This window comes from Phyllobates terribilis, unplaced genomic scaffold (assembly GCF_046119375.1).
Source record: "Phyllobates terribilis strain yellow unplaced genomic scaffold, ASM4611937v1 Scaffold_9__5_contigs__length_417890890, whole genome shotgun sequence".
NCBI classification, from domain to species: domain Eukaryota; kingdom Metazoa; phylum Chordata; class Amphibia; order Anura; family Dendrobatidae; genus Phyllobates; species Phyllobates terribilis.
Genome location: NW_027362769.1, coordinates 204,346,269 through 204,459,795, shown reverse-complemented (window position 1 = coordinate 204,459,795; position 113,527 = coordinate 204,346,269). Strand labels below are relative to the sequence as shown.

The window sequence follows — 113,527 nt, the reverse complement described above, 5'->3', positions numbered from 1 at the left end:
CCAGATGACCTGGCCTCCACAGTCACCAGACCTGAACCCAATCGAGATGGTTTGGGGTGAGCTGGACCGCAGAGTGAAGGCAAAAGGGCCAACAAGTGCTAAGCATCTCTGGGAACTCCTTCAAGATTGTTGGAAGACCATTTCCGGTGACTACCTCTTGAAGCTCATCAAGAGAATGCCAAGAGTGTGCAAAGCAGTCATCAAAGCAAAAGGTGGCTACTTTGAAGAACCTAGAATATAAGACATATTTTCAGTTGTTTCACACTTTTTTGTTAAGTATATAATTCCACATGTGTTAATTCATAGTTTTGATGCCTTCAGTGTGAATGTACAATTTTCAAAGTCATGAAAATACAGAAAAAGCTTTAAATGAGGTGTGTCCAAACTTTTGGTCTGTACTGTACATGTAACGGAATGGGTAAGGTTCAGGGTAAAAATTGACAACCCTCGCTCTGCAGTATGTGTCACTCTTTCTTGTCTTTCATAGTTGGGAGGTACAGATAGGTGCAGAAATATTTGGACTATGACACAAGTTTTGGCATTTTAGCTGTTCACCAAAACATATTTAATATACAATTATATAATCAATATGGGCTTAAAGTGCCGACTGACGACTTTTATTTGAGGGTATTGACAGCTTAATTAGAGTATGGCTCTAGGACTTACAGCTCTTTAATATGTAGCTGCCTCTTTTTAAAGGAACCAAAAGTAATTGGACAATTATCTCAAAAGCGCTGTAATGAGCTGCATAGGCTATTTGGAAGCTGTTGCTGTGAACCCACAACATGCGGTCAAAGGAGATCTCAATGGAAGAGAAACAGACCATCACTGGGCTGAAAAAGAAGAAGAAATCCATCAAAGAAGAGAAGTTAGGAGTGACCAAATCAACAGTTTGGTAAATTCTGCAAGAAAAGAGCGCACTGATGACCTCGGGAACTCAAAATGTCTTGGACGTCCATGGAAGTAAACAGTGGTGGATGATCACAGAATCCTTTCCATGGTGAAGAAAAACCCTTTCACAACATCCACCCAAGTCAGCTGCAGTAAAGGACTGGCAAAGCATCCCAACGTCCATGGCTTTCAGACTTCAGGCAGTCATTGCCTGCAAAGGATTCTCAACAAAGTATTAAAAATGAACGTTTTATTCATAAAAAAGTTAAAGGGAACCTGTCACCAGCAAAAATGCTATTAACCTGCAGATATGAGGTTAATCTGCAGGTTAATAGTGTTATCAACTTGCCCGGCACCTGCACTTAGCTGATCGCTGCAAGGAGAAAATGAACTTTATTCCCCTCGGCAGTGTCCCGGTTTCAGTCACGGGGACGGTGCCAGCACTGGTTCAATCACCGCTCTGAGTATACAGAGCAGCGGCTGTAACTGCGCCCCTGGACCTGACTGACACTGATTCTTCATTTGGGCCGGCTGTCAGTCAGTGCCGGGGGCACAGTTATTGCTGCCTCTCTATATACACAGAACGGTGACTGAAGTGACGCCGCCCAGGACTGAAACCGGAACGCTGCAGGGGAAATAAAGTTAATTTTCTCCCCGCAGTGTTCGACTAAGTGCAGGCGCCGGGCAGGTTAATAACACTATTAACCTGCATATTAAGGCCAACTCTGCAGCTTAATAGTGTTTTTTCTGGTGACAGGTTCCCTTTAAGGTGTCCAATTACTTTTAAGCCCCTGAAATAAGGAGACTTTGTATAAAAATGGTTTCAATTCCTAAAGGCTTCACAGAATATTTTTGTTCAACTCCTTTAACCCCTTCACGACATCCACCGTACATGTATGGTGCAAGTCGAAAGAGGGTGTATTGAGCGGGCTCATGGGGTGAGCCTGCCGCATACCTGGCAGATCATGGCTGTAAGTCACAGCCAGGACCTTCTCTAACAATTACGAGTGAAGCACAACTCTGACAGCGACATTTAACACGCTCCGGCATGGGGGTGCGTCAGTCCGTGTGCCCGTGAAGTGATCGCAGGTCGCCGATGGGTTGTTAAAACATCCGGAGGTCTGCTGAAGACCCCTGTGCTTGTCGTTATGAAGCGTCTTTGAAACCCAGCCAGTGGCCAGGCTTCAAAGTAGACCGTGATTTCTGCCAACAAAAACAGTGGAAAGTAAAAAAAAAAAAATGTTTTAAAAAATCTGAAAAAAAAGAAAAAAACAAAAGTTCAAATCACCAATCTTTTCAAAATAAAGATCTAAAACATTTTTTTAAAAAAAGAATACACATATATGTGGTATCGCCACATTCATAAAAGTCTGATCTATCAAAATTTAAAAATCAACCCGATCGGTAGACACCGTAAATGGAAAAAAAAATCAATAACGCCAAAATTAGGCTGTTTTAGTTGCTGAAATTCCACAAAAATGCTGTAACAAGCGATCAAAAGGTCACATTTATCTCAAAATGGTATCAATAAAAACATTGTCTTGTCCCGCAAAATATAAGCAGTCACACAGCTCCATCGACTGAAAAAATAAAAATGTTACGAGACTCGGAGAAGGGCGACACAACTCCAAAATTTTTTTTTGCAAACTTCTGATTTTTTTTTTAACCACTAAAATAATAAAAACACTGGACATGTTGGGTATTGCCGTAATCGTACTGATGAGCAGAATCACATTGCGAGGTCATTTTTACCATAAAATGTGCAGTGTAAAAACAATTCCCAAAAACTGGGTCAGAATTGCGTTTTTTTTTTCACAATTTCTCCCCCACTTGGAATATTTTTCCCGTTTTCCAGTACACGATATGGTAAAATGAATGGAGTCATTCAAAAGTACAACTAGTCCTGCAAATAAAAAGCCATTATATGGACTGAAAAATGAAAAAGTTATGGCTCTATGAAGAAGAAGGGGGGGGGGGGTGAGGACGCAAAAACGGGAATTGGCCCTGTCGTGAAGGGGTTAATTAAAAGGTGTACAACAGAAGAAATGTCCCCCGAGATCTATACACATCGTGGACCAAAAATATATATGAACATATAAATAATTAATTAAAGTGTTTAATAAATGCGTTATTTCATGCTCAACATAAACCCTATAAAAAAAACTGCAAAAAATTATATATATATATTTTTCCTATATTTTTGCTGCAAAAAATAATAATAATTTGTTGATAATACATATTTATATGTCTAAAGACAATCCAAAAAATCATACAATGTTATACAGTTATGGCTGCTGGGATGCAGGGAGGCAAAAAAGGAAAAATAATTATGTCGGTATTTAAAGGGTTTACACCCAACACCCTGTGGATCATGACATTATACTATTACTTGTGGAGTAGTTGCTGTTGACAACCAAACTGTAGGGCAATTGTTTAAGGCAACCAATTAGGTGCCAGTTCTCACTTTTCAAAGGCTATTTGGAAAATCAGAGCAGCAGCCTGATTGGTTGCTATAGACAGCTCCTCCCCATTCCTTTTGTGTTACTATGTGAGTGATCACACGGCCCAGCAGCCACGTGTACCACGTGATCAGATCGTTGTTGCTAGGGAGAGGTTGTCCTCCGCCAGCTTCCGTAGTAACAAGGGGAGGGCGGAGCGGTCAGTATCGGTGGGCGGAGTAGTGCGCGCTGTTTACTTCCGGGGGTCTCTCAGGAGAAGGGGGGGTTTGAGTTCCGGGGCAGTATCCGGCCCGGTCCCAGCGCTGGGTTGGTGGTTTACACGGAGAGATCGCCCCCCCTCCGTCTGAGAGGGGAGCGGGCACCGGGAGGCCCAGCGGCGGCGGGGGGGAAAGATATGGATAAACTGACCATCATTTCAGGATGTCTGTTTCTGGCTGCGGATATCTTTGCCATCGCCAGCATCGCCAACCCGGACTGGATCAACACCGGGGAGTCCGCGGGTGAGTGCGGGCAGCACGGGGGATGGCAGGGCGAGCACCGGAGAGCACCTAGCGGAGGAGAGCTGCGGACCCTGCGGGGGTACAGGGGCTCTCCAGCTGCAGGAGCTCTGAGCCGGGCGCCTCCACTGCTGTATCCTGGGCAGGGGCGGACACAGACTGTAGTGGGCCCCTGTGCAAGAAATTTTGGGGGGCCCCCCCTGCCCTTCATAAGGCAACAAAGTTATGTAAACATAACCCCCCATGTGCATCTCTCACCCCCCCATGTGCAGCTCACCCCCCGTGCATCTCTCATCCCCCCCATGTGCATCTCTCACCCCCCCATGTGCATCTCTCACCCCCCCATGTGCATCTCTCACCCCCCCATGTGCATCTCTCACCCCCCCCCCATGTGCATCTCTCATCCCCCCCCGTGCATCTCTGATTCCCCCCACTCCTAGTTAATTAATTGTATTTAAAAAAAATAAAACTTGTTATACTTACCCCCATGCAATCCCTGCAGAATCCTGGCGCTCGTCCACGTCGCTGCCACCAGGTTCTCCTGACGTTCGGCCATGTGACGGCGCCACATACATAGCCATCAGCTTTTGTTTTGGCCAAAAGATTTTTAAAGCCGCCACCACGATAAGGTAGACTCTTCTGGGCGGGCCCTACTCTAACCTATTAAAATTTTCTTAAAATATCCAATACTCTTTTTAGATATATTTTTATTTAGTTTTCTTTAAGGGAATGTGTCATATACATTTTTTTTTTAAATGACCAATAATACCACATACAGGGAATACCGCCACACCATGACCAGACCACATATTACCACAACATAGTGACCGAATAATACCACACAGAAGGGAGAAAAACTGCCACACCATGACCAGACCACATATTACCACTACATTACTAATATTACCACCACATTACTAATATTACCATAAGTGTCATTATACACGGGAGCTCTATACATGGTATGTATAACGTAAGTGTCCAGGTAATCTAGTGATCACCAGTGAAATTATACACAGGAGCTCTGTATATAGTGTCAGTGTACAGGTAATACAGTGACATTATACACAGGAGCTCTGTATATAGTGTACAGGTAATACAGTGATCATCAGTGACATTATACACAGGAGCTCTGTATATAGTATCAGTGTACAGGTAATACAGGGATCACCAGTGACATTATACACAGGAGCTCTGTATATAGTGTCAGTGTACAGGTAATACAGTGATCACCAGTGACATTATACACAGGAGCTCTGTATATAGTGTCAGTGTACAGGTAATACAGTGATCACCAGTGAAATTATACACAGGAGCTCTGTATATAGTGTCAGTGTACAGGTAATACAGTGATCACCAGTGACATTATACACAGGAGCTCTGTATATAGTGTCAGTGTACAGGTAATACAGTGATCACCAGTGACATTATACACAGTGTACATGTAATAGACTGACTCACCGGTGACGTCTCTAGGTGAAGTCCTTCATCTTCGCTTTTCTCCTTCATCCAGCACAGACCGCCATCACGTCTTCCAGCCAGGACTCGTCTCTGCATAAAATAACAGTTATCTAGAGCACATTCCCCAACTTCTACATTACGCAGCTGAATACAGACGTGCATCCACCATCAATATATGGTTAGTTATTAGGCAACCTACCATTCCAAATATAAATTGTAATCCACCACTGTGCCCCCATTAACTGTAAATAGGCACTTAATATATAATTTAATTAGAACCTCTACTCTTTCCGCCAATTTGTTACCAGTCACACTCCTGCATCCGCAACGCCCCCTACTCTATACTTCCTGCTTCCCGCATTCAATATTTACATGCACCCCCTGCCCCAATTCATTATATCATGTCCGTGCTCTCCCCACCCCATCATCATTTATCATTTACTCTCCCCCACCCCACATTCGTTATGTGCAGCTCATTATCCCCCTACTCCCAATTCCCCCATGTGCAGCTCTCAAACCCCCCCATGTGCAGCTCTCATCCCCCTCCATGTGCCCCTCTCTCACCCCCTCCCCCCCACATGTGCCCCTCTCTCACCCCCTCCCCCCCACATGTGCCCCTCTCTCACCCCCTCCCCCACATGTGCCCCTCTCTCATCCCCCTCCCCCACATGTGCCCCTCTCTCATCCCCCTCCCCCACATGTGCCCCTCTCTCATCCCCCTCCCCCACATGTGCCCCTCTCTCATCCCCCTCCCCCACATGTGCCCCTCTCTCATCCCCCTCCCCCACATGTGCCCCTCTCTCATCCCCCTCCCCCACATGTGCCCCTCTCTCATCCCCCTCCCCCACATGTGCCCCTCTCTCATCCCCCTCCCCCACATGTGCCCCTCTCTCATCCCCCTCCCCCACATGTGCCCCTCTCTCATCCCCCTCCCCCACATGTGCCCCTCTCTCATCCCCCTCCCCCACATGTGCCCCTCTCTCATCCCCCTCCCCCACATGTGCCCCTCTCTCATCCCCCTCCACCACATGTGCCCCTCTCTCATCCCCCTCCACCACATGTGCCCCTCTCTCATCTCCCCCCCCCACACATGTGCATCTCCCATCTCCCCCCCCCACACATGTGCATCTCCCATCTCCCCCCCCCACACATGTGCATCTCCCATCTCCCCCCCCCACACATGTGCATCTCCCATCTCCCCCACACACATGTGCATCTCCCATCTCCCCCCCACACATGTGCATCTCCCATCTCCCCCCCCCACACATGTGCATCTCCCATCCTCCCCCCCCCACACATGTGCATCTCCCATCCTCCCCCCCCCACACATGTGCATCTCCCATCTTCCCCCCCCCCACATGTGCATCTCCCATCTCCCCCCCCCCACATGTGCATCTCCCATCTCCCCCCCACACATGTGCATCTCCCATCTCCCCCACACACATGTCCATCTCCCATCTCCCATCTCCCCCACACACATGTCCATCTCCCATCTCCCCCACACACATGTCCATCTCCCATCTCCCCCACACACATGTCCATCTCCCATCTCCCCCACACACATGTGCATCTCCCATCTCCCCCCCCACACACACACATGTGCATCTCCCATCTCCCCCACACACATGTGCATCTCCCATCTCCCCCCCCACACACACACATGTGCATCTCCCATCCCCCCCCCCCACACACACACATGTGCATCTCCCATCTCCCCCCCCCCCACACACACATACACACACACATGTGCTTCTCCCATCTCTCCACTCCTAGTTAATTGTATTTTAAAAAAAATAAAACTTGTTATACTTACCCCCATGCGATCCCTGCAGAATCCTGGCGCTCGTCCAAATCGCTGACAGCAGGTTCTCCTGACTTCCGGCCATGTGACGGCACCGTCACATGACCGGAAGTCAGGGGAATCATTAAGGCGCTGCTGCTGCAACAGCGCAGCTCAGCGCTGAAATGTCCCGGACCCGGCGCATAGCATGGGGCCGGGGGCCCCATGAGGAGAGACGCACAAGAGGGGGGCCCCCGAGGGGGCCCCTACCGGCCGGGCCCCATACTGGAGTCAGGGCAGTCATGCCCTGATGGCGGCCCTGCTGGAGGCTGGAGGGGCCCCCTCTCCCTCGGGGCCCCCGTTCAATGAACCGGCTGCACGGGCGGTAGTTCCGCCCCTGATCCTGGGGTCTGCATACGGGGGGGTTCTGCCGGAGCCAGACATGGGGTCTGCACACGGGGGGGGGCTCTGCCGGAGCCAGACATGGGGTCTGCACACGGGGGGGGGCTCTGCCGGAGCCAGACATGGGGTCTGCACACGGGGGGGGCTCTGCCGGAGCCAGACATGGGGTCTGCACACGGGGGGGGCTCTGCCGGAGCCGGACATGGGGTCCGCACACTGGGGGGGGGCTCTGCCGGAGCCCGACATGGGGTCCGCACACTGGGGGGGGGGCTCTGCCGGAGCCCGACATGGGGTCCGCACACTGGGGGGGGGCTCTGCCGGAGCCCGACATGGGGTCCGCACACTGGGGGGGGGCTCTGCCGGAGCCGGACATGGGGTCCGCACACTGGGGGGGGGGCTCTGCCGGAGCCGGTCATGGGGTCCGCACACTGGGGGGGGGGCTCTGCCGGAGCCGGACATGGGGTCCGCACACTGGGGGGGGGGCTCTGCCGGAGCCGGACATGGGGTCCGCACACTGGGGGGGGGCTCTGCCGGAGCCGGACATGGGGTCCGCACACTGGGGGGGGGCTCTGCCGGAGCCGGACATGGGGTCCGCACACTGGGGGGGGGCTCTGCCGGAGCCGGACATGGGGTCCGCACACTGGGGGGGGGCTCTGCCGGAGCCGGACATGGGGTCCGCACACTGGGGGGGGGCTCTGCCGGAGCCGGACATGGTTGACTCACTGAGTTCTGCTGCACAGGAATTCCTGGCGGAGATCTCCCTGTGATTATATCATTAGGGCAAATTAAATTTTTAGTGTCCCAATTCTTAAGTTCAAGAAAAGTCAGAAATCTGAACAGGTCACCCCTCATCCATGGCAGGGGACTACGCAGAAGACTGGGTGAGGACATGGCGGACGTGTAAGGGATTGCTGCAGGTGGCGTCATGGCGGACTTGGATGGGGATGGCTGCAGGTGGCGACATGGCGGACTTGGATGGGGATGGCTGCAGGTGGCGACATGGCGGACTTGGATGGGGATGGCTGCAGGTGGCGACATGGCGGATGTGTAAGGGATGGCTGCAGGTGGCGACATGGCGGACGTGTAAGGGATGGCTGCAGGTGGCGACATGGCGGACTTGGATGGGGATGGCTACAGGTGGCGTCATGGCGGACTTGGATGGGGATGGCTACAGGTGGCGTCATGGCGGACTTGGATGGGGATTGCTGCAGGTGGCGTCATGGCGGACTTGGATGGGGATTGCTGCAGGTGGCGTCATGGCGGACTTGGATGGGGATGGCTGCAGGTGGCGACATGGCGGACTTGGATGGGGATGGCTGCAGGTGGCGACATGGCGGACTTGGATGGGGATGGCTGCAGGTGGCGACATGGCGGACTTGGATGGGGATGGCTGCAGGTGGCGACATGGCGGACTTGGATGGGGATGGCTGCAGGTGGCGACATGGCAGACTTGGATGGGGATGGCTGCAGGTGGCGACATGGCGGACTTGGATGGGGATGGCTGCAGGTGGCGACATGGCGGACTTGGATGGGGATTGCTGCAGGTGGCGACATGGCGGACTTGGATGGGGATGGCTGCAGGTGGCGACATGGCGGACTTGGATGGGGATGGCTTTAGCGAATGTCTGGTTCCACAAGCTCACTACCGATCCATTCACACAGTAGATCTTGGGCTCCCCTATGTCATGATCAGTGGGGGTTCCCACTGTAAGACTTCCTGTGATTATACATCACACATTTATCACTTGATGGATGTGTGTGTGTATGTACCGTATATGCTGACTTGGCATGATGGGAGTTTTAGTTACACAACAACTAGAAGTCTACAGTGTGACGTAGGGGAGCCCGCTGTCATTGATCTATGATGAGGTGTCTACGCTATTTGGATTCTCAAAATGTCCTGAAGGGCAAGTTGTTGAAACATTTTTGGGGGCAGCATATGGTGCTACTTGCTGCCTGCACACAGTGATGACATCTGATGGATGCCTGTATATTACAGCAAGGCTGTCAGGAGTGTGCACTCCACAGTGGTTTTTTTTTTCCTAGCAGCCATAATTAGAAATGAGGTGGTCCACACAGCGCTGGGAGCGGACCACCGCCTGCTCTCACATAATTCATGGCTCCATTCTATGTGCATTGCATTTCCAGAGCAGCTTTTTCTTTCTTGTAACCAAAGAATTAAAATTGATTTTGTATAGGGACTGAGTTATTTTGTTTGCTTCTTGGGCCTTGTATCGACCGTCTGGCTGCACCATTAGTGGATTATTTAGACATTGCCTTTGTAAATGGAGATGGGAATTGTACCTGACTCTAGAATATGGTTGACTTCCAAGTGAATGTCCTTACTAGATTTTTCCACATGTTCCTGTGTAACCTGCTGGTGATATTGTGTGTGGCCTTAGCAGAAGGGGTCAGAGCCACTAGGAGTCCAGCAATTCAATAACTCTGCTGTCATAGGTTTGATATTCTGGTGGAATGTGTGTCTTAATTACGAAGAATTTTTAACTGTTTTTACTTTTTGTGTCAGAATCTATTCTGCTCATGGTATGTAGCTCATTATCATTACAATATTAGTTCAGTTTTGTGTTTTGAATTATTTTTAGGAGAGTCAGGGATAGACCCTTTCTCACTTGATCTCTGATTACAACTTTTTACAAATCCCTATGAACTACAAGTGCTTCTCACAAAATTAGAATATCATCAAAAGTTAATTTATTTCAGTTCTTCAATACAAAAAGTGAAACTCATATTATATAGTCATTACAAACAGAGTGATCTATTTCAAGTGATTATTTCTGTTAATGTTGGTGATTATGGCTTACAGCCAATGAAAACACGAAAGTCATTTTCTCAGTAAATTAGAATACTTTATAACTACAGCTTGAAAAATTATTTTAAAATCTGAAATGTTGGCCTACTGAAATGTATGTTCAGTAAATGCACTCAATACTAGGTCGGGGCTCCTTTTCCATCAATGCGGCGTGGCATGGAGGCGATCAGCCTGTGGCACTGCTGAGGGGTTATGGAAGCCCAGGTTGCTTTGATAGAAGCCTTCAGCTCGTCTGCATTGTTGGGTCTGGTGTCTCATCTTCCTCTTGACAATACTCCATAGATTCTCTATAATAGATTCTCTATGGGGTTAAGGTCAGACGAGTTTGCTGGCCAATCAAGCACAGTGATACTGTTGTGTGTAAACCAGGTACTGGTACTTTCGGCAGTGTGGACAGGTGCCAAGTCCTGCTGGAGAATGAAATTTCCATCTCCAAAAAGCTTGTCGGCAGAGGGAAGCATGAAGTGCTCTAAAATTTCGTGGTAGACGGCTGCACTGACTTTGGTCTTGATAAAACACAGTGGACCTACACCAGCAGATGACATGGCTCCCCAAACCATCACTGATTGTGGAAGCTTCACACTAGACCTCAAGCAGCTTGGATTGTGGCCTCTGCACTCTTCCTCCAGACTCTGGGACCTTGATTTCCAAATGAAATGCAAAATTTACTTTCATCTGAAAACAACACCTTGGACCACTGAGCAACAGTCCAGGTCTTTTTTTCTCCTTGGTTCAGGTAAGAAGCTTCTGGCATTGTCTTTTGGTCATGAGTGGTTGACACAAGGAATGCGACACTTGTAGCTCATGTCCTGGATACGTCTGTGTTTGGTGGCTCTTGAAGCAATGACTCCAGCAGCAGTCCACTCCTTGTGAATCTCCCCCAAATTTTTGAATGGTCTTTTCTTAACAATCCTTTCCAGGCTGCAGTTATCCCGGTTGCTTTTGCACCTTTTTCTACCACACTTTTTCCTTCCACTCAACTTTCTATTAATCTGCTTGGATACAGCACTCTGTGAACAGCCAGCTTCTTTAGCAATGACCTTTTTGTGGCTTACCCTCCTTGTCTGTCAGTGACTGCCTTCTGGACATCTGTCAAGTCAGCAGTCTTCCCCATGATTGTGGAGCCTACTGAAACAGACTGAGATCTTTTTAAACGCTTCGGAAGCCTTTGCAGGTGTTTTTTTTGTTAATTATTTGTGATATACTGCGATAATGACTTGTGTTTTCTTTGGCTGTAAGCCATAATCATCAACATTAACAGAAATAAACACTTGAAAAAGATCCCTCTGTTTGTAATGACTCTATATAATACGAGCTTCACTTTTTGTATTCCACACCCACACAACTGATTGGCAGCTTTCTGTGTACACTGTTCATAGGCAGAAAGCTGCCAAGCAGTGGTGGGGGTGGGGTTACACAGCAGTTGACTAGGAGGCAGAGACACCTAGCCCTGTAGTGATAATCTCCTGCTCTGATTTTATTGAAACAGCAGCACACAGCCTAGTAAGTGACACATCACTGGAATCGGGGTCTCGGCCTCAACATTATGCTGTTCTCAGAATACATAACAAAAACCTGCTGACAGATTCCCTTTAAGAAGTTTATACACTTAGCTGTCGGCTAAGGATGCATTCGGACTGCTTTTTTTGCCGCGGACACCTTAGAACAGCAACATTTTTGCCACAACTTTGGTAAATTGAGGCAATATGTGTTTTTACAGTGATTGTGGGAAAAACTGCAACACGGCCACACCGTAAGAACGCAGATAGAAATCAATGCTCAGTTTTTCTGTTCTATTAGATGTGTTCAACAGAGAAAGCTTTGAATGGAGAACAAGAGGATTGGGCTATGGAGTTCACTCTGCCCGATCCTTATCTCCCTCCATCATCCGCTGTCGGGGGCTGGTAACATCTTTCTCTTTTCTCCACATTGAAAGAATATATAGGATATATGAACGTACCCGCACAGTGGCATTATATAATGGCACCTGATGGACTTGTACCATCTTACTCTAATTCTGCCTTAGAATCTCATATAAAATAAGAATTTTTTAGGACTTTCCTTTAGATGTATAATTTAATTAGCTAAATCCGTTTCCATTCCTCTGTTAACTGCTCTTGGTGCATTGAAAATAATGTAATAAATCAGAAATATACAGTCCAGTGGTATGAGCCTCTGCAGCATTAATTGGATGAACCAGGTCTGCCTGGCACCTCCTGCCTGACCAGAGTAACTCTGGGCATTGATCAGAAGACTGGAAAACCTCCAGATCTCCGACATTACCAATTGATTGTATTATGTCTGGGCCTTTTAAATTAATAGTCGCTTTGTGGGCGACGTATCTTGTCTTAAGCATTGAAATTATACTTGCTTTTTAGAGGTGCTGGGTGGAAGTCGGTAATGTCAAGCCATCTGGGTCCAAACAGATGAATATTTCCATATCCAAACCTGTTACACCAGACATACACATTTTACAAAGATCAAAACTCCTTGGCAATCTTGACTTGTTTATTATCTCGGCATGTCAGAAGTTAACATGAGTTGGGGTTCTTGAGCGAGGAGGATACCCATTGTTTTGTAGATTAGTGGCCGGCCATCACTTGGTCGAGGAGGATGCCCATTGTTTTGCAGATTAGTGGCCGGCCATCACTTGGTCGAGGAGGATGCCCATTGTTTTGCAGATTAGTAGCCGGCCATCACTTGGTCGAGGAGGATGCCCATTGTTTTGCAGATTAATGGCCGGCCATCACTTGGTCGAGGAGGATGCCCATTGTTTTGCAGATTGATGTAGTGGCAGTCGCCAGTCCTGTTGATCTGCTAAGATGTCATATATACGTGTGAGAGGATCACATTGATGGCCGGCCATCACTAATTTGCAACATGAACTGAATGGCTTCAACTCCTTTAACAATGCTAAGAGATCTGTATAACTAGAGATTAGATACAACATTACATTCTTGGTATTTCAGAATAAGCTGTTGTGTATACATATGGGAAAATAACACTACTGGCCATTATAAGACTTGTATCATTCATTTTTTTTTTTTTTGTGTTTTTCTTACCAGTTATCTAATTGGTAGTTCTCTCTGAGCTGGTGGGTTGAGACTAGCTGCTGAGATATCTCCCATATACAGCACTCACCTGAGGGTTTTCTTCCTTTCCTGGCTTTATGTAGCATGGAGGATATTATACAACAGTACTGAGCAGTGTAGCTGTGAATTTATTGCTGATGTGAGAAAAGACACTTACTAGAAAGCAGCAGCACAATCTGTGTGTCTATAAATCTTTCTCTATGCTCCTTCCAGAACAATGGTAGTATGAGAAGGACACCTGTACAGTCTGAGAATAGAGCAGGCGAGCACAGTTGGTGAAATCGCTTGCCACCTACTTTTTTTCTGGAATTGTGGTGGGCAGTTTGCGTTTGTGACTCTCCCAATTATAACAATGGCCATTTGTACTCTACTCGGCCTTAGAAGAAAGTGTGCAGATTCAGGTCGGACTGGTTGAACATCTGATGTATATGGGGGCTCCCCTACTCTCCTTTGATGGATGGTATGGGGGTGGGGTGGTCAAGCAGTAGAAATGTAACCCTTTTTGAAACCAAGCCAATTTTTTAAATTTGACATGTCACTTTGTGTGATCTAAGGGGTGATTTTTCTCCTTGTGGAGAGTGACAGGCCTGAAGAGGCAGTTTGCATACTTTGTATGATAAATCTCTAGAATTTTTCACGATGTTCCAGTGATTGAGATTTTTTTTTTTTCATGACACGTTGCGCTTTGTTAGCTGTAAATGTAGGTCGCCATGTTTTGCGTTTTATTTATGAAAATCTCCGAAATTTGACTAACATTTTAAATTAACAATTTTCATACTGTGAATGTATGTACTCTTAAACCAGATAGTGATACTACATGGGAAAAAAAAAAAAGTTAATAAATATAATTTCCCGTATTTCATTCTTCAAATGTTCTTTTATTTTGTTAGGATATTAAAAAGTTGGAAAGTTTAGCAGCAACTTGAATAAAACTTTTTTTTTTTTTTTTTTAAAGGACATTTACAAAACTTATATATTTCTTTAGGTCTCTTCAGGTTTGAAATGACTTTCAGGTGCTGTCAGGTCATTCAATCCTTCAGGTGCTTCACTGAAATTAATGCAAAGTGGAATGAATCCAATCAAAAAATGTTCTCTCCATTAAAATGTTGCTAACATCTTAAGGCTATGTGCCCACGATGCAGATTTGAAGCAGAAATTTCCTGAGCATTTCTGCATCTCCTTGGCAGAAAGAAACGCATGCTGATTTTACATGCGTTTTTTTTCAGTGTTTTTACATGCGTTTATGCATGCTTTTTTTTTTCCAAGCATTTTCCCAAGCGATTTTGAGCATCATTGGAAAAGGGCTTGACAAGTTGGTCACACAATATAAATCCATGCAACCGGCATGGATTTATATTGTGTGACCAACTTAGAGGAAATTTCTACTTCAAATGCTGCATCTAAAAAGTAAAAAAAAAAAAAAAAAAAAAATTAAAAAGTAAAAAGAAATAATAAAAAAAAACCTTATATTCACCTCTCCGGCGGCCCCCGGTCTCCTCCCGGCGTCCTCTCTCCTCGGCAGGACCTGCGGTGACGTCATTTAGTCAGCTGATAGTCACGCGACCATCACCTGACCGCTGACGTCAGCGGTCGCGTGACCATCACCTGACTAAATGACGTCACCGCAGGTCCTGCCAGTACACCGCAGGTCCTGCCGAGGAGAGAGGACTCTGCCGCTGAGAGGAGACTGGGGGCTGCCGGAGAAGTGAGTATATGAATAATTTTTCTTTTTATTTTTTACTTTATAATTCTCTTTTTACTTGCAGGTACCATGGTACCCAGGATGGATGAGAGTCTCCTCTTCTCCAGACCTGGGTACCATCTGTGCATTGGACCGAATAACATCCGCATGTATACATGCGGATATTATGCGGTTCAATGCAAGTCAATGGGTGCGATTTCGCCGCAAAATCGCGCTCAAATTGGTTATGCTGCGTTTTTTTCCGCAATGATAATCCGCAGTGGAAATTTCCGCAGCATGTGCACAGCACATGTGGATGATCATTGGGAAACATGGTAGACATCTTAACAAGCGTTTTTAATGTGTTTCCGCGGCGGAAATTCATTAAATCCGCATCGTGGGCACTCAGCCTAAGGGTGCAGTCAAACGGCTGAATAAATCGGAATGCAGTGCACGGACTGTCCGGCAGCTCCCGTCTCGAGCGTGGCAGCTGCATAGAAATACATGAAGCTGTCATGCTTGGGTCGGAATAGCCGCCGGCCAGTCTGTGCACTGCATTCCGATATATACGGCCCTCTGACTGCCCTAACCGGACATCATAGCTGGCAGACCCACGGCAAACATTGGGAACACATAGTCACGATCTGGGGGTACTAATGGGGTTAAAGAGGGAGCTCGGCTGCCCCTCTGTTAAACATCTAGATGCCGATGTTGCTACTAACAGCAGCATCTATGGGTGTAAACAGCCATGAACTGTGCCCACACCGATCGTGGCCACTGCTGCATGGTGTCATTATAGTGTACAGCTGACACCTGCTGCATTTTCATCCATTGGGGGATGATAGTCTTATTTCATTAAAAAAGTGTATTGGCGGTGATTAAGGGGGAGATGAGCTTCTCCTTCCCCTCTGCTTATTGAAAACACATGAACACTCGGCTGAGCTGATCATACATGTGTATGGGGGGTCAGGAGAGCTTGTTGGCTGCCATCAGCTATGTCATGTGTATGGGCAGCTTTTGGGCTCTAAGAGAGGGGGAGCTGAGGCTTTGTGATCAGGCACACGTACTGGCGCCGTTTTGGCTGCCGCTGTTTCTATTGATTGCCTGTTTGTTTTTTGCCGTTTTGTTCGTTTTGCACATTTTCTCAAGGAAGCGACAGATAGCGCGAATCTCATTCGTGATCACAACCGCTTTGGAAGAAGAAAAAACTTTAGAAGTCTTCCCTGGAGTATGGCGCAGGCTGGAGTACCAGCAGTTAGATTTATCATCGGGAAATCAAATTAAGCTTCATAGAGAAGGAGGCCAGAGGTAATATTTAGCCCGGCTTCCTGTAAACAGCCGGAATATGGATTGTGGAGCGAGGTGAAACGCCGGAGAAGAACGTCCCCCCTCATCTGCCGCAGGTTTCCTAATAGACAGGATAATGGGAGTTTTAATGAAAGACTCCACACTTCTCTGTATTCACCGCCCACCCCACTGTTATCTGTAGGAAATGGTGTAAACTGGCGTCTGAATAGAATAGAATTGGCAGGGGCGCAGGTTCCAGTAGCAGGGAAATATTAATGCGGGGAACACATCGATAAAACCTGAATTATTTACATAGAAATTAAGCAGTTATTGCCGTCTGTATTGGCTGCTAATGCTATTTTTGCTTTTTTAAAGAACGGTAAATTGTGCTTCCGAACCTCAATTTATAAGCATTAAAGGGGATATCCCATCTTTAGCATAAGCTGTCACTTACAGGAAGCCAGTCGCCCCAAAAATGCATATTAAACTAGCTGTACAGTGCGTGAGAAAAGTGCTTTTAATCCATATCCATATGCAAATGCAGCGAGCAGCTGCAAAGAAAAGCCAGGGAGACAATGTGCCAACCCACACTGTATGCGGCCGGGCTCAGGTAGTGTGTGTTCAGTCACTCGGGCTGAGTTCAGACAGCGCACGCTCTTGGTAAGCGAGCACTGTCTACATGCAGGTTGAGGGGCGTAATGGTGCACTGATCCCTTGCCTATGCCAAGGGTGCACTCATGCCCCCTCATTCGCGTTTGAATTAAAAGTAAATTTTCTCAGGTACTATACCATTAAAATGTGCAATGATTTTTTATCTGGGCTATATCACTCTATAGCTAGTGTATTATGCATTTTGGGCTGTAACACCCTCCCTTTAATGATTGCCAGTCGTCAAACCTCTGTGGACCCCACTGATTCTGAGAATGAAAGGGCCGACCAGTGCTGTATTTTTTTTAGCACTGCCTCTGCTTCACAGGGGCAATCCAGACCACCCAATGGGGGGATATTGTAAGGTAACCCATATATAACTCTGTGGCATGATCCTGCAGTCGTTCAGCCCTACATCTGTCTCAAGTTTTGCAAATGAGGATAAAGATACCAGGTGAAGAGTGCTCCCACGATCGCAGATGTAATCAAATAACCAAAAAAGTATCAGAAGAATAAAAAATTAATTTATTTAAAAACACAATGCATTTCGGCTGTTTCAGGCCTTCTTCAGGTATGCAGACACCTGAAGAAGGCTGGATGTAGCCGAAACGTGTTTTGATGTAAATTTTTATTTCAGCTGCACCTATTGGATTTATTTAATGCATTTTTATGAGTTGTACAACTCTTATCAGGTGAGCAACTTCCCTGTTTTTTTTATTTTTTTTTATTATTTTTATTTTTTTTTAAACTTACTATGGCCAGAAAGCGCAATTTTTCTCTTTTTTCCCCTTAAGAATTCCACTGTTGGTATAAGTTTTGCTAATACTTTTTGAAAATCTTCAAATGTATAAGGGGAGAGATTGCTACTATAGTCATACATCTTCTCGGTGTTTGTAGTCTGTTACCATGGAGATGCATAGACATTCATTGGAGCTGTAGATTCAAAAAGGGGAAAGTGGCTTCCTTCTAGATGAGTAACAGCAGTGTAAAAAATTATTTACTAAGGTGGGTCCATCGTCTGCAAAATGACAAATGACTCCTCAGGAATTGGCTTGAAATAAGTCCTATGAGAAAACGTTATGTTGTGCGGTGCCAAATACCATAGGCTTACCTTAAGGGAATGCGTCCAATGCATATGTATGAGTCCTATTTCCATACTACTAGCACACAATTAATCTGTGCACGCTCAGCTCTAATAGAAAGGAAATGTCATTTGTATCCCTTCAGGGCCTGAACAAGGAGACTGAGAAAATCGCAAATGCAGTTTTGTGTGTTGCTGATTTGTCTGCAGAGCTAAGCGCAATGACTTCAGGCTATTAATTCTGGAAGCTGTTTTCTGTGCTGCTCTGCTTTAATCCAATATGTGCAGACACCTGAAATATTGGGCGTAGAGGCTGGTCTCAGACGAGAGTATGATGGGCACATTTGTGCAGCCGTAGTCCCAGCCTGATATGAGCTTACTGACCCAAACCTGCTCCTTAGCAGCGGAACCGGTGGGCGTCTCAGCGGCTGGACCACCACCGATCAAGAAGTTATCATCTAACCTGTAGATAGATAACTTTAACCCCTTGAAGGGACTCTGTTAGCACCGAATGGCTGTTCAAACCAAGTGCAGTCGCTCTGTGCATCATGGCGGGGCCAAACATTTAAATCTACCTTCCCTCCTGCTTATTTCCCCTCTAGCGCCACCCTTTTCTGGCTCCATGAAGCCAGACCTGTCAATGAAAAAAGGTGGGGCAGAGATGGTGGGAGGGTGTATGTTAAATATTTGGCCCCTCCGTGACACACAGAGCACTGGCACTTGGTCAGAGCAGTCATTCTGTGCTGATAGTCCTTTTAAGAACCAGGTGATTTTTTTTTTTATTTTAGTTTTGCCCTTTTGATTTTATGGCTTTTTTTTCCCTCCACTTCTTCCAATACCCTTTTTTTTTTTTCTCCAGGTTGAACTTTCCATATGAGGGCTCGCTGCGTGATCCAGTTGTAGTTTTGAATCCTACCATTTTACCATAATATGTACTGAAAAATGGGGAAAAATCCAAGTGGGATGAAATGCTGAGGGGGGAAAAGCCATGTTGCCTTTCTTTTCTGGGTTCTGTTTTTGCAGCTTTCATTGTACGGTAAAAATTTGCACAGTGATCTGATGTTGTGTTTTTTGTTTTTTTTTTCCACTTTTGGGAAACATACAATGTTTTGATTGCTTTTTGTTCTTAGTGTGGTTTTTTTTGTTTTGTTTTCTGGAGCGGTGACAAGAATGAAAAAAAAAAAAAACATTAATTCTGACATCGCGGGCAGGCCAATGGGAGTTTTTGCCAGCGCCCCATTTAAATGCCGTTGTCAGAAGTTGCTTATCTCCGTCTGCTCCTGTTTGAGACAGATGTAGACTATGTAACATGTTTGGAGCCGCTCCCGAGCCCCCTCCATACAAGTGAACGTATACTTACGTACTTCTATGCAAAGGGTTTAAGGGAAGATCTCACAAACTAATACTGACCCTTGAAATTGGCGACCAACACACTGTATTGTGTGTCACTTGAAGTGCATCTCTAGCCCAGGGTCACTCCCACCCCTCTGTAGAGATATGGGGCCTCACTTGCTCTTCCTGATCATGAAGTCATTATCATTTCAATGGTGAAATGCCACCACCTTCCACTTGGACCAGTTTAGATCATTGCCAAGATTATCCCTATCCTATTAGAAGAGAAAGCCGCCAAGTTTCAACCTACCTCATATTTTTGCTTATTTCTGCAGTGACAGGCTCATGGTTTGGGAAAATTTCTGTGCTCCATTTTAAAGTTGTTGTTCCATATGAGACATTTATGGCTCATCCAAATGATATGTGATAGATGGGGGATCACAGCATCACGTGCCGCAGTCAGTGGAGTGGTGGCCACACGTGCATTTCGACACAGTAGCCACTACACAGTGAGAGAGCCATCCTATTCCCTCAGTGTACAGACAGAAGAAGAATCAACACCTTCGAAATTGGTGGTGGAGCAGGATGCTACCAGCACCATGGATGGCCAGAAGAACAACCCATCAATTTTGGAACAAATCAAGCCAGACATGTCACTTGAAGCAAAGATCACCAAGCTACGACTTTCCTACTTTGGACACATCATACAAAGAGAGAAATCACTGGAGAAGGACATCATGGTTGGAAGAATAGAAGGAACAAGGCAAAGAGGAAGACCAGCAACCCGATGGCTTGATACTATCAAGATAACTGCGGAGAAGACCCTGGTGGACCTATCTAGGCTTCCACAAGATCTATCTTCCTACAGAGCGTTCAACCATCAAGACGCCATGGCTCGAGATCGAGCTGAAGGCCATTAAATAATAATGATAAACTTGGCACATCCAGTCGTCCCGAGGGCAATAAAACAAATCTGTGGGGGTGTCAGATTTCTGACCCCCACTTATCTGGTACTGATAACCCATTCTGAGAATGGGTCATAAATAATAAAAACCTTTTAATTGGTCATAAATAACAAAAACCTTTAATTTCTATTGCCCTTCTTTTCTCTTTAGGTGCCCATTCTCATTAAGTTGATGGCTGAAGAACCGTTGAATGAACAATCTCCTATTGTACATTGTGAAATTTCACCCGACGAACATTCGTTATGGTTGAAATTGCCCATTTGAATGTAATTTCTGTCACCTATAGGCATTTAGAGGGTGCAAGTAATTTCCTAAAATGCAACCCAACTCCAATATTGACTAGGCACTTACGGTTGGTAATCCCTCAGATTTTTTTTTCCTTTCTACTTGTAGCGCGGCCATGTCACATTCCAGCGTTGCATCTTTCATTGCGGTTAGAAGTGAAGACATATAATGAATTTCTTTGTGTCTGCGAATTAATAGGAAGCGCTCTATTCTGCCGACGGAGGAAAGATTACTGGCTGCCGGATCCATGCAAAATCCAGATCTCCTAATATTTTATATTCTGCACAGTGTCGTCTTTGTCTCTTTGTTTTCATCTTAATATTGTCTGGGGATTTGGGTGGGGGGGAATAGTATGGCACAATTCATCAAAACGGCAGTGATACTGAACTCCGGCACCGTGGGCTTTACTGAAGGGTAGATGCTGAGGAGAGATGTGCCGCCTGTGACCGGGGCGGCACACGTTGGTTTATAGCTTTGTACGAGCAGAGTGGTAAATTACAGAATATACACAACTGATGCATCAGAGGGTCCATAGGAGTCACTGAATATACGGTGTCTCGGTGACCAAAAAGATGAATCTTTACGCCAGGGCTGCACGGCGACATTGACATCAGTGTCACATCACATCTGATAATTTTCTATGGTGTTGGATATTCTGTCAAAAGTGACTCACTTGCTGTAGACTTTAATACAAGTCGCTATCAACTTAGCTGTTTTTAGTTTACAGCAAAATCGGGGCTCTAAAATAGTCACGCTACAGCAAGTTGCAACTTTTCTGAGAATTGCTGTCGCGCAACAAATGTCGCCATGTAGCCCTAGCCTAAAGATTGGTGGATAATTTGATGGTGAAATTAGAGGCTGTCACCCCATTGATTGAAAACACCAATGAGGTGTGAGTCGGCGATCTTTTATTTAAAGAACTGGACTCTATCAAAGTCTGATCATCACAACATGTTTGTAGAGGTATATCATGGCGGGAACAAAGGAGGAGTGGAGTTGTTGATGCTCGTGAAGCCAGAGAAAGTTACAGCTCAAGAGTTTGAACTCCACCAATCCACAGTCAGGCAGGTTGTGTGCAAATGGGGGAAATTCAAGACCATCATTACCTCCCCAAGTGTGGTCAACCAACAAAGATCACTCCAAGAGCAAGGTGCATAGTGGTCTGCAGTATCACAAAGGAATCCAAGGTAAACGCTAAGCAACTAAAGGCCCTTCAAATTAGTTATAGGGATCCTGTCACATTGTACATGTGGTTTGATCTGTGGACAGCCCAGTACTGAGCAGAATGATATATAGATTTGTTGGAAAAGATTCAGCCTAACTTCTATTTTGTTGAAATCCCTGGTGTTTGATTGCACATGAGTCTAGTAGGTGGTCCTAGTCAGTGATTTGATAGCTATTTCTATGTGCACAGTCTTACAAGGAAGACTGTCAATCACTAAATAGGACCGCTCACTGGACTCCTGCGCATACAAACACCAGGGATTTCTTTGAATAAAATACTAGGTATACTAGGACTTTTAGGACATAAATGTATTTTGATCTGATCAGCTCCTCCTTGCTCTGTAAGATCCTTCCTGCAGATTAGATACCATCTTCAATATGAATTCTTGGTGGAAAATGCACCAAATTTGACAATATAATTTAAATTAGTTTTTTTACTATGATTTTTCAGCTAGATTTTCCATCCGTCTGTCCGTTTTTACCATCAGCGGTTTTCCGGTATGGGTAAAGAAACGATTAAATTACAAAGCTTCTCTTGTATTTTGCAATGTGAAATTCCTACAGTACACGGATGCTATCTGTGCGCTGTACGTGTTTTTCACAGACCGATAGACTATTATTGGCCCTTGCCATCAATGGGAGCAAGAACTGGCAATTTATGGTGACGGGTCATCTTTAATAACAATCCTATAGTGGCTGGAAACTGTGACCATCCGTGTTCTTTTGAGATAAAATCAGGTGAGTGACAAACTATAGAAAGGTGTAATATATGGTTGGATTTGGTTGCTGTCTGTGTGATGTCACTGCTGTGAGTTCTCCAGGTTCTTTGCCACCAAGGTTCTTCAGTCACTTTCTGCACAGCGAGTGATTTGGTTGGTTGGATCTTACAACTGACTGCGTTCATAGAATTACATTTTGGAAAAAAAAATGTTCTGGCTGGAAAGGTATATCCTTAGGTCAGCCACTGACATTTCGTTACAGTATATTTTGATGAAGCTGAAAAGCCTCATTAATAACCAGGAATACATTGACAAAGTAAAGCGGCACCAAGAAGAATGTCAGAAAGAATGAATTCCTGGAAGTCCTCAGTGATGTGGCCTGCATGGACAGCGACATGGAAGCAGCTCTTCATGTGCTATTCTGTCTGCCAAATTACCAATTTCATCACCATCCACCAATGTGAGGAAGACGTCTTCTCCACGTGCCCTAAACAACTGTGAGAAATCCCACCTACCGTTATGACAGGACCTTGTTAGGCAGAATTACCATCATCATCTCCATCAGAGGCCAGCTTAACAAAAACATCTCCATCTATCAGAAAGTACACGGAGTCCCGGCCCCTCTTCATGCCATATATGAGACGAGGCTGAGGTGCCGGCGAGGCCCCGGCTCGCGTGTGGCTGAGGTGCCGGCGAGGCCCCGGCTCGCGTGTGGCTGAGGTGCCGGGTATAGGTTATATTATGCTTTACCTACAATGATAAAATACCAGTTACCAGCTGAAAAGACAACACCTTTCCTGGCCTTGTAATGGTGAAACTTACCGAGTAGACCTTACTATGTGATGGGATATTCACCAGTATACTTATCCCGGGTGTGTGTGTGTGTGTGTGTGTGTGTGTGTGTGTTTTACAGTGATTTAGTTGTTTTTGGGGTAAATAAATTCATGATAAATTCCAGTCTGGCTTACTGCGTCATTTCTACTGTCGTCACATATTATAGGGATGACCTGATGTAAACCGTTTACTTGAACGCTCCTATGGAAATCTCCCTGCAGGAAACACTACCAGCATTGTACATCCGACATACCTTAACCGCATGTCAAAAAATGTTGTTTGTTTTTCGTTTATGATACCTGCAAGGAACACGTTGGTAAAAATATACATACTGGGCTTGGCTGAGCGTGCATATGTTCCCAATATGAAGAGGACAACAGGCCGCTGCCAGACAAAAGGATAAAGCGTGTTAAAGACCAATAGCTGGGACCTTCATTCCTCAGTCTGCTAGAACACTAGACACCCGGGTACAGATTGTATAGTCGTTACATCCTACTGATTTTACTCCATGTATGGCTACTGTCGGATGAAAATGCATTCATCTGATCAGCAGTAGATAAAGGCTAACTTTTGACATCAAATGTGACCATTATACAGGGGATTTAGGAAGCTAAATGCACCAGCATCCAGGCTCCATTTACACCAAAAAACAGGTCTACCTGCCTTGCCCGTAACGTATGTGTTTGACTCTACACCTCACCCAACGGGTTTGAAAAGTTGTCAAAATAGATGACCAATTTTGATCCAAAAATATTGGACTAAAGTCAATCAACACCTCAAAGAAAAGTGCCTAACATGTCTATTATGATGCACCAGATCTACCTCTGGTCCTTTAACGCTTCTTCTATCGGGGCCAGTTTTAAGCTGTCTAAATGCCTGGATGAGAAATGGCAACAGTGCATTTTATTCTCGTATTTTGAAGTGCTGTCGCGTCTTCATCAGGGGATGGCAGGTTACCCGCAAATCGTAAATGCCTGGATTGGGCACACGTAATGTGGTATGAGATTATAACCCTATAATTGAAAACCCCAGGCACCCTGTGATACTCCCATTAATAGGGTTCAGACCAGTTCTCCCAGCGGTGACCCATGCAGAGCTCAGATGCTGCCATTACCTGCAACCTGAGATTCATTACATATTTTTCTTGTATTTCAGCTTGTTATTCAACAGAGGTGTAAGGACTTTGCTGTCGGCTTCAGATTGATCTGTTTCTTGGCTTGTCTGCTTACTTTGCACTTAAGAATCAGAATAAAGTGATTTATGAGGGCTGTGACACCTGAGCGTGCTCTCACACAGCGGGCAGGAGGCCAGTGCTTTTAGAGAATTAAAACCTACCATTGTGTCGGGGCCGATGTCTTGGGGTGGACCATCTTGTGGCTCTCGTGTTTTTAGAGGAATTTATTTTTTTACAATTCCAAATAACCTAAATCTCTAACAGGTAGAAGCTCAAAATTGGGAAATGGTAGAGATTGCCGTTCCTTATACACAAAAGCAGTAGAAAAGCATGTTCTCGCTGCCCTTATCCGCCCCAGCAAATTAAAACTAGTCTCATTTGTCTGGGAACGGTTCCGATTTTCCAGCTCTATAACTTGGCAAATTTCTGTTTAGTAGGAGGATCCGCTTCGTCAGCATTCTTTCAGCACTTTGGGAGCTGGAACATTCTTTTCCTCTTTTTCTAGTATTCATTGTGCCTGCTATTGTCCAATGGTGTGCTGAGCCGAACTGAGAGTTGGCCTCTCTGTTATGACAGTATGTAGTTTGACAGACGAGAGCAGGCGCAGAGAGACAAAGACCCTTCCCCACTGCTTGAAGTCCATTTTAGCATCTCTGATAGTAGAGAAGGATTACACTTGACAACAGGCAGTGGACAGCTAGTTAGAAAGGTTAGACTTAGCAGGCGGCAATTTGGAGTGTTTTTTGGGGGCGGTAAGACAAACTTTAAAAATTATAGTAATTTACAGATTGCGTATCACAATATTTGTCAAATGAGATCTTGATCCAGTTTTGATTTGCAAAATGAGAACACTGTTGTAGATCGGCCTGTAACACGTGATTCCAAAAATACACCGTGTGTCCTTACCCTAATGGACTGAGCTTTTAGTGTCTGATCAGGGGTTAGATGTGTTGCCATAAGTGCTGAGCATCTCCTGCAATTCTTCGCAACACTTGCACCTGTCGGGGCAGGTTGTTGGGGCAGCTGTCGATCACGGCTAGTGACGGGCCCTGACCACCTGCGGTAATTCTTCTCTGCTCCCCCCGCAGTATGCAAACATACTTCAGTCATTCTTCCCGTGTGGTGCACATGCTTTTTATATTCCATTAGTTATTATGAAAATGTCAGGCTCCATAATAAAAGCTATTGAGCAGACTATTATGTAATCGCTGGCGCTCTCGGGTGATTGACACTGCAGTTAAGTGGCGCTCGTGTTTTACTTCTCGCTGCCGTGACGCCTCGTGTATTCTAATTGCCCTGTGACCATTTCTATGCAAATAACTTCCACATGAAAGGGAACCATGTTAGTAAAAATCCCAACAATAGAAAGTACTGAACACCCACCGCCACTTATGCCGCCCTACAGCAGACAGGCTGGAATTTAATGTGGCTTATTGTATGGCTGTAAATTAATGACAGCTGTATATTTTCCCGCATGTGTGCAAATATAGCTTATATAATCTTAATGATTTCTGCTTAGGATGGGTCATCAATATCGCATCAGTCAGGGTCCAATCTCCAGCACCCCCACTGACCTGCAGGTTACAGCTCCCATGGCGGCCGAATGTACAGATCAAAAATAGGACAGCTCCATGCAAGGTGCAGTTGACCTGCAGTACCCAAGAACAGCCACTACGCAGAGCTGTGGTGTCCTTGCGCCAAACACGGTTTACTTCTTTCATGGGTGATCGGTGGGGTTGTCGGACCTCCATCAGTATAATATTGAGGACTTAGTGTCACATGTGAAAGACAGTCCTGGATCCAACTGTAGAAGGTCTTTGCGCTTTGCTCTGCAGGCACCTTCTTGATCTTGTCATCTCTGTAGTGTAGTGATATCCTTCTCCCTCTAGGACCTAGCAGTGACCTCCACCTTCTGCTACTAATTGACACACCCTTGCTGGATGTTTTTAATACCTTCAGTCTCTCCAGAGAGTCGCCGGTGATAGCTCTATTTTCCTCTGTCCAGGCTTGAAATACTAGTAGTCGGCTAGTGTCTTCTTGGATTTCCCTTGGAGGATACTTGACGTGATCTCTCTGGTGTCTTCTCAAGCTAAGTGTATTCCCTTGTCTGTCTACCTGTTTCTTTAGTTGCAGTGGGTGCTCACCCCGTCCCCTCTCTATCTAGGGCCAATCGCTAGGGGCAGTCAGGGATTAGGTTTCCTGCTTGGTGATGGGTGCGGAACCTATTTTAGGGATGTTAGGGGAACCAGGGTGTTGTCAGATCTGCTTAAGGGTCTCCACTCCCCCTTTCCCTAGTGTTTGGGCTTCTTCCCCCTGTTCCCGTTGTTGTGCATTTAGTCTTTCCCTCACCTTGTGTGACACTTAGGTACTTGACAACCCCTTTAACTGTAGTTTTGTTTTTTTCAATTCATTGAAAACGATCTTTAACATTTGTCTAATATATGTGAAATTTTGTAGAAGAGGTTTGCTATTGCTTTTTTTTTTTGATGACCTATTCTTAGGATATGTCATCATTCTCTGATCAGTGGGGGGGCCAACACCTGCCACCTCCGCAGATCAGCTGCTACCGGCACCAGCTGGAAGTTCTTGGATGCTGCTGGAATACAGCAGTGCCCTCAAAACTATAGTGGTCGTAGCCGGCTGGGTACTGTAGAGGGGTGCTCCTCCCACCCCATTAATATCAGTAGAGGGTGGATCTGTAATACCCGGGCACTATACAAGTGACTAAGCTGCTGTATTCCGGTAGTATCTGAGAACTTCCGTATGTAGCACCCCCACCCATCAGATACTGACCACCTATCCTAAGGATAGACAGATCATCAATAAAAAAGTAATGGCCACCTCCTTTAATAAACGTCTCCGTATGCTAAAGTGTAGATTCCTTAACCGTTGGGGGCCCATTACATTATTTGTGCGGGGTGATTACATCCATAGGTGCCTTGTCTGAACCATACATTGTATTCCACCATGCCTAGCCTGCAGGTATACAGCTTCACAGATGGAATACTTGTCTGCAGCAGAAAAAGGGCTGTAATCCTGGTAATGTAACAGGGTGATCTCACCGATTCTATCGCACTCGTAAAACAAAGCTCATGTGATCACCAGCCTTTTACTGACCGGACCACAATTCCATCCATTAAGACGATTGCAGCAAGAGATGGCTGTGAAAGAAATGCTGCTTTGCAAATTGCTTTTAAAATTTATAAACACTTCTGTTTACGTAAATATATGCATTTTTGGCAAAAAAAAAACCCCGTTTATAATAGGGTTTTAATAATGCTTGGAAAGTTTAGCTTTTACAACCTCTGTCTATCATAGTACACAAACTGCGGAGTGAGGTAATGAGCTGTCACATCTTTCTTCAGGAGCACACCGCTTCTCTGCCTCTTGTGTTCCTGCTTGTCGTAGGGCCGGTGTGCTCCTGATTGATTGACACTCTGGACTAGCCGAATGGCTGCGCTGCTGGCCCAAACTGTCCGCACTCCAATGCTGCAAGCAGAGGTAGCTTTGCCACTCAAGCTCTATAGCAAAGAGCTTGTGAATGCTCCAATCGTTGCATAGGAGACGGGCTACTGCTGATGGACTGCAGCGGTGCCTGGTAACATAGCAAACGAGTAGGAAATGATAACATTAGAAATCTCTCTGTTCTTGACAACAGTGAGGATTTTTAATAAGTAAATTGAAGTTTTGCTTTTACAAACACTTTGCAATTTTTCTCAAGTGTTTGTCGTTGTCTAAAACCCTTAACTTTTGTCTCCTGAACTCTTCTATGGTGAGGAAAATTCAAGCTTTATCTGGTCATAAATCAGATCAGGAGGTTGTGAGCAGAAGAGAGAAACACCCTGCTTATATTAAAATTCATCTCCCTGATGGCGTCACTGTTAATGGATGCTGCCCATACACGTTGCTCAGCTGTCAGATGAGCAATCGTCCATTCGACAGCTACCTCTCTCAGGTTCCCCATACACGGGCTCGGTCAGACGAGCACTCCTGTGTTAGCTGAGCTCTCATCTGGCAGCGGCTTATCTACCAGAGAACAAAAGGATCAGCCAACGGAAATGGGACACACCGTATCATTGTCTCCCCTGATACAATCTCTCGTACAAGAGCGAGGAGACCCCTATACACATTAGACTGTCGGCCACTGTTGACAGGTTCGCTGCCCGTAGCCTAAAGTGCAATGTGGCCTTTATGCTGCAGATTGTTGTGTACTGTGGTACATAGAGGCTGTAGAGGAGAACCTTTTGGATAAAAAAAAATACTGCAAAAATGCTTTTTTAGCCAAAAATATCCCCAAAGGTTGTCTATATTTTTTACATTTAAAAAATTCCCTAAAAGTTTAAGGTCACTTTGATATGTACGTGAAACATGGTCAGAGTACAGATTGCAATGTTCCACCCGGCCTCGTATGTCCTGACCTCAACTCAACAGCTTCCCACTATCTGAGCCGGTTTATAACAAGCCAAGAGACCTGCGGCCATTCTGGACATCACGTTTTATGGATGTCTGAAATTGATTGGCCTAAAGAACTGTGCTTTCATGGTTACAAACAAATCTTTTCTTTCCTTCTCCCATCTGGCCCTTTGGATTAGACACTTGTTGCCGTCGAATAATACTCATGCTGCCTACCTAGCAAGCAAAAAATATTTGCTTGCCCTAGTCCTTCTGTATCTTCGGTAACTGCACTGGGCCAAGACTGCAATTCTCCTGCCCTTCTAGGAACTTGTCTGAATCTGTTCCTCGAGTCTGGAGCAATCCAATATTGATGAATGCCTGAATCGGCCTGCGCTGGCTTTTATAGTGTAAGAAAACTTAGTTTATAGTAGATGGATCCAGGTTTACAATAAAGGGAGTTTAAAAAAAAAAAAAAAAATTCCAGTGGGTTCTCTAGCGGCCCACCTCAATCGCAACACTTACCGGAGGCTTGTCCTTGTTCAACAGCAATTTCAAGACCTTCCTGATTTAGGAAATTTTCTTTTCAATTCCCCTTCTTCCAAGAACATAACTTTTTTTTACTTCTCCGTTGATGTAGCCATATGAGGGTGTTCTTGTTTTTTTTGCAGGACACATTATAGTTTGGAATGACTGCAATAATTTAACCATGCAATGAAAAATTCCAAGGGGGGTGAAATTATGAAAATAAACGCAATCTTTACATTGTTTTGGGGTTTTTGTTTTTGTTAAGTGTGGAAAGAATTAAAAAAAAAAAAGTCATTCTTAAATATATGTATTTTATACATTGTTATTTTTTTTTAAGAATGACTTTATTTTATTTTTTTTAATTCTTTCCACACTTAACAAAAAAACAAACACTATAATATATTTTAATATATTTAAAAATAATTTGGTTTGTCATGATCTGCAGATGACGACAACTTTTTTTTTTTTTTCCCCCTTTTTTGATTTACCTGTTTGAGAGTTTGTATCTTGAGGTGTGAAATGACTTTGTTCACTACTTTGATACTGATGACATCCAGTCGATTTTGCCAATAATAGCAAATCGGTGGGGGTCTTACACCCTGCGCCCCTAATGATCAGCTGATTTAAGCTACAGAGCAGAACTGCAAGCTCTGTACGTTGTTTAGTGACCGCTCCAATCTACTGCAGAGCAGATCCTATTCCCTTTAAATCAGCGGAGAGGAATAAAAAATAACCAGTCTGCGACTAACACACAATCCATAGGACTTGATGAAAAATGCAATGTCTTCATCGAATATTTCCATGTCCCTCCACGAATCATTTTATAAACTAATGTCCAGGTGGTGGTACACACCCTACAGACTCCCCAAAATAAACCCAAATAATTCCCCTTTATGCTGGAGGAAGTGTGGTCTTCATGGAAACGTCTTTCATATTTTCTGGAGCTGCCCGAAAATCCAACACCTATGGGCACATACTTTTGACCTTCTAAAAAAAGTTCACCAGCAGTACAATATTGCCCCTCGTACCTCAATACTACGTTCCGATTCTTATTGGATAAATTAATATTTTGCCTTAGCTTACCTTATATTGTATTTTATTATGATGTTGTATACTTTGTGTTATTATATAATGGTTCCTCTATACACATCATCAAGTTCTCCTCCCCCTTCCTCTCCTTCCCTATTCCTCCTATTTAACTCTATTGTCCCCTTCCCCTCTCTAACTTACGTCCCCTCACCCCCCAATTATATAAAAATGTTTTAATAAAAATTGGAAAAGGAAAAATGCAGTGTCTTTAAAGGGAACCTGTCAGGTCTCATAACGTTATTAACCTGAAGAATTGGGGATAATCTGTGGGTTAATAGCGTTATGAAGGTGCCTGACTGCTGTACGGAAAGTACGGCATATGGGAGAAAATGAACTTCCGGTGGCTTTTGTCATGTAGGTGTGCCAGCACGACTTTAGTCACCATGCCCCCGGACTGACTAACAGCCAGCTTTGCACTGATACACTGCAAAGCCAGCTGTCAGTCAATGTGCAGGGGTGTGGTTACAGCTATCGCTGTGAGAGGTGACTGTAGCAGCACCTGCATAACTGAAAGTCGGTGGCTCCCAGGAAAATTAAAATTAAAGGGGTATTCCCATCTCCAAAATCCTGTCCCAATTTGTAGTATGTGTAATAATATTAGCAAATCCCTCCAATTAGAAATTTAGTATAGTTCTTTTGATTCGCTATGTTACTTACCCCATGTGCAGGGCATTGCAGTAGCTTAGGTATCTATGGGTGTGACTACTAACTGTCACTATGAGTGGTCGTAACCAAGAATACCTAAGTTACTGCAATGCCCTGCACATGGGGTAAGCTACATGGCTAATCAGAAGAACTACACTACATTTCTAATTGGAGGTATTTGCTAATATTATTACTATTACACCTACTACATATTGGGATAGGATCTTGGAGACGGGAATACCTCTTTAATTTTATATATAGAATAGCGCAGGTCCGCACAGTTGCTTTTAGTTTGCAGTAAGATCCTTTTTTATACATTTTTCATTTTTGTTTCATATAGTTTTGTCTAAACTTCATCTTTAAGCAATCTCTGCGTCTGTTCCTTGTAAAACAAGCCTTTTCTTTCCTATAAGAAACGTGGAAGGCTAAGAATGGCTGCTATTAATTTAGATGAGCCGTGAGTTCAGCTGAGGACTGTATCTTTTATTAAATATGAATGCTGCTTTAAAAGGAGAAGGTTAATTAGAATAATTGTGACTCCGCTCGTAGCTGCTACGTGACCTTCCTTCCGAGGGTTTTTTAGTGTTTAATTAAAGATTCATTAAGTAGCGTAGTCATCGGCTCGTCTGTAGGTTACAGGGTTCGGACTGCAATGAAGCGTGACACTTAAATCATGTAACTCTGCAAGTATTTCTCTTTTCTTACTTTCTACTTTCTAAGATAGGAGATGCACGTTATACATCAGAAACATTCGCCAGCACATTACCATGGAAGGTGGCAAAGGTTAAAAGAACAAACCAGTATAGCACACAGTATATGAGGCAGCACCCCGATTACACATACCCAGAGGCCAGAAGGGGATCTGTGTTCAGTTTAGGTGCCGGGAGCTTTCCCAATGCATATACCGAACACGTTCACATAGTGAGATGTTATTGGAGTGGATGGGGATTGTGGGATCTCCGCTGGTGGGCATACAGCTAGAGAAAAACTGAGCCAGAACACCAAATTACCATTGAAGGTGTCAAAGCATCAAATGTTCTAGACACTTGCACACTGTTTGGGAAGGAACTTAGCAGGAAGGTTGTTCCAAACATCACGGAGGACTAACCACAGATCTTCTGTTTAGGAGGCTTGTGCAAATCCTTCTGTCTCTTCATGTGATCCCAGACAGACTGACTGATGCTAAGATCAGGGCTCTGTGGAGGCCATTTCATCACTTCCAGGACTCCTTGTTCTTCTTTATGCCGACAAAAGCTCTGAAGGAAAATCTGTCACCAGGTTTTTGCCACCGAATCTGAAAGGAGCCTAATGTAGAGACAGGCCCTGATTCCAACAAATGTCTGGCTTACTGGGTAACTTGCTGTAGCTTTGATAACCTCCTGCTGATAAAATCATGATTTTATTACTAGAGGACTAGTAAACTCCTATTGATGAGCACTACAACGCACCACACCTGTCCATGTTTCTTGTAGCTCAGCGTCACTCTCATGAAGTGAATGGCGATGAGCTGCAATATGCGACACAAACTGTGGACAGGATGATGATGATAATCTTTATATAGCGCCAACATATTCCGCAGCGCTTTACAATTCAGAGGTTCATATACAACAGTCATAGGTAACAGTTAAAGATAATACAATAATTAAAGCAAAAATAATGACGACCCTGCTCGTAAGAGCTTACAATCTACAATGAGGTGGGGGTGACACAAAGTACAGGGGCTTATTTACAAGGATGGTCCAGCCATCTTGAGGGGATGAGGGATAGATACTGGATGGTGATGAGCTCATGCAGCCTTTATCTGTAGTACTTTTGGGTTCGGTGGAGATTTATGTTTGGAGAAGTAAGGGATGGGCTATAAGAATATAAAAGGACTGTGATTAGGGAGCGTGATAGGCCGCCCTAAACAGGTGTGTTTTTAGGGAGCACCTAAAACTGTGTAAGTTGTAGTTCGTCCTAATTTCTTGGGGTAGAGCATTCCAGAGAATTGGTGCAACTCGGGAGAAGTCTTGAAGCCGGGAGTGGGAGGTACGGATTAGTGCGGATGTTAGTCGAAAGTCGCTTGCGGAGTGTAGAGAACGGGTAGGCCGATGAACAGAAATTAGGGATGAGATGTAGGGGGGTGCCGCGCTGTGGAGAGCTTTGTGGGTGAGAACAAGCAATTTAAATTGGATCCTATAATTCATGTGCAGCCAGTGCAATGACTGGCACAGAGCGGAGGAGGATTATCAGTGTTTTTGGACGCGAGACAAACCCTTTAAAAACTACCAATCCGGGGTTACCCTTTTTATTCAATAAGATTTGGCAGCCCCAGATTAGTGACTTTTTTTTTTTTTATAAAAAAAAATCTCCTGTGCTCAGAAGTAACCCTAAAACCGGGATCCCACAACCCCAGAAGTTTGGGCCCAACGTTTGCTAGGAAGTCGGATAATTTCCAAGTGCATTAGGGTTACTTTTGAGCACTTTTGTTAATAGGTGATATTTAGAAGAATCCACAGGATGGGTGATAGCTAGCTGATCCATGGGGTCCTGATCGCTGGGTCCTGCACTGATTGGCACAACATGCAACTTTTAAACCCTTTCGAATGGCGCAGTATTGAGCGTGCTCAACCTCCAATCGTTCCGTATGGGGCTGCTGAGCTCTTTGCTTGGCTTTTCCGTCAGCCCCATAGGAAATGAATGGCGTGGCAGTCAGACCCCCAATGATCAGCAAGTTATCACCTAACCCTAGGATTGGTGATGAAGGGGTTGTTTGGTGAAAACTAGTTAAGTATTTCAGTAAAGTTTAGGAGCTTGTGGAACGTTAGACAATCGCTTCTTTTCTTAGGAGGCTCGTCTGAGCAGCACCCCTAGCGGTGGTCACCATCCATACCTTTTTTGTTTGTTTCTCGCCTGATTCAGGACTCTGTGAGACACAACCAGAAGAGCGAGCTACTTTCTGATTCCACAAAGGGCAGGGCCTCTTTAAATTTCCCTTCAAAGGGCAATTGTCGTAACTTTTTTTTTTTTTTCCTTTTTATTATTCCAAGACAGTGAAATGTTTTATTCATCCGTCTCGCATTCATCTAATCTGGACAAGTCTAGGCTTGCTGCTTCTTCTGTGCACCCGAGCCGTTAACTAGCCCATCATGAGCCGGTTTTTACGGCTTTTGATCACCCACTGTTAATAATCATTCAGCATTGCAAGAAATCATTGTGTCTATAGTCACTTAGTATGAGACATGATATAATGACGACTATTAAATAGGTTGTATGAGATTAGAAAAACATGGATGTTTTCTTCCAAACAGCATCCCATTCTTGTCCGTGGGCATTGTGCTGTTGTATCACAGCTCCATTCTAGTGTATTCAGAGCTGGAGTACCATCCACAGCCCATACATCTATCCTGATCGGATGATGTCTTTTTTACGAGCTTGTGTTTTGGGGAGCACTACTGAGGTTTGATGCAACATATAAGCCCACTTTTATCAAAAACTGATTTGCACCAAATCTTTATTATACTCTGTTCAGCGCCACCACTGGATATTCATCAAATGTTGAAACGTAATGGTAAATATAGTGCAAATTCCGTATTTTTGTTCCTCGCCTTTTTAGACTGCTTTGATCTGTCTAGTATATGCAACTTTTTTGCTGCTTTTATGTATAAATGAAGTGATAAATATTATTATTTACACCAAAATATTAACCACGCATCCTTTTTCTCATTATTTTTTATGTTCTGGGGTATGTATTAAAAATAGTGTATTAAATGCCATAAAATATTTATTAATTTAGCTCCCGCATTTACAAAAAAAATTAAATGTTCCAGATTGCACAAACACAGTAATACATTTTGTTTAGTATATTCTTCTAAATGTTGTCTACCAATTTCTAATCATCTAATATGTAGCAGGTAATACTAAAATCACCAACTGTCTTAACATTGCAGCCATTAATGCAGGGTTAAAAAGCAGGAAGCATCGGTTTTACTCCATTCTTTATTTCACCTGCGGCACACCATTTTTTTGCAGCCTTTTTTTCACCCAGCTGTGAAATATTGTGGACAGCAGGGGGGCTCCAGGCAGCAGGATTGAGGGGGCAGCTCTGGTCTCTGCATGTCAGGTATTCTTACAATGTGTACTGACAGTGCGCTCATGCCGCCTCGTTACTTCTTATCCGAGCCGGCGAGGGAGCGCACTGTCACTGTGCATATTGCGCTGTGACCATTATCTACTGAGCATCCGACGAAATTGACAACCGGCGCATTGTCAGTAGAGCAGGGACTAGCCCAGCTCCTGAATCAGGCGTCCATGATGATGCTTCATTTCAGGGAGGAACAGAGGCAGTGACTGCAGCCTCTGACCACTTGTTTCAGTATCCCAGCATGCACTAAGGATTCTCAAACAATGTATCATTAATAAAAGAAGGTAGTACAAAATAAATAAAGCATTTAGTGTAGTAAGGGAATAGTAGGGAATTTTTAAAGTATATTAGCAGATAGATTAGATTATGGCATTTAACAGGCATTTATGGTGAAAATTAATTTGTATTTCGGACCACCCTTATAAGGGAGAATTGTTCTATACCTTGAAAATGTAGTCTGTTTTGTTCAATGGTAGTTTTTACCTTCCCCGAGAGAAACTAGAAAATGAAGAAAGGGCTTAGACTGCTGCAACACATGCAGGGATTGCCTGTTTGTTAGGCACTTATATATATAATATATAAAATCTGAGACCCTCAATGATCTTGAGACTCAAGGGTCTGCAACATTGATTACATCTTCAAATGATTGAGCCTAGCAAGACTAGGAAGTGTCTGGTGTAGGTCCTCTAGATCGGATCCTTACAAATCCTAACCATATGCCACTACTTTGAAATGGGAATTCCCGTTAAGAGTGCTATCCTTTTAGGACAATCACTTTAGTTGCTCCCCCTCTATTACATTTACAAGTGGGGCTCAGTACAATAAACACATTACAGCCTGCAGTTTCATTTTGCGGAGGGGTTTTTCCAGTTGTTATAGCCCCTTCCATGACCAACAATGGGGAAACAACTGTTTTGTTCTGCCTATCTGTCATCTTGTGTCTATAAGCTATGTAAGGTGTTCATTCGGTTTACTTAAGTTTGTATATTTAAGTTCAGTAGGGAGAAAGGGATAAACTGCTTCAGGACTCTGGCTGCCGCTTAACAAATGGTGGGACATGTTAATGTTCAGCATGTCTGATCCTTCAGCCTCTCCTTTTGAGAACCAGTCAAAATGACTCCATACACATTAGATACCTGGCTTTCTGTGCTGAAAATTGACTTACTGAAGCTAATGGTCACCATACACATTAGATGAGCCGCTGGGAAAGACCCCATTGGCCATTCTCCCAAACATGGAAAATAAGTCTGGCACTGGTGCTTTCAGCATGGACACTTTGTGGTTTCTTTTTTCCTCCCACATTTTAAGAACATCTACATTCAGGGAGATACTACACTAGGGAAATATTGTGTGCTTTGTTTTTTTTTCTTCATGCGTTATATCATTTCCTCATCTTCCGGTTTTCTTCTTATTGTGTTGTCTTGCTGAGTTTCTTATTGGTTTTCTGTACTCTTCAGTGTTAATGCCATCTCTGTTGTCCGCAGGTGCTCTCACAGTCGGCCTTGTCAGGCAATGTCAGACCATCCATGGACGTGACAGGACCTGCATTCCTCCTCGGCTCCCTCCGGAGTGGGTTACTACACTGTTTTTCATCATTATGGGAATTATATCATTGACTGTTACATGCGGTTTGCTAGTGGCTTCCCACTGGAGAAGAGAAGCTACAAAATATGCCCGCTGGATAGCATTTACTGGCAGTAAGTGTTACTGAGGGTTATTTTACTGGATGATGCGGCTTCTCATATCCTTGTCTTAGTGTTCACCACCAGCCATTGTATCTATTAGGGATTAACCATATTACAATAAAAGAATTGGAAGTATAGATCATAGATTCCATATACCCTAGAGATGACCGCTAGCCTGTCATTTAATAACACGGAAGCAAATATATCGAAGTCTAGAATCTAGAGTAGGGTCAAGGATCATAAATATTAGATTGGTGGGTTTTACGGATCTCAGGAATACAGGATTTCAGGTTTATTCTTAGAGTGTATTAATAAATACGTTTTGACTCCAAGCAGGGGTCTTCATCAGGTACTCAATTCAATACTCTTCACAGTGTAACTGGAGAAGCTCTTAGGAGGACACAACTGTAGACAGAGCCGGGATTTATTCCCATTTATTCATTTTAATTATATCTATAATAAAAAGGTAAAAAACATTTATGTGATTGCATGTAATTACAGGCCGAGACTACTGTACGGTGTGATTTTTACTTATGTAAGGCATAGGATTGTTCTGGAGATCATGTTTCTTAGCTTTTAGTAGAGTGTGACATGTCAACGGAATATTTTAGGAGCCCTAGACAAAGCCCATATTGAATACTTCCCAGTTTCTTTTTTTTTTTTTTTTTTTATGTTCACCCTAGAGCATACAGTGAAGGAAAGAAGTATTTGATCCCTTGCTGTTTTTGTAAGTTTTCCCACTGACAAAGACATGAACAGTCTATAATTTTAAGGATAGGTTAATTTTAACATTGAGAGAGAGAATATCCAAAAAAAATCAAGAAAATCACATTGTATAAATTAGATAAATGTATTGGCACTTTGCAGTGAGAAATAAGTATTTGATCCCCTACAAACCATCATTAAATTTAAATATATATATTATATTTATTTACATACAGGTGCATCTCGCATTAGAATATCTTTAAAAAGTTAATTTATTTCAATTCTTAAATACAAAAAGTGAAACTCATATATTATATAAAGTCATTACAGAGTGATCTATTTCAAGTGTTTATTTCTGTTAATGTTGATGATTATGGCTTACAGCAAATGAAAACGCAAAAGTCATTATCTCAGTAAATTAAAATAATTATCAAAAAACACCTGTAAAGGCTTCCAAAGCATTTAAAAGGGTCCCTTAGTCTGTTTCAGTAGGTTCCACAATCTGGGGGAAGACTCTTGACTTGGCAGATGTCCAGAAGGCAGTCATTGGCACACTCCACAAGGTCCCAGAGTTCCCATTTTCATTTGGAAATCAAGGTCCCAGAGTCTGGAGGAAGAGTGGAGGCCACAATCCAAGCTGCTAGAGGTCTAGTGTGAAGTGTCCACAATCAGTGATGGTTTGGGGAGCCATGTCATCTGCTGGTGTAGGTCCACTGTGTTTTATCAAGACCAAAGTCAGTGCAGCCGTCTACCAGGAAATTTTAGAGCACTTCATGCTTCCCTCTGCCGACAAGCTTTTTGGAGATGGAAATTTCATTCTCCAGCAGGACTTGGCCCCTGTCCACACTGACAAAAGTACCAATACCTGGTGTAAAAACAACAGTATCACTGTTCTTGATTGGCAGCAAACTCGCCTGACATTAACCCCATAGAGAATCTATTCTAGAGAATCTATGGAGTATTGTCAAGAGGAAGATGAGAGACACCAGACCCAACAATGCAGACGAGCTGAAGGCTTCTATCAAAGCAACCTGGGCTTCCATAACACCTCAGCAGTGCCACAGGCTGATCGCCTCCATGCCACATTGCCGCATTGATGCAGTAATTGATGGAAAAGGAGCCCCGACCAAGTACTGAGTGCATTTACTGAACATGCATTTCTTATTTTAAAAATATTTTTCAAGCTGTTATAAATTATTCTAATTTACTGAGATAATGGATTTTGTGTGTTCATTGGCTGTAAGCCATAATCACCAACATTAACAGAAAGAAACACTTAAAATCGATCACTCTGTTTGTAATGACTCTATATAATATGAGTTTCACTTTTTATATTGAAGAATTAAAATAAATTAACTTTTTGATGATATTCTAATTTAGTGAGATGCCCCTGTATATCTCTATATCTATCTCATGTAACCATTTTACTATACAGAGTAGTAATTTGTTATTCGATACAGGTGTCCCGATGTAGACCAGGCCAACTAAGGCCGCAGTCCGCTGAATGTGGCCCTGTGGATACATTTTACGTAACCGACGAATTGCTTAGTAAAGTTTCAAATTATAATCTTTTTTTCCTTTCTTGCAGTGATCCTCTTCTGTATGGCAGCATTAATATTCCCCATAGGATTTTACATCAATGAAGTTGGTGGACAACCCTACAAATTACCCAACAATACTGTAGTTGGGTCATCCTATGTACTTTTTGTCTTATCCATTTTCTTTACTATAGTGGGACTATTATTTGCAGGCAAAGTATGTTTACCTGGCTGATATAAAGGTAAACCTTTTATTTTTTTTCTCTCCTTGGAATGGATAATATAAATTCGTTGGGAAGGGTGGTGGGGAAAGGGGGTTCCTTGAACACCTCTGAGGACCTTGCCTTCTCAGGAGAAAACCTGAAAGGGACAAAAGAACTGAGAAGCTAAAAGACATTGACTTGTTCTCACTATGCACTTTGGATCAAATGGAGAGCCTTTCTTTCCACAACCAAATACAAATATCATTGACTGATCTCCTGAGCATATTTATGCCGTCAGGTCTGCACTGTGACGTGGACTCGTGAAGAACGATGCTTTACACTGACAAGCAAAACTGACATTCGTTACTGTACCCAATTCCCATTTCATTGTCTGCTAACATAGGAACTGAAGAGGAAACGAATCTTAAAGAGTATTTATGAATTTTGCATATGACCTAGGATCCTTTCAAGGCCAAGTGAGGCTGGCCTCACTTAGAGGAAAATCTGAGACTAGAGACTCGGTGACCGAAAAGTTCTCCACGCGAAGAGCAAAGAGATCAACCCCCTATGACGTCCTCCAGCTCAAAGCTTGGTTGTGTGTGCTCCTGTGGGTTCATTCATAGTTGGTGCAAAGGGGTGCAGCAAAGGAGGGTCATATTATTTTAAAAAAATTAAAAGGAAAAAACTAATCGGAATGGTGCTTTGCTAATATAAAGGGAATATGTATTCCTTTTGGAAGCACACTGCATACTGGAAACACTACTCCTGTCCCCTCTTTACTGGGCCATTAGAAGAACACATTTTAGGACGGGGTTGTCTTTTTCATTTTATATATATATATATATATATATATAATATATTTTTTGCTGAGGCAGTCCCGGGAAAAGAAGGCTACAAATGCTTTGCTAGCGAAATCACTGTGGCGCGCAAACTGGAACAGGTAGATAACTAAAGCCATTTCCCTGAAGACCGCATAATGAATAGTCTTCAGTTTACCTCATACGTTGTAGCAGCCCTCCGTTTTTTGTGTTTTTGTTTTTAATGGTACAAACATTTCATATAGCTATTTTTTTTATCCTTTTTAAAGCAGCCTAATTCATCTTGATCTGTGATCTTTTGAATTCCATGGAGATTAAGGGCATTTGTTCCTACAATGGACCCCCTTTAAATTATGTCTTCTAGAAGAGTCAATAATAGGGGTTAGATAGATAGTTTCATTTTTTTTTTTTTTTTTATAACCCCTCTCTAATCTGGATATCTATAATGTTTTATAACCCACACCACCCGTCTCTAAATGTGGCCATACACAGTAATTGAAATCCTCTGGTGAATGGCGGCATGCCGATAACACGTTTTAGTCCACGTTGAACTGAAATCTTCCTGGGAACATTTGTTCTTGGAAAGATCTTTCATGGTCTAGCAACCAATGGGCTAAAATTTTAAACCCAACCAACATCGTTCCAGGCAATGACCGTGTCTCATCTGTCAGCTCTGTGGGTGAGAACGATGCCAGTCCTGGAGTCGTTTTCTTATGTTTAGTTGTCTATTCAGATGTTTCTTAGCTAGATCCATTTTTGGAAAAGCAGGATGAAAACCAATATGACCAGTATTACTAGATATAACTGCATTGATATGCAGGACTCTGATTAGTTGCCCATGGCTGCCAGTTCAGAGCATTTTTCTTACTATGTAAATGAGCTGTTAAGATCTATGGGCCGGACATAGATCTCCCTGAGAATCTGCCTCCAGAGATTATTTTACATGAAAGTAGGTGTTACCTATAATGACAGTCTGCTCTCCTGATCTCACTGCAGAGCTATTTGTGATTACAAATAACACAGTACAGCAGAGCTGACATCTGTCTCATTGCAAACACATTTGCAGCTTCCTCTGTCAGCTCCGTTGCCGAGCTGTGCCTGTCTACAACTAACACGTCTTCAGTTTCCAGTGTGGGTAGAGGGCAATATAGAAGAGCTAAAAGCAGTACGAGAGGAGAGCTACAACTGCAGATGTGTTTGTAATGAGGCAAAGATCAGTTCTGCTGAGTGTGATTATAACTGTTAGTCATTACATGTCTCACACTGGTAACTCCCCCTTTCGTTTATAATAACCCCTAGAGGAAGATTCTCAGCGAGATCTATGCCCGGCCCATAGATCTTAACAGCTCATTTGCATATTTATAAAATCGTTGACTTCTCTGGAATAACACATCAGTTTGAAGATCTCAAGGTATCATTTTATGCAACTTTTTATACCTGCATGCCCAGATAAATGGCTCGGGAGGGTAGTTCTTATTGACAGATTCCTTTTAATGTGTATGGCCTCCCGGATAGTTAAATAATGAAGGTGGCGACCTCATACTCTTTCCTACTCCTTAAAATCATTTAAGGGTATGTGCACACGACATCTTAATTCTGAGGTTTTCCTAGGCGAAACTGCTCCATGAAAAAGCCAGCAGTCTTTTCCCTTTTAGTGGCTTTTCTGGCAGCTTTGTCCTTGTTTTCTGTATCTGTCTCACCGCGGTCCTCTTTTCCCGGTAAATGTTGAACTATAATGACCGGACGGCTTCCAAATGAAGCCTCCCGAAGCTTGAGCATCCTACTACTTTTAATCGTTTCACGGTTTCCAAGCCCTTAAATGGTAAAAAAAAAAAAAAAAAAAAGTTACGAAAGATGGAAAATATTGCTGCGGAATCCACCTGAAAAAAATGTTACTTGCACATACGATATGATACTTTATTGATCCCCCCCCCTATAGCCCATACTGTGTAGACTTTGCAAGCTAGAAATTGCTGCCGCAATACGCTTGTGTGAATTATCCCTGAGGCCTATAAACGCACTCTGTCCCTCCTCTATGAGCCAGTATTATAGATCACCTAATTTAAAGGGGAAGTCCATATATAACCCCCATAAATTAAAACCAGCCCCCCCTTTTTTTTTCTTTTTTCTATAGTGTCACCTAATTGTGTTTTTCCGACATTCGATTAGTTTCCCGTTATGTATTACGTTTTTTCTTCATTTGCGTTCTCTGCGCTCATCTGCTACATGTAGCTGCATTTTACCAGCGACTACTCCAAGCACAGCTATAGACTCTAAAACAAAAGTATGCTACAGGAGACGTCACTACTAGGTCAACATGATGTAAATACCTTTGTTCTGTAATGTGTGTTACTTGTTATGACTAATTTATTATCAGTCAGATGGACATTCTTAAATTATTTTGTGTGAAGTTTTTTTTTTTTTTTTTTTTTTTTAACCTTTACTTTACCCTCCACCCCTTGCACCATTTTGTTTTCTCATGACATTTGCATTCTGTAGATAACTATTTCATTGTCACATGATTATATGGAAATATTTGCAGAAAAAATACATATAAACGGGAATACAAAAAACAAACTTGATTCAGGTTTTTTTTTTTTCGTGTGTCCCATCATTTATTATACAGCCAGTCGAGTCCGAAAAGTTCTAAAGCTTCAGTCATCTGTAACATTGTTTGGATATTGATTAAGTTTAAAAATACACCGCTACCTGTTATATATTTTTTTTAACCTAAAACTAGATATGGATCGAACAGGAAGGAGAAGCGCAAACCCTTACACTTGTATTTCCTATCCATTTTTGTAGCTTTGGTTCAATAAGCTGCATCCAGATCTTAAAGCAGTAGTTTTGAAAAATTTTAAAAAAAATAATTATGTATGTATATATATATATATATATATATATATATATATATATATATATATGTATATGTGTGTGTGTATGTATATATATATATATTATTATTATACACGTACACACGTCCAAAAGTAGGTGAACAGAAAATAACATTTATTTTGATTTATATATAAAATTATATTTACTAACACAAGCATAACATTGACAATTACATTTTATTCTGAACAAGAATACAAAAGCCCTTAAATTTTATAATTTTATCAACGCAGGGGCTCAAACTGTTTTCCATTACAATTTGCACAGCTTTGCCTCTTACGCTTCGACAAACTTTTTTGCACAAGTCTCTTTGGGTATTAATTTCTTGAAATGCATCTCTTATGTAATTTTTCAAATCACTGACACTTTTTGGTTGTCGACTATAAACTTTGTCCTTGAGTACTCCCCAAAAGAAAAAATCCATTGGGGTCAAGTCTGGTGAACGTGCCGGCCAATCAAGTGGGCCTCTTCGGCCAATCCATTTATTAGGAAATGTTTCATCAAGATACTCGGGAACTACTCTTGAATAATGTGGAGGGGCCCCATCTTGTTGGAAATAAAGGTCATTTGAATTGGGCTGTTGCTTTAACTGGGGAACAACTTGATTCATTAGAATTTCGAGATACTTCTCTCCTGTGACTGTTCCATAACTATGTATGTATGTATGTATGTTAAATCGGCCATATAGACAAGTTTTCCCCCATGATCTAAAGATCTATTCAATTCCATTACATTGCTAGTGAGTAGTGATGAGTGAGCATGCTCGCTACTGCTCGGTGCTCGCCCGAGCATCTCACTGCTCGAGATGCTCGGCGAGTATTTCTGTGGTTGCTCGGCGGGAACTCGGGTCCCCTCCCTGCATGTTTGGCGCTCTTTAGAGAGCCAATGAACATGCATGGATTGCCTGCCATGCACTGTAATGCCGTAGCCATGTTGGTTGTGGCATTACAGTGATTGGCTGGCCGCACAGCGTCATCAGGTCTATATCAGACCTGGCGCCGCCATGCTCGTCACAGTCACTCCGGATCAGACAGTGTAGGGAGAGCTGCTGCTGCTTCAGGGAGAGATTTGCTTGTGTATTAGCTAGTGTAGGGAGAAAAACCGTACATTACACATATCCATCTTAACAAACAGTCCTTTTGAGGACTAATCCATCTGCAGAGATATCAGGCAGGCAGTGTATATAGGCAGACAGGCAGGGTATATTGCAGACTGCAGTGCATATAGCACAAGAGGCTCCATTCCAATTCTGCCTTCTGCTGCTGTTAGATGTTTCTATACAAAGGCCCAGGTCTCAGGGGCCATGAATACTTTTCTTTGGATCTTAATCCTCATTATTTGCTTAAAAAGCAATCCAGAGAACACCATTTTTTCTGCGCCATTAGCTTGTTGGCACTGCAGAATACAGCCAGGTCCTTTCCATATTACAGCACTAGAAATCCACCTATTTAAAACTGTGTTTTCTCCGTCAAAGGGATCACATATATGTTGTCAGAAAATGCTGCCATTTCTGGCCTCCATTAAAAATTTCCTTTAGTGTGTCATTGAAGCAATTTACCGCAGTTTGCTGTTCAAACTACTTACCTACAGGCCAGGTATTTAAAACTCTGTTTATTCGTACTCCCATGACAGCACCACGAGAGAGGATCCGCCCATCAAGGACAGGAAAGCTACAGGTTAAAAAGGGTGGCACCTCTCTCCCACCTCAGGTCTCCCATCAAGGACAGGAAACCTAAACTATCAGGCTTACATTCAGGATGAAGATTGGTCTCTTGCCCAGATGGATAGACATGGTGCCTGGAGCGGTGAAGTTCCTGCCCTAGTCGGTCCTGATCTTCTGGAGACGCCACAGCAGGGATCATTGGGGCACCTCCGTGTGCGTTGTGGTCAGCGTGACATACCCTCTTGTGGAGCTGGATGGTCCGCTATGTGTGGGACCGCATGCAGGCAACCCCCCCCCCCCCCCCCCCCCGCTACACTATACAAGAGATCTGGGCTGCGCCGGCGGGGAGCGTGTCGGGCGCTGCCCTGTGACGTGTTTCCGGTGCGCCAGAGGCCTCCACAGGAAGTGGGCGTAGTTCACGCGCGGCTAGGAAATACGGGACCGTATGCGAGCGAAGTGGGGACGCCTGTGCGGAAGACTGTTCACCGGACGAGGGGCGTCCCCGCCAGTGCTGCTGAGAGGCAGTGATCAGCCCACCTGGGGGGAGGGGGAGGTTCCTTCAGGGGACCCACCACTCAGGTACCTGGTATGGCCAGTATAAAAAAGACCTGGCTGCATACATAGGTGCTTCCCAGACCCTTGTTTTTCTTTTGGTAACATTGAAGATACGCAGGAGCAGCTATCACCTCAGCAAGAACAATTGCTGCAGGAGCAGCCCTCTGGGGAGCCCTCACAACAGGCGGTGCAACGTCGTTCCCAGTCTGGGTCCAATCGTTCAACTAGTAAGTTCACCGCAAAAAGCAGGAAGGAAGGTCCTGTTGTTCGGCGTGATCCTCCGCCGGTTAAGAAGGATTCCTCTGCTTCTACGGTACCACATATTCCAGGGGGTAAGTGGAATCTTCGTGAAACTACTAATTCTTCTGATACTTCTCTGTCTATTTATATGCCATCAGGGGGCTAGGAAGGGTTGTAAAGATTCAAAATCTACAATTGCGAGGTGGATTAGAGAGGCCATCACCCTCGCCTACTCTTCAGGAGATAAGGAAGTAACGGAGGGGTTGAGGGCGCACTCCACCAGAGCAGTAGCAACTTCCTGGGCCGAGAAGATGGGGGTTTCCATCGAAGACATATGTAAGGCTGCCACCTGGTCTTCTCCCTCCACCTTCTATAGGCATTATAGTCTAGATTTGGGTGATTCCTCTAATCCCACCTTTGGGAGAAGGGTGCTTCAGGCTGTGGTCCGTCCCTAATCTCCTTCGTCTCTGTAATTCTCTCGTGGTGCTGTCATGCAAGAAGGAATAAAGCCTTAGTTACTTACCGGTAACGGGATTTTTCGGAGCCCATGACAGCACCCTTATATTCCCTCCCTACACTGGTGTTTTGCACCCCCATAAGGTTATTTTCCTATTTTGCACCCACGGGTGAAGTTGGTTAAAGTCATTGGCTTAAAATGAATGTTGTGTTTTGTCTTGTTGTAATTAACCTTGGCGGTCCTCTCATGCTCTGTTAACTTAAACTGAGGCGGGAGAGAGGTGCCGCCCTTTTTAACCTGTAGGTTTGTTGTCCTTGATGGGGGATCCTCTCTCGTGGTGCTGTCATGGACTCCGAAAAATCCCGTTACTGGTAAGTAACTAAGGCTTTTCTCTATCACACGGATCACATATAAGTTCGCTCCAAACTCAGTCATTTGTAGTGAGCGTGGAAGATACTGTCCTCCATTTAAAATGGGCAAGGCACTTGGCAAGGGACGGGGAACAGGACGTGATAGTAATGGTGCATGTAGAGGCCGAGGATAAGGCCGTGGGCAAGCCGAAATTGTGCCACAACGAACACCCACATCTTCTCGCCTGACCTTCCTTTTCCCAATTTCTAGGGTACCGCAGCACACCACTATTGAACCCAGATCAGTGTCAAAAGGTTGTTGGCTGGATAGCGGATAATGCTTCCAGTCACTTAGCCACCACCACCACCCTGTCTTCCACACGGTCAAGTCTCAGCAGCCGTGAGTCTGGACCGCATATTCCTCACCCTGATCCTCCTTCTTCCCTCCATGCCGATTACCCAGAAACAACTGATCCCACACTTGGACACTCTGAAGAGCTGTTCACTTTTCCATTTATAGATTCGGGCTTCTTGCCCGGTCCACTTGAAGCTGGGCAAGAGGAGATCGCTTGTAGCGATGCCCAAATATTTGAGCAGCCACGGTCACACAAAGGCGATGGTGGGAAAGTGTCACAAGAGGTGGACGATTGAGACACAATTGCCAGAAAATCAGGAGGAGGACCAGGGTGCGCAAGTGGAAGACTAGGTGGTGGATGATATAGTAACTGACCCAACCTGGCAGGAGGACACGCAGAGCGAGGACAGCAGCACACAGGCGGAGGGCGGTAGAGCACCCCAACAGGCTGGAAGAAGCAGTGTGATGACCGCAGACAGAAGGCAGGCAACCGTTCCCCGTAACACCAACATGAAGGAAGTTGCCAGTACAACTGTTAGGTCTTCCCGAGTCTGGTTGTTTTTTAAAGACTGCCGATAACCTCAAAAAGGCCATTTGCACCACCTGCCAGGCCAGCATCAGCAGGGGGGGGCAAAACAACCAGCCTGACCACCACCAGCATGATCAGGCACATGGCAGCAAAGCACCTGACTTTGTGGGCCGAACCCCGGGGTCCAGGAACAGTGTCTGCAGGTGGCACCATTGCTTCTTCCGCTGTTGTGCATGCAAGCCAATCCCCTGTCCATGGTGCATGCGAAGATGCCTCCAGCCCTGCACCTGTCGTTCCACACTCTCAAATAGCAGCATCAGGAAGCACGTCCATGTCCTTGTCCCAGCGCAGCGTTCAGTTGTTCATACCCCAGTCCTTGGAACGCAAGCGCAAATATGCAGCCAAAGGCCACACTACTAAATCCTCACATTTCATGACTGCTTGCGCTCGAAATGTTGCCTTTTAGGCTCGTGGAGACGGAAGCATTCCGCAACCTGATGGCGGCGGCCGTCCCTCTGTACTCGGTCCCCAGCCGCCACTATTTCTCCTGGTGTGCCGTCCCCGCATTACACAAGCATGTGTCCCAAAACATTAGCCGTGCTCTCAACAACGCAGTTACCGGTAAAGTCCACCTAACCACGGACATGTGAACAAGTGCTTGTGGGCACGGACGGTACATCTCGCTGACAGCACACTGGGTTAACATAGTGAAAGCCGGGACCCAGTCGGACCTTGGGACGGAACACGTCCTCCCGACGCCAAGGATTGCGGGCTCTAGGTCAATCAGGGTTGCCCCCATGGTCTACAGCTCCTGCACCTCAGCCGCCTCCTCTTCAGCCTCCATCTCCGAAATGACCACATCAGTCACAAGCTGGAAGCACTGCCTCGGCCAAGCGGCAACAGGCTGTGCTGAAGCTAATATGCTTAGGTGACAAATCGCACAATGCTGAAGAGTTGTGGACAGCTCTGAAAGAGCAGGCAGATCTGTGGCTCACACCGCTAAACCTACAGCCAGACATGGTCGTGTGTGACAATGGCCGGAACCTGGTGGCGGCTCTGAGGCGAGGTGAGCTCACACACGTACCATGCCTGGCCCATGTGCTTAACCTCGTGGTTCAGCGGTTTCTCAAATCCTACCCGGAGCTGCCGGATCTGCTTGTTAGAGTACGCTGCCTGTGTGTCCATTTTAGAAAGTCAGCTACATCTTCCGCCGCCCTTGCAGTGTTTCAGCAGCGTTTGCAGCTTCCGGCTCACAGACTGGTGTGTGATGTCCCCACGCGTTGGAACGCTACACTGCAGATATTGGGAAGGATTTGTGAGCAGAAGAGGGCAGTTGTTGAATACCAGCATCAACAAGGCCGTCTGTATTCAGTTCAGACTCCACACATAAGACCTCAGGAGTGGACATGGATGTCAGACATATGTACCATCCTCCAAAACTTTGAGAACTCCAACAAGATGGTGAGCGGCGATGACGCCATAATTAGCGTCACCATCCCGCTTCTCTGTCTTCTGAAACACTCTCTGCTCACAATCAAAGAGGATGCATTGCAGGCGGAGCACGATGAGATGGAGCAAGGAACCATACAGGGTGATTACACACAGCCAAGGCTCATCTCATCCCAACGTGGATTGGGTGAAAATGAGGAAGAGGAGGAGGAAGGACAGGAGCTAGTTTCATGCACTATAGACGGTACTACCTGCGGAGCTGTCGTACCGTCTGTTCAACATGAATGGCCAGAGGACAGAGAGGAGGAGGAGGAGAGCATGGTCAGTCATCCTGTTGGTGAGGACACTGAAGTCTTGCCTGTTAGTAGTCTGGCACGCATGGCCGAGTTTATGTAACGCTGCCTTTCCCATGGCCCTCGCGTTCTCAAAATTTTGGGTGACAGCCATTACTGGTTGGTGACACTTCTAGACCCACGCTACAAGGAGAACTTTATATCTCTTATTCCTGAGGCGGACAGGTCTACAAAAATGGGGCAGCACCAGAAGGCCCTTGTTGTGGAACTATTAAAAAAAATCCCATCTGAAAACGCTGGCGGCAGAGGGCACACTTTGTTGGACAACCAAGGAGTACAGGCGAGAGAGACACAACTTCAATCCAGCAGAGGCAGGGGAACACTGCCATAGTTCTGGGAGAGTTTTTTCAGACCCTCCCATCGCACAGGCCCTGAGGCGCGGGGTACTCTCACAAGGAGTGCAAAGTTTGGGAAGATGCTGAGGAAGTACCTTGCCGACCGTACCAACGTCCTCCGTGATTCCTCTGTGCCTTATAATTATTGGGTATCCAAGCTGGATACGTGGAATGAACTGGCTCTCTATGCCTTGGAGGTCCTGGCCTGCCCTGCCGCCAGCATTTTAACAGAGTGGGTTTTTAGTGCCGCTGGTGGAATTATAACTGATAAGCGCATCCGCCTGTCAACTGAAAATGCTGACAGGCTGACTCTTATAAAAATGAACAAGGGCTGGATTGGGCCAGACTTCTCAACACCACCGAATGATAGCAGTTTAACATAAACTCAAATCCAGTGTCTTTTCTTGGGAGGTGTATTCCCATGCACCTTTTCACACCCACACATGGGTATACTCTTCCTGATTTTGTCTATTTGCTCTTGTCCTCCTCCTCATCCTCCACCACCATATCACCAGGGTGACCGTGGTCCGTGATGCAACACCCACATAATTTTTTTAAAGGGTGTTTATGATGCCCGTGAAAATTTTTTTTCATACAGTATGTTCATGTATACCCCCCAGGGGTAAATGTTTGTCAGCCCATACACTTAGTGCATGGGCATTACAAGTATAGGAGGCCCGCTCCTTTCTAATGGGAACATTTTTTTATGAGGCCCTCCTCCACGTCTCTTCCAAGGGGCATTGAAGTGCCTCCAAATTTTTGGCAGCCCTTGCATTCACTGCATAGGCTAACACTATGGGAGACTCTCCTTTCTAATGGGAATTTGTCATTACTGTGGCCCTGCTCTGTGTCTCTTTAAATTCTTGGTGGGTTTTTTCCTATAATTGGTCAGCCATTGGACTGACTGCATACCCTATAACTGTATAGCAGACCCTCTCCTTTCTAATGGGAACATGTCGTACCTTGTTACTGTGGCCCTGCTCCGTGTGTCTTTAAATTCTTAGTGGGATTTTTCCCAAATTTTGGCAGCCCTTGCAGTCATAGCATGGGCATTACCATTATAGGAGACCTGCTCCTTTATAATCGGAACATTTTTTTTTTACTGAGACCCTCCTCTGCCTCTTCAAAGGGGTATTGGGTTGCATCCAAATTTTTGGCGGCCCTTGCAGTCACTGGCTACGCAATAACAGTATAGGAGACCCACTTGTTAATAATGGGAACAGCAAAGCATAGCCGGCTGATGGCTCTCTAACAATAGCTACGGCCGACTGCTGGCCTTTTAAGAATAGTAAGGGCCGTCTGATGTCCCTGTAAAAATAGGCTTTATGACATTGAGTCCCTCCATCATAAATTAAAAAAGGATGTGTCTGAGGATGTCACAAACCACATTGCCAGATAAGGTTGTAAAATGTTAAAATGACGTTTCCCGGTGAATGAATTTGTCTTAAAAAAGAACGTAAAAAAAAAAAAAATAGGATCTTTCTTTAGTATAAAAAACAGTGTCACCAATTTAACTTCAATGTAATCACATTGTTCAGCTCATGCACCTCCTCCTCCATCTCCGAAATGATCACATCAGTCACAAGCTGACAGCACTGCCTTGGCCAAGCGGCAACAGGCTGTGCTGAAGATAACAACATGTTTAATGCTTAATTGACAAACCGCCCAGCGCTGCAGAGTTGTTGAAAGCTGTAACACAGGAGCCTGATCTGTGGCTCTCACCGCTTAACATACAGCCAGGCATGGTCGTGTGTGACAATGGGCGTAACCTGGTGACTGAGAAATGACAGCCGGGGTAGATACTGTTTCCCTCTATGCCAGTCCTTTCACCGAGCTAAAGAATATGGCTGTGGTGAAATACAACTCCCACTGAGAAGCTGTTTCAGATTGAAAAACATTGTGCCCACCAGAGGATTTGATTCTGAGGGCTAACCTTTCTCCCCCGCTCAAGAGCCCCATAGCAGCTGCAAAGTTAGCGCTATCATGAACTCTCCTGAGGTAGAAGCCAAGGCACACCAGAGGATTCTCTGGTGGGACCGTCCAACCCTGCTGAGAAGCAGTCCTGGCTAACAAAAGTGTGTGGGAAGGTTCCCGGACACTCTATGGCTGCTTTTTTACTGAGGAGGAAACACACGCAAACACGGGGAGAACATACAAAGTCCTTGCAGATCTGGTCCTTGCTGGGATTTGAACCCAGGATCCCAGCGCTGCAAGGCTTCAGTGCTAACCACTGATCCAATGTGCTGCCGTTCACCCTCTAATATCTAACATGCCGGAGAAACTTGCACCTACTGTCACTCAATCTTGTGCTTCTCTTTCCAGCTGAGTCCACTTCTGGTTACTACATATACTGGTTGTGATGTTTTTCTAAAAAAATGCTAAGTGTAAGGCTGCATTCACACATCCATGTGAGTATTGCCATCCGAGAGAAACGGGCCTTTTTTTTCTTTTTTCTCTCTGCTTCCTTGGGTGTCATCCTTGTCCTTCCTTGGGTGTCATCCTTGATGGATATTTTTTTTCACTGAAGCAGATAGACTAAACTTTTAGCTATTGATTCTTATCAATGGATCAGCAAAAAAAAGATTGAAACTCTGATGGAATGTGGTGTCATCTGATTCATACGGAGCACCCATAGACCTTAATGGCCAAATCTAATCTGCAACGCGAGTGAGAATAGGACGTGTTCTGAGTGTCACGGACCCGAGACAAGGATCCGTTTTTATAACTAATGTGTCTGTGGATCAATAAAACTCTATGGGTTCGTGTGCTGTCTGAGAAAAAGAAAGAGGGGGAGACACCAAGCACAATAGGGTTGTATCTGGTGGAGAAATTGGTCTTGAGTGAGAGGTAATGGAATTGCTCACCTTTTGGGGTTGTTTAACCCACAACTCTGGAATCAAGGTGACAGCTGCTGCTCTACTGTCGGGAATTCCCGAACAAATAGTGGAGGATAGGAGCAGTAGTCGAATTTCCAGAAATCTGGAGGATGTGATGAGGTGTTAGATCATGCGATTTATTCTTAACGCGCTTCGAAGCTGAACCAACTCCTTCATCAGGAGAACCACAATGTCCTTGTGAAGGTGACTTTTATATGACTTTTAGGGTACATTTGATAAGTTTTTGATGTTGCAGATTTTATGATCCTATTAAGTACAATACGTTGCTTCCATTTTTGATGCTGTGGTTTTTAGTCTCTTGTTGTTATGTCATGTTTAAAACAAAGCTACTTTGTTTTTGATACCTCTTGGTATTTGGCTGTGGCAAAACTTTATTATAGTTACGTGCGGATTACATGTGTTGTTTACCTCTGAATTTTCCATATCGAATTCCAAGTTTCTGGAAAAAATCTACATATAAAATGCTTTTTTCACAGTTTTTTATGTGTTCATTTTCCCCATAGAATTGCATTAGATGCAGAAAATCTGCAGGTAAAAACGTAGGTAATTGTCATGACTATCAATAAAGTTTTGTCAAAGCCAAATATAAGGAAGTATCAAAAACAAAGCAGCTTTATTTAGAACATGACATACAAGAGACACAAAAAAACGCATGTAACAAAACGCTCTCAATGGAAAAAAAAGTACCGTAATTTACTTAATGGGAATGTCTCCTTAGGCTGTGTGCACATGATTAATTTTTGGTGAGTTTTTGACGCTGCATATTTTCCCTGCTTCAAAAACGCGGCGTTTTATAGTTCCAGCAAAATGGATGGGATTTCTAGAAATCTCATGCCCTCTGTGCTTTTTTTGTTCTCTCCAGGTAAACTGACCTGCATTGTGTTTCAGATATGCAACATGTCAATTTCTCTTGTGAGTACGCCAAGTTTTATGTGCGGTTCAGTGCATAATGAGCTGCGGCTGTAACCCCGCCCTAGCACGGACTGACTGACAGCCCCTCTCTACAGTGCAGCAGTGCTGAGCCGGCTGTCAGTCAATGCCGGGGTGTGGTTACAGCCGCCGCTCATTATGTACTGAAGCAGCGCCGGCTGCATCTCTGACTAAAAGCCAAAGGCTGCCTGGAGGAATAAAGTTAATTTTCTGGCTCTCTTAGACTTACACCGAGAGCTTGTGATGTAGCTCCTGACGTCAGGCTTCACTCATGAGATTGTGCCAAAGGACTGGAGCGGCGCCGAAAAATGAAGACGCCGGAGGGTGAGTATATGACCAGGGGCAGGGGACTTGCGTTTAAAGCACAACTCCAGGAGTGAAAAAAAAAATGCTGGAGTGGTGCCCCAAACCAGGGGCGGATATGCCGTTGGCGCAATGTGTGCAGTTGGAGAAGGACTCAAGAAGTGAGAGGGATAATTTCCACCTCCAAAGTCAACGAGCTGCTTCTGTCACAGACTCCTAAATGGGTGCATTATGATAAGCTCTTGGATTGCATAGGGGCCTTTTCTGTCTGTATCAACCGGTGGACAATTGATTACCAATCCATTTGTTCTGGAGTTAGGCTGCTGTCAGAGATGTCTGACCCGGACTCTCTTGGCGCACTCTGCAGATCGAGCCCCTCCGTGTATGGAAAAGATGGCTGTTGAACGATCATTCGTCTGACAGTTATCTGTGTATGGTGTGGTTTAGCTTGAAATGTGTTTTGTTTTTTTTCTTAGAAGCACATACACATTTCTAATAGCCTATACCATAAAAAGAATGTTACCACACACAAAGCATAAAATCTTAGGAAGTTGAGGATTGCATTTTCTTGTCAAGCTTCATTGCTTATGTGTCCTGTAGCTATATCCAGCACATGTAGCTAATGAAAGGAAAGAGCTCCGTATTGCGCTATCTCAGGAGTGCTGAATAATGGGATTACGTTCCTGAGTCCACAATGGTGTGAATGCAATTTAGCTGGAGAAGATAAATTGATGTTATATAGTCGCTCTGTTTTATGAGGGTTTTTTCTTTTTTTTTTTCTCTCTTCCACTTACTTTGAAACCTATCCACAAAGCTGTCATGGGACTATTTCTGCTTATCAGAATTGAAATATGCTTATTCCATTTTACGTTAAATTAGCATCTGCCAAGCATCCAACTTCTTGGGGAGACAAGGTCCGTATTCTCTAATAGCACTTAATGAGATTTGTGTTAGATGGGAGCTAATCTATTTACCCATCTGTAACAGTTTATATATTGATGGAACGTAAAGCGTGTCAATCTGCCACACGCAGGTTTGAATCCACGTTGTGTTCTGAATCTGATTTTGATAATCGTGACCTCCTGGGGAACATACTGACATCGTAACTGCTATTGCCATCAATATAAAGGGTTAGGCTCCATTCACACTTCCTTGTCAACGTTACCATCCGAGAGAAATAGAATATTCATGCCTTCTCAGGTGTCATCCTACTTGCATCTTATTTGACTTGTTTTTTTTTCCACTGAAGCAGGTAGATTTTCTCATGGACCAGAGACACCGATCCCTTTTTAAAACTTATGTGTGTGTGGATCTACTTCTTCCCCTGTATCAGGTTGACCAATCATAAGCAGGCAGCAACATGCCAGCGGAGAACAAGCCTTCACAATAGCTTAGTTAGGTTTATCAGTATGAGACCTGTAATGATAGACAGTCTGCTCTCCTTACTGATCTCCCTGCACATCTGTGTGTAATTACAAACGCCTTTCATCTCACCACAGTCAGTGGGGGTTCAGTACAGCAGAGCTGAGTTTTGTCTCATTACAAACACCACTGCAGCTCTTCTCTCACAGTGCTGTCAGTTCAGCAGTACTCCCCTCTCACTACCTGCTGTGAGATAACAGCTGGAGGTATTGGTACTCTCTGCTCTTCTCCTAGCACTTGTAATCACCCACACCTCTTCAGTGAGATTGGTGTGGCGAGCAGATGGTCAGTCATATCTCACACTGAGAAACCTGCTCTAACCTTCTGTCCGGGCATGTTCTTCCCCAAAATATGTTGCAGCCTGCTTATGGTTGGTCAACTTCATGCAGGTGAAGAAATACACAGTCCCAGTGAAAAATCTTTGGTAACTCCTTCTTGAATTTAAAGGGGTTGTCGTCTTCTTGATCAAAATGCTTGACCCTCATAAAATAATAAAGCTTATACTCCCCTTCCGTATTGGCGCCTTTCCTGCGGTGTCGGCACTCGTGGTCCCGGAGCTGTCGTTCTGTTGTTGTGAGGCTGGCACCCAATCAGCGCTGGCATCACTGTCCCCACCTTCGTACGAACTGAACCTGAAGAGGAAGTCTAGGCTGCAACTGCTCAGACTTTTTCTTCATGCTCCATTCAACAGGAGGCTTGGACAGTGACGCCAGCGCTGTTTGGGCGCCAGCGTCACGTGTCAAAACAGCACAACAGTCCCGGGACCGCGAGTGCCAACATCGTGGGAACAGCGCCAGTATGGGAGGTGAGTATAAACTACTTTATTTTATAGGGGCCAAGCGAGGGGCATGAACAGGGGTTATCCAAGTAGTGGACCACTTTAACATCTATTCTAATCTAAACTTTACAAGCTGACATCTCCACAATAAAAGGGTATAAGGCTATGTTCACATGTCCCGTAATCATCATAGCTATCCGTTATTCTTTCATTTGAAAAGGATCCTTTTTTGCTTGCTGGATCAGTTCCAAATGGAAGATTACAGATGGCTGTTACGGATCCATTGTCCATAGACTTCAATGTTAAAAAACGGATCCAGCTGAAATTAGTTTTTTAAAAACGGAGAAAAAAAAGTTGTGTCTGCACAACTTTTGCCAACTGATTGCTGCTGTATCCATTCTAACGGATGATTAGTGGACAGAGCCTAATTAAAAGGGGAAAAAAAAAAAAACGTACATACAGCTCATATGTCGTATGTATTTTTATTCTTTTAACACTTTTTTTTTAAGCGGTAATCGTCGTGACCTGCATCATGAACACTGTAAGAACAAAACACAATATTGGAATTGTGGATTTTTTCTCTTACTTTCCAGTTGATTGTACATGCGCTTAATAGTCTGATCCATCCTGCAGCTCCTGATGACGTTGAAGAGCATAGTGCTGCATTTAAATAGCCCACCAAGACTTGTAAAAGTCAGTAATTATGTTCTTAAATGAGTTATCCACAGGAAGCAGATTGAAAGCATAAAATAATTACTTCTATAAAACCATTAAGCATTAATTAGTATAGCCACAGGCGCCAAAAAAAAAATTCCCTTAACTTTTTTTTTTAAATATACAGTGGGGAAAATAAGTATTTAATATACTGGCGATTTTGCACATTTTCCCACCTACAAAAAATGGAGAGGTCTGTAATCCTTATCGTAGGTACACTTTAACTGTAAGAGACAGAATAAAAACAAAAAATCCAGAAAATCACATTGTATGATTTTTAAATAAAATGCATTTTATGGCATGAAATAAGTATTTGATCACCTACCATCCAGCAAGAATTGTCTCTCACAGACCTGTTAGTTTTTCTTTAAGAAGCCCTCCTACGCTACACTCATTACCTGTATTAATTGCACCTGTGTGAACTTGTTACCTGTATGAAAGACATCTGTCCACACAATCAATCACACTCCAACCTCTCCACCATGGCCAAGACCAAAGAGCTGTCTAAGGATACCAGGGACAAAATTGTAGACCTGCACAAAGCTGGGATGGGATACAGGACAATAGGCAAGCAGCTTGGTGAGAATGCCACAACTGTTGGTGCAATTATTAGAAAATGAAAGAAACTCAAGATGACTTTCAATCTTTCTTGGTCTGGGGTTCCATGCGGGATCTCGCCTTTTGGGGTAAGGATGATTCTGATAAGGGTCAGAAATCAGCCCAAAACTACATATGAGGACCTGGCCAATGACCTGAAGAGAGCTGGGTTCACCGTCTCAAATATTACTGTTAGTATCACACTACGCTGTCATGGATTAAAAGCTGCAGGGCATGCAAAGTCCCCCCTGCTCACTCTAGCACATGTCCAGGCCCGTTTGAAGCTCGCCAATGACCATCTGGATGATCCGGAGGAGGCATGGGAGAAGGTCATGTGGTCAGATGAGAACTAGTGTTGAGCGAGTATGTTCTATTAACCCTTTCGCCGAGTATGCTCGGGCCGAGCTCCAAGTATTTATAGCTGCTCGGTGATATGGTTAAATCGCTCCCGTGTGCATAATTTGCGACTGTTTGACAGCTTTATTACATGTGAGGAATGTCTATTTCTTACACATTCCTCACATGTAATAAAGCTGTCAAACAGTCACAAATCATGCACACGGGAGTGATTTAACCTGCTCACCGAGCAGCTATAAATACTCGGAGCTCAGCCCGAGCATACTCGGACAGAACATACTCGCTCAACCCTAATGAGAACTCAAAATAGAACTTTTAGGCATCAACTCCACTCGCCGTGTTTGGAGGAGGAAGAAGGAGGATGAGTACAACCCCAAGAACACCACCCCAACCGTGAAGCATGGTGGGGAAAACATCATACTTTGGGAGTGCTTTTCTGCAAACCGCATCGTATTGAAGGGAGGATGGATGGGGTCATATATCGCAAGATTTTGGCCCGCAACCTCCTTACCTCAGTAAGCGCATTGAAGATGGGTCATTGTTGGGTCTTCCAGCATGACTGTGACCTGAAACACACAGCCAGGGCAACTAAGGAGTGGCTCTGTAAGAAGGATTTTAAGGTCCTGGAGTGGCTTAGCCAGTCTCCAGACCTGAACCCAATAGAAAATCTTTGGAGGGAGCTGAAACTCAATGTTGTTCAGCAACAGCCCCGAACCTTGAAAGATCTGGAGAAGATCTGTATGGAAGAGTGGGCCAAATCCCTGCTACAGTGTGTGCAAACTTACTACAGGAAACTTCTGACCTCTGAAAGTGCAAACAAAGGTTTCTGTATCAAATATTAAGTTCTGTTTTTATAGTATCAAATGCTTACAGTAGTGTTCAAAATAATAGCTGCTCATTTAACCAGATTAATCACTGTTTTTTGGTAGAAATTATATTACCACATGTCAAACAATTTACCAGTTGGTGCTGTAGATTCTAAGAAAACCAACAGACTCAGCATTCATGATCTGCAGGTTTTTGAGTCTGTGTATTTGAATAATTAATTGAAAGGGGGTGTGATCAAAATAATAGCAGTGTGGAGTTCAGTTAGTGAGGTCAATCATTCTGTGAAGAAACAGATGTGAATCCAGTGCCCCTTATTTAAGGGTGAAGCCAGCACATATTGTACATGCATTTCTCCTTGAAAGCCTGAGAAATCTGGGTCGTTCGAGACATTTGTTCAGAAGAATAGCGTATGTTGATTAAAAAGTTGATTGGAGAGGGTAAAGCTTATAAAGAAGTGCAGCCAATGATAGGCTGTTCAGCTAAAATGATCTCCAATGCTTTAAAATGGAAAACAAAACTGGAGAGACGTGGAAGAATACCATTTGAATGGATCGAAGAATAGCCAGAATGGCAAAGGATCAGACAATGATCAGCTCCAGGATGATCAAGGACAGTCTCAAGTTACCTGTGAGTACTGTGACAGTTAGAAGACGCCTGTGTGAAGCTAATCTCTTAGCAAGAAGTCCCCACAAAGTCCCACTGTTAAAAAATAAATAAATTAATAAATAAAATAAAAAAAGACATGTACAGAAGCGGATGCAATTTGCCAAAGAACACATCAACTGGCCTAAAGAGAAATGGAGAAACATTTTGTGGACTGATGAAAGTAAAATTGTTCTTTTTGGGTCCAAGGGCCACAGACAGTTTGTCAGATGACCCCCAAACTCTGCATTCAAGCCACAGTACACTCTGAAGACAGTGAAGCATGGTGGTGCAAGCATCATGATATGGGCATGTTTCTGTTGACATGGTGCCGGACCTATTTATCGCATACCAGGGATCATGGACCAGTTTGCATTAATACTTGAAGAGGTCATGTTGCCTTACACTGAAGAGGATATGCCCTTGAAATGGGTGTTTCAACAAGACGCCGACCTTAAACACCGCAGTAAACAAGCAAAATCTTGGTTCCAGTCCAACTAAATTGAGGCTATGGCGTGGCCAGCCCAATCCCTGGACCTTAATCCGATAGAACACTTGTGGGGTGACATGAAAAATGCAGTTTCCGAGGCAAAGCCAACAAATGCCAAAAAGTTGTGGGATGTAGTCAAAGCATCCTGGGCTGAATTAACAGTTGACAGGTGCCAGAAGTTGGTTGACTCTATGCAACATAGATGTGAAGCAGTTCTAATAAACTGCGGGTATACAACTAAATATTAGGTTAATGATTCACATGAATGCTAAATCCTCAGAAAAAGAGTACATATTGTGAGTTTGTAAAGACAAATGCAGACACTATTTTTTAGAACAGCCCAATGTTCATTTTTTGTTATTTTCTGTAAAGTAGTTACAAATTATATACATTTCTCTTCATGTTTTGAATTAGAAAACAGTGTGCAATGTTACCAATGCAAGGAAATAAAAACTAGTATAAAGATTTTATGCTTAACTCATGTTTTTGAACACACTATTATTTTGAACACTACTGTATTTTATGCAATAAAATGCTAATTATGTAAAAATCATATAATGTGATTTTCTTTTTTTTTTTTTTTTTTTTTTTTAGATTCTCTTTTTCACAGTTGAAGTGTACCTACGATAAATATTACAGACCTCTCCATTCTTTGTAGATGGTAAAATTTGCAAAATCGGCAGTGCATCAAATACTTATTCTTCCCACTGTACATCCGTGTTTCATCGATGTTTGATCTTTGGATTGCGGATTTCCTGAAGCTCCATGATAATAATGGATGCCATTCCACATGTGACACAACAAATAACACCTAGTGATAGCTCCTTTTGAGTACTGATAATAATGTAGTATTATAAAAGTAGTATTATAAAAGTATTTCACAAGAATACAAGATGTACACAAATTATACAGCACACCAAAGTAGGAGTTCCATTTTTCTTCCTTCCATCCAAATTATAAACATATAAAGCTTCTTAAATAAATACAGATGAAACAATCCTTAACTTGTCAGGTGGCATAATATTAACATAGACACGTAGCACGTCATCTAACACTTTCAAGATTACTATACATTACTATAGGATTAGTGTTGAGCGAGCATGCTCGACACCGCTCGGTACTCGCCAGGTCCAGGTCTCGGGGGCCAGGAAAAATCCCTTTTTTTTCATCTAAATCCTCTTTTTTTTTTTCCTCCTTCACACTGTACAAATACCCGTCTTATTAACCTTTTGGTGTCGTTCCAACCCCCCAAAAAAAGAAAAAAAAAGTGTCTCCCTGATTTTTCAGACACAAATAGATCTCTTGAAAATAGTCTGGTGTAGGCCCGAGAAATACAAGTGTGGTTTTGCAGTTCCACGGTTCAAACCTCTGTATTATCCACTTTTGGGCCATTTGTAACTAAAAAAAAAACAGTTTGAGTGTGTCGCTCACTGTTCAGCAGCAAATATATATATTTAAAAAAGTCTGGTATACCCCAGTAAATTATAACTGTGGTTTTGCTGTTCCACGATAAGAAATCTCTATTATTCAGCTTTTGGTATTTTTTCCGTAAAGAAAAACAGTAATAGTTTCTCCCTGATTGTTCAGAGTCGGGTGTAGGCCAGAGAAATAGAACTGTGGTTTTCCTCTTCCACGGTTCTAATCTACTTTTCATTACCCTTTTTCCATTGATAGTGCGAGTGTAAGCTATTTTACTTACTTTACAATGGGCAAGGCGCGTGGCAAGGGACGTGGAAGTGGACGTTCTGGTGATGGTGCGTGCAGAGGACGGGGCCGTGGCCGTGGCCAAGGTGAAAATGTGCCACAACCAACAGCCACATCTCGCTCCCACTTCTTGACCGAATTACTAGGGAAGCACAGAACAACACCAGTATTGCGAACTGATCAGTGTGAACAGGTTATTAATTGGATAGCAGATAATACTTACAGTTACCTGGGCACCACCACCTCCGGTCTGTCTTCCACATGGTGAACTCTTAGTAGCCGCATACTCCTCCTCACCCTGATGCTCCTTCCTCCCACCATGCAGAGTGTCGTCAGACAGCAACTGATCCCACACTTGGACACTCTGAAGAGCTGTTCACTGGTCCATTTCCAGATTTGTGCCCCTCGTCTGCTCCGCTTGAAGTGGTGGAAGAGGAGATCCCATGTAGCGATGCACAAATATTTGAACAGCCACGGCCACAGGAAGTCGACGCTGGCAATTTGTCACAAGAGGTGGACGATAACGAGACACAATTCCCAGGAAGTGAAGAGGAGGATCGTGGTGCGCAAGTGGAAGAGGAGGAGGTGGTGGATGATCTAGTAACTGACCCAACGTGGCAGGAGGACATGCAGAGTGAGGCCAGCAGCACATAGGGGGAGGGAGGCAGAGTACCCCAACAGGCAGGAAGAAGCAGTGTGGTGGCCGCAGACAGAAGGCGGGTAACCGTTCCCCGTAACACCAACACGAGGGACGTTGGCAGTACAACCGGTAGGTCTTCCAGAGTCTGGAATTATTTTAAAGACTCTGCTGATAACCCCAAAAAGGCCATTTGTACCACCTGCCATGCCAGAATCAGCAGGGGTGACAAAACTACCTGACCACCACCAGCATGATCAGGCACATGGCAGCAAAGCACCCGACTTTGTGGGCCGAACCCCAGGGTCCACGATCAGTGTCAGCGGGTGTCACCACTGCTTCCTCCACTGTTGTGCATGCAATAGAACTCCCTGTTGTGTGTGCAAGGCAATCCCCTGTCCGTACTGCATGCAAAGATGCCCCCTCCTCTCAGTCTTCACTTGTTATGGCAGTTTCTCAAGAAACAGCATCAACATCCACGTCCCACCGCAGCGTTCATTTGTCCATATCCTGACCTTGGAACGAAAGCGGAAATTCGCAGCTAACGCCCCACTGGCCACAGTCCTAAATTCGCACATTTCACAACTGCTTGCGTTGGAAATGCTGCCTTTTTAGGCTGGTGGAGACGGAATCCTTCCGCAACCTTATGGCGGTGGCAGTCCCTCGGTACTTGGTCCCCAGCCGATACTATTTTGCCCGGTGTGCCATCCCCGCACTACACAAGCACGTGTCCCAAAACATCGGCCGTGCCCTCAACAACACAGTTACTGGGAGAGTCCACCTGACAACGGACACGTGGACAAGTGCTTGTGGCCAGGGACGGTACATCTCCCTGACGGCACACTGGCTAAACATAGTGGAAGCAGGGACCCAGTCGGACCTTGGGATAGTTGCAAGTCTGCATCTTCTGATGCGGCAAGGATGACTTCTGATGGGCACACTTTTAGGCAGTGACCTGGGTGTCAGAGATGCTTCCAGGGGTCTTCCCCATGCTGTTTCCATGTCTTTTCAACACTGTATGCATGTGTCACACAGCACATGGCCAGATAAGGTTGTAAAATGTTAAAATAACATTTCCCGGTGAATGCATTTGTCACGGTTGAAAGGAATATAAAAGTGCAAAAACGCATAAAAAATGCTACTTGTGAACATAGCCCAAGGTGTGGAGGAGTATTTTTTTTTGGGGTTATTTATTTTACCTTATACACAAGTCTTTACCCTGATAAGGAACTTCCTTAACATATTTCACAGGAAAGCAGTTTCAGTTTTGTTTTTGAATGTTTTATTATGAGCCTGTAAAAGTGGCTTAATACCTCTGACAGCAGTGACCTGGGGGTCAGAAATGCTTCCTGGGGCGATCCCCATGCTGTCCCCATGCTGTCCCCATGCTGTCCCCATGTCATTTGAGCAATGACACTATCGTTTTGGGCACTTGTTAGGCTTTTAAAAGACTGCCGGGGGTGCCGCCGCAAAAATGCTCGGGTCTCCCATAGACTAACATTGGGCACGTTGCTTGGGTCGAGCACCCGAGTATCACGGCGAGCTCGGCCCGAACTTCGAGCACCCGAGCATTTTAGTGCTCGCTCAACACTATATAGGATCAGTACATGAATTCAGCGCCAGAACCAATAGTACACTAATGCAGCACCAGAACCACCAACAGTAAATGAACACAGCACCAGAATAACCTGAGCATGAATACAGCACCAAGCTTAACACAGTGATCAATTGCAATGTCTTGTCAGCCCACACACATATACATTTGTATCTTGTGAACTTACAACTCCCAGTATGACCTTAACAATAGTAAGGAAACGCTGGGAGTTGTTACCAGCCATCATCAGAAACTACAATATTGATTATACTAAATCAGTAGCACTATTAAACATTGAAAGAATACATTTTTGGGAGATTTTTATATGTTTTAGCCTTTAAATACTGAGCAGATTAGTGGGTTCCAGACCTGAGAACCCTACTAATCATTTAAAAGACCTCTAGTAAATTTTCAGCTCAGGAGACCGAAGCACACATACTCAAAGTCTATGACTTTACACTGTATCCGTACTCCTCTGGTCTTTTGAACAATTGGTGGGGGTGTTAGTGACGCGCCCCCTGGACCATGTGTGGGGGAATACCCGGAGCCGGGTCTCTCTGTGTAATGCTAGGGGTTGTAGTCTCCGTGGCGGCGACCCGGTCCCGTGGCTCAGGGTGGTCAATCCAGTGGCGGATCTGTTTATTTGGTTTTGGAATTTTTAAATGTCCGACTACGCCACCCGTGGATTGCGGTCACTGAGAACCGCTGCTGCGGGTCAGACCGCTGAGGCTGATGTTGTGTGCGCAGCAGAGGGTAGTATAACTCCCCACGGGAGGAGTATAGCCTCAGGGCAGTGAGTGCAGATGGTGGGGGTGATGGTGCGCGAGAGCAACAGTAATGACTCAGAGTCCAGTGATGCAGTCCAGGGTCTTTACTCACAGTTTTACACTCCAAGCCACTTCTGCAGGTAATGGCTGCCCATGTCGTACTGTGCTCACCAGGTGAGGGGCTCGGCCAACCCCCAGGTACCTTTGGAATGCTTTTCAGGACCCCCTTCGTGTGTCCTTTCTCTGGCCCGTCGTACCCCACAATTGACCACGTTTCTGTCCAGCTGCCTCGGGCCTTGGCGGGCAAACGTATGTTCCGTTTCCCTGGGTCCTATATGGTGCCTTCCTAACGGGTGTAGTGAGGGGCCGTAACACCTGCAATGCCACGGCCTCCGGTTACTAGCTGAGGGTAGTTGCTCTCCACTAGATGAGGGATCCGGTTCCCTTTCTTGGCCTGACCCCCCTTCTCTGGTAGCTGCGGGCGTACGGTGGCGACTTGCCGGTCCGCACCCCTGGGGTCCCTTCACTCCACTCGTGGAGCCTCCTCCGTTCTTCTCCTCTCCTTTCTTCTCCTCCAGGCCCAGGCCTTGTGACTTGGCCTGCCCGCGGAGCAGAGCTCATATAGAGCCCCTGCTCCCACTCTCCTTCTCTCTCTTTTTTGCTCACTCACTAAGATGGTGCCCACCTTATATACTCCTACTTTTCAGTGCACCCAGAATCTACTCTCCCCACCCACACACTACTGAGTTCCCCCTTTCTAGGTGTTCCCTCCCCCCACTCCAGCCAGGGACAGGAGCAGTTGTGCTCATTCCTGGGAGCATTGTCGCCCTGTCCCCCGGAAATGTGGTGTAGTGCATGTGGGTGTTAGGGTCCTGAGCCACACTCCATCCTTACCTGGAAGTGAGATATCACACCTCTGGATGAGATGCAATACCTCTGTAGTGACCGAACCCTCGGGGCGCTACATTCCCCCCTGGTAAATCACAGCACGTCCGCGGGCTGGAACAGAGCAAAAGACAATTGATTTCAAGACATGCAGAATTAAAGTTGTTTTTTTTTTTTTTTTTTTTAAACGTTACTTGTCATAAAACTTTTCTCTTGATATAGCTTTCGATATACACATATAAGACATTCTTTTAAGTAGAAAATATAAAACATTATCAGCAATATTTCAACGGCGAAGTCTCTTTAACAGGCCACAGTCCTTGCCGCGACCAGGTGTCCATGTCACCCAACAAGGTGCAATTTTACTAAGTGCAAACTTTCAAACACCTTCAGGTGTCTGTTGAGGTAGGAGTTTATAAAACCAATAGGGGGCACTTTAAGAAGTGCAACTATTTACAAGGGTTGGCTGCTCCCAGTCCTCAGCCGGATAGTTCACAGACCCTTTTCGGGTTACTTTAACAAACAAACTGACAACAATCCCGAACCGGGGAATCTTTTTATAATCCGCAAACGGGCGTGACTCTTCCTCTTCCACCCTGATGGGTAACTATTTACAGTTTCTGCTGCTGCTCTCTAGTAGCGGTGTCCCCCTTGTGGACGTTCCTGCTCCTCGTACTCTTCAGACCCTGAAGGGTAGCGCTGTTCTTCTACCCGCTGAACGTTGAGGGCGTACCACCCCCGCAGGCCTCTGTGTCGGGTGTATGACACCTGATCCCCCAGGAACAGATCCCGTTGAGGGTGACCCGCGGGCAGGCGACTCTCCACATCCCTTCGGTTAACAAAGAGGTCTGTGTTTGTCGTCGGGTCCCGAATGAACCCCCACCCCTTCTCCTGGTGGAACCTGACCACTATCCCGGTGACTTTGGGACCGCGTGCAGTCTGGGGGTCTCGGCGGGCCCGGGTCTTCTCCTCCGGGCCTGTAGCTGCTCCTGCTTTTGGCGCCGCGCCTGCTTCTCCCTCTCCAGCTGCGCTATCTCCCGGCGGCAGAATTCTCGCCTGCGGGCTGCGTCCGCCCGCGTCTCTTGCGAGAACCCCATCAGTTCCTCCCCGGTCTGATCCCACTCAATGTGGACCTCTTCATCCGGGAGCTGGGGAAGGGTGATTGGCCGCGGAGCGGGCAGGAGCGGAGGAAGCGGGGCTTTTGCCTCCACGGATGGGTCCCTCCGGTGGCAAGGGTGAACCCATCCTCGTAGTATGGGGACCGGCTCTCCATCAGGGCCTGTAATCTGGCTATATAAGTCCGTGCCCAGGGGTGGTAGTGTTGGGACTGGGGGCGCTAGTTGGTGGAAGGCGCCTGGGGGCATCAGGCCTTTCGACCAGGCCTGGAGCGGGTCACCTCCGGCCGTACCCGGTATCAAGGTGCACAGCGTGGGGCGTGGTCCGGCGGCTGCGCTCGGGGCTTGGGGCCTAGGTGTAGGCGGCGGAAGCGAAGGAGGTGCAGCGACTCCCGGGGCGATCGGCTCCGCGACGGGGTCCAGGGGCAGGCTAGTGGCGTCAGGATTGTAGCAGGGGTGTCCCCCTTACCTGCTCCCGCTGCAGCACTGCTCTCGGCCTCCGGTGGTCTCTCTCTGTCTTCAGGGGCAGGCACGCTGTCGGGTGCTGGCAACGCCACTCGCTGCCGGGTCGTGACCCGCCGGTCCATTTCCTCCTTCCATCCCGCGATGGCCTACCGCTGCGCCTGGACCATCCTCCGGTCCTGGGGCAACCTGCTGGCAATCACCCTCAGGGGCAGCCCCCCACGTTGATGGACATCTCTACAGCCGCACTCATGGCCGTTGGGGGTGGGCTCCGTCTTTGGCGCCATTCTGGGACCTGGCCCACGATGGGAGGTGGCTTCTTGCTGTCTTTTGGCGCGCACATAATGGCGTCCGTTCTTCTGGGGCGGGCGCCACATTCAATACAGTGAAACAGTCTCTAGGCACACAATACCCGATGATAACGGGTTGGTTTCGATCCTGCCGACTACGCCAAAGTTGACGCGCCCCCTGTGCCGTGTGTGGGGGAATACCCGGAGCCGGGTCTCTGTGTGTAATGCTAGGGGTTGTAGTCTCCGTGGCGGCGACCCGGTCCCGTGGCTCAGGGTGGTCAAACCTGTGGCGGATCTGTTTATTTGGTTTTGTAATGTTTAAATGTCCGACTACGCCACCCATGGATTGCGGTCACTGAGAACCGCCGCTGCGGGGCAGACCGCTGAGGCTGATGTTGTGTGCGCAGCAGAGGGTAGTATAACTCCCCACGGGAGGAGTATAGCCTCAGGGCAGTGAGTGCAGATGGTGGGGGTGATGGTGCGCGGGAGCAACAGTAATGACTCAGAGTCCAGTGATGCAGTCCAGGGTCTTTACTCACAGTTTTACACTCCAAGCCACTTCTGCAGGTAATGGCTGCCCACGTCGTACTGTGCTCACCAGGTGAGGGGCTCGGCCAACTCCCAGGTACCATTGGGATGCTTTTCAGGACCCCCTTCGTGTGTCCTTTCTCTGGCCCGTCGTACCCCACAATTGACCACGTTTCTGTCCAGCTGCCTCGGGCCTGGGCGGGCAAAATTATTTTCCGTTTCCCTGGGTCCTGTATGGTGCCTTCCTAACGGGTGTAGTGAGGGGCCGTAACGCCTGCAATGCCACAGCCTCCGGTTACTAGCTGAGGGTAGTTGCTCTCCTCCACTAGATGAGGGATCCGGTTCCCTTTCTTGGCCTGACCCCCCTACTCTGGTAGCGGCGGGCGTACGGTGGCGACTTGCCGGTCCGCACCCCTGGGGTCCCTTCACTCCACTCCTGGAGCCTCCTCCGTTCCTCTCCTCTCCTTTCTTCTCCTCCAGGCCCAGGCCTTGTGACTTGGCCTGCCCGCGGAGCAGAGCTCATACAGAGCCCCTGCTCCCACTCTCCTTCTCTCTTTTTTGCTCACTCACTAAGATGGTGCCCACCTTATATACTCCTACTTTTCAGAGCACCCAGAATCTACTCTCCCCACCCACACACTACTGGGTTCCCCCTTTCTAGGTGTTCCCTCCCCCCACTCCAGCCAGGGACAGGGGCAGTTGTGCTCACTCCTGGGAGCATTGTCGCCCTGTCCCCCGGAAATGTGGTGTAGTGCATGTGGGTGTTAGGGTCCTGAGCCACACTCCATCCTTACCTGGAAGTGAGATATCACACCTCTGGGTGAGATGCAATACCTCTGTAGCGACCGAACCCTCGGGGCGCTACATTAGTACCTGGAACCTCACCAATCTGCTCACAATTCAAAATCCTAAAACACCTTGAAAAAGTTTACTCTTTGAGGTGCATTTAACCTGCCTGATAATTGGGAGACAATAATTGGCTTGTGTAAACGAAATGCTTATTCCCCCATATACAAGCAAAGCCTGGTTGGTTGAAATTATTTTTATGCTTGTTTTAAATATCGTTCTCGACAGCACATTATCCTGTGTAAACAAGAAGTGCTGCCAAGAACAATTATTATTATAGCGCCATTAATTCCATAGCACTTTACATGTGAAAAGGGGTATACATAGCAAACAACAAGTACAATGATTTGAACAAAAACAAGTCACCAACTGGTACAGGAGGAGAGAGGACCCTGCCCGCGAGGGCTCACCATCTACAAGGGATGCGTGAGGATGTAGTAGGTGAGGGTAGAGCTGGTCATACAGCGGTATAGTGAAACGAGGGTTACTGCAGGTTGTTGGCTTGTCGGAAGATGTAGGTCTTCAGGTTCCTTTTGAAGGTTTCCTTGATAGGCGAGAGTCTGATGTGTTGGGGTAGAGAGTTCCAGAGTAGAGGAGATGCACGGGACAAATCTTGTATGCGATTGTGGGAAGAGGAGAGAAGAGGGGAGTAGAGAAGAAGATCTTGTGAGGATCGGAGGTTGCGTGCAGGTAAGTCCCGGGAGACTAGGTTACAGATGTATGGAGGAGACAAGTTGTGGATGGCTTTGTATGCCAAAGGTAGGGTGTTGAACTGGAGTCTCTGGGCAATAGGGAGCCAGTGCAGGGATTGACAGAGAGGAGAGGCTGGGGAATAGCGGGGGGACAGATGGTTTAGTCGGGCAGCAGAGTTTAGGATAGATTGAAGTCGTGCAAGAGTGTTAGAAGGGAAGCCACAGAGCAGGAGGTTGCAGTAGTCGAGGTGGGAGATGATGAGGGCGTACACTAGGGTTTTTGCAGATTCATGGTTGAGGAACATGCGGATCCGGGAAATATTTTTGAGTTGTAGTCAGCAGGAAATGTGAAGGGCTTGGATATGTGGTTTGAAGGAGAGATCAGAGTGAAGGGTTACACCGAGGCAGCGATCTTGTGGGACTGGAGAGAGAGGACAGCCATTGACTTTGATAGATAAGTCAGGTGGAGGGGTAGAATGAGATGGTGGAAAGATGATGAATTCAGTTTTATCCATGTTAAGTTTTTGAAATCTAGCAGAGAAGAAGAATGAAATAGCGGACAGACATTGTGGGAACAATGCTATTCTAAGCGCACAGAACAATCATTCTAAATAGGCGATAATTAATGGCCACGATAGCCAGTGTAAATGTATCCATAAAATCAAGGTGCTGTGTAGGTGAACATGCACCTACAAGGTGCATACAAACCAACTTATACTCCAGTTCATCTCTTTAGGTTTTTTTTTTTGCTTATTTTGCGCTCTGTGCAAATGAGGGTGTTGCTTCCCTTTTCCTTGAGCTGGACATTACATTCATATAGTTCCTCGTGGCTGGGTGTCCATTAGCCGGGTCTCAGTCTTTATTCACATTACGTCACTTGACATATGGTAAGGTTTTAATACTAAAGGTTAGGACTGTCCCAAATAGGGTTACCGTGATGTGGTGGGACGGCTTTTACATTTTTATGTTAACTAAGTACCCTATGTTATTTTCATGCACTATTGCCATTTATTTATTTATTTACTGCAGGGTATTGCTTATTTTGTTTTGTTTTTTTATCTTAGATTTTGTCTGTATAAAATTGGTAGTACACAAAGTTACAAGAAAGGGTGGAGAATGTCAGCTCACCTCAAGAATTTGGAGACCGGTTGCATGGAGACTTGTAGTATTGCTGGACCCTAAAAGAAGTAATGTCCAGCAATTGGATCCTTAAAAAAATCACTTTAAGGTCGTTCACACGTTGCGCATTTGGTGATTTTTTTTTTTTACATAAGTATTTGAAAGAAAACAAACACGAGTGGGTAGAAAATGTATAAAGTGGTAATGTGTTTCTATTATACTTTTCCTCTGATTGTCCCACTCCTGGTTATTGCTTAAAAGCACTGCTGTAAAAAAAACTCATCAAATACTCAACGTGTGCATGTGGCCTTAGGCTTTATTCAGACACCAATATTTTTGATCAGTATTTCATCAGTATTTGTTTGCCAAAACCAGGAGTGCCTCCAAAACACAGAACAAGTGTAAATCTTTAAATTATAGTTTTTCTCTGTAAGTTCCACTCCTGGTTTTAGCATACACTATAGGAAAAGCAGACGCATTTCAGACACAGTATTTAATCATTGCTATATACTAAGGCAAATTACTTGGTATAAGACAATGACTAAAGACTGTCTGAAACGCGTCTACTTTTCTTAGGATGTTGGATGGATTTTAACATGCTACAATAAGTGGTTTTTTTTTAAGGATCTTTTTGGACTTTACTTCTTCTTGGATCTTGCTATACAAAGTTACAGTGTCGACTCATAGCTGGTTATAGGTGCCATTAAGGAATCGTATAATACTGATCTTGTAATATAGCACAAACTAGCAGTGTGCATGAGTTCCCTAACCAGCCAGAGAGCTGCTTCTAGACTATCAGGCATCCAGGACTGATAAATTGGGTTAATAGATTCTACGGAACAATGGCTCTTTTAATGGTACTTATTTAGGTTACTAGTTGATCACCAGCTAGCTGCATTGCTCTGAGATGTTTAAATGAGATGAGTATTTACGTGGATCTCTTGTCGCAGTAAATTTTAAGTTTTCTACCTGTAGAAAAACAAGAACCAAAGTCGGCTTTATTTTAGTCGTCATTTATAGATCAGTGCTTTACACAACAGCATGTAAATGTCTATTTTACCCTAATGGCTACTAAAATGTAGTTACATTACGGTGGTACGAATGAAGCTTTAGTACGATTAGTTTACACAGCCGCATCTTTTCTCATACTTAGGACTCGACCAGACGTCAGTGCTTTTTCTCACATGCAAAAAATGTAACAATTCTGATCAGTGTTTTGGATCTGATTTCCATCAGTGTTTGGTCAGTGAATCAGATTTTTCCATCAGTGTTTCATCAGCGATTTTCTCATATAGTAAAAAAATAAATAAAAGCTTTTCCTACCGATTACAGTGTTAAAAACAGACAATACAGGGATGGCATAGACTTAAAGATTGGTATGAGTGATTTTGAATCATGACTCAGATGAAAAACAAACATGTCTCAGTTTTATTTTTTTGTATAATATATATATTTTTTTGTGTTGCTTAAAAAAATAAAAAATTATAGATAGACATTTTTTTTAAGCAACACAAAAAATATAGATAGATGAACAGCACCATAAAGTATAATGGATGCGTGTGGAAAATGCCGATAGGACACGTATGTGACAAACAGACGTCTGACTTGACAATAAAGAAAAGTATTTCTCGGAACAGAAAACATATTTTTCCTTTTATCGAAGCAGTTAAATAGATGGAGCTCTCTAGATCTGTCACTTCCCTGTGCCCTCCCGCTTCCAGTCATGCAGAATGAGTGTGTATAGTGTGCTACACAGCCGCCCGGGTAAATTTAATATAAGATCTTGATACCGCTTCCATCCCTTTGGGAGTTAAGCAAGACATTATAAAAGCATTAGAGAATATGTTCCGGTAAAACATTCTAAGTGATGTGATCTGAGAGCTTTGAGAAAACACATTAACTCTGGTTTAGACATGTCAGGATACACATTACAATCCATACATCAAGAACACAGGAACCATCAGGATTGGTGTGTATTTCATCATACACAATAAATGTATTGAAACCCTTGTGATGTGGCAGCAAGTGTGGGGACCTTTACATTTTAAAGGGAATTAGTTACCAGGTTTATGCTTCCCAATCTGAAAGCAGTATAAAATAGGGATATGGACACTGTTACCAGCGATGTGTCACTTAATAAGCCTCTTGCTGTAGTTTGGATAAAACTATTTTATCTGCTGCAGCTCTGCTAGCAGTCTCAATATGGAGCTGTCTAACCCAGCCCACAACATTGATAGTTTTCTGCCTACACTGTGCATAGGCAAATAGCTGCCTATCACTGGTGAGGGGGTGGTAATAGCCAGAGCACATGAATATCAAGGACTGCATAGCAGAAGCTCATCACTGAGAAGACTAGCAGAGAAGCAGCAAGTAAAACTGTGTTATCAAAACTACAACAAGAACCAGTAAATGACCTAGAATTACAATCAAGGTCTCAGATGAGGCAACAAAAGCCAGATGGCTGGTTACCTTTGACTACAGGTATGGCTTTTTCTCTTCATCTGCATCTGTGCTGACATACGCATAACCTTTGTTCAGACATTAAACTTCGCAAACAATGGTTCTAGACTGCAGCTTAATAGAATTGTAAGCGCAATGCAGCCATAAAGAGGAATATGGCCACCTTTAGGCCATGTTCACATGTTGTGGTTTTTATTTTATAAAAATTAAAATCTGCTTTTTACAGTACCAGCAGAAGCTATGAGATTTCAGAAATCTCACGCACACACATTGTTTTATTTCCTGGCTGAATTGGAAAACTGCTGCGTTTTTGAAAAAAATGCAGCATGTCACTTCTTTCAGCGTTTTTGCGGAGTTTTAACCCATAGAAAGCAATGAGTAAGTGCAAAAAAAATGCAGGTATCAGGTTTTGCTGCAGAAAACATAGAAACAACAGGCACTAAACTGTATCAGCATGAAAAATGCAGCAAAAAAATGCAGCAAAACCTGATTTTTTTTAAGCAGCTTCTTTACTGCCAAGAGAGCAGGTTTTGCCTACAGAAAAAAATGCAACACAAATCCACATGTCAAATTCTCTTGCAGGTACAGAGTTTTCTGTGCAGAATTTCCCTGTAGACTTGCATTTGATGCTGAAAATTCGCAGGGGAGCAAATTGCCTCTTCAGAGAGGAAGAGGACTTGAACTCTAGTGCCACCTATTAGAAGCAACAATCCTAAAAGTCAATATCGACCCCTTAACGAGCCTTGCAATACGATTTAAGATAAAAGCGAAATGAGAATCTCAATTTGCAGACACGGTGTTTTGGGGTATTGCCCCTTGTCAGTGCAAAGTATGAGGTCTGAATTGGCTAGTTGAGAGGCTGTGGACTGGGATAGAAGGGGTAATGTTCTCCTTGGGAAGAGTGACAAGCCAGGCCTGGCATGTCAGAGTGAGGAGGCTTATACACCATACATGCTCCTCTGGAAAATTAAATATGCAAATTGCCTCTTCAGAAAGGAAGAGGACTTGAACTCTAGTGCGGTACCTCAATGGGGAGGGTGCAGCGGTGCTGGGGAAGAAGATGGCTAATAGGTTGGAGGAGTTTTTAAACTAGAGACGGGGGGGGGGAACCAAGGGAATAGGTGGGATGTGAGGCAAGCAAGGGGGAAGGGGAGAAGTGAATATAATGAGGGTGGAGAGGGGGGTGGGGATAGTACAGTTAGATCGTTAGAGAAGAATAGGATGCTAAATAACCCCAAAGTTTTATCTTGCATGCTGACCAACGCAAGAAGCCTGACCAATAAGGCGGATGAGCTGCGGGCGCTTATATCGGAGGAGAGGTATGACATCGTAGGTATAACAGAGACTTGGCTAGACGATAGCTACGACTGGGTGGTAAATTTATTAGATTATAGTTTATTTAGAAGGGACCGGAAACAGGGGAAAGGCGGAGGAGTCTGCTTATATGTAAAGTCATGTCTAAAACCCAGACTAAGGGAAGATATAGGAGAGGGAGAAGAGGGGGTCGAGTCCATGTGGGTAGAGATAGAGGGAACTAAAAATAATAATAAAATATTACTGGGGGTCTGCTATAAGCCACCAAATATAACAGAGGAGAATGAGAATCTGCTGTTAGGACAAATAGACAAAGTAGCAAAACATAATGAAGTGATTGTAATGGGGGACTTCAACTACCCGGATATTGACTGGGAAACAGAAACCTGTAGATCTCAGAAAGGAAAAAGGTTCTTGACAAATATTAAGGATAATTATCTCTCCCAACTAGTGCAGGAACCAACGAGAGGGAAGGCCGTGTTGGACTTAATATTGACTAATAGGCCTGATAGAATAACTGAGGTACAGATAGGGGGGCACCTAGGTAATAGCGACCATAATATTATCGACTTCAAAATGCCCTTCAGTAGGGTTATCAATAAGGGAACAGCAAAAACATTAAACTTTAGGAGGGCGAAGTTTGATCAGCTGAAAGAAAGCCTTCAACTTATTGACTGGGACAAAGTTCTTAATCAAAGGAATACGAATAGTAAATGGGAAACCTTCAAAAGAATTCTGAATACTCAGTGTGAGAGGTATATACCGTATGGGAATAAAAGGGCCAGAAATAAGAGGAAACCAATATGGTTGAACAAGAACGTAAAAGGGGCGTTAAATAGCAAAAAAGAGGCATTCAAGAGATTAAAACAGGAAAACAGTAAGGAGGCACTAATGTGTTACAAGGAAAAAACGAGAACCTGTAAAAAACAAATAAAAATAGCGAAGGAGGAAACAGAGAGACGTATTGCTAGGGAAAGTAGATCAAATCCCAAACTGTTCTTTACGTATATAAATAGTAAAAGGATTAAATCGGATAATATTGGACCGATAAAAAGTGAGGAAGGCAAAATCATAGAGAAAGATGAGGATAAAGCTAATCTATTAAATAATTTTTTTTCGACAACTTTCACAAAGGAAATCGAACTAACAGGAGAAATGAGAAGTGACAAACTTAATCCTCCACTAAGTATGACAAATCTAACCCAAGCTGGGGTACAGAAACGCCTCAGTAACATTAAAATAAACAAATCACCAGGACCTGATGGCATACACCCACGGGTACTAAGGGAACTAAGTAATGTGATAGACAGACCGTTATATCTTATATTTAAGGACTCTGTTGAGACTGGGTCTGTGCCACTTGATTGGCGACAGGCGAATGTAGTGCCAATATTCAAAAAGGGAGCAAAAAGTGACGCCGGAAACTATCGGCCGGTGAGTCTGACGTCCGTTGTGGGCAAAATTTTTGAAAGCTTCATTAAAGAGGCAATTACGGAGCATCTTGATGCTAATAATCTTTTAATCCCGAACCAACATGGATTCATGAGGAATCGCTCCTGCCAAACAAACCTGATTGACTTCTACGAGGAGGTTAGCTCTCGAGTAGATCAGGGGGAACCAGTGGATGTCGTGTATCTCGACTTCTCAAAAGCGTTCGATAGCGTGCCACATAATAGGTTGGTATACAAAATGAGAATGATGGGGCTGGGGGAAAATGTCTGCAAGTGGGTAGCTAACTGGCTAAAGGATAGAAGGCAGAGGGTGGTTATAAATGGAATATACTCAGATTGGGTAAGCGTCACTAGTGGGGTACCACAGGGGTCTGTACTAGGCCCAATGTTATTTAATATCTTTATTAACGACATAGTCAACGGGATAAATAGTAAAATATCAATATTTGCAGATGACACAAAGTTATGTAAAACAATTAATACAAAAGAGGACAGTGCAGACCTACAGAGGGATTTGGATAAGCTGGGTAGGTGGAGCATTAAATGGCAAATGAGGTTTAACGAGGAGAAATGTAAGGTCATACATATGGGAAGGAAAAATGGAAGTCACCAGTACTCACTGAATGGGAAATCATTGGGGAATTCAGAGATGGAGAAGGACTTGGGCATCTTGATTGATAGCAAACTAAATTGGAGTGCCCAAAGTCAGGCCGCTGCTGTAAGGGCAAACAGGGTAATGGGATGTATCAGAAGAGGTATAGCTGCAAAGGATGAGAACATTGTTCTTCCACTGTACAAAGCACTGGTCAGACCACACTTGGAATACTGTGCTCAGTTATGGGCCCCAATATATAGAAAGGATATAAATGAGCTTGAAAAGGTACAAAGGAGGGCAACAAAATTAATAAAGGGAATGGAGGGACTGAAATACCCAGAGAGGTTGACAAAACTAGAACTATTCAGCCTGGAAAAGAGAAGGTTGAGGGGGGACATAATAAATGTGTACAAATATGTTAGGGGACAGTATAGAGATCTTGCCCGGGATTTGTTCAAAAGGAGGGATATTACGGTAACAAGAGGGCATTCACTAAGACTGGAAGAGAAAAGGTTTCAGCACCAGCATAGGAAGGGGTTCTTTACGGTAAGAGCAGTGAGAATATGGAATTCACTGAGTGAGGAGACGGTAATGTCAGATTCACTACACCAGTTCAAGCGGGGACTGGATGCATCTCTAGATACCAGGCAGATTTCAGCATATACTTAAAAATAAAATAAAATAGTAGGTTGATACAGGGATTTATTCTGACTGCTGGTTTCAGAGTCGGGAGGGAATTTTTCCTCAGGTGAAGATTGGCCAAATCATTTGGGGTTTTTGCCCTCCTCTGGATCAACTTTAGCAATTACAGAACTAACAGGTCGAACTTGATGGACGCAAGTCTTTATTCGGCTTTACAAACTATGTTACTATGTTACTAAAAATGCATGTAATCTGCACATGACTATTAATAAAGTTTTGTTAAAGATAAATAACAGGAAGGATCAAAAACAAAGCAGCTTTATTTAAAACATGACATATCAAAAAGACAAAAACCGTAGCTTTAAAAAAAGCGAAAAAACAAACACACTAAAAAATGCAATGGAAATATGCAAGTAACCTAATACAGTAGGTGCAGAAAATATGCAACATTAGAAACTCACCAAATACTCATTGTGAGAACATAGCCATACAGTACCTTTTAGCAACCAAAAATCCCAAGTCTCTTATATCCCTCTTTCTTTATACGTTCCTGGAACCAGTGTCAGGCTGGGGCGCTAAAGGCCCACCAGTAACCAACTCAAGGGCTCCACTTTTCAACTACATGCAAATGTGACTTTATCCTCAATCACAAATTTATATAACAATGAACTGGGTAGATTGTAAATGAATGAGATGCTGCCTTTGTCTATATATAATATATATATTATAGTGAATCAAGTGTACTGTGCCAAGTACTGCACGTATAAGAGGGTGGTTGCCCACTCTTGTACAAGGGCCCACCGGAGGATTCTCCGGTTCTCCTGTGGGCCAGTCCAAGCCTGCCTGGAACCCTGTGTGTCACACTTTCTTACTTGTTTCTCAAATGGTTTGCCATTTTTAACAATGGGGCTTCTCAGAAAATCTGCTGTTCTGTTGCATTTCGCCTTATACCGTTGGCTCCATCAGGAATTTATATCTGACTCTCGTTTTTCTCTAGGATTTAAATGGAAATTCTGATGCAGTGCTCGGCATGTGGCAATGTACAAATGTGAATGAGGCCTTATTCATATTCCTTTTCACCGCTGACCAGCATTGGAAGTGCATTGAGGTGAAGGGTGCATTGCTGGAAAAGGGAAAAAACAAAACAAAACAAAAAAAAACCTCTTTAAATGTCTTAGTTTGTGAGTGTGAATGAGCTGAGTGTGACCGGAGCGTAAGTGTGAACGAAAGTAAGTGTGTGACTTGTTTTTCAGTGAAGAGGTATTTGGGAATCCTGCAGAAAATACCTGTGTGAATTGCGGTGAGTGGCTGCATTGTGACCTGCTGAGTGCTTTTCTACCTGTTTAGTTTTATTGGGCTTTTTAAAACCTATTTTCTCACTATAGTTTTAGTTTCTTAGTTTACTACCTGTGTATTTAAGGGTTAACTACATTGCACTAAAATCCTGAGGTGTAGCTTTACTCACAAGGGGTTAATTAAGGGGAAGGGGTCATAATTAAGGGTTTATAAGGGGCAGCTGGTTGGGCATCCAGTCCTTTGGAAGTGCATTGAGGTGAAGGGTGCATTGCTGGAAAAGGGAAAAAAAAACATAAAAAACCTCTTTAAATCTCTTAGTTTGCGAGTGTGAATGAGCGGAGTGTGTCCGGAGTGTAAGTGCGAACGAAAGTAAGTGTGTGACTTGTTTTTCAGTGACTTTGGATTCAGGGAATTTGGAAGGGAGGACTTTGGACTGAATTGCTGTCTGTATTTCATTAATTCTTTACTTTTCTTTTTACTTAACATTCTGTCTATTGCAATCCCCATTAGGAAATGAGCTCCATTATTGACAATGCTATCCAGTGTACATCTTGCCACATGTATGCATTCCTTGAACAGCCGGTCGGGGTTGCTTACTGCTGCGCGAGATGTGTGCACGTTGTGCGTTTGGAAGCCCAGATACTGGATCTAAATGAGCAGCTGGCAACACTGACAATATGGAAAGGAGTCTGCTGCTCACTGAGCAGCAGCTCACTGGGGTAGATGTGGGGGAGGGTGGTAGTCGGGAGCTGCAGGACAGTGAGGCCGCTAGTTGGGTTACAGTTAAAAGGGGGGGTAAAGGGAAGAGTGCCAGGGAGGCTAGTCCTGATCTGGCACACCCCAATAAGTTTGCAAAGTTGGCAGATGAGGGGAGTGACGGTACAGGGGTAGCACTGCTGCAGCAAGGCATGTCCCCTGAAAGCCGGAGGAGTGTCATCTTCAGTAAAGAGGGAAATAGGAGAGTAGGGCAGGCCAAACAGGTGCTGGTAGTGGGGGACTCAATTATTAGGGGAACAGATAGGGCAATCTGTCATAAAGACAGGGATCGTTGAACAGTGTGCTGCCTACCTGGCGCTTGAGTCCGGCACATTGCTGATCGGGTTGATAGATTACTGGGAGGGGCTGGTGAGGACCCAGCGGTCATGGTGCACATTGGCACAAATGACAAAGTTAAAGGTAGGTGGAAGGTCCTTAAAGATGATTTCAGGGAATTAGGCTGCAAGCTGAAAGCAAGGACCTCCAAGGTGGTATTCTCTGAAATACTACCGGTACCACGTGCCATGCCAGAGAGGCAACGGGAGATTAGGGAGATGAATAAGTGGCTCAAGAACTGGTGTAGGAAGGAGGGATTTGGGTTCCTGGAGTACTGGGCCGACTTCTCAGTTGGCTACAGACTCTACGCTAGGGACCGGCTGCACCTTAATGGGGAGAGTGCAGCTGTGCTGGGGGAGAAAATGGCTAGAATTTTGGAGGAGTGTTTAAACTAGGGATTGGGGGGGAGGGTATTCATTTTATAGGTGGGGAAGATAGTGCAGATAGTGACCTGGGCACAAATAAAGAAATTGGGGGTGGGGTTAGAATAGTCAATAAAGTAAGAAGGAATAGGGGTACAGAGAGATACATAAAATGCATGTACACTAATGCCAGAAGCCTCACCAACAAAATGGAGGAATTAGAATTAATTTTGTTGGAAAATAATTATGACATGGTAGGGATATCTGAGACGTGGCTGGACGAGAGCCATGACTGGGCAGTTCATTTACAGGGCTATAGTCTGTTCAGAAATGACCGTACAAACAAGCGAGGGGGGGGGGGTGTTTATATGTAAAATCATCCTTAAAACCTGTCTTGCGGGAGGATATATGTGAATCTAATGAAAATGTAGAGTCCCTGTGGGTGGAGATAAGGGGAGGGGGAAAAAATAATAAATTACTGATAGGGGTTTGTTATAAGTCTCCAAAAATAATGGAAGTAGAGGAGAATATCCTCGAAAAGCAAATAGATGAAGCAGCGACTCAAGGAGAAGTCATTATTATGGGAGACTTCAACTACCCTGAAATACATTGGGGGAGAGAAACATGTAGTTCAAGCAAAGGTAATAGGTTTTTGACAACTATGAGAGACAATTACCTTTCACAACTGGTTCAGGACCCAACAAGAAGGGGGGCACTGCTAGACCTAATATTAACCAACTGGCCAGACCGCATATCAAATATACGAGTTGGGGGTCACTTGGGCAATGGTGATCACAAAATAATACGTTTTCATGTAACCTTTAATAAGATGTGTAGTAGAGGGGTTACTAGGACACTAAACTTCAGGAAGGCAAATTTCCAACGGTTGAGAGATGATCTTAGTGCAATAAACTGGGACGATATCCTGAGACATAAAGCAACACAAAGCAAATAGGAGACATTTATTAACATCCTGAATAGGACCTGTGCACAATATATACCCTTTGGGAATAAACATGCTAGAAATAGGAGGAAACCACTATGGCTAAATAGAGCTGTAAGGGGTGCAATAAGTGACAAAAAGAAAGCATTTAGAGAACTAAAGCAAGTAGGTAGTGATGAGGCATTAAATAAATATAGAAAATTAAATAAATTATGTAAAAAACAAATCAAGGCAGCAAAGATTGAGGCAGAGAGAATAATTGCCAGAGAAAGTAAAAATAACCCCAAAATATTCTTTAACTACATAAATAGTAAAAAACTAAAAAATGATAGTGTTGGCCCCCTTAAAAATAGTCTGGGTGAAATGGTGGATGAGATGAGGAAAAAGCCAATATACTAAATGATTTTTTTTCAACCGTATTTACACAAGAAAATCGCATGACAGAAAACATGATTAGTGATAACAAAAATTCTCCATTAAATGTCACTTGCTTAACCCAGCAGGAAGTACGGCGGCGTCTAAAAATCACTAAAGTTGACAAATCCCCGGGCCCGGATGGGATACACCCACGAGTACTGCAGGAATTAAGTAACGTCATAGATAGACCATTATTTTTAATCTTTAAAGATTCCATAATATCAGGGTCTGTACCACAGGACTGGCGTATAGCAAATGTGGTGCCAATATTCAAAAAGGGGACAAAAACTGAACTTGGAAATTATAGGCCGGTAAGCTTAACCTCTACTGTGGGTAAAATCCTGGAGGGTTTCCTAAGAGATGCTATACTAGAGTATCTGAAGAAGAATAACCTCATGACCCAATATCAACATGGGTTTATGAGGGACCGTTCCTGCCAAACTAATCTGATCAGTTTTTATGAGGAGGCAAGTTCTGGACTGGACCAAGGAAATGCAGTGGATGTTGTGTATATGGACTTTTCAAAAGCTTTTGATACGGTTCCACACAAAAGGTTGATACATAAAATGAGAACAATGGGGATAGGGGAAAATATATGTATGTGGGTTAAGAATTGGCTCAGTGATAGGAAACAAAGGGTGGTTATTAATGGAACACACTCAGACTGGGTCTCAGTTAACAGTGGGGTACCACAGGGGTCAGTATTGGGCCCCCTTCTTTTTAACATATTTATTAATGACCTTGTAGGGGGCATACAGAGTAATATTTCAATAGTTGCAGATGACACTAAACTCTGCAGGGTAATCAATACAGAGGAGGACAATTTTATATTACAGGACGATCTATGTAAACTAGAAGCTTGGGCTGATAAATGGCAAATGAGCTTTAATGGGGATGAATGTAAGGTAATGCACTTGGGCTTAATTGTAAAACACTGGGCAAAACTGTAACTGAAAAAGACCTGGGTGTATTGGTGGACGACAAGCTCACGTTTAGTGGCCAGTGTCAGGCTGCTGCTGCAAAAGCAAATAAAATAATGGGATGCATTAAAAGAGGCATAGATGCTCATGAGGAGAACATAATTTTACCTCTATACAAGTCACCAGTGCGTCCACACTTAGAATACTGTGTACAGTTCTGGTCTCCGGTGTATAAGAAAGACATAGCTGAACTAGAGCGGGTGCAGAGAAGAGCGACCAAGGTTATTAGAGGACTGGGGGGTCTGCAATACCAAGAACGGTTATTCCACTTGGGGTTATTTATTGTGGAAAAACAAAGGCTTAGGGGGGATCTTATTACTATGTACAAGTGACGCGCCCCTGGGCCTGTGTCGCGCTGCGTTGCGCACGCGGGAGCTTACCCGGAGCCGGATCTGTTGAGGGTTGTAGTCTCGTGGCGGTGATCTGGTCCGTGCCCAGGGAGTCAGACTAAGTGGCGCTGTTTTAGCGGTAGATGTTGGACGACTACGCCACCCGTTGAGTGCAGCCAGGGAGCTGCTGCTGCAGGGCAGACCGCTGAGGCCGGTGGTAGGATTGTGCAGCGTGATAGTATAACCCCCAACGGGAGGGGTATGGCCTCAGGGCAGCCGACGTGGATGATGGGGGTAGCAGGAACCACTCGGAGACGGTACTGTGTAGTTCAGGGTCTTTACTGGTGACAAAGATAGACCCTCCCGGAGTACTGGCTAGCGATTGGGGCCTGGTCAGTCCTTGAGCAGATGGGATCTCCCCTGGCCAGGCGGAGTTGTAGGCCTCCCAAACTAACGATACTCTTCTGGCTACCTTGCTAGAGGCGGGTATAAGTAGCCCACGTCCCTGAGTGTACCGTGTGGTGCTCACCCGTATGGCCGGTGACTCGGGGCCTTCGGGTTTCTGGGCCAGAGGACCTGCAATCCCCTGCCGGTCGGTTTCTGCTGCTGGATAGGAGTTAGTCCCCACAGCCTCGGACTCCGGGTCCGGTGATAACTTCTCAGTCAGGGCGAGCTCTGCAGCTGCCAGCCCCTGACTCCTTGTAACACTGCTCCCACAGAGCTCCTGTTGTTTCTTCCTATATTTGCTTCTTTTCTCTGCTTCTTCTCTACTCACTCACTCTGCCTCAGCCCTAGGTTTATATAGGGGAAGTTCTTCCCCTCCCAGGACTGGGCAGGAGGTGTGGCATGCATAGGATCCCTGACCAAGAGACCTCCCACCTGCTCTCAGACATAACATTGCTGTTACTGTGGAAAACCAGACCCCTGGGGTGCCACATTCCCCCCTAGTGAAATTTAGTACTCCGGGACTAAACATATTTTAGAAAAACATAACAAGATATAACAATAACAATAAAGAAACACATAAAGGTGGTCACGGCATGTCCGTAACCGGGTGCAGTCTTTGAAGAAAGCAAGGTGTCCATTTCACCAAAACAGGGAGACGTAACCAGGTAGGGGTCTGTCCTGCCCCGAGTCCTTAACAGTCTTTAGTCCGTCCTGGGTTACGCTCCAACTATGTACAAAGGATTCCCGGTAAATCCACCAAGGACTCCTAAAAATAACTAGAAACACATAATTATACACAAGCAACAATAAACAGGTAACCACAAATAAAACAATTTATACACTTCAAATCCTCCAACGTGCGGGTAACTGGCCCCTAGTGGCCCTAGTGGACCTACGACTGACTGTCTGGCCCTGAACTACAGGGTGTAGGAGCTGTTAAGGGTAAACTGGGCAGCGGTCTACGGGCCCTTTGGCTCACTAGGGATATGGCAGGCTCACTGCAAGCAGAGGGTTGATCCTCCTGGTCTGCTGGTGTGGGGTCTTCTGCCTCCTGGACCGGCTGTTCTTCCAGCTCTACCTGTTGCTCCGTAGGTGCTTGGGATGCTGGTTGGAGGAAGGTGAGTACGGGTACCACAACTGCACCATTGACTTGAGTCCAAGACCGAGGGAAGTCTCCGAGCACAGTATTAACCATGTCTTCCCTTTCCTCTACGGGTCGAGGGTCTTCTTGTTCCTCTTCAGGGTTCCGTAGCTGTTCGGGACACTTCTTCAGGTGATCCTGGGATACAATGGTTGTGGTTTCCCCTCCGTCTTTACTGATGGTACAGACCTTTGGGTTGTCGTGGCTTGAGGGCAGTACGGTGTACGGGTCCTTCTCCCACTGGTCGTCCAACTTGTGGAGCCGTCTTTTTCTCTTCAAGACCTGCTCTCCGGGTACCAGGGGAACAGCGGGAGCATACTGGTTGTAAGTTTTCTCTTGTCTTTCCCTAGCCTGACAGAGACTTCGCTCCACGCTCTCCTGTACTCTCCGGTACTGCTGCTGCCTATCTGTGTCCCAGTCTGCTTCTGGTGAAGTGTCCTCAGGTGTCAGGACTCCCATTTCCAGGTCAACAGGTAACTTACCAGGTCTCGCCCTCATTAGGTAAGCCGGGGTACAGTTGGTGGAACCTACCGGGATGTGGTTGTATAGGTCCACCAGATCGGGCAGCTTCTCAGGCCACAGACTGCGTTCTTCCAGGGGCAACGTTTTCAGAAGATCCATTACCACCTGGTTCATTTTCTCACAAAGTCCATTAGTTTGCGGATGATAGGGTGTCGTCCTTATCTTCCGGCAGCCATACAGAGTGCAGAATTCTTGGAAGACCTCCGCTTCAAAGGCAGGTCCCTGGTCTGTCAACACTTGGTCCGGGTACCCGTGTGGGCGGCAGAAATGCTGCTGGAAGGCTCTCGCTGCTGTTCGAGCTGTTAAGTCCTTGACGGGGACGACAACCAAGAACCGGGAGTAGTGATCCACGATGGTTAGTGCGTAGACGTAGCCACTTCTGCTTGGGGTCAGTTTTACATGATCCAAGGCTACCAGTTCCAACGGCTGCCGGGTGACGATGGACTGTAGGGGAGTCTTCTGGCTGGCACGGTCCTTCCTTCTTAGGTTGCACGGGCCACAGTCTCTGCACCACCTCTCGATGGTTCCCCTCATGCCTACCCAGTGGAACCGCTCGCGCAGCAGGAACTCCAGCTTCTTCCATCCGAAGTGTCCAGCCCCGTCGTGGTATGCCTCCATCACCATGGCTGCGTCTCTTCGTGGCACCACTACTTGCCAGATTAGTTCATGCGTCCGGGAGTTAACCATTCTGCGGCACAACTTCCCCTTATAAAGGAACAGTCGACTCTTCTCAGCCCACAGTTGCTTGGCTTCCTCCGGAGCGTCTGGGTCAAGGCGAGCCTCTGGCCGAGTCAGCATCTCCTTCACCAGTCGGACGGCAGGGTCACTGTCTTGCGTTTCCTCCCAGTTGTAGTGAGGCAAGGGGTTAAACGTAGCGGCTTGCTTACTCCTTACCCGGTGGGAATACTGGATAGTCCCATGCCGGTGGAACGCAGGGAGTTCGACTTCTTCCAGTCCCTCTGGATCTTCTCCTACGTCCGGTAGGTTTGGCATCCTGGACAGGGCGTCCGCGTTGGTATTGGAGCGTCCTGCCCGGTATTTGATTGTGAACTCGTAGTTGGACAGACGGGCCATCCATCTCTGCTCTAGGGCACCGAGTCTTGCTGTGTCCAGGTGTGTCAACGGGTTGTTATCCGTGTACACGACGAACCGGGAAGAAGCGAGGTAGTGCTTAAAGCGTTCGGTGACTGCCCACACCACTGCCAGGAACTCTAGCTTAAATGAGCTGTAATTCTCAGGGTTTCTCTCGGTGGGTCGCAGTTTTCGGCTGGCGTAAGCGATTACTCGTTCTTTCCCCTGCTGGATCTGGGACAGCACGGCTCCTAGCCCGATGTTACTTGCGTCGGTGTAGAGGATAAATGGCTGGCTGTAATCCGGGTACGCCAGGATTTCATCCCCCGTGAGGGCCATCTTCAGCTGGCGGAAGAACTCCTCTTCCAACTTCTCCCATCTGAAGGGCGGCTTCTGGTTCTTGGCCTTCCGGGACTGGCCTATCAGGAGGTCCTGCATAGGAGCTGCCTTTTTGGTGAAACCGGGGATGAACCTGCGGTAGTAGCCTACCAACCCGAGGAACTGCCGCACTTCCTTTACACTGGAGGGACTTGGCCATTCCTTAATTGCGGTGATCTTATCAGGGTCGGGAGCCACTCCGTCAGCGCTCACCACGTGTCCCAGGTACTGCACCTTTGGTTTCAGGAGGTGACACTTGGAGGGTTTCACCTTTAGGCCGTAGCTTGCCAGAGCTTCGAACACTTCCGCCAGGTGTTTCAGGTGGTCCTCATAAGTCTTAGAATATACGATGACATCGTCCAGGTACAACAGGACCGTCTCGAAGTTTCTATGGCCCAGACAGCACTCCATTAATCGTTGGAAGGTTCCTGGTGCGTTGCAGAGTCCGAACGGCATGCAGGTAAACTCGCTAAGTCCCATCGGGGTGGTGAATGCGGTCTTCTCCCGGTCCGCCTCTGCTACAGGAACCTGCCAGTACCCACTAGTGAGATCCAAGGTAGAGAAGAAGTTAGCAGATCTTAAAGCAGCCAAAGACTCCTCTATCCTTGGTAAGGGGTACGCATCCTTGTGTGTGATACGGTTGATTTTCCGGTAATCTACACACATCCTCATGGTGTTGTCTTTCTTTTTGACTAAGACTAGTGGAGCTGCCCAGGGGCTACAGCTATCCCTGATCACCCCAGCCTCCTTCATGTCTCTAAGCATCCCCTTGGCGTGTTGGTAGTGTGCAGGGGGTACGGGTCGATACCTCTCTTTTATGGGAGGATGGTCTCCCGTGGGGATGTGGTGTTCTACCCCCTTGACTCGCCCGAAGTCTAACGGGTGTTTACTAAACACTCTCTCGTACTCTTGAACCACCCGATAGACTCCCTGTTTCTGATGTGAGGGAGTGGAGTCAGTACCCAAATGTAGTTGCTGACACCAGTCCTCCATTGTTTTCTTAGAGCCGTTACCTTCCTCCGGGTGAGATGGAGGCAAGGGTTCCACAGATTGTATAGCATTTTGGTTAATGGTATATAATTTGGCTAGGGTGGCATACCGGGGCAGGTACACTTCCCTCTTCCCGATATTGATTATGCGAACGGGCACCCTCCCATGGCGTACATTAACCACCCCCCGTGCTGTCAAGATGGTGGGCCTACTGTCTGAGTAAACTGGTTCTACCATTGCCTGGTAATCTCTACCTCTCAGACCAATAGCTGCCCGGCACCAAATCATCATTTCACTTTTTGGGGGCATGGCAATAGGGAAAGGGTCACACATTCTCACGCTACCAATCTCACCGCCGGAGAGTTCCACCTGTTGCCGTCGCATCAGTGCCCGGATCTCTTTTTGGAGCACTCGCTGCTCGCCGGAGCTGGCGTTCTTGGCAACCTGCTGTAAAAGGAAAATCACCTCTGCAAGACAATTTTCAATTACATTAGTTCCTAGAGTTATCTTTGGGTGACTCTCGTGTTTGTCAATGTCTACAATGATCAGTCCCTGTGCTGCCAGTTCAACTCTACCAATTTTAATGGTCACCTCTTTAAATCCGATCTGTGGCACGGGCTGACCATTGCTGGCGATGATACTCAAGTCGTCGTCAGGGTAGCGGGTAATATCCGAGTCATTCCAGTACTGCTTGAAGAGCACGTACGGGATGGTGGTGACCTGTGACCCGATGTCCAGTAGGGCACTCATAGGAATGCCATCCAGTACCACAGGCAAGACTGGACGTCCTCCCACATATTTGTCGTGCCAGTTTGATGGGCCTGATGATCTTTTTCCTAGGGGTTGGCCCTCTACCCTAGGTTGTGCCAGTTTAAAGGACAGTACCTTGCCATATGTCCGGGTTGATTACAGCGGCGGCAGATGGGTCGTCCGTCCTCGTTGTATCGGTCGCTGGGTCTTCCTCTGGCCGGTGGGGTCCTCCTTGGTCGACGCCACGGGATGTCCTCCGGTCCGGATGCCAGCTGGATCTTCCCTGGAGTGGAAACCTGTAAAGACTGCACAGTTCGGGTTAGCGCAGCAACGCTTTTAGCTAGCTCTTGGACCTGATGGTGCAGGTCTGGAGCCGAGTCATTGTTCAAAGCCTGCGCATCAGCTCCCACAGGACCTGCCGACAAGGGCGCCGCCTCCTGGTGGTAGGTGGTAGTGGGGCGTCTGTGGGTCACAACGCCACCTGGTGCCGGTTCTCGGAGCACCCGGATGGCTCTGTCCTTGAACTGTGCAAATCCCAGATGAGGGTCCTGTAAGGCCATTGCCCGCAACTGGGTTCGGTGGGCATTGCAATATAAACCCTCTATAAATTGTTCAGTTAACAGCCTGTCCTCGTCTCCCACGCCGTCAGGGTCGGTCTGCTTAATGGCTCTCAGGGCCTCTTGTAGGTTCAGGGCATAGTCCCTTATACTCTCATGTGCCCGCTGTTTGCACCCGTAGAATCTAAGCTTGATCTCGGCTGAGGTGCGGGTATCAAAGGTGTCCCTCAGCCGGGTTAGTATCCCTGCGACAGTCCTCCCCCCAGGTGGCCAGGACTTTACCTCCCTTTGGGCTGCCCCGGTTAATTGGGCCACCAGGATGCTTACTTTTTGCTCTTCTGTGAGGGGGTACACCTGGAAGAGGCTATCCAGTTTTTCTCTAAAGTCCTGCAGGGTATGTGACTCCCCTGAGTACTGGGGTAGCCAGGCTGCCCCCGGGATATAGGGCATGGTGAAAGGCATGACCGCAACAGCGGTGGCGCTGGCGGGGGTTGGAGCGGTGAAGCTCTCCTCCGTATCCGACATCCTTCTCCCCCCTAGTGGACCGTGGCCTACCTTGCGATGATCCTCTTCCGTAGGCCGCGGCTCCGCAGTGGATCGTCAGGGTTGAGGACCTTCCGTCGCGCTCCTGTGACGTCGGCGTCTGCTGGGCTCCTTCCAGGACCTTACGCAACGTCCGGACGTGAGGCGGGGCTTCAGTTCTCGCGCGTTTTCGGAGTCCACGCCCCTCTTCTTCCCGCGCGGCGTCCTCAAGATGGCGTCCAATGGCGTGAAAACTCCACGGATGGCGGGAAGAAGGCCGAAGATGGCGCCGGATGGCGGGAAAACTCCACCGATGGCGGGAAGAAAGCGGAAGATGGCGCCGGATGGCGGGAATCTTCACCACGGGTAAGTTTTCACAGTCTTTTTCAGGCACGCAGTACCCGGTGGTTGCGGGCACGAGATCCTGCCGACTACGCCAAAAGTTGAAGCGCCCCTGGGCCTGTGTCGCGCTGCGTTGCGCACGCGGGAGCTTACCCGGAGCCGGATCTGTTGAGGGTTGTAGTCTCGTGGCGGTGATCCGGTCCGTGCCCAGGGAGTCAGACTAAGTGGCGCTGTTTTAGCGGTAGATGTTGGACGACTACGCCACCCGTTGAGTGCAGCCAGGGAGCTGCTGCTGCAGGGCAGACCGCTGAGGCCGGTGGTAGGATTGTGCAGCGTGATAGTATAACCCCCAACGGGAGGGGTATGGCCTCAGGGCAGCCGACGTGGATGATGGGGGTAGCAGGAACCACTCGGAGACGGTACTGTGTAGTTCAGGGTCTTTACTGGTGACAAAGATAGACCCTCCCGGAGTACTGGCTAGCGATTGGGGCCTGGTCAGTCCTTGAGCAGATGGGATCTCCCCTGGCCAGGCGGAGTTGTAGGCCTCCCAAACTAACGATACTCTTCTGGCTACCTTGCTAGAGGCGGGTATAAGTAGCCCACGTCCCTGAGTGTACCGTGTGGTGCTCACCCGTATGGCCGGTGACTCGGGGCCTTCGGGTTTCTGGGCCAGAGGACCTGCAATCCCCTGCCGGTCGGTTTCTGCTGCTGGATAGGAGTTAGTCCCCACAGCCTCGGACTCCGGGTCCGGTGATAACTTCTCAGTCAGGGCGAGCTCTGCAGCTGCCAGCCCCTGACTCCTTGTAACACTGCTCCCACAGAGCTCCTGTTGTTTCTTCCTATATTTGCTTCTTTTCTCTGCTTCTTCTCTACTCACTCACCCTGCCTCAGCCCTAGGTTTATATAGGGGAAGTTCTTCCCCTCCCAGGACTGGGCAGGAGGTGTGGCATGCATAGGATCCCTGACCAAGAGACCTCCCACCTGCTCTCAGACATAACATTGCTGTTACTGTGGAAAACCAGACCCCTGGGGTGCCACACAAGTATATGAGGGGACAGTACAAAGACCTTTCTACTGATCTTTTTACTCTGAGGCCAGAGACGGGGACAAGGGGGCATCTTCTACATCTGGAGGAAAGAAGGTTTAATCATAATCACAGACGGGGATTCTTTACTGTAAGAGCAGTGAAACTATGGGACTCTCTGCCGCATGATGTTGTAATGAGTGATTCACTACTAAAATTTAAGAAGTGCATGGATGCCTTTCTTGAAAAGTATAATATTACAGGTTATATATACTAGATTCCTTGATAGGGCGTTGATCCAGGGAACTAGTCTGATTGTCGTATGGAGTCAGGAAGGAATTTTTTTCCCCAATGTGGAGCTTAGTGTTTGCCACATGGGTTTTTTTTTTTGCCTTCCTCTGGATCAACAAGTTAGGCTATGGGTTGAACTAGATGGACTTAGTCTTCCTTCAACCTTAAAAATTATGTTACTATGATACTATGTTAATAAGGATGAAGCAAGGAAGATACGCAGAACTCCTGTTGTTGATCTTGTAATCGCAAGTGTCCGAGCAATAAGACACCCAGTGATAATAAACAGCATTTCTCATCTATATGGTAGCGAAGTTAATGCATTTTGTAACAGACGCCCTTGAGGGGCTCCATGGAGATAAAATGAAGCTCGCATTTAATTCAGCAGTGAAATGTACATGTACTGTGAGCTGAAAAATCGTCGGCTTAGAGAGGTCAGTGCGGCCAGATTATTTATGTTAGTTTAATGATGTATTTTAGTTAATTATAACATATCGGGGGACAGATGTATGAGCTATTCCCTATGCATTACTATAAAGTGTAGCTACCCTGTAAATCTTTATACTCTGTGTGGTAAATGCAGCAAGACAAATGTCTTTATAATTAATGAGTCCTAAGTCTAAACATGGCAATTTTCAGCTACGCTCGGCAGTCATGCAGACTTGCTTGTCCCTGCAGTTTTCGTCTAAAAATGCTACGTGAAGGAGCTGAATTCATTAGTATGCTGGAATCATGGCTTGTTGTTTAACGGTTATTACATTTATTTTCCACAGGCTGACAGCACATTGCTTGTGTTCTGGAAGAACAGCTCTAATATTGTGTTTTCTGTATCGTTTTTTTTCCTTTATCAAGGAAGGAGCACAAGGGAAAGTCAGTTCCCAGGAACACGGTGTATACAGAATAAAGTCATTGGGAATTATTTATCAAAACTGTATAAAAAAAATAGCAATCGATCAACGCTCAGCTTACATTTCTTAGGCTATATTCACACAGCGTTTCTCACTACGTTCAGTGGCTCCGTCTGGGCTTACATCCAAAACACATGTGCACCGACAGGGCCATCATTTGCGGCCGTATACACCTAGTTGAGATGGGCAGCAAGACATAGTCGGCTAAGCATTTCTGCCCGCCTCCCATAGGCATATATGACGCGCCCCCTGGGCCCTGGGGTGCCTGGTGCCGTGCCGGTAGATGCTGGGGGTTGTAGTCACAGTGGCGGTGACCCGGTCCGTGACCCAGGGCGGTCAATCCAAGGGAAATTATATGTATAGATTTTATTAAAGAGTCTGACTACGCCACCTGTGGAATGCGGCTAAAGGGGGGGGGGACCGCCGCTGCGGAGCAGTCCTCTGAAGCTGGTGGTATTGCAGCAAGGATGTTATGACTCCCCACAGGAAGAGGTAGCTTCAGGGCAGGGTACGGATGTTGGTGGTTGTGCAGGGTGTCGTAGTGCAGTAACAACCACAGAGTCAGTATAGTGCAGTCCCAGGGACTTTACTGATGGCAATTAGGCAAGCCTGGATTGGGGTACTGGCTAGAGATAAGAGTCCTGTCAGCCTGGAAGAAAACATAGAGTCCCCCTTGCCAGGTGAAGTTGTAGGCCTCCCCTCCTCACTATACTCTTTGGCTTTGCTGCTTGTAGCTGTGCTATAGCCCTCGTCCCTGAGTGTAACGTTCTGTGCTCACCCGTATGGCAGGCAGCTCGGGCCTTGCTGATGCGTCGCTCCCTCATGGCGGTGCTGGACTGTGCGGTGCGGCTGAGCCTCCGGGCGTCTGATGGGGCCAGGAGACCTGCAAACTCCTGCCCTACGGTATTTGCTGCTGGGCCTTCAGTGCCCCACAGCCTCGGACTCTGGTGTCCCGTTCTTCTGTGCGATACGTCTGGGGTGAGCTGCCGCGCAGCTCCAGTCCCCAGCTCCTCTCTCCTCGACGTCCTCTCTTCAACTCCTAACACTAAGACTAACTAACCCTGCCCCCAGATACCAGTTGCCAAGGGGAGGGGACTCCTCTTGCTTGTCTGGAGCCAGGAAAGTGTTGCATGTTTAGTATCCCTGACTAGGGGACCCCTGCTTGCTTCCAGGCATGGCATTACCTCTTTTTAGGGAGGCAAAGCCACTGTGGCAACCGGACCCCTGGGGTGCCACATTTACAGCCGAAAATTATGTCCGGCAGAGCCAGCGGTGGATTAAGAGTAGCAAGGGCCCCGGGCAGTTTAGAAGGCGCGGCCCCCCCCACCTGATTTATCATGTGACATGTCACATGATCCCCTGTGATAGATCATGTGATAGTTCACGGGAAATTAATTTACCACAATATTAATTGTGCTGCCTCATCTGAGAGCAGCACAATATTGGGGCAGATTCCCTGATTCCAGCGATGTGTCACTTTTTCAGCTGCTTGTTGTCATTTTGAGAAAATCACCATTTTATCTGCTGCAGATCTAGCAGCTCTCTGAATGCTGCGCTCTGTATAGCCCCGCCCACACCACTGATTGGCAGCTTTCTGCCCATGCTCAGTGTACACAGAAATCTACTGATCAGTGATGGGGGTGGGGTCCTACAGAACTTACTAGTCAATTACCTTCTGACAAATCAATGATTTTATCAAAACAACACTAAGCAGCCCAGTAAGTGACACATTACTGGAATCAGTGCCTCTAACCCTACATTATGCTGCTCTCAGATTAGGTGGCAAAAACCTGATGACAGATTCCCTTTAAAGGAGCTGTAAACACAAAAAGGTTTATATTAAAAAAAATACAAGCCATTTGTGAAATTAACTTTTTTTCATTGTTAATTCACATTAGACTGTATCTTCAACACTTTTGTCAGCAGGTCTTATTACAGACTCTGAATAGGGCAGCTCTCTCCCTCTCCCTCAGCAGAAAGTCACAGCATGGTGAAAAAACGGGATCTTTTATGATTTTCTCATAATAAATAAAAAAGGACATGCAAGTCCTCCAAACTATTTTCCGTTTCTCTATAGGGGAGGTCCTAAATCTTTCTTGTTCTTTAGTTGATCACATGTCAAAAAGGCAAAGCATTTACTATGAACTCGCCTAAAAAAATATACACTTGGAGAGTAATATCATCATCTGCATGTAAATATTCCTTGACTCTAAGGGCTCGCTCACACTGTCGTATAACACGGCTGAATGCTATGTGATGTTTTATCGGATAGGACTCGGCCCTATGTTATACTATGGGACAGTGCGATTATTGGCATGAGAAAATAATCTCATTCGATATTCGGACCATGTGCACCCATACAAGTCTATGGGTGCACGTAAAACATTAGACTGCACTCGGATGTCATCCAAGTGCAGTCCGATGAACACTCACAGAGACTATGGAGAAGATGGAGAAAGTAAGTTCTCCATCTTCTCCATATCTGTGCTGCGAGAGAATCGGATCACACTCAGTTGAAGCTCTGAGTTTGAGCCGAGTGTCATTAGCATAATTGGCCCTATTCTCTTGCATGAGAGAATATATGGCTTAGTGAGTGGACCCTAAAACTGAATAGTAGTGACGGACAGGCACCTCACAAGCGGGATCCATGTAGCTCTCAGATGTCATGTAGGTAGGACTTCATTCCATGGGGTAGGGCTTAATTTCAAGGTATATAAAAAAAAATGGACTTCAAATAAAAATTAAATGAACACAAAAAGCACTAATTGAATTATTTTTTTCGTATTTATGTTTGCAGCCCCTTTAAAAACCCTTTGAGGACCAAGGCACATATATGTCCCATAGTTTTAAACTGGAAAAAAATTTGATTGAATAAAATTTAAGGTCCTCGAAGGTTTAAGTAGGTCATAAATTCATATGAATACTTGCTCATACAATTTCACATGCCAAAAGATGAAGAAGAACAGAATAAAAAATATGACATTAAGTGGAGCACTTACAGGTATTCAAGGTGAAAAAGACCAGCAAAGGCATCGTCTCGAATGACAGTAAATGATAGAATTCAGCAAGCTGAAAATGAAGACAGCAGGTTAGAAGCGAACCAGACTTTATGGTGCTCAGAATTAGTCAAGCAGAATTTATTGACTGCTCTTGCAAAGCACTGAGACTCCCGCTGTGTATAGATGGCGCCGTGCGGCCTCCCGCTGTGTATAGATGGTGCCGTGCGGCCTCCCGCTGTGTATAGATGGCACCATGCGGCCTCCCGCTGTGTATAGATGGCGCCGTGCGGCCTCCCGCTGTGTATAGATGGCTACGTGCGGCCTCCTGCTGAGTATACGTGTATAGATGGCTACGTGCGGCCTCCTGCTGAGTATAGATGCCGCACGGCGCTCCCCCCAGAGACAGCAGGAGGCCGCACAGCGCCATCTATACTCAGCGGGAGGCCGCACATAGCCATCTATACACAGCGGGAGGCCGCACGGCACCCCCCCAGAGACAGCAGGAGGCCGCACAGCGCAATCTATACTCAGCGGGAGGCCGCACGTAGCCATCTATACACAGCGGGAGGCCGCACGGCGCCCCCCCCAGAGATAGCAGGAGGCCGCACAGCGCCATCTATACTCAGCGGGAGGCTGCACTTAGCCATCTATACACAGCGGGGAGCCGCACGGCGCCATCAATACACGGCGGGGGGCCGCACGGCGCCATCTATACATAGCGGGGGGCCGCACGTAGCCATCTATACACAGCGGGGGGCCACACGTAGCCATCTATACACAGTGGGGGGCCGCACGTAGCCATCTATACACAGCGGGGGGCCGCACGGCGCCCCCCCCAGATACAGCAGGAGGCCGCACGGCGCCAACTATACTCAGCTGGAGGCCGCACGCAGTCACACACACACACAAACATATACAGACATATACATACACGCATAAACACATTTGAAACACAAAAATACATATAAACAGACATGACACAATGATATCTGCCCACACACACACACATACAAACAGACATCACACAATGACATCTGCCCACACACACACAAACAGACATCACACAATGACATCTGCCTACACACACACACAAACAGACATCACACAATGACATCTGCCTACACACACACACACATACACACATCACACAATGACATCTGCCCACATACACACATCACACAATGACATCTGCCTACACACACACACAAACAGACATCACACAATGACATCTGCCCACACACACACACAAACAGACATCACACAATGACATCTACCCCCACACACACACAAACAGACATCACACAATGACATCTGCCCACACACACACACACACACAGACAGACATCACACAATGACATCTGCCCATACACACACACACATCACACAATGACATCTGCCCACACACACACACACAAACAGACATCACACAATGACATCTGCCCACACACACACACACAGACATCACACAATGACATCTGCCCACACACACACACACAAACAGACATCACACAATGACATCTGCCCACGCACACACACACACAAACAGACATCACACAATGACATCTGCCCACACACACACACAAACAGACATCACACAATGACATCTGCCCACACACACACACAAACAGACATCACACAATGACATCTGCCCACACACACACACAAACAGACATCACACAATGACATCTGCCCACACACACACACACACACACACACACACAGACATCACACAAACAGACATCACACAAGACATCTGCCCACACACACACACCACACAATGACATCTGCCCACACACACAAACAGACATCACACAATGACATCTGCCCACACACACACACACCACACAATGACATCTGCCCACACACACAAACAGACATCACACAATGACATCTGCCTACACACACACACATACACATCACACAATGACATCTGCCCACACACACACACACACACATATACACATCACACAATGACATCTGCCCACACAAACAGACATCACACAATGACATCTGCCCACACACACACACACACACACACACACACACACACACACACACACACACACACACTCACTCACTCACCATCCCCCGGCTCGGCTCCAGTCCTCCTGGCTCCTGCTCCTCTCCGGTGGTAAGTAGCAGTGCAGGCCGGACGCGCACTGCGTGACTTCACAGCTAGGAGACACGGCCGCGCACAGGGCCGTATCTTCTAGCAGTGACGCGGCTGGGCCAGCACAGGGAAGTTAACTGCTGCAGTGCTGGCCCGGCCGATGAAGAAGTAGCGGCGGCTGCTGCTGGGGGAGCGGTACGGGGCCCCCCCTCCCGCCACTGCTACCGGTATGTGCCGCGGCGGCCCGCACATATAATGAGGGCAATCCGGCATTAGACACCCCGCCCGGAGCCGCGGGCCCTCTGCAGGCTCGGGGCCCCGGGCGGTCGCCCGGATTGCCCTCATTATAATCCGCCTATGGGCAGAGCACACTGACTCCGTCTGCATCATTATAGTCAATGACCCATCTGCGCATACACCCAAATCTCGTTTTGTAGTGATTCGGATGTAAGCCCCGATAGAGCCACTGAACGTAGTGACAAACGTGATGTGAACGTTACCATAACATGCTCTTTGCCATAAGAGGAGTTATATAGATCAAAGGTTGGGGTCAAAGGCGTAGCTAGGGGTTTTGGTTCAGGCGAAAGTGGGCCCCTATCCAGGTAACCCTGATTACAATTATGGTGGCGCATCCTAATAGTGGATGTAGGAGAATCTCAGCAGATGACCACGCTGTTACTGAAAATAATCTCTATTACTGCTATGTGGTGACCATATAGTGGTAGATACCAGTCCTGCAGAATATATAAGAGATCACAGTACAGTTATAGATTGTGACTTACAGCTGACTGTAGCGTCGGCGTCCCTGCCTCCTGCTAGGCAGGGACGCTGTTCCCCTTACCTCTCCGCTCCGAGCCCGGCGTCTTCCTCCCGCTCTGCTGGCAGCACGCGCTCCTTCCCGGCCACGGTGCTTAGGGCGCGCGTGCGCGCGCTCCCCCCCTCTTAAAGGGGTCGCGCGCGCCGTCCTAAGGAGTCCCCGGCCAATGGCCGGAGGACTTCACCATATATAAGGCACCTCCTCCAAAATGGAGGTGCCCGAGCAATGTTGTTGCACTGTTCACTACTCTGCTTCAGCCCTCAGGTCCCGTTTCCAGTTACCTGCCAGTTACCTGCCAGTTTGCTGTCTGATTCCTGACTGTTATCCGCTTACCTGCTTGCTAGCCTGAGGTCCGACGGTCTGCCTTCCGACACCTGTCAGTCTGTCTATGGACCAGCTTGCCCGCTCACCTGGGAGCGCTCACCTGCTACCTGTCTGCTAGCCTACCTGGAGGCTCCGCCGTCACGTGCTGTGACCACCTGCCAGTCCAGAGACTCTTGCCCGCTAACCTGGGAGCGCTCATCTGCTACCTGTCTGCTAGCCTACCTGGAGGCTCCGCCGTCACGTGCTGTGACCACCTGCCAGTCCAGAGACTCTTGCCCGCTCACCTGGGAGCGCTCATCTGCTACCTGCCTGTTAGCCTACCTGGAGGCTCCGCCGTCACGTGCTGTGACCACCTGCCAGTCCAGAGACTCTTGCCCGCTCACCTGGGAGCGCTCATCTGCTACCTGCCTGTTAGCCTACCTGGAGGCTCCGCCGTCACATGCTGTGACCACCTGCTTATCCAGAGACTCTCGCCTGCTCACCTGGGAGCACACATCTGCCATCTGCCTGCTAGCCTACCTGGAGGCTCAGCCGTCACAGGTCGTACCTACCCTTTACCCAGAGACTGTCCCGGTCACTTGCCGTGACCTCCTGCCCGTTTACCCAGAGACTGTCCCGGTCACTTGCCGTGACCTCCTGCCCGTTTACCCAGAGACTGTCCCGGTCACTTGCCGTGACCTCCTGCCCGTTTACCCAGAGACTGTCCCGGTCACCTGCTGTGACTACCTGCCTGTCTTCCCTGGTCGCCACCCGCTTCCTTACAAGGACCGCCCCCTTGTATAAGTTGCTCAGAGGTTCCGCCTCCCAGACCCGTTACAGTTTGCTCGGGCCATGGAACCCGGTGGCACCCAAGCTCCCTCGCTCTCGGACCTATGTCATGAACTGTCCCGTCAGAGGTCCCAACAGGAGTCCATCCTGAGTCACCTGCGGAATGTCAACTCCCGCCTGGACACACTGACTGCTCCACCAGCAACCACCGCTAGTGTCATGACTCGCAACCCGGCAGCGCCGCTGCCCACCAACACCATGGTATCCTGTCCTGGACCCCGGCTTTCCGCACCTCCTCGCTTCGGAGGTGACTCCACCCAAGCTCGGGGCTTCATAAACCAGTGCACCCTGCACTTTGAACTCTTGTCCCACCAGTTTATCTCCGACCGGTCCAAAGTGGCCTTTATCATGTCCCACCTCACAGGGGAGGCTCTGGCTTGGCTAAATCCTCTATGGGAGAGAGGAGACCCCCTGGTGGCCGACTTGTCAGCCTTTCTCACGGCTTTCCGGAAAGTCTTCGATGAACCCGGACGGAAGACCTCATCCGCTTCGTCTCTGCGACGCGTCCGTCAGGGAAGTCTCACCGTGGGCCAATATGCCATACGGTTCCGTACCCTTGCCTCGGAGCTGGCCTGGGATAACGACGCTCTGGTATCTGTCTTCTGGGAAGGTCTGTCCGGCCGTATTAAAGATGAACTCGCCGGTCGGGACGTTCCTACCACTCTCGACGACTTAATTACTCTTGCCACCCGGATTGACCTACGGTTCCAGGAGCGCGCCAAAGAGGTCACCCGTGAGAGGAGGTTTCCACGTCTAGCTCCTACCTTCCAGAGACCCGTCACTCCCTCCGTTACTCCCCAGGCACACTCTCCTGAGCCTATGCAGGTCGACCAGACCAAGATGGTCAAAACCCGTCAAGACTTACGCCGTGCCGAGGGGAGCTGCTTCTACTGTGGCAGTAAGGAGCACCGGATCCGTACCTGCCCGGAGAGGTCGGGAAACGCCTGTGTCTAGGATCGCTCAGAGAGGTCGTCCTAGACAAGAATAAACCCTCTCCATCTCTGCTGCTGTCAGTCTCAATCATCTGCGGGGAGAACCGTTATTTCGAACTAGCCCAACTTGACTCTGGAGCAGCCGGGAATCTTATTTCACTGTCCCTGGTAGAAAAATACCGCATTCCCACCAAACCTCTGGCTGTACCCTTATCTGTCGCTGCCGTGGATGGGGCCTCTTACCACGTCCCATCCAACTCATCACCGAATCCATTACTCTGCAGGTGGGAATGCTGCATTCTGAGAGCATCTCCTTTCATGTTCTGCCTGGACTCTCTCACGCCCTCTTACTAGGCCTACCTTGGCTCCAGAAACATGCACCCGTGCTTGACTGGCAGACCGGAGAAATCCTTCGCTGGGGACAGGACTGCCATAAAACTTGTTTGGTTCCCTTTCATCCCGTCTGTCCTTCTCCTACCCCAACTAATCTACCTGGACTTCCGATTCCTTATTGGTCATATGCTGATGTCTTTAATAAAAAGGAGGCAGAGACATTACCCCCTCATAGACCATACGACTGTCCTATCGACCTGTTACCCGGTACTACTCCTCCCCGTGGGCGTATTTACCCGTTGTCCACTGCTGAGACCCGGTCTATGTCCGAATATATTGAGGAGAATCTGGCCCGGGGATTTATCCGGAAATCTACCTCCCCGGCGGGAGCAGGCTTCTTTTTCGTTAAAAAGAAGGACGACTCTCTCCGTCCCTGTATAGACTATAGAGGCCTTAACCAGATCACGGTGAAAAATAAGTACCCCCTTCCGCTCATTCCGGAATTATTTGATCGTCTGAGGGGGGCTAGAATCTTCACCAAACTGGACCTCCGTGGGGCGTGCAACCTGGTCCGTATCCGTCAGGGGGATGAATGGAAGACTGCATTCAACACCCGGGACAGCCACTATGAATATCTGGTAATGCCCTTTGGTCTTTGTAACGCTCCCGCCGTCTTTCAAGAGTTGGTCAATGACTTCTTCCGGGACCTTCTCTACTCCTGCGTAGTGGTGTACCTGGACGACATCTTGGTCTTCTCTCCGGATCTCCAGACTCACCGGAGGGATGTTCGTCAGGTCCTGCTCAGGCTCAGGCGGAACCACCTCTTCGCTAAATATGAGAAGTGCCTCTTTGAGCAGACCTTGCTTCCGTTTTTGGGCTACATAATTTCTCAGACCGGCCTACGAATGGATCCTGAGAAACTGTCTGCCATCGAGAAGTGGCCTCGACCGGAGGGGTTGAAGGCTATTCAGCGGTTCCTGGGCTTCGCCAACTACTACCATCTCTTCATACCGCACTTCTCTTCCTGGACTGCCCCAATTTCCGCGCTCACCCGTAAGGGCACTAATCCCAGAGAGTGGCCGCCAGAAGCAGAGGAGGCCTTTCTTTCCTTAAAACAGGCCTTCTCTTCCGCCCCGGTGCTGCATCGCCCGGACGGCAACAAGCAGTTCTTCCTGGAAGTTGACGCCTCCTCCTCTGGAGCCGGAGCGGTACTTACCCAAAAATCATCTTCCGGGAGAATGGTAACTTGTGGCTTCTTCTCCAAACTCTTCTCCTCTTCTGAGTGCAACTATTCCATAGGAGACCGAGAGTTATTGGCCATCAAGCTGGCATTGGAGGAGTGGCGTTACCTGCTCGAGGGGGCTCTTCACCCGGTAATAATTTACACTGACCACAAGAACTTGGCTTACCTCCAGCATGCCCAGAGACTTAACCCGCGCCAAGCCCGGTGGTCCTTGTTTTTTGCTCGCTTTGATTTTGTTCTTCATTTTCGCCCGGCTGACAAAAACATCAAAGCGGATGCCTTGTCCCGATCCTTTCTGGTGTCTGATCTCGAGGAAGAACCTAAACATATCATCGATCCCGCCAGAGTAATGCAGGTGGCTCCCGTGAGTCTAAATCGTCTCCCTCCCGGTAAGACGTTCGTATCGGTACCTGATCGGGAGAAGATCCTACACTGGGGTCACTCGTCTAAACTAGCTGGCCACGCCGGTCAGAAAAAGACCCTCCAGCTTATTACCCGGCACTACTGGTGGCCTACCCTGCACAAGGACGTAATAGACTTTGTTTCTGCCTGCGTGTCCTGCACCCGCAACAAGGTTCCGAGACACCTGCCAGCCGGTCGCCTCCTTCCTCTGCCAGTACCTGCTGCCCCCTGGCAGCATATAGCTATGGACTTCATAACCGATCTCCCCGTCTCTGCCGGTTGTACGGTCATTTGGGTGGTCGCTGACCGCTATTCCAAGATGGCTCATTTCGTTCCCCTGCCAGGCCTCCCGTCTGCACCCGAGCTGGCTAAAGACTTTATCCACCACATCTTCCGCCTTCATGGCCTGCCCCTCCACATCGTGTCGGATCGTGGGGTACAGTTCACCTCACGCTTCTGGAGAGCCACTTGTAAACTGCTAGACGTCACCCTGGACTTCTCCTCCGCTTACCACCCTCAGTCTAATGGTCAAGTGGAGTGGATCAATCAGATCCTGACCAGTTACCTCCGGCACTTTGTTAATGCCCACCATTCTGACTGGGTGGATCTCCTGCCATGGGCCGAATTCTCTTACAACAATCACGAGAGCGAATCTTCCTCCAAATCCCCGTTTTTTGTAGTCTTCGGTCAGCATCCTCGGATCCCATTTCCCGTCTCCACCTCGGTGGATAATCCGGCTGCGGAATCTCTTGTTAACAAATTTTCCTCCATGTGGGAGAGTACCCGGTCCGCACTCCTTCAGTCGTCCGAGCGTATGAAAAGACACGCTGACAAAAAACGTCTGGATCCTCCTCAATTCCGTCCAGGGGATAAGGTCTGGCTCTCGTCCAAGTATGTCCGGCTCAAGATTCCTTCCTATAAGTTAGGGCCTCGGTTCATCGGTCCTCTGGAGGTCATCAGTCAGATCAACCCGGTGGCCTATAAATTGAAACTCCCGGCCAACTTGCGGATCCCTAACTCCTTCCATGTATCTCTCCTCAAACCCGTGGTACTTAACTCTTTTTCCAAGTCTACAGGTACGCCTCCTGCTCCGGTTTCCGCTGAAAACGAGTTTGAGGTAGAGAACATTCTGGCCACCAAAAGGGTAAGAGGAAAGACCTTTTTTCTAGTAGATTGGAAGGGGTTTGGTCCTGAGGAGAGAACGTGGGAGCCCCGGGAGAACATCCATGCCCCTCTCATCCTTGCTAAATTTCTGTCTGGCCTAAAAAGGGGGGGGGCTAAAGGGGGGGGGTACTGTAGCGTCGGCGTCCCTGCCTCCTGCTAGGCAGGGACGCTGTTCCCCTTACCTCTCCGCTCCGAGCCCGGCGTCTTCCTCCCGATCTGCTGGCAGCACGTGCTCCTTCCCGGCCACGGTGCTTAGGGCGCGCGCGCGCTCCCCCCCTCTTAAAGGGGCTGCGCGCGCCGTCCTAAGGAGTCCCCGGCCAATGGCCGGAGGACTTCACCATATATAAGGCACCTCCTCCAAAATGGAGGTGCCCGAGCAATGTTGTTGCACTGTTCACTACTCTGCTTCAGCCCTCAGGTCCCGTTTCCAGTTACCTGCCAGTTACCTGCCAGTTTGCTGTCTGATTCCTGCCTGTTATCCGCTTACCTGCTTGCTAGCCTGAGGTCCGACGGTCTGCCTTCCGACACCTGTCAGTCTGTCTATGGACCAGCTTGCCCGCTCACCTGGGAGCGCTCACCTGCTACCTGTCTGCTAGCCTACCTGGAGGCTCCGCCGTCACGTGCTGTGACCACCTGCCAGTCCAGAGACTCTTGCCTGCTCACCTGGGAGCGCTCATCTGCTACCTGTCTGCTAGCCTACCTGGAGGCTCCGCCGTCACGTGCTGTGACCACCTGCCAGTCCAGAGACTCTTGCCCGCTCACCTGGGAGCGCTCATCTGCTACCTGCCTGTTAGCCTACCTGGAGGCTCCGCCGTCACATGCTGTGACCACCTGCCAGTCCAGAGACTCTTGCCCGCTCACCTGGGAGCGCTCATCTGCTACCTGCCTGTTAGCCTACCTGGAGGCTCCGCCATCACATGCTGTGACCACCTGCTTATCCAGAGACTCTCGCCTGCTCACCTGGGAGCACACATCTGCCATCTGCCTGCTAGCCTACCTGGAGGCTCAGCCGTCACAGGTCGTACCTACCCTTTACCCAGAGACTGTCCCGGTCACTTGCCGTGACCTCCTGCCCGTTTACCCAGAGACTGTCCCGGTCACTTGCCGTGACCTCCTGCCCGTTTACCCAGAGACTGTCCCGGTCACTTGCTGTGACCTCCTGCCCGTTTACCCAGAGACTGTCCCGGTCACCTGCTGTGACTACCTGCCTGTCTTCCCTGGTCGCCACCCGCTTCCTTACAAGGACCGCCCCCTTGTATAAGTTGCTCAGAGGTTCCGCCTCCCAGACCCGTTACACTGACGTTCTTTCTGATGAAATCATTCTCTTTTCCCGTCTTATCCATCTGGCCCAGACCAACATGACGACTTCTCCATCCAGGACTCGTCTGCAGAGATTACAACAAAGACACATTTGACTCTTTACATTTCTGGCCCCGTCTCCATGTATTCCCAACCTGCACAAACTCCTCATCCTACTGATACCCCAATACTGAGCCGCTGCTGCCATATGTGTCCCTATTACAGCACCTACTGTGTGCTCTCTAGATGGTAAAACAAACCTCTAGAAAATAGTAATGCCGTGTGTAAGTGTCCTATAAAACAGAGCCCACATTTTGCCCTCTGTGTGCCCCTTTGACTGTTACAATAACCTGAGTTCCCCTATAATGATAAGTGCCCACTTAACATTTAATAATGTCCTGAGTCTCCCCCCATGTACAGCTCCCCTCTACACAGTATGATGCTCTCCTATCTATATATATAATCGTCTTATCCCGTCTGTCTGTCTATCTGTCTGTCCAGGAAATCCCACGTCGCTGATTGGTCCTGCAGCGGCCAATTAGCGACGCGGGATTTCAGAAAAAGATGGCGGCCGTTAGCGGCTCATCTGCCGGACGGAGGTCAGCTCATCTCCCCGCTGCTGGCAGCACAAGTACCCCGACGGGCGGTGCCGCTGACCTCCATGCGGCTACCGCGGGAGATCAGCGGCTTGGCCCGCTGATCTCCAGACGGCAAGTGTGAAAGGAGGACCGGGGAGCGGCGCTGCCGGTCAGGATACTTCTGCTGCGAGCAGCCGCTCATCTCCCGGCTTCTCGCAGCGGAAGTAGCCGCACAGGCAGCACCGCTCCCCGGTCCTCACTAATACAATTCGCTGATTGGTCGCGGCCTCCTGCCGCGACCAATCAGTGATCTTGGCGCCAAATTTAAACACCGCTCTGCTGATTGGTCGCGGGCACCGGCTGGCCGCGACCAATCAGCGAGATTGGCGCCAAATTTAAACAACGCTCTGCTGATTGCGCCCGGTCGGCCACATACATATTCTAGAATACCTGATGCGTTAGAATCGGGCCACCATCTACACTGTGTTCCAAATTATTATGCAAATAATATTTTCTCAGATTTTCCCAAATTACCTATATGAATTGCAGTCATTGTAATTTTCCAGTCAAATAACTATTAGAGTACAATTGAAAGGTTTTTGTATAAACTGCCTATAACAGTATATTTTTAAAAAAAATAAAAAACTCAAACTGCACTCAAAATGCATGTTCCAAATCATTATGCACAGCAGAGTTTTCAACCTTTTCATTTTAATAAAGAACAAAAAAATGGTCATTTTTAAAATTATAAGCATTAGCAGGTTATTACAAACTGAAATCAAACAGTTTTCAACTCAAAACTTTATTCTAGGTGATGTTACATTTGCACATAGGACCCCTTGTTCGAAAGGAGCTTCTGAACTCTCTCGTCCATTGAATTTGTCAGGTCTTGGATGGTTTCTGCTTTAATTGTTTTGCATGAGGACAGAATACCCTCCCAGAGCTGTTACTTAGATGTGAACTGCCTCCCGCCATCATAGACACTCCTTTTGATGATGCTCCAGAGGTTCTCAATGGGGTTGAGGTCAGGGGAGCATGGGTGCCACACCATAAGTTTGTCCCCTCTTATGCCCATAGCAGCCAGAGATGCAGATGTGTTATGTGCAGCATGAGACGGGGCATTATCATGCATGAAATGATCTCGATGGTCCAGATGGATGGAGTGGAGGATGGCTGGTTGATGGACACCCCATGCAAACACGGCTACGGCGCTAACAAGGAGGAGGTGGAGTAATGTTTTGGGCTGGAATCATGGGGAGAGAGATTGTCGGCCCTTTTAGGATCCCTGAAGGGGTAAAGATGAACTCCATAATGTATGTTGAGTTTCTCAAACAGCACTTCCTTCCATGGTTCAAGAAGAAGAACCGTGCATTCCGCAGCAAGATCATTTTCATGCATGATAATGCCCCATCTCATGCTGCACATAACACATCTGCATCTCTGGCTGCTATGGGCATAAAAGGGGACAAACTTATGGTGTGGCACCCATGCTCCCCAGACCTCAACCCCATTGAGAACCTCTGGAGCATCATCAAAAGGAGTGTCTATGATGGCGGGAGGCAGTTCACATCTAAGCAACAGCTCTGGGAGGGTATTCTGTCCTCATGCAAAACAATTAAAGCAGAAACCATCCAAAACCTGACAAATTCAATGGACGAGAGAGTTCAGAAGCTCCTTTCGAACAAGGGGTCCTATGTGCAAATGTAACATCACCTAGAATAAAGTTTTGAGTTGAAAACTGTTTGATTTCAGTTTGTAATAACCTGCTAATGCTTATAATTTCAAAAATGACCATTTTTCTGTTCTTTATTAAAATAAAAAGGTTGAAAACTCTGCTGTGCATAATAATTTGGAACATACATTTTGAGTGCAGTTTGAGTTTTTTATTTTTTTTAAAAATATACTGTTATCATAGGCAGTTTGTACAAAAACCTTTCTATTGTACTCTAATAGTTATTTGACTGGAAAATTACAATGACTGCAATTCATATAGGTAATTTGGGAAAATCTGAGAAAATATTATTTGCATAATAATTTGGAACACAGTGTAGTATAGTATAATGCTCCCCCATAGGCAGACTCTATATAGTATAATGCTCCCCCATAGGCAGACTCTATATAGTATAATGCACCCCCCATAGGCAGACTCTATATAGTATAATGCACCCCCCATAGGCCTCTATAGTATAATGCACCCCACAGGCAGACTCTGTATAGTATAATGCACCCCCATAGGCCTCTATAGTATAATGCACCCCACAGGCAGACTCTGTATAGTATAATGCACCCCCATAGGCAGACTCTGTATAGTATAATGCACCCCCATAGGCAGAGTCTATATAGCATAATGCACCCCCATAGGCAGAGTCTATATAGCAAAATACAACCGCATAGGCAGACTCTATTTAGTATAATGCTCCCCTATAGGCAGACTCTATACAGCATAATGCTCCCCCATAGGCAGACTTTATATAGTATAATGCTCCCCCATAGGCAGACTCTCTATAGTATAATGCACCCCCCATTGGCCTCTATAGTATAATGCATCCCCATAGGCAGACTCTATATAGGATAATGCACCCCCATAGACAGTCTATAGTATCATGCATCCCCATAGGCCTCTATAGTATAATGCACTCCCATAGGCAGAGTCTATATAGTATGATGAACCCCCATAGGCCTCCATATAGTATAATGCACCCCCGTAGGCATACTCTTTATAGTATAATACACCCACATAGGCAGACACTATATAGTATAATGCACACCCCATAGACAGACTCTATATAGTATAATGCACCCCCATAAGCAGACTCTATAGTATAATGCACACCCCATAGGCAGAATCTATATACACTGCTCAAAAAAATAAAGGGAACACTCAAATAACCACATCCTAGATCTGAATGAATGGAATATTCTCATTGAATACTTTGTTCTGTACAAAGTTGAATGTGCTGACAACAAAATCACACAAAAATCATCAATGGAAATCAAATTTATTAACCAATGGAGGCCTGGATTTGGAGTCACACCCAAAATTAAAGTGGAAAAACACACTACAGGCTGATCCAACTTTGATGTAATGTCCTTAAAGCAAGTTAAAATGAGGTTCAGTATTGTGTGTGGCCTCCACTTGCCTGTATGACCTCCCTACAATGCCTGGGCATGCTCCTTGTGAGGTTGCGGATGGTCTCCTGTAGGATCTCCTCCCAGACCTGGACTAAAGCATTCACCAACTCCTGGACAGTCTGTGGTGCAACGTGACGTTGGTGGATGGAGCGAGACATGATGTCCCAGATGTGCTCAATCAAATTCAGGTCTGGGGAATGGACGGGCCAGTCCATAGCTTCAATGCCTTCATCTTGCAGGAACTGCTGACACACTCCAGCCACATGAGGTCTGGCATTGTCCTGCATTAGGAGGAACCCAGGGCCAACCGCACCAGCATATGGTTTCACAAGGGGTCTGAGGATCTCATCTCGGTATCTAATGGCAGTCAGGCTACCTCTGGCGAGCACATGGAGGGCTGTGCGGCCCTCCAAAGAAATGCCAACTCACACCATTACTGACCCACTGCCAAACTGGTCATGCTGAAGGATGTTGCAGGCAGCAGATTGCTCTCCACGGCGTCTCCAGACTCTGTCACGTCTGTCACATGTGCTCAGTTTGAACCTTTCATCTGTGAAGAGCACAGGGCGCCAGTGGCGACTTTGCCAATCCTGGAGTTCTGTGGCAAATGCCAAGCGTCCTGCACAGTGTTGGGCTGTGAGCACCACCCCCATCTGTGGATGTCGGGCCCTAATACCACCCTCATGGAGTCGGTTTCTAACTGTTTGTGCAGGCACATGCACATTTTTGGCCTGCTGGAGGTCATTTTGCAGGGCTCTGGCAGTGCTCCTCCTGTTCCTCCTTGCACAAAAGAGGAAGTAACGGTCCTGCTGCTGGGTTGTTGCCCTTCTATGGCTCCCTCCACATCTCCTGGTATGTGCTCCATGCTCCGGACAGTGTGCTGACAGACACAGCTACCCTTCTAGCCACAGCTCGCACTGATGTGCCATCCTGGATGAACTGCACTACCTGAGCAATTTCTGTGGGTTGTACTGTAGACACCACCTCATGCTACTGTACCTCTAGGGGTGAGAGCAATGGCAAAATGAAAAAGTGACCAAAACAACAGCCAAAAAGGATAAGAACAGAGAAATGGTCTGTGGTCACCACCTGCAGAACCACTCCTTTATTGGGATTATTTTGCTAATTGTCTATCATTTCTACCAGTTGTCTGTTCCATTTCCACAACAGCAGGAGAAATTGATTCACAATCAGTGTTGCTTCATGACTGGACAAGTAGATTTCACAGAAGTGTTATTGACTTGGAGTTACATTTTGTTGTTTAAGTGTTCCCTTTATTTTTTTGAGCAGTGTAGTATAACGCACACCCCATAGGCAGACACTATAGTATAATGCACACCATCATAGGCCGAGTCTATGATGACCATGATGCATCCCCATAAAAAAATAAATACATACAATACTCACCTCTCCTCCGAGCGCCCGCACATCTCAGAACAGTGGGTGCCAAGTGATGACGTCAGTGTCTGCGTTAGTGACAACAGACGCAGAGGGGAACTGATGGGAGAGGGAGCGTCGCGCTCCCTCTCTCATCATTGAACTTGTGGTGATGGGCAGGGGGGTCCGCTGCTGGCATCGGGGGCCCCCCGCCCTCCTGCTCAAGGGCCCCATAGCGGCCGTGTAGCAGTATAGGGACAACGAGTCTCACTGCTCTGCCCCATAGTGTAACTGTATGGGCATGCTGCGCATGCTCATACAGTTACACTAGCCTAGCTCCGGGTGGGCCCATGAGAGCGCAGGGCCCGGGGCCACCGGCCTCTCTGCCCCACCCCCGGTAGCTATGTGGCACCCCAAGGGGTCTGGTTGCCACAGTGGTAGAAATACCATGTCTGAGAGCGAGCATGGGTTTTCCTGGTCAGGAGCACTTTTGCATGCCACACCTCCTGCCCCAGGCCAGAAAGGGGAGGATCCTGCCCTATATAAACTGGATCTGGATGGGGTTAGTTAGTTAGTTCCAGAGGAAGGGACAGAGGGGCAGCAAGGAGCTCTGTAGGAGACAGGAGCTGAAAGCCAGGGACTGGAGCTGAGCAGAGCTCATCCTGGCCGAAGACGCAGAGAACCGGACACCGGAGTCCGAGGCTGTGAGGATATCTACATCCAGCAGCAGAAACCACCTGGCAGGGGATTTCAGGTCCTCTGGCCACAGAAAGCCCGGAGGCTCAGTCACAAGCAAGGGACCGGCACCGTCATCGAGGAGCGGAAGGTACCAAAGGCCCCAAGTCACCAGCCATACGGGTGAGCACCACACGGTATACTCACGACTACAGCAGAGTAGCCAGGAAGAGTACAGTCAGACGGGAAGGCCTACACCTCCACCTGGCCAGGGGGACTCTTGTTTGCTCACAGACTGACCTGGCCTCTAATGTTAGCCAGTACTCCAGGCAGGGCCTTCTTCATTACCAATTACCAGTAAAGACCCTGAACTGCACTGCACGGACTCTGAATCATTTCTGCTGCGCCCATGCACCACAACCCTCACCATCTATACACGCTGCCTGAGGCTATACTTCTCCCGTGGGGAGTTATACTACCCTCTGCTGCGCACACAACATCAGCCTCAGCGGTCTGCCCCGCAGTGGCGGTTCTCAGTGACCGCAATCCACGGGTGGCGTAATCGGACATTTAAACATTACAATACCTAATAAACAGATCCGCCACTGGTTTGACCACCCTGAGCCACGGGACCGGGTCGCCACCACGGAGACTACAACCCCTAGCATTATACAGAGACCCGGCTCCGGGTATTCCCCCACACACGGCCCAGGGGGCGCGTCAACTTTGGCGTAGTCGGCAGGATTTCATGCCCGCAACCACCGGGTACTGCGTGCCTGAAGAAAGACTGTGATACTTACCGTGGTGAAGTTTCCCGCCATCCGCAGCTGTTTTCCCGCCATCCGCAGCAGTTTTCCCGCCATTGGGCGCCATTTTTGGGACGCCGCGCTGGAAGAAGAGGGGCGTGGACGCCAAAAGCGCGCAAGAGCTGAAGCCCCGCCTTACGTACTGACGCTGCGCAAGGTCCTGGAAGGAGCCCAGCAGACGCCGACGTCACCAGCGCGCGACGCAAGGTCCTCGACCCCGACGATTGCCTGCGGAGCCGCGGCCTACGGAGAAGAAGCAACGGAAGGTAGGCCACGGTTAACTAGGGGGGAGGAAGACACCAGGAATGGAGGGAGCTCCCACCGCTAGCGCGGCTGCTGCCGCAGTGATGCCGTTCACGATGCCGTATATCCCCGGAGCGGCATGGTTAACCCAGTACTCAGGGGAGTCGCATACCCTGAGCGACTTTAAAGAAAGACTGTATAGCCTATTCAAAGTATACCCCCTGTCCGAGGAACAAAATGTGAGCATCCTGATAGGCCAGTTAATCGGAGCAGCCCAAAGAGAAGTAAAGTCCTGGTCAGCCAGGGAATAGGGGACTGTAAAGGAAATACTGGCCCGTCTAAAGGACACTTTTGATACCCGCACCTCAGCAGAGATCAAGCTAAAATTTTATGGATGCAAACAGCGGGCACAAGACAGTATACGGGACTATGCTTTGAATTTGCAGGAGGCCCTGAGAGCCATTAAGCAGGCAGACCCTGACAGCGTGCAGAATGAGGATAAGCTGTTGACTGAACAGTTCATTGAGGGTCTACAGTCCAGCGCCCACCGAACCCAATTGCGTGTAATGGCCTTGCAGAACCCTGATTTGGACTTTGCGCAGTTTAAAGACAGGGCCATCCGGGTGCTCCGAGAACCGGCACCAGGTGGCGCTGTAACCCACAGGCGCCCTGCTATCACCTATCACCAGGAGGCGGCGCCCTTGTCTGCAGAGCCTGTGGGAGCTGATGCACAGGCTTTGGACAAAGCTCCGGCTGCAGACCTGCACCATCAGGTCCAAGAGTTGACCAAAAGCGTTGCCGCGCTAACCAGAACTGTGCAGTCTTTACAGGTGTCCCCTCCAGGAAAGATCCAGCTGGCTTCCAGTTCGGAGGACGTCTCTTGGCGCCGACAGAGGAGGATCCTATCGTCCAGAGGAAGGCCCAGCGACTGCTACGACCGGGACGGACAACCCATCTGCCGCCGCTGCAACCAACCAGGACATATGGCAAGGTACTGTCATTTAAACGGGCCCAACCTGGGGCAGAGGGCCGACCCCCAGGCATAAGACCATCAGGCCCATCGAGCTGGCGTGATAAGTACGTAGGGGGACCACCGGTCTTGCCTGTGGTGCTGGATGGCATTCCTATGAGTGCACTACTGGACACCGGGTCACAGGTAACCACCATCCCCTATGTGCTCTTTTAGCAGTACTGGAATGACTCAGATATTACCCGCTACCCAGATGACGATCTGAGCATCATCGCCAGCAATGGTCAGCCCTTACCGCAGGTGGGATTCAAGGAGGTGACCATAAAAATTGGTAAAGTTGAACTGCCAGTGCAAGGACTGATTATTGTGGACATTGACCGTCGTGAGAGTCACCCTAAAATAATCTTGGGTACTAATGTTATTGAAAATTGTCTTGCAGAGATAATTGTCATATTACAGCAGGTTGCGGTGAACGCCAGCTCCAGCCAGCAGCGTGTCCTACAAAAAGAGATCAGAGCCCAGATGAAAAGGCAACAGGTAGAACTGTCTGGTGGTGAGATTGGTAGTGTTAGGATGAGTGACCCTTTCCCTATCGCCATGCCCCCAAAAAGTGAGATGATGATCTGGTGCTGGGCTGCAATCGGGTTAAGAGGAAGGGACTACCAAGCCATGGTAGAACCCGTCTACTCAGACAGTAGGCCCACCATTTTGACAGCACGGGGGGTGGTCGATGTACACCATGGGAGGGTACCTGTCCGCATCCTAAACATTGGGGAAAGAGAAGTATACTTGCCCCGGTATGCCACTCTAGCCAAATTGTTCACCGTTAACCAAAACTCTGTAAAGGCCGTGGAACCCTTGCCTCCATCTCAACCAGAGGAGGGTAACGGCTCCAAGAAACAAATGGAGGACTGGTGTCAGAAGCTGCATGTGGGCACCGACTCCACTCCCTCACACCAAAAACAGGGAGTCTACCGGGTGGTGCAGGAGTACGAAAGAGTCTTTAGCAAACACCCGCTAGACTTTGGGCAAGTAAAGGGGGTAGAACACCACATCCCCACAGGAGACCATCCACCCATAAAGGAAAGATACCGACCTGTACCCCCTGCACACTATCAGAATGCCAAGGGAATGTTGTGAGAAATGAAGGAGGCTGGGGTAATCAGGGACAGCTGTAGCCCCTGGGCAGCTCCACTAGTTTTTGTGAAAAAGAAAGATGGCACCATGAGAATGTGTGTAGATTACATAAAGGTCAACCGTATCACACACAAAGATGCGTACCCGTTACCTAGGATAGAGGAATCTTTAGCTGCATTAAAGTCTACTAACTTCTTCTCCACTTTGGATCTTACTAGCGGGTACTGGCAGGTTCCTGTAGCAGAGGCAGACAAGGAGAAGACCGCGTTCACCACCCCGATGGGTCTCAGCGAATTCAACTGTATACCGTTCGGGCTCTGCAACGCACCAGGAACCTTCCAGCGGTTGATGGAGTGCTGCCGGGGGCACAGGAATTTCGAGACGGTCTTGCTATACCTGGACGATTTCATCGTGTATTCCAAAACATATGAGGACCATCTGAAACACTTGGCAGAGGTGTTTGACGCCCTGGCAGGCTACGGCCTAAAGGTGAAACCCTCCAAGTGTCATCTACTGAAACCAAAGGTACAGTACCTGGGACCCGTGGTGAGTGCTGACGGAGTAGCTCCAGACCATGATAAGGTCACAGTGATTAAGGACTGGCCAAGACCCTCCAGCATAAAGGAAGTGCGGCAGTTCCTCGGGTTGGTAGGCTACTACCGAAGATTCATCCCCGGGTTCACCAAAATGGCAGCCCCTATGCAAAACCTCCTGTTGGGTCAGTCAAAGACCAAGAATCAGAAGCCGCCCTTCAGGTGGGACAAGCTGGAAGAGGAGTCTTTCCGCCAGCTGAAGATGGCCCTCACGGGGGATGAGGTCCTGGCTTACCCTGATTACGGCCAGCCTTTCATCCTCCATACCGACGCCAGTAACTTGGGGCTAGGAGCCGTACTATCCCAGATCCAGCAGGGCAGAGAGCGGGTAATTGCTTATGCCAGCCGAAAACTACGGCCCACAGAGAGAAACCCTGAGAATTATAGCTCCTTCAAGCTAGAGTTCCTGGCAGTGGTGTGGGCAGTGACGGAACGTTTCAAACATTACCTTGCCTCTGCCAAGTTCACCGTGTACACGGACAACAACCCGTTGACACACCTGGACACTGCAAGACTTTGTGCCCTGGAGCAAAGATGGATGGCCCTCCTGTCCAACTATGAGTTTACCATCAAATACCGGACGGGATGCACAAATGCC

General features: G+C 46.5%; 1 protein-coding gene and 1 long non-coding RNA gene across 2 annotated transcripts; one reads left to right on the top strand and one right to left on the bottom strand.

The window, feature by feature from the left end:
* Positions 1-3,558: 3,558 nt before the first annotated feature.
* On the top strand, positions 3,559-40,783 carry MOSMO (modulator of smoothened). Its single transcript, XM_073647600.1, has 3 exons — positions 3,559-3,850; positions 36,904-37,116; positions 39,398-40,783. The coding sequence occupies exons 1-3, from the start codon at positions 3,745-3,747 to the stop codon at positions 39,580-39,582; spliced, it is 504 nt and encodes a 167-aa protein (XP_073503701.1). The 5' UTR covers positions 3,559-3,744; the 3' UTR covers positions 39,583-40,783.
* On the bottom strand, positions 40,476-96,164 carry LOC141161997 (uncharacterized). The gene is made up of 3 exons (XR_012250733.1): positions 96,049-96,164; positions 93,967-94,036; positions 40,476-42,182 (listed from the first exon to the last, which is right to left on the bottom strand). It is a non-coding gene; the product is annotated as an uncharacterized lncRNA (long non-coding RNA).
* Between the last annotated feature and the right edge of the window lie 17,363 nt (positions 96,165-113,527).

Bases quoted from the DNA above. Each gene is read 5' to 3' on its own strand.
- MOSMO (XM_073647600.1), top strand. From the start codon at position 3,745: ATGGATAAACTGACCATCATTTCAGGATGTCTGTTTCTGGCTGCGGAT. The intron at 3,851-36,903 runs GTGAGTGCGGGC...TGTTGTCCGCAG, and splicing joins CAACACCGGGGAGTCCGCGG to GTGCTCTCACAGTCGGCCTT. The intron at 37,117-39,397 runs GTAAGTGTTACT...CCTTTCTTGCAG, and splicing joins CTGGATAGCATTTACTGGCA to TGATCCTCTTCTGTATGGCA.